The sequence below is a fragment of the Lissotriton vulgaris genome, chromosome 3_2 (genome assembly GCF_964263255.1).
Source record: "Lissotriton vulgaris chromosome 3_2, aLisVul1.2, whole genome shotgun sequence".
Taxonomy (NCBI): domain Eukaryota; kingdom Metazoa; phylum Chordata; class Amphibia; order Caudata; family Salamandridae; genus Lissotriton; species Lissotriton vulgaris.
Genome location: NC_141690.1, coordinates 261,523,802 through 261,667,980, shown reverse-complemented (window position 1 = coordinate 261,667,980; position 144,179 = coordinate 261,523,802). Strand labels below are relative to the sequence as shown.

Sequence of the window (144,179 nt, the reverse complement as noted above, 5' to 3'; positions counted from 1 at the left end):
TCCAGAGTCTCTTCCTGCGGTATGCAAGTATAAAGGGACTCGACGTCGAAACTGACCAGAAGGTCAGTTGCGACGTCGAATTCCACCTCCAGTAACAGTCTGAGTACATCAGCCATATCTTGCAAGTATGTGGGCATCTCTTTGACGAGAGGCCTCAGAAAAAAATCCACAAATGTGGACAGTGGTTCTAGTAAGGAGCCGATCCCTGAAATGATCGGGCGTCCTGGGGGGGGGCATGGTGGGTTTGTGGATTTTCGGTAAACAATAAAAACCGGGCAAGACCGGATTATTTGTTACCAAAAACTTAGCCTCTTGAGGTGTGATCCTCCCTTCCGCACTCCCTTCATCCACTAGGATCTTAATCTCTGTGAGGAGTCGCGGAGTGGGATCACTAGCTAGTCGTTGATAGAAGTTGGTGTTATCCAATTGTCTATGGCACTCCTGGCGGTAGGTAACCATGTCCATAATGACAGTGGCACCCCCTTTGTCCGCCGGCTTGATGATGATGGATTGGTCTTCAGATAAGTGTGCAAGAGTAATTCTTTCTTTGGTGGATAAGTTCTGGAAGCTCCGTTTGTTTTCATCAAATAGGGCCATGACATCATGGGTCACTGCTTGTTCGAACATTGTTACTTTAGAGGGGACCTGGTGTGCTAGTGGAGTAAATGTAGACTTGGGGCGTAGCCCGTATTGATTAACCGGTCATCTCTCTCTGTAGTCAGGTCATTCTCATGAGTCCTAAAGAAAAAATGAAGACGAACTTTCCAGAAGAATTTCTCTAACTCACATCTACTCTCAAAAGGGTCCCCTTTATTCGTGGGGACAAAACCCAAAACTTTTCCCAGGACATCCTGTTCATCTATGGTCAAGTCGCGTGAGCTAAGGTTCACTATTAGGTTCCTGTCACCCCCGCAGTGGGTGTCGCCTGAGCTACTCTCCGGCTCCTGGTGTTGGGGAAAGTCTGCTCTGCCTCCCACTAGACATTCTGTTGTCCTCTTCTTCTGCCATAACTGCGGCCCCGACCCTGTCCTAAAAAAGACGGGTCTTGGAAGAATTGAGGATGTGGAGGGAATGCCTGCATGTGTTGTGCAAACGGTGGTGGTTGAAAGCCCCACAGCCCTGGTGGCCACCATTGGCCTTGGTTCTGATAAAACCCTCGCGTACCTCTTCTCCTACTGAATCTGCGCTGTTGTCTGCCCCTTCTCGCTTGTGACGTCCCTGCGCTGGAACTGTCAGAGTCAGTGTCTGGATCTGATCCGGAGGACGAGTAATAGGAACCATATCGTCTTCCCTTGTTATTGGAATCTGGTGCAACCCAGTTATCACTGGTGTATGGGAAAATTTTTGTCATTGAAAAGCGCGTTAGATCCTTTTTAAACTTCTCTATTTTGGAAATAAGAATGTTGTCATTGTAATCTTTGTTGGTTTTATTGGTCTCGACTAGATGTTTTTTGATAACAGTATTAGTAAGGGTGGCTTTGATTTGTCCCTCAAGTAGCTGAATTTCTATTAAAATAGCATCAGCTGTTCTCTTTGCAGTGTTAACTATGAGTATCAACCAGTCTTGCGTGCACCGCCACGCGATGAGAGACCAATCACGGAGAAAATCTTTGTCTGTAAGGAAAAGTCGCGGAGTGTTTGTTACAATAAGGCCTGTCGGTGAACATTTGCCGCGTAAGTACTCAGCCATTACTATCCCATGTATGGAAATCCAGGAATGGCTTTTCTTGAGGTTCAATAATATTAACCAATCGTCTTTTATGGTGTTAACAGTATCAGGTAAGGAGTCTAGAATGCTTGGATTATTCGCCAGAATTGAGTTGAGTGCTTCATCATCAAATGCCAACCCTGTGAAGTCAGCCATGGTCAACAGGAAGCGTCACACACAAATAAGCTGGGTGAGCGAAAAGAAAATATTTCACCTCAGGACGCGACGGAGCCATGTTCTTCAGGACATTCTAATCTCAAAGGTGCGGAAGGTGGTCAAAGCCCGAGAAGTCCGCTGCAAGAACAAGAGCTCAGCCGGCATCATTATACCCTCATTATACCCTCAGGTGGATCCCCCAGCCTAACAAAACAAGCACTGGCGTTGCCAATAGGTCTCGCAGTAGGAAAGTTGGAGCTATTACAATTGCAAATAACAATGCCTTTTATTTTTGTTTTCATTTAAAAAACATAAAGGGCTTTGCCATTTACAAAACCAATAGCTCCAACTTTCCTACTGCGAGACCTATTGGCAACGCCAGTGCTTGTTTTAATCTGCCTCACAAACTTGCTGGGACAACTTTACTGTGTGCAAGCAGCGCTGTGTGCATGACAGGCACAGAGATGGCATCAGTACACCTTTACTGTATTGTATGTATGATAAGATTACCATACGACTTCGCATCATTAATAGGAACTCAATGTTTTTGTCCTGGGTTTCCCCCTTCAAATGTCTTCGAAATAGAACGTGCATCCAATATGAGCATCTTGACTACAAGTCCCAGAATTCATTGCAGAGTTAAATAAAATCCCATGACTACAACACGGTGTCCTTGATGACAGGGAGTCATCTGGTTAGTGGCCCTTTCTTCTAAAGACAGACATGTTCTTTAAACAACCCAATGTGACCTTTCTCCAAAAAAACGAGTGTTTCTCTAATTATTTGTCCAGTTGTCGGAACAGGATTTGGAATGCTCTGGTGCTGGCTGCATTAAGGGGGCAGGGAGGCAGAGTTCCCGGAGTCAGCAGGGGTGCGAATCTGTTTGTAATCTACAATGTTTGCTGCATTCGGACAGCCAATAAGCAAATGATGCAAGGGAGGAGTAAGTATTGAAGAGGCATTGTCGCCTTATTAAGGGTGAGGTTGTGTTTGTGCCGAGGGGGGGGGAGGGGGCTCAATGCAAAGCGGGAAGGGGTGGGTGCAAAAAAAGAGCTTCAAGGAAAACATAAAACAAGCATTAGCGAAATGAAACAAGACGGATAGGGGTGGACAAACAAAAGCGCGGAGATGCCGGTCAATTGAGCGCTATGCCAGTTGCACGCAAAAAAATAACAAGCTTGGTGCTGTGACATTAGGCAGGGTTCCCGGGTTTGGGCGAGTAGCTTTAAAGGGCCTCGAGTGTGCAACTGCACCACGCCTTTGTGTGCCGGACTTCAGCATACATGTCAAGTCTGTGTGTAGCGGAAACAGTGGCACTCATATCTGTCGCGTTACAGATGTGAAAACAAAACGGTGTTGCTATAACACTAATTCTTTGCGTGATGGTAGCATCTCAAACTTTTTTCTCATCAGGATTGAGATTTATTTGACTATGCGCCGTCGGCAGTGACACCATGTTTTGATTTTGCAGTTTCTGTTGACACCATCAGTACTGTATCCCCATCGTTATTTATTTCTTCCCCCTTTCCCTCTCCCGCTGCAGTTACACGAGAACAGAGCTAATTTCATCAGCACCGGCCCCTGCGGCTGGAGTGTGTTGCGGTGTAGTGCCAACTGCCCCCGCCCCCCCCCCACCCCCGTCCTCGGGAACGCGTTTTGGCAATTGGGTGGAAAGAAATACCTTTATCCCGAAAGTAAAAATCAATTGAAAGTAATACCCCCAAGTGTACAAGCCAGCTAGCTGGGTTTGTGTTTTAAATGAGCATGTTTACAGTCTGAAGTATGCACAATTGTTGATGAGTCTGAGCCACGAGAGAAATAAAAATCCTCACTGGCTAACTATACCAAGAAGCACTGGGCGAGAAGGGAGGGGAGAATGGCAGCAGCAGATGAGCCTGATTAAAGCTGATGAAAAGGGAGGGGGAGGAGGGAGTGCGATGCGAGCAGCAGCAGGGAAGGAGGCGGAGAGGAGGCTCTGATGGAGAGCGATGTAAAGCCATGCTTTGCAGCGAAACCTAACAAGAAGAGACATGGAACTCGGCGGGCTGTGTAGGCAATCAAGCGGAAAACGAAAGCCGTGCAAAACTAGATGGGCCGGCCAGCAGTGAATAATTAGGGGAGGTGCTGGGGAACAGATGGTGAAGCAGGGGGCCGGGCAGCGGAACCCTTTGAAGTCACGGCCTGCGGCCGTGATGGCAAATGCTGCTGGCAGGGCAAGCTTGTGGGTGAAATGCAAGCTGAAGAATGAACACTTCTCGGGATTTGGGAGACTAAGGTATGGCAGTATGTGCGTCGGGGAGGGGGCCGCGCACTGGGTACAGGGAAACGGCAAATACCTGTGGGCTGTAGACAATCCAGCGACCCACACGGGGATCGAGTCCTGAATGGCAAGAAGGGAAAGGGTTCGGCAGTGCCGTTATATGCTGTTCACAATGTGACGCTCTCGCGTGCACGTTGTCTCACACATAATGCGCGGCCAAAATAGCAAGGAAAGACTCCGTGTGCCGAGTCAAGGTCTCAGTAACAATTGTAAAATTGGCAGTGGTTGATCCAGGATGTACTAAAGCCACGCGTACTTGTCTCACAGGATGGTATAAGGGCTCGTGAACAGAAGATGAGTATAATAGAATAATCAAAATTAATAAACGCTAAACAGTGGAATTTAGCGGAAATAAGGTGGAAAAGGAGAGTGGATTACCGTGAATCACGCATTAAACACAGAACATGTAGCAAGGAAAACTTCAATGCAGAAACTACTTCAAGGTATGGCATCAATGTGAATGTCTAAGGAAAACAAAACCGGCATTAAAAAAACACTGACTGCTTCAGAGAAATGCACCGTAGGTCACACACAGAGAGGAAAAGGAAGTTAAACTTACAGGGATGTCTAAGGAAAACAGAACCGGCATTAAAAAAACAAGTCGGGTTGGGGCGGGAGAGTGAGAGAGTGGGAGGGAAGAGCTGGAAAAGCCCAGGCTCGGCAGTGCAGCATGGCTGTGATTGCGTGGAGAGAGAGGGGAGGTGCTGGTGTGGGGGGGGAGGTGCTGGTGTGGGAGGGGGAGGCTGTGATTGCGTGGAAAAAGAGGGGAGGTGCTGGTGTGGGAGGGGGGAGGTGCTGGTGTGGGAGGGGGAGGCTGTGATTGCGTGGAGAGAAAGGGGAGGTGCTGGTGTGGGAGGGGGGAGTTGCTGGTGTGGGAGGAGTGCTGCTAGGGGAGGAGAAGCCTGATGCCGGATGGGGGCGGGAGAGGCTGGGCTTGCATGCGATGCGCGTGCATGTACACGGGCACTGCATGAAAACCGCGGGGCTGAAAGCCCTTTGGTTTGAAGATGTTTTCGCCACATGAATTCTCGCTACGCTCGATGCGCTTGCGCGCATCGATAGGTCGCGAGACCTAAAAAAGACTAGCTGACTTTGTGTGCTAAACTGAACCGTTGCTTACTGGTTTGAAAAAAAGGACCAAGTTGGGATGGGGTGTAGCGGTCTAGTTGTATAGGGTCCGCCAGCACACCCCGGAACCACTAGCACACATTGTATCACTCTAAATTAAGGGGCCGGAGTCGCTCGGGACTTCCGGCAGATACTGTGAGCCGAGTGTATGCATCTCATTATTGCAAGGGTCAGGCCTATAGCCTGAGTGTCCCGTGGCGCCACTATGTGATATATGCCTTCCAGCACGAGAAATAAAGAAGATTTCTACCACAATCTCCTGCCTTTGAAATACACTTATTTCACACTACCCAGTAAGAGTGTCCCCATAAGTAGGACTGATTTTGTAAATTAGTAATTCATTGTTAATAGAATTCTAACATGACTGCAGAAATTCCTAGGTGTCAAATGTCCCTCCACCCACACCATAAGCATCCTGATTGAAAACTAGAAGAATGCATACATACCAACATTTAGAAAGAGGAAGATGGGGGATTTACAAAAGAATAATGGGGAGAATATATCGCTCCCCCCCCCCCCCCCCATCCCCCATCCCCCATTGTCTTCTATTGAGGCAGAGGCAATGTCATGCGGGAAACAGCCAAATAAAACCTATTTTTGGCTTAACAAATTCTGGAGTTTCCAGCCTCTATCTTGTCTTTTAGCGTATATGATAATGGTAATGATATGATAGGCTATTTTGCATAGTTTGGGATGTGCCACTTTGGGCTGGTTTTGGGCTGATGCTGGTCTGTGATGGGCTGCATATGCGGTTGAACTTGGACAGCTTTGGTATGGGACTCAAAGTCAGGCAACTTTGGACCTTGCTAGGGGGCTGCTGGACGTATGACGTCACGTCCGCATCCGTCTGTGCAGGCCGTGAGAAGAGTTTCGAACGTTCTGACGTCACCGGACCTGCAGGAGCCCCGCCCCGTCCGCCATTTTAGTTCCTTTCTGCTCACGCGCGAGGGAGCGGCTGATATTCGATGAGCTGTGAGTGACTATTATATCCCAATATCATTATTTTTGCAGTGCTGTATTGGGGGAGGGGGGAGGTTTGAAGAGAAAACGTTGCTCTGGAATTATTTAGATAATTTCGATATATTTTCTGCGTCGCTGCCTCGTCGAGGACTAAAACGACACCGAGCTGGGAAACCCCTCAGCAGGAAGGCGTTGGTCGGTCGTCGAGTGAAGGTGTGAGGAGGCCCCGATTCCCGCCTTCCACAAATCATTGTTTTCATCTTTCTTAGTCCATAAGTGTTTTCTATTTTTATTTGCTGTTGAAGGTTATATAAATTACGTGGCATAACATATAACTGAACTACAGAAGTAACTGCAAAGGTATATAGAGATAAGGGCTAACAATTCCGGCTTTAGGTGATTTTTGCCAAGACGTTAAAATGCCGTGGCGGTGTCGGTTGAACACCGGCCAGGTGGCAGCCCTAGCCAGAACACAAGCGGAACCGGCAAATCAAATGTTACGTTACAGGAGCAAGAAGCATTTCGCAAACCACTGGAAAAAAACTTTTAAACAGTGTCTCCCTAAAATGATAAAAATACTTATTTTCAGTCCAGAAAATAAAATCAAGAGGTTATTTTTTAGTCATCTGTATATTGCAAGCTGGGATATTCAATCCCGTGTTTATAATGGGGAAAACGAACCCCCCGAAATTATGAGTCTCAGAAAACTAACAATCCACTTCCCAGTTTAAGTTCGATGTGAATGTTAATTTCAAACAAGCAAGAACTTTTTTAAGTGGCTGATTTCTTAGTAGGTGGCGAGTTTTGGCGACAATAGTTATGTTTTACCTCATCAAGTTTTAATGAGCACATCTTCATAGCTGCCAAGGTTTCAGATTGCTTATGTGTGACATTTTCATAATTTCAGTGAAATTATACATTCAACGACTATGAGTGACACTTTCTCGCAAGCAAAATCCAGCAGCGAAAAAGAGGGAAACATATAAATGTCAGAAATAACTATCGCTTAAGCAACGAGAAACTCTTAAGATCATCTTAAAACTGCTGCAAAGCACAAGCAATAGAACAGGACGTGAGAGGCCATAATGCCTGTAAATGAGTCATGTTCCATAGCGCCCCCGACCCCCAAAAAAAGAGAGTAGATCTTTCAAGGGTGGACATACACAGAACCATGTGCCTCCCTTAGCATGAACTGATCATGCTGTGCTGAGAAGCCCCTGCACAAACCGAGACAAGCCACAGTAACAAATGCTGCGCTGGAGGTGGGGGGTGGTGAAGCTTTGAGCACAACTTACCACTCAGAGAGATGGCTCACACACCATGCAAACATTGCATGAACATCAGGCCCAACCTCTTTCCTGTAAAGTTTATCTTCGACAGTTCGATTTTTAACGTCATGGAAATGTGAAACATAAATTGTCAGAAAAGTCTTTCTAACAGATGCGAAGATGTAAGGTTTTCAAGAAACCTACACAAAGGCTTCAAAACATCCCTTTATAACTTCGTGCAAACCTGCTTGGAAACAATATTATCACGCATCACTGCCTGAAAGCGTGCCTGCTTGAAACATAGCAGCAGGCAGCTGCAGCTGATCATCATGCCCATGCGCTGCTTAATTTAAAGGATTAGAGGCAGAAGTTTACCTCCAGCACATAATTTATGCCCCCACCTCTCCCACCAAACGGCGCATCCAATATATTAATGGGCCTGAATTCCAGCTCAATTGCTAGTTAAACCCACCAGACGCTCTGCAAAATCCTCATGTGGAGGAAGTGGTTTTGTTCCATGTGGGACACAGAATGAAGTTATATAAAGACATGTTTGCACCAACCTTGTTTCGATTTGGGTAGTTGCATTTTTAGGTCTCGCCTGTCGATGCGCATGCGCATCGAGCAAGCGAGAGTATTGGGACTTATCCACTCTTTATCCACACTGCAAGGAATCGTGGCGATTCCTTGCAGTGCCCGTGACTTTTAAGCTCAATGCGCATGCGCATTGAGCTTAAAAGCGCGTGCACGTCCGTCTTTGTTTACCCGCTCCGCCCCCTCCCCGCCGTCTCGCATTTCCCCTGCCGCATCAAAGGCTTTCACGGCCAGTTGCTACCATCAGGTTTTAAAGGTTTTTCATTCACAGTATTTGCGTACTTTCTCACAGCCTAGCCCATTACTGTTTCTTCATTTATTTCTGTATCCTATTTCTATTTATTTACTCATTCACATCATTTATTTTTGTTCCCACTTGATTGCACGCTGTTAGTATTTTCCTTCTCTTCTCGTTCGTATATTTTCTCTTCCAGACCCGTCAGTCCTGTTTCTATGATCATGACTTTTTCTTTTTTACTGGGCGCCTTTGCGCATACTCGGCGTCTTCCGATTGAGATTTTCCTTATCCTCGTTAGCCCGGTGCTGTAATTGCCACGCTCCCCCTTAGCCCGGTGCTGGATCGCCCTTCTCTTATTTACTTCGCTGTTGTATTCACCACTCTTCGTCAGCTCAGTGCCGGGTTTTCGTTCGCCTACTTAGCACGGTGCTAGTTCGCCCATGTTTCTCCGTCGGGCGCTGGATCGCCCCTTTTCTCTCTGTGCTGGATCTCCTCGCTTCGGTTTCGCTCGCCCTCCCTTCCCCCTTCCTGTGGCTGCTTTGTCTGCTCTCCAGCTCTGCGGGCTCGCTGCTGCCCCGGGCGTGGACTGGCTCCAGTCCCCGCAGAGAGCGGCTCTTCCCCCGCCCCTCCATCCCGCTCTCTCTGCTCTGCCTCCCCCTCTCTTCCAATCAGCCAGCGGGCTCCAGCCTGCGCCGATCCCACAGCAGAGCAGCGGAGCCAGGCGGACGGAGAGGGAGGGCTGTGCTGTTGCCTGCCACAGAGCAGGGGGCACTGCTGTCTGTGCCTGCTCCTCGCGATCTGGAGAGGAGACAAGCACGAAGGGTTTACTGTTCGGATCGGGCAGCCAAAGACGGCGAAATCTTTTGGGGTTCATCATCGCTACCTACCACACGCCTGGTGGCTTACTGCAGTCCAGTCTCCAGCTTGGGACGACATTGGCTGCCGTCATCGAAAAGCATTCTAAAGGCTGCCTACTCCTATTTTCTGTAGTCCGAGCCAACAGGCACACCTAAACTTTCTGGTGATTGTCCTGGAATAGAGCGCCAGGCACAAGGGGGAGCTACCAGTGCTGCCTGCCTTAGACGGAGAAGGAGGGCTTCACACATTATTGCAGAACTCTGTGCCTGCCCACACCAATGACAAGCGAATCCCTCAGATGTCTTGCATAACATCAAGTATGGGCTGTTTGTTACTTGTCACTGTTGTCTGTCGTTGGCAGCGAGCTCCTACCAGCAGGAGTCATGACCACTGGTGCCAGGACATCCCGTGCCACAGAACACCCGTAATTAACGCCCTGTTTCCAATGCTTGCTTCTGGCCTCTCACAGACATTACTATTTCTACCCCCGCTATTTAACAGGCTCCCACACATGAGTTGCCCGACCGTGCTAATCCTGACTGCATGAATAAAATCCAGCACAGGCAAACGCACCCGTTCTCCTACTGTAACTTCAATATACTCGCAGGCTCGCCACCTCACCCAAACGTGCTCCCCCAAACAACGCGGCCTGCCACGCAAGGACATCAAACATGGTTGCTGGTGGTCCCTACAGCTGCTTGAACCAGGTCCCGAGCTACAAATACCTCTCCCTAAATAATCTTGACTTCCCCTGCCATCCCGCAGGCAGACTAAACTCTGTCCCGCCGAGCTGGCATTCTCTGCTTTCCCCACAGCTCACCCTCACTCACTCACCCTCAACCCCTCACCCTCAACCCCTCACTCACCCTCACTCTCACTCAGCCTCAACTACTCCCCCTCACCCTCACTCACCCAAAACCCCTCACTCACCCTCACTCACCCTCAACACCTCACTCACCCTCACTCACCCTCACCCTCACTCACCCTCAACACCTCACCCTCAACCCCTCACCCTCACTCACCCTCACTCACCCTCACTCACCCTCACTCACCCTCACTCACCCTCACTCACCCTCAACCCCTCACCCTCACTCACACTCACCCTCACCCTCACACAGTGCTCACAGCCACCAGTCAGCCTCCGTCCTCTGTGCCTCCACACCATTGTTGCTGCGTAGCAGGATCGGTACAGCGGTGCCACCTCACCTCTCAATGCTGTAGGTCAGGGCGCAAGGTGCGTGTCCCAGCGGCCACTCCAGCATTCAGCACCTCCTCGCCTCACCGCCTCGGTCTGCCTCTCACCTTCGCCGGCATCAGGCCTCCGCCCGCATCCCATAACTGCCATCTTGGGAGCGTAGTGCACCACAGGAAGGTTAAGGCGATCTCGCCCTCCAGACTTCTCCCCCAGGACTGCCGCCTCCGCAGTTTTCCGCTGTGAGTCTGCACGCCGAATCGCCTCCCAGCCGCTCACAAACAGAGTGCACATCTCCCGTTGCCGCAGCCGGTGGAAGTCTCCCCCTCAGTGCGCTGCCGTCATTTTAGATGCGCAGCGCCCAGCGCTCAATCGGGTGATTTTGCTGCACTTACACCCTTGTAACAGCACCAATGCGCCCCAGCAGCAGTCCAGCTCATGCACCAGGATTTCCGCAACCAGTTTTGCAGTAAGGGGCCACCTTAGAATCGCCAACCCCTCACCCTCACTCCCTCACCCTCAACCCCTCACCCTCAACCCCTCACCCTCAAACCCTCACCCTCACTCACCCCCCCTCACCCTCACTCACTCTCAACCCCTCACTCTCACTCACTCACCCTCACTCACCCTCAACCCCTCCCCCTCGACCCCTCCCCCTCACCCTCACCCTCACTCACCCTCACTCACCCTCAACCCCTCACTCAACCTCAACCCCTCACCCTCAACCCCTCACTCACCCTCACTCTCACTCATCCTCACTCACCCTCAACCCCTCACCCTCACTCACCCTCACCCTCACTCACCCTCAACCCCTCACCCTCACTCACTCACCCTCAACTCCTCACCCTCAACCCCTCACTCACCCTCACTCTCACTCAGCCTCAACTACTCCCCCTCACCCTCACTCACCCAAAACCCCTCACTCACCCTCACCCTCACTCACCCTCAACACCTCACTCACCCTCACTCACCCTCACTCACCCTCACTCACCCTCACTCACCCTCACTCACCCTCACTCACCCTCACTCACCCTCTCACCCTCACTCACCCTCACTCACCCTCAACCCCTCACTCACCCTCACTCACCCTCACTCACCCTCACTCACCCTCACCCTCAACCCCTCACCCTCACTCACACTCACCCTCACCCTCACTCACACTCACTCACCCTCACACTCACTCACCCTCACACAGTGCAATAGTTCTCAGACCATTTCAGTTAGAGCTTTTAGAAATGTTTATGGCTTTTTTTATTTGTAATACTTTAGCATTGGCTACAGGAAACAAAAATGCTAAACATTTACAAAAAAAACCCATAAACAATTCTAAAAGCACTAACTCTAATGGTGCGAGACCTATTGCATTTCCAATGCTTGTTAGCTTTGTTCTTCCATGGACTCTTAGTTCCAACCATTTCTGCCCAGCAGGAGCGTTAATTAAGAAAAAAGTGCAGGTGTCCCGTTTTTTTTCTTCTTAGGCACCCAGTATTCCTGAATGCGACAGTCAGCCAATTTCTGAGTTGTCATATTGCGCACTTTAATTATTTTGTCAGGACGGCAACTCCAAGCAATTTTACGCGCCGCCTCGTGGCCGTAGTTTATCCCACGGTAAACACCGCGCTGGGCATGATTCGGAGACAGGCTCGCAGTTCTTCATAGGTAAGTGGACTGGTGGTGTGTTCTCTGGGTTGGTGCTGCTGGGGAACCACTCCAGTAGCCACAAGCAGCGGCGGCTGGTCCATAGGGGCGCCGGGGCAGCGCCCCGCAAAAGAAACTGCTCACTGCAGTTCCGGCCGGCAACAGGAATGTAAGCAGACAAATTGCCTTCACAATTCATCTTTTTACATTTCCAGGCCGGCCTGTGCTTCACTTGTGAAAGTGCGCACGCAGGCAAGCCGCTAGAGCAGGGGTCCAGAAGATGGGCTATCTGACTGCGCATGTGAGTGAGGAGCGTTGCCCCTCACTCACATTCACGACCCATTAGGTATGCTGCGCATGCGTAGTTTAGTGCAGGCGTCTAAAGATAGGCTCATGTTGGGGCGGTGACGTGTTTTTAGTAATGTCGCCCCATGCCCTATCAAATGCCCCCCCCTCCCCCCCCCCCCCCCTGTCGCATCCAATCTCCAGATTTGGCACTGAAGTTAGTTTCCTCTTGAGCTGCAAAAGAAAAGAGCGGGGAGAAGTTAGTTTGCGGGACCGGAGGAGATGCATGGTAAGTTCTTTTCAATAAATTAACTCTCGCTCCTTCATGCCAGCCGCGACGGGTCAGGGGGTCATTTGCATATGCTTAGGGTATGAAACGCGTGTGGGTGCACACAAGGTACGATATGTGGCGAGTCGACATATAGAAATACTCCTAGATTAAACGTAAGTGCTGCCACTAGCTTGCACAAATGACTTGAGATAGTTCAGTGCGTTAAAGCATCTGCTGCAGAAATGTGTGCGTCTATTCCAGGTCACCCGTTTATTTCACGGCATGGGGTTTTGGAAATGTAAAAATTCTCAAAATTTATTTTTTGATAGTTGCAACAACAGCCTTCAACAGATTTCATTTTATAAACATTTTCCAGAAAATGAGTTAACAACTGTCACCACAAATATAATGTACTCTTTGAACTAAGGTTATAAAATTTCAAAATGTTAACAAACGGTAGAGGCGGAATAGCATGATATATGCATTTATTATTGCATGCATGTTGGTGTATGTTTGTATGTGCATTTGTATAGTACATACCTGGTGCTTACAGGATGGCAAATACATGGGCGGTAGAAGGTTTCCAGCATAAAAAGGTAGGGGTGATGTAATATGTAAACTGGCACATCCTTCAACATCAATCCTAAAGGCTTGTTACAGTCCATAATTTATTTTTATATGGTCATAAAAATACATGAATGATGGATGGATGCAGGGTGGGTGCATTAATGATTGTTCGGTGGATGGGTGGGTGGATGGGTGCATGGATGGATGCATGCATGATGGCTGGATGGATGCATGAATGATGGATGCAGGATGGATGGGTGGGTGGATGCATGAATGAATGATGTATGGATGCAGGATGGGTGGATGGATGGGTGGATGCATGCATGATGGGTGGATGCATGATGGATGGGTGGATGGATGGATGCATGAATGATGTATGGATGGATGCATGGATGCATGCATGATGGGTGGGTGCATGAATGATGGATGGATGGGTGGATGGATGGATGCATGAATGAATGATGTATGGATGGATGCTTGCATGATGGGTGGATGCATGATGGATGGGTGGATGGATGGGTGGGTGCATGAATGAATGATGTATGGATGCAGGATGGGTGGATGCATGAATGATGTATGGATGGATGCATGCATGATGGGTGGATGCATGATACATGGATGGATGGATGGGTGGGTGCATGAATGAATGATGTATGGATGCAGGATGGTTGGGTGGATGGATGGGTGGATGCATGAATGATGTATGGATGCATGCATGCATGATGGGCGGATGCATGATGGATGGATGGGTGGATGCATGAATGAATGATGTATGCAGGGTGGGTGGGTGGATGCATGCATGATGGGTGGATGCATGATGGATGGATGGGTGGATGGGTGGGTGCATGAATGAATGATGTATGGATGCAGGATGGGTGGGTGGATGTATGAATGATGTATGGATGCATGCATGCATGATGGGTGGATGGATGGGTGGATGCATGAATGAATGATGGATGGATGGATGCAAGGTGGTTCGGGCTCGCTCGCTGCGCTCGATCGCTGCGGTGTAATATGCAAATTAGTTTACGCCCCACCACTTTCAAATGTCACCAGCCGCCCCTGAGCCACAGCGGTCCCTGCGGTGCTCTCAGCCGCTGGTGGGTCATCGGGTGTCGTGATATCCCCATTTTTAAATAATGCACCTTGGCACAGGTGGTGCGAGCAGCGCTGCCATTGCCTCTGAAGCCTGCAACTTTATTCTGGAGGCAGCCGCGGGCGGCAGCAGCAGCAGGACGTCCCGTCTTGGCTACTAAAGCGCGCGAAACGACCTCACCGGTGTGTCAAAGACGTGCCAGGTTGTCGCGGTTGAATATTGTTACATTGTGAAAGTGCCAGCTAGCTCTGCGGACTCAAGCCAGCTCACAAACATGCCGGGAATATCGCTGCTGTTGAGCTCCAGCTTAATTTCAGTCTCAGTATGGTGCGTGAACTAGCGCTCCAGCTTGACTGGGCAGGCGCTATGAAGCGTGACTTTGTATTTCAGTGCGGTGATGCGGACCACCACACTGAAATGCGTTAGTATCACGCCTGGTGCGTGATACTTGGCAGGGCTGCATCTTACCTCCTACCTGTTGCTTCGTCGCAGTGAAATGGGACACGTGAGATAGAAGACTCCACAGTTCAAATGGTGTGGTTGAAGTCTGAATATGTGTCAGAATAATTACAATGAAGTGCAAAACGCTATCAACTCTCCCGACTTCAACCGGAACACCCAAAAGGTTTCTCAACAACATGCTTTCATTCTGGCTTCACACCAACATCCCCACAGGCATCCGTAGAAGTGTTTAGCATTAAGTAAAGGTTCTTTTCCTAGTGGACAAGTCTGCAGCTGAGACATAAGACACGCACCAGGGCCATCTACACCCAATCCAGAGCCATCGCAAAGCTCCTAGAGGCACTGCCGTGAGCAACAACATAAAGCCTGAAGCATCAAGTTTCATGTAAGAAATTGGTTAGTTGGTTGAGGGGATGAAACCCTTCTCAAGCAGCAACCACAATTCGCCCGGTGAAGTCACAAGCAAACCCCAAACTAACCTGTGTTCAACCCTCGGGTAGCTTGGCACAGAGCAGTCGGACTTAACTAGGAGGCAATATTTGTGCAACACTTCAAACAGTAACACAGTGAAACCACACCACAAAAGTAGCCCGCAAAAGGGTTAGAAAAATAGAGTAATTTTTAATAAATTAAACAAGCCTCTAACAACAAAAATCCAACAGGACCCAAGCAACAAAAAACAATCGGTAGAACCACAGACATTCAATATGAAAGTTTATTTTATCAAAAATAGCACCAAAAGGTATAAAGCATCAACTGTGGGTATCTGGTCACGCAGGACGGGAACAAAGTCGTAAGTACAATGTTACAATAATAAAAGGTCTGTAGTCCATAGATGTATCTTGAATCATTTATTTATTCTTCAGTATAGATCCAGACCCCACCAGTGACCTCCTCATCGGTCGCCCTATTCATGTAAGTGCCAGTTTCAATGTCTTTAGCTGTACTGGGTTTGCTGTAACTTACTACGAGCTGTTTGGAGAGATGGAGAACTGTGTTTAATGCTGAGGATGACTTGAAAAGAGGATGTGGTTTTCATTACTTGCTTGCTTCACATACCGGATTTATCAGCTCTTGTTTGGGAACACAAAGCGAGCCTGGAGTTTGATTCTCTCTTTAGATTTTGTAGATCTGCCTACAGTTATTGGCCCTGTGACTGATGTGTGGAGCAACGATCAGAAAACTAACTTCTTGTCATGTTTTGGATGTCTCCAGGACCATCTGAGCCAAGTATCAATGTTTTTTCTGGCAGTTTTAGTGTGATCGCATCGTTTTGGCTGCTTAGGAAATCAGCAATTTCCTTTACATTTCGGAGTGAATCGAGCGTTGTTGCTGCCATCTGCTGGTTAAAAAAATATGGTAAAGAAATTAATTTATTGAGTTTGGTGCTCGAACAAGTTAACTGCGTGATCGAGTTTACAAGAAGGAGTGTTTAATTTATGGCCCTGGGGTGAAAGAGCGGCACGTAACTGGCAGCATATTGTTTCGAGTTAAATGATTACCACGCTTGGGAACTGCACATTGAGGAAATGTTCAGCACTTTGGCATTTGTTCGTTTTGAAATCGTAACGGGTACACCTACCGTTACAAAGCGCGCCCTGTTGCTCGTGCTGCCTTCAATGCCTCCTCTCGCGCTGCTCCATTCTCCTTACATTCGGACTATGGCCTCACTCACCACGCTCTGTTTCCTTTCGTACTTCATGACTGGTTGGTTGTGTATTATGCGTTTGACGTTACCACGCATACAAGTCACTTGAACACTCATACTGCCATCTTGGTCTCCATGGTTACCGGCACAACATAGGGGGGGCGATCTGATTTATTCAGCAGCTAAGTTTGTTTTTATTGGCTGTAATGATTTATTTTTGGAAATAGCGAACTTTAGCTTATTTTATGAATATTAGACATAGCGATCTGCAGCACACTTCTGGAGAGACATTTCAAAGGAACTTATGAACTGTGTACTTTCAAGACTCAACATTTTGGTGGATGGCTCGGGAGCAAAGATCGAGCTCCGGTGTTTAAATATATATAGGAGCCAGGGTGGTCAAGACTGGTGAAGGAAAATGTTCATAATTTTAGCAATTGCTTAATTATATTGTTACGTTGTTCTTATGATGAAATCTGTTTTTACAGTCTTTTAGGCATTTTTCATGGGGGTGTAACGGTTCTCTATGGTTCCAATTTAATGTCTGTGCGCATACTCTGGTTTAAGGGTAGTTGGCAAGAGTGTTGGCAGCACATGTTGACTCATATAGTTGAGGTTATGCCATCTTTTATCATCTTAAACTGCTTTAAGTGTTGTTTGATGCTAACAGCAGTGTTTAGCAGTGTCTATGTTACATGAGTTTTGTCAATTTGCTGTTATTTGTTTGTGTATGGAAAAAGGGAAGTGTGTGTTAGTGGTATCAGTGGTGTATGCAGAAGTGATACTACAATGTTTATTGCTTTTTGGTTGTTAACAGCAGTGTATTTTTTGTCAATGTTATTTGTGTTTTGTCAATATGCTGTTATTGTTATGTATGGAAAAGGGGAAGTGTGTGTGTAGTAGTATCAGTGGTGTATGCAGAAGTGTGTTCCTAGTCTAGTTATTGTATGCGGTATGCAGTTGTGTTGAAGGTGTTGGACTGTGCGTCACGGGTACGCACATGAGAAGTCTGCCTTTTTAGTAGCTTCTCTGCTTTGCCTCTTTGGCTTTACCCTTTGGAATTGGTTTTTACTTCCTATGAAGTGTTGGACTGTGCGTGACGGGTACGCACATGAGAAATCTGCCTTTTGAGTAGTTTCTCCGTTTTGTTTTTTTGGTTTTACCCTTTGGAATTGCTTTCTACCTCCTATGAGGTGTTGGACTGCGTGACGGGTACGCACATGAGAAGTCTGTCTTTTTAGTAGCTTCTCTGTTTTGCCTCTTTGGCTTTACCCTTTGGAATTGGTTTTTTGCTTTCTATGAAATGTTGGACTGTGCGTGACGGTTAAGCACATGTGGAGTCTGCCTTTTGAGTAGCTTCTCTGATTTATCTCTTTGGTTTGTCCTGGTATTGATTTTAACCTCCTGTGGCGTGTTTGTCTGTGTTCTTTGGATTTACCCTTGTTTGGGGAAGAGGAGGATGGTTAGTTGGTTTTTAGTATCTCTGGATTTTCATTTGTTTTTGTAGGTTGAGGTATTTATATCAACCTGTGTTAGTAGGTTGAGGTAGTTATATTAACCTGTTTTTGTAGGTTGAGGTATTTATATCAACCTGTGTTGGTATGTTGAGGTATTTATATCAACCTGTGTTAGGGGTTGCTGAATTACCCTTTGGAGTTATGTCTTTGAAATGAAAAATTATATTTATATAGCGCGTACATACCAAAAGCCCTCGCAGCGCTTCAACTGATTAATGTGGCGAGCCGTGATAGTTAACACGCTTTGACAAACAGATGGGTTTTTAATGTTTTCCTAAAGACCATCCGGTCGCTAATCTCCCGCATATTCGGCGGGAGCGAGTTCCACATCTTCGCCGCCATGTGTGAAAAAGCCCAGCCTCCCCAACGAGCTTTATTGATTTTAGTTGTGGTGGCTAGATGCAGGACGCTGGAGCGGAGGGTTTTCGATGGAGTGTAAGGTACAACCAAAGAGCGCAAGATAGCTGGGCCTGTTCGGTGAAATGCTTTGTGCACAATGCACATAGCTTTGAATTGTGTTCTAGCAGCTATTGGAAGCCAATGGAGTTCTTTTAGGGCCTTCCTTGCTGACTGCCAGCGGGGGATGTTAAACAAAAGTCGGGCAGCACAGTTTTGTATGACTTGGAGTCTGTTGATCACTGCTACCGGGGCTCCTAGGTATAACGCATTTCCATAATCCAGGCGGGAGAGTACCAAGGCCTGAACCATGATTCTCCTAGCCTGGAAAGGAAGCAGTGGCAGGATCTTCCGGAGCATTCTCAACAGTCCGACACAGGTGGAGGCAGTTTTGGGGCCTGCACAGAAAAATCTAGTGCTTTGTCAAGCCAGACTCCAAGGCTCTTGATATGGGGTTTAGGAGAGGGAGGAGAGCCAAGACAGGCGGGCCAGATGGAAACCAGAGTGGTCGGTGCGAGATTGCCCAGCAGCATAATCTCTGTCTTCTCCCCGTTGAGTCTGAGACATGAAGAATGCATCCACTTGGCTACAGCCTCCAGGCAGGGCCCCAGGGTGTTGGATGATCCCTCTGTGTGATCCAAGGAGACCACCAGTTGGGTATCATCCGCGTAGGTGACAATACGCACACCGAAGGGATGGACTATCCCTGCTAGAGGACTCATGTAGACATTAAAGAGCGTGGGGCTCAGGGCCGAGCCCTGAGGGACCCCACAGCTCAGTGGATGTTTCGAGGATACTGCCTCGCCCTCAAACACCTGGAAGAAGCGCTCATCCAGGAAGGAGGTCAGCCATTCCATTCTTTAAGCTTTGTGTCATCTTTGAAGCTTGTTGACTCTTTGTATGTGTGCATGTCCATCACCACACATTTTATTAATTTTGTCAATTTGCATGTATGTACATTGGTCTTGCATGCATCCATTATTTTACAATTCTGATGGAAGGGGGATGTGTTGATTGATGCATCTTCCCTATTCTTGCCCCTGCCCTGCTGCTCAGTCTATGTGATGTCATCAGAATGTTGAGAGTGTTTGAGTGGAAGAAGTCAGTTGGTATGAAGGGCTGAGCAGTGGAACTGCTCCTGGTGGGGTCTCTGGTCTCTTTCTCTTGGGTCTCTTGACTGTCTCTTGATTATCTCTTGATTACATCCTAATGTAATGGATCTATACTGAAGATTAAAGCAATGATCCAAGATACATCTATGGACTACAGATCTTTTATTATTGTAACATACAGGCCTACCGCGATGGAGCACAGGCCGGCTTCAGGGACCAATTTAGGCCTGCTGAACAAAGTACCTTTAATCCTAGTTGATGGAGCGGTGTGAGAATCAGTGCGAAAAATGCGTTGCACAACTGAAGTGATGAGTTGGTTCTGAGATTTCGGCGAGGCTGCTGTGCAAGGTCCTGTTAGGTTTTCTATTATCCTGTGAATGGGTCTTGTGATGCAAAGCCCAGCATTAACACCATCATTGCTGCAGCAATTCCCCTGCTGTGCTGAAGAACTCAGAAAACAATGCAATCATGACGAGCTCAGCTCGTCATGAGCATTCGAGAGGTGTACCTCATGACGAGCTGAGCTCGTCATGAGCATCGAAGGGGTTAACCTCATGCGAGCGGGCCGTTTTCCCGCTGTGCGCTGAGTTTAAAAAAAAACCTGCGTTACATGACGAGTTCAGCTCGTCATGAGCGTACGACAGGCGTAACTCATGACGAGCTGAGCTCGTCATGAGCGTCGAAGGGGTTAAGGATGCGGTGCGCAGTCAGGCGATGCATTTACTTATTCACGTGGCGTAGGTACCGGCTGCTTGAACCAAATGGCAAAGCCAGGAAAATCAAAACATTGCGACATGCGGTTGTCGTGTTCCAGAAGAGTTGCACAGCCTTATGCACATTCGAGAAACATATTCACTCGTACTCCATTCCTCCAATACATTTGAATAACCCAATGCATTTCAGTCTGTATTGGAGGTATGGAGCTTGTTTACATACCTGTGAATAGGCCCGGATGGGCAATTCCTGAGCAACCAAAATGCTGAAAACTTTTGAACTTCATTTCTTTGACGTGACGGATGAAATGGACTTAAAAAATGGAAATAAAATTGGATGAACTTTGGTAATACTATGGAGTAAGAGTGAATATGTTTCTCAAATGTGCATAAGGCTGTGCAACTCTTCTGGGGCACGACAACCGTGTGTCACAATGTTTTAATGCAATGTTAAATTTGCGCCAAGGAACGGAGCGCATAAGAGTGCATTCACGCCAAACTGGATTATAATATGATGAACAAAATGTGTGGTAAACTAAGGGTGTGCTTTAGACTTTTTTCAGTGAAAGTCAGGAAAATGCCAACTTTCTAAAAGTAAAAGAAAAAAACATTCACTCCGCCACTAAGATATTGCTTTAATCCATTGTACTTTTGCTCACCATGCCACCCAGTTTGGCCCCAGCCATATGCAAATCAGTCTTGACCCTGTTCCTCATGGGAACAGTCCAGCCTGAACTGCCAAACAAGATCATCCCTGGACCGAAATAAAGAGCATCCTGCGACCGGTTTCAGGGAATGACCCCATATCAGCTAGGATATCTTGAGTTCAGTGGCTTAGTGAGCAGGGGACCCACATCTGGGTGTACCCTTTCTACTTAATGCAACAAAAGCAAAAGAAACAAAGGATGGACGGAATGCTGAACAATGCAAACATTCACTCCCAGTCACAAAGATCTTGCTTTAATCCATTGTTCTGTTGCTCACCACGTCACCCCAGTTTGGACTCAGCCATATGTAAATCAGTCTTGACCCTGTTCCTCATGGGAACAGTCCAGCCGGAACTGCCAAGCCAGATCCTCCCTGGACCCGAAAAAAGCATCCTTGGACCAGTTTCAGGGCATCACCCATCATCAACCAGGCTATCTTGAATCCAGTGGTGCAGTGAGCACGGAACTTACAACTGGGCATTTCCTTCCTATGAGGACCAAACCCAGATGTTTGGCTCCGAAACAGACTACCGGGTCACATCGCTCTAGCATGCCTAGATGCTATTGACGCTCCCGTGCACCGGACCAGGCATTCTATCTTGGTTCCTCCCTCTGTACCATCGCAAGCACCACAAACCCTCATTGTTAAGGACTCTTGTCGAGCCCTTTCCCGAACTTACTCGGACTGCGCAAATATTGGATCATTAACCATCCTTTTACTAGTTGGCGCTTCATAATAATCTTTGAAGGCATAGGTCTCTGGCATAATTCTTGTGTCCTGATGATGATCCCCCTATCTTAATTGGGATCAAAACATCGTTGACGCCTGCGTCTTTATTTGATTTTCTGCTTGTATATGTCCACAAAAGCAAAAACACTTTTATGTATTGTGGCTCAGAATTTGTGTTGTGTTACAAGTCATTCAATTGAACATTGCCTGAGACCTGGAAATCTTTTGATGTTCTTGTTGTTTTGCTCACTATGTCTTTTATGCCAATTTTTAATTTCAAATTTGTGGTTGCTAATAAATGAATCAAGTCTCCATTTGGAGTAAGCACACATAGTTTTTCATTGTAAATTTTATGTTATATTAACAATTTCCTTTTTTTTTTAAGCAACCCATGTTTGAGCAATATAATTGTATACCCTAGGTCCCTCATACCTTTAGGATTCCTTGTCTCTTTATAAAGCAGGCCAACTAGTAGCATTTAATTTACAGGCCCTGGATGCATGCAGTACCACTTTACTAGGGACTTATAAGTAAACTAAATATGTAAATTGGGTGTAAGTAAATGCTACTATGTTTAGGAGGAGGAGCACCAGCACTTTCGCTCTGGTAAAGTGCACAGTCCTAAGGCCAACGCAAACAAATTCAGCAAAAATAGAGTGAAGGCAAAATGGCTGGAGATGTCTCTGCAGAGAGGGCCAGGTCCAACACATCCCTTTAAAATTCTTTTCAGACCTAATATTCCTAATGGCACGGAAAAATGTTTATGCATACATTTAAATTTATTGTTGCTTATGGTTTTGTGAAATAACAGTTTATGAATTTGTGCAGTACAGGATTCTAGTCCCCCGTGTTAGGCCTTGCCCTTCTTTACAGAGGCCCCCGTCCCTTAACAGAAGTCCCAGTTGTTTTGTGGCCTTCGCCCTTTTGAGACACCCCACCTTTTCCATCCCACTTAAAGCCCTGTAATAATTACATTTTAAAGTGAATATGATCAGCTACAAATGATCACAACCCACAGCATTGCTTCAGGAACAATGATGTAATAAAGCACTTTACAATAATAAAGTAGTAACTGGTAGTTCATCGATTTACATGAGAGCATAGTATTTATTCATAGATAATTCCTGTAATGGGGTATATGTTCCCCTTTGGCTTCCTCTTTATACCTGTGGTCTGGAGCAAAAAGGCGGTTTGTAGTTCTTGATATTGGCTGAGATAGGGATTTGTAGCTGGGCACCTTCTCTTCCTGCACTAGGCCCCCCTGGTGAGTTTGTTAATTGTGCCCTGTATGTTGTCTATGGTTTCAATAACTATTATCTCCATCACAGTTAATTAATGTCCAAAGAGCATAGACGTATGATACTCCAGTGTGTTTGGAAACTTCTTTTATTTTTATTAATTTTATGCATTTTTATGTAGCGTGGACTTTACCCAAAGGTGTCAGAGCGCGTCACAATAGGAACGTAAATGATACATGAGAAGAAAATTACAAGTGAACAAATTACAAAAGCAAACGTTAAGTTACATGAGGTAAAAGTGACAATTGTGAACAAACAAAATACAAGAGGTAGCAAACGGTACATTACTGGAGGAAAAAAGTGACATGTGTGCAAGTTACAAAGGCGTACAAAGTATAAGTAGAGGTATAATACTGCAATAAATGGCAGACACTCAAACACAAGAACAAACGTTACGTAGGCAATGGTGGCACTTGTGCAAACATCTAAAGCAAACACAATGTAGGAGGTAGCAAACAGTGTGTTACAAGAGAAAAGTGCCGTGTGCATGTTACAAAAGAGTACCAAACACAGGTAGAAGGATAATACTTCAATAAATGGCACACTCAAACACAAGAACAAACGTTACATAGGCAATGGTGGCACTTGTGCAAGTATCTAAAGAAAACATAATGAAGGAGGTTGCAAACTGTGTTACAAGAGAAAAGTGACTTGTGCATGTTACAAAAGAGTACCAGACACAGGTAGAAGGATAATACTTCAATAAATGGCAGATTACTCAACACCACTCAAACCACAAGAACACACTGGGAAGGCACTTCCATAGTCATGGAGAATAGAATTTCCTATAATGAAAGGTCTTCCTTCAGATAATAGAGAGGGTGAGAATTATATTTGAAAGTGTCTTTGAAGGAGGAGAACTTTGAGGTCAATGTTGAAGGCCTGGGAGGAGGTGGTGGTCTGGAGCTGAGGCAGAAGTGAGTTCCAGATTCTCACCGCGTTGCCTGAAAAGAATTGGGCCATCGAATCTTTCCTTCTTGAAAGTGGGGGGTTCAAGCAGTAGATTTTCTGCATTACGTGAGGGTCTATAGCAGAGGTCTTCAATCTGTGGGGCGCGACCCCCAGGGGGGTCGTGAAGTCCTTGGAAGGGGGTCGCAGATTCTGTCAGAGTGCAGTTCCTGGTTTGGGCTGATCGAGGGTGCTCACGGTGGAGGCCTAATTCACACCAAGGTGTGAAAAACATTAAAGCCTCAACAACAAGTAAAAGGTCTTTTAAAGACCTGTCAAGTACTCGGGTGTGGCTGTGTGTGTGTGTCCCTGAAGCCATTTCGAGCTAGGGGAGGAGGGGAAGTGGAAAAGGGGGGGGCTGGGGGAGCAGGCTGTAGTGTAGCCCTTTGAGGTCAATGGATATTGCGCGCCTGGAGCTGTGGGTCCCGTGATACGTCCCCCGCCCCCAGCAGGGAGGCACAGAGATGCCCTCCCATGATCGGGAAAGAAGGAAGAAGACGCAGAGAGATACTGACCCCCCCCCCCCCCCTCATGAGAGAGGCACAGAAAAGGTGTGTGGATGAATGATGGGTGGATGGATGGATGTAAGGATGAAGGATGGATGGATGTGTGAAAAGGCGGGTGGATGAATGATGAATGGATGGATGAAAGGGTGGATGAATGGATGGATGAAAGGGTGGATGGATGGATTAAAGGATGGATGAAAGGGTGGATGGATGGAAGGATGAAAGGGTGGATGGATGGAAGGATGAAAGGGTGGATGGATGGAAGGATGAAAGGGTAGATGGATGAAGGATGTATGTATGGATAAAAGGTTGCATGGATGAATGATGGATGGATGGATGTGTGAAAAGATGGGTGGATGAATGATGGGTGAATGGATGGAGGAAAGGGTGGATGGATGAAGGATGGATTTATGGATGGAAGCATGTAAGGGTGGGTGGACGGATGAAGGATGAATGGATGGATGAAAGGGTGGATGAATGGATGAAAGGGTGGATGAATGGATGAAAGGCTGGATGGATGGAAGGATGAAAGGGTGGACTGATGAAGGATGGATGGATGGAAGGGTGGATGGATGTATGGATGGGAAAAAGGTTGCATGGATGAATGATGGATGTGTGAAAAGGTGGGTGGATGGGTGGAAGGGTGGATGGGTAAAGGATGTATGTATGGATGGAAGGATGAAAGGGTGGATGGATGAAGGATGGATGTAAGGGTGAAAGGGTGGATGGGTGAAAGATGGATGAAGGAAAGATGTATGGATGTAAGGATGAAAGGGTGGACGGATGAAGGATGGATGGATGAAAGTGGATGGATGAAAGGGTGGACGGATGAAGGATGGATGGATGTATGGATGGATAAAAGGTTTCTTGGATGAATGATGCATGGATGGATGGATGTGTGAAAAGGTGGGGGGATGAATGATGGGTGGATGGATAGATGAAAGGGTGGGTGGATGGATGTATGGATGAAAGGGTGGATGGATGAAGGATGGATGGGAGGATGAAAGGGTGGATGGATGTATGGATGGATAAAAGGTTGCAGATAAAAGGTTGCATGGATGAATGATGTATGGATGTGTGAAAAGGTGGGTGGATGAATGATGGATGGATGGATGGATGGAAGGGTGGATGGGTAAAGGATGGATGTATGGATGGAAAGATGAAAGGGTGGATGGATGGATGGATGGATGGAAGGATGAAAGGATGGATGGATGTGTGGTTGGATGAATGATGGATGGAATTGATGAGGTCTAACAGGCGGATTTATGGTTGTCAAAAGATGATGATGAGGAGTACCAGTTTCTAGAAACTTTTGTCGGAAGGGGGTCCTTACCCCTAAAAAGGTTTTCCAAGGGGGTCTCGGCATCAAAAAGTTTGAAGAACTCTGGTCTAGAGCCTCCAGAGAGTTTCAGTTTTTTGCCAGGAAGCTAGGAGAGGAGGAGTGCAAGTCTTTGTGGGTGATACAGGCAGTCTTGTAGATAGATCTTGCCTCGATGGGAAGCCAGCGGAGGGTGGATAACATGGGTGTGATGTGGTCGCTTATTTTAGTCCCATAAACAGGGCTCAACAAATCCACTCGCCCGCTCGCATTTGTGAGGGAGAATTGATAAGGGCGAGCTATTTTTAGGCCCTACTCTACTCGCCCTTTCTGGCGAGTAGGAAGAAAAACTAACTTTTTTCCTCTGTCTTTGAACACGGAGCAAAAGTGACAAGATAACAAGATTTAAAGGCATTTTAATTGCTCACAAAGGGAATGAGCAATAAAGATGCCTTTAAATCTTGTTATCTTGTCACTTTTGCTCCGTTTTCATAGATGAAGGTCTAGTAGGTTGCGGTTAGGTCGAGGGGATTTTCCAAGGTACTAGACCTGCTGAATGGAGAACAGGTTAAAGGGGAGACAGGTGGGATTTGGGTAGGCAAGTGAGAAGAGAATTACAATAGTCCAGTCTGGAGAGGACCAGCAATTGGACTAGGGTTTTAAGGTCTTGCTCCGGGAAGAAGCAACTAATTCCCCAAAGAAGGCACAGTTGGTATCGAGCAGACTTTGCAACAGAATTGATGTGGGAGATTAGATTGAGTTTTTTGTCGAGTATGGCACCAAGGGATTTTGCACTGTTGGCAATGATGGGTTTATTGTTAAGTAGATTCATCTGATCCATCCATGATTGAACCGGGGGAGGAGAAAGTGAGGAGGAGGAATTCAGTTTTGCGGGGATTCAGAATCAGTTGAGTTGACATCTAGTTTTGAATGGAGTCGAGAGTAGAGCTTAGGATAGAGAGATCGTGAGTGGAGGCAACCTTGAGGTAGATTTGAGTGTCGTCTGCATAGAGATGATAGTGGATCCTGGATTTACTTAGGAGATTTCCCAGTGGTTCTAAGTAGAGATTGAACAATGTGGGTGCAAGTATGGAGTCTTGAGGAACACCTTGACCTACCACCAACGGAGATGAAAGACTGTTCGCTATTTTGATCATTTTGCATGTATCAGAGAGGAAGGAAGCAAACCGTTTAAGAACAGTGCTCTCCATGCCCATTCTCTGTTGAAGAGTGTTGAGGAGAGTGTTGTGATTGACAGTGTCAGAGGCTGCAGAAAGGTCAAGGAGAATTAGAAGACAAGACCCCCCGAATCGAGTATCCGTAGCGCGTCATCAATCACTTGCAGCACGGCTGTTTCAGTGCTGCAGTTTTGGATGAAGCCGGACTGAAAATTGTCAAGAAGATCATTGTCCTTGATATGACGAGAGAGTTGTTTCGCTACAAATCTTTCTGTGATCTTCGCAAGAAAGGGTAGGTTAGTGATGGGGCGGAAATTGTTGAGGTCATTCGCATCAGCAGTGGGTTTTTTAAGCTGAGGGATGACCTGCCCAGTTTTGAAGGAGACAGGAAGGGAGCCTTGACAGAGGGAGAGGTTGACCAGAGTGGTCCAATAGGAAAGAGAATGGGTGTAGAAGTCAATGGCAATGGTACTGGGGATGGGGTCAAGAGAATGGTTGGAGAGCTTTGCAGGGGTGGGTAATTCATATCGTCCGATGCCCGAGACATTAACATTTATTGCAAGGGAAAGAAGTTTTAATTACTGTTTTGTCCGCAGGGCAAGTATAAAGTAAATAATGGACTGAGACTAAACTAGCCTCTGACCTCTTCAAATTGGCTGTGTGTCTCGTCCACAGTGTAATCACCGAGGCAAACATGACACAATTTATAGCAGGATGTAGAGAAGCCTATTTTCGATTATGTAGCCTGCCTGGGCAGTCGAGAGAAGCCAGGTGACATGACTGATAAATGGCTCGGCTCACCACACGTACCAATTGTAATAAATTGTGAGGTATGATGCGGCAGTGATTCTTTAACGCTTATAGTACATCAGACACAGCTTTTGGATCTAATACTCAGGAAATCACAGTAACAAGAGTATGCACATGGATTTTAAGAATTCGAGTTCTGCCTCTTGATCACAGTGCATGCGAGCTAAACCCCGTAACTGTACACAAAAGATCTGATATTTATTTCAATTAAGTGCAGTGTGTTCACAAAGTAAAGTACAGCATGAACTTTGTGTAGCACATAATTTTCCAAAAAGTACATTCAAGACAGTATGGTCTGTATGTAGTATTTCCTTAGAGCACGGGCGAACATGGAGCTTTTGCAGCTCGAGAACACTCCCAGCAATGGCAGGTAGGAGACAAGCTTCTTTGCGCCTTACTTCTAACCGACTTATTATTAAAACTTACTTCACCCTTCTGATGCTGCCCTTTCTTGGCTCCAGTCTTGGGCCTCTCGTGCTGAACACAGGTCGCTCTCCTGAGCTCCCCTCCCTTCCCGTCCCCTCCGCTCCCCTTACATCCGAGGCTTGCACTAAAGTGCTTGGATTTCTTTTGTCATGCAGTTCTTGGGCCCCTCTCTTCGCACATTGTTTACTGTCTGTGCTTGATGTCTCAGCCTCTTACTGTCTCAACCAAATCTACATTAAAGCACCTTACTTTCCCTTTACTTTCCCGTGCAGCCCACAAGCCCACCCCTGTTGCTTTCATTTTCAAGAGCCTCTAATTTGTAAACCAGTGTCTGCACTACGCAATTTTCTTCCCCCCCCATGGCTCTGTATCTATTCCTTCACCAGCACCCAGAAATCGGAGGCCAGAAAAAGAAAACAGAAGGGGCAAGGCAGAGTTTGCCCGAAGGCAGGTTTGCAGTGATACATTTAGCACTAACTAAAAGCCTAAGCCTTATCTGTGACAGATGTCACCAAACTCTTGCACCTGAAACTGAGAGGCTTTATATGCTGTTCTGTGCAGCGCCAAGCATGACTTTAAAACAGCACTGGGGCGCTAGACTAGGGGTGATTTCAGTAGAAATGCCATCCATTTACATCTGCTACCTGATGCGACCTCTGGCCCTCACACTGACTATAGCCAGGGCCACTGGAATTATGTGATTGAGCGTCCGCAGTGTTTGCCATCCATCATCTGCTGCATAATCCCCAGTTTTTAACAAAAATAAAATTTGTTTCTAGCTCAAATGATAAAAAAGTTACTAAAAATGCGACTTTGCATTTTGCCGGGCAGTGGAAGACTCTTTGCAAAGCTGGACTGGTCACCTTTCTGTTGATTTTGCAGTATTTGGATGTTCACCTCATACTAATGAGTTGCAACCAATGCCCACAGGGTGTTACCAAGTTTGAAAATGATGAAATAATAAACTAATACTATTACAAAATGTGCAGTATTATTCCACATAATTTGCCTTCTCTTGGTGTATAGTTTCCTCAACCCTGCCACATAATTTCGTCTTCTCTTGCCACATAATTCCAGTGTCCCTGACTATAGCTCAGGTCTGACTGACAACAGGCGTGCCTGCAGGCGTTCTAATAGCCCACATTTTACCTAATTTATAACAATAACAGGCAAGTCTCTGAAAGCTCTTTTTGTCCCTACTACCCCATGCAAACACTATTAAAGTTAGGGTTACAAACAGTGCACCAGTGCTGTTTAGCAACTTACTGTAGTTTTAGGTAGCTCTTATTAAAATGAGTTAACCTTTATGTGAACATTACTAATCTTGCAAGATTAAGAAATGGAGGACCAGAAAAATAAAAAAACTTGGCCAGGATCACACAATGTGGCTAAGTGGTGGTGGGTCTAGGTTAGAGGCTCAACGCTCTCCTTTGGAAGCTAAGCTACATTCCTACAAGAACCTGGTGCACTGCACGCTAAGATAAGGCAGGTATGTGGAATGGTTACCTCAAATGTACCAGGAGGGGTAACTAAACGAAGGAGCATGTATGGCTGGATAGTGTGTTTATGCAGTCCATACAAATGTGATTCTAAAAAGTGTACAGAGTAAAGGGAACATAGTAATGTAAATATGTGCAAATAAATCCTGCCTTGAGTAGATAGGTTGGCGAGGCCCGCTGTGCTTCACAACAGCAAGATTTGTGGCTTTCTGGCTGTAAATGCCTCTCTGTCCCCTCTCAAACTCCTGATGTAAAACAACCATCCCCCCGTAGTGATTTTTCACATGCTCCAAAGGGCACTTAGGGCCTGATGTAGATCGCCCAATACTGGTCGGTAACTGCCGAAATTACCGAATTTCGGCCGTTGCCGACTGGTATTGGGCTTTTGAGATGTAGGTAGCATTTTTGTAGAATTCGGTATTTTACCGAATCGGTAATTTAAGGTTTCGGTAAAATACTGAATTCTTAACATACCGATTCGGTAAATTATCGAATCCAGGCTGTAGGGAGCACTCAAGTTAGTGCATTCCTCAGTTAAGGATTCGTTATTTACCACCAACTACAAATTTATAGATCGCTATCTACAGCCTATAGTAAAAACTATGAAAAGTTATATCCAGGACACCACGGACTTCCTGACCAAGCTTGCCAACATTGAAACAGATCCGACCCAACAACTAATCTTGTGTACAGCGGACGTGCGATCCCTCTACACGTCAATCCCGCATAATGAAGGGATAGAAGCAATTGAAAAAGCTATCCTTGAGAGCGACATAACGATCGAGATGCAACCATTCCTAATGGAACTTGTGATATTTACGCTCTATCACAGCTACTTTCGCAATGAAGATGACTGGTACCTTCAACTGTCTGGGACCTCTATGGGCAATTGTGCCGCACCGACCTATGCCAACATCTACATGAAATCCTTTGAAGAGGACCATATCTACCACAATCCAACTTGGACAGAAAACATTGTCATGTACGGTAGATACATAGATGATATTTTTATCATCTGGAAAAACTCTGAAGAAACCTTAATACAATCACTGCTAGCATTGAATTCAGTTAACGACAGAATCCAACTCACGTGGGAGATAAACAACCGAACCATCACCTTCCTAGATGTAAAAATCACCATCACGGAAACAGGCATTGAAACAGATCTTTTTCGTAAATCCACAGATAGAAACAATACGCTCCTCTACACAAGTTTTCACCAAGGTTCCCTCAAACAACATTTACCAACATCGCAAATGTTACGGGTGAAAAGAATCACCTCCAACCCTTCACTTATTGAAACAAGATTGGAAGAAATGGGAAGAAGGTTCAAAGAAAGAGGATACCCGGAAGGAATAATCCAAGACGCCAAAAGAAAAGCACAAACAACACCCAGAGAAAAACTATTAACAAAAGTCAAACAACCACAAAAGGACAGGATGGTCCTCGTATCTAGGTTTTCTACACTCAGCACAGCGTTTAAGAAAATTGTTTTAAGACATTGGCCAATCCTAACAGCTGAACAAGACTTTGGAACCACCTTTAAGGATCCTCCTATCTTCGCATATACACGCAGTGCGAACCTAAAAGAAATTCTCACCAAAAAAACACAGTCAAAAGGCAATTACAAAGGTACCCAACCGTGTATGAACTGCGGCAATTGCAACTGTATTATTAAGGGCACGTCCATCAACCATCCCATGAGAGGGAATGAAATACAATTAAAAGTCAACGCAACATGTGACACGCAAAACGCCATCTACCTGATAAAATGCCCGTGCGGCAAAACATACATTGGCAAAACCGAAAGGAAGGTAAAAATTCGGATTAATGAACACAAGTCCAACATCAGGACACAGAACACCAAGTCCAACGTGGCAGCACACTTTACTGAATCAAGACACAACATCTCCCAATTGAAGTTTTTGATATTAGAAGTGGTTGAAAAACGTGAAGGCATCGACAACAACAAAGAACTACTCAGAAGAGAAATGACATGGATTTTTAAACTTCAGTCCATGAAACCCATGGGACTGAATGATCGGTTGGAATTTTCCTGCTACCTGTAAAGTATTTTTTTCGTGGTGTTTAATTGCCGATTACAGACATTCCTTATGTGCTATGATCTAAATATTGATTCTAAATATTGTCTCCAATTATTGTTTTTATTATACCCGCTCACCCACTTTCCTTTAGTCACAACCACTTTTATTTTATTTCATTTATTTTTAACCCCCACCGCGGGGATCGAACCCTCACTAACACACCCTTTCACCTTCCTAAGATGGCCGCCCTCATAGTCCTTTCTCTATATTAACCACAACACTCTAGGGCGCAACCCACTCATTTCCGGGTTTCGCGGGAGAGACGAACGCCGGATTAATCCACAGAAGCCGCTAAGCACATTAACTAAGGTAAAGCGTCGAGACTCCCACTAACATGTCCCGCATATGCGCTCGAGAAGCGCATTGGAATATGAATGTAGAGCACCGAGGGCTTATTAACGTTCACCATCATTATTATTTTTTTAGACATTCCACACATTGCAAACACGTAAGCGAACGACGATTCATCTATTTTTGATGCACACGCATGTTTAATCACTTTGTAGCACCCTGTTATCTTCGTCACTAGTCACTTTAATCCTTTCTACTCAGCACACCGCACACGGTAACATTGGCCGTTCACCCCAAGCACTTACCCGACCTGCATGCAACGCGATAATATCTTTGTAAATACGATACGACCCCACCCTTAGTGTGATATGCTCTATTTCTGTTCACAGAAGCTCCCCGATGAAGGGCACAAGACCCGAAATGCATTGGAGCAGTGTCTTAAACTTTTCAAATGTAAAACATGAATGAAATGGATTACTGATTGAAATATCATGCACCAATAAATTGCAACAATTGGTTACACTATGGAGGTTTATTGTCTAAACACCAAAGGCGTGCACTAAACGCAGGGACGCCACCAAGGCCATATGGTGACGCTTTGAACAGATTTAACATATACGTGTGTTGGACGGACACACCACCTGCTTGTAGCACCCTACTGCTAATCAAAATAACATTTGACCATATAGACCCAACTACAAACGAAACACTAGCTGTGCGTCCCCCAACCACCTTATACAAACCATTTGTTTCGAGGATGCAATTGAGAAGGGCATCTTCAGAAATTAGGTCAAAGTTCTGCCAAATGGCTAAGGAATTGCGCTCCTCCGGAGGGGTAGGATGAACGACCTGATCCACAAGTGATTTCACTTTTTCGTCAAAGAATATAGCAAAATCCGCTGCTTTCTTTGTAGAATCCTCCAACTTGGAGGTTGGGGGAGAGAAGTTGGGATTCTTAATGAGATCGAATAGTTTTTTTGGTCTATTTTTGGCTGAGTCAAGGAGTGCTCTGAAGTGCGATGCTTTCCCAAGGAAGATGTGCTTGTGGTACTTGGATCTTGCTGAACGAAGCATGGTCAAATTATCGGTGGATGGCGCTTGCTTCCATTGTTTCCACAGGCATCTTAGGTGCTTCCTTTCTTCATAGAGGGATTTGTTGAACCAAGGTGCTGAGGGAGTGGGCCGTTTCTTTTTGCTTTGGAGAGGAGCGACGTTATTGATTTCGACTGCAAGGACTGTGAGGCATTGGGAGGTGAGCTCGTCAACATCTAAGTTCGGGTCTAGCCTTGGAAGTGATAGCAAAGCTGATTCACAGAGGGAACCGACGTCAATATTTTTGGAGTCACAGAACCAGGATTGGCCGGGAGTTATAGAGTGTGATAGATGAAGAGTGAAAGGAATGAGGAGGTGGTCAGACCAGTCAACATGAATAGGGGTAGCAATGTAAAGCATGTCTGCTTTAGAGATAACAAGTTCCAGGATTGAGCCCTTGGTGTGTGTTGATTCTGTGCAGTGTTGGATAAGATTGTTTGCAGAGAGGAAGGTGGCCAGCAGATTTGCAGAAGCATCTTGCTGTACGCCCACTGGAGATTGAAGTCACCCACGAAGGCCTGATTGTCACTTTGCGAGTATTGGTAGTTGATGAAGTCACTGAGTTCCTCCAAAAACAAAGGGCCGCTACAAGGCGGGCGGTTAATGGCATGGAATCTGAGGGGTGAGCGGTGGTGTAATTAAAGCTCAAGAGATGGGCATTCAAAAGTGCGGATGGAGCTGATAGGAAAAGCCTTAAGTTGAAGGGAGTTTCTAAAGCTGACTGCAACACCTCCCCCAACGTTGTCAATTCTGTCATTCCTAAATATAGAATAGCCTGTGGGTAAAAGGAAATCAAACATAGAGTGATAGGTATCATTAAACCAGGTCTCTGTGAGGAAGAGCATGTCAATATTGTGAAGGGTGATGATATCGGAGATTTCAAGTTTATGTTTTATTGCAGATCTGCAGTTGTGGAGCAGACAGCGCAGCTCTGTCTAGACTGTTTTGGTGACGGGGGCACTTGGGCTTTGAAGGGTGATAGGGCTATTGTTCTTATACGGGGGTGCTCGGGTGGGGTTGGGTGGATGCTTGGTTCTGACAGAGGAGATGGTTGGAATAGTGTAGATAGTAGGGTTACTAGGAGGTGCAAGTTGAGGAAGGGTGGCGTTCAAGGGGTTGTGTGAGTTGAAGATGTTTGCAGACGACAAGTTATGCTTGGCCATTCAGGGGTGAGGGGATGAGGTGCATCTCGTGGGAAGATGAGAGTTTTCCAAATGAGTTGAGGTGTATGGAAAAGTGGAAATCTTGGAGCTTAAAAGTGAAATGGAAGCTAAAAGCTGGGAGATGGAGGTGATGAGAGAGCCTAGCTTATTTTCCAGGGAGAGTAGGGCAAAACATAGAAGGTTTGGTGGCTCGATGGAAGCAGGAGGGGGAGAAATTGGTGGTGGAAGGGAAGGAGAGGTGGGGGGACAGGAGGCGAGTTGGGGTATAGGGTTCATAGGTGGGAAAAGTTGGAGGTTGAGAGCGGAAGTTGGTGTATCAGAGGTGAAGGGAGAGTTGTCTTTGTTGGTGTTGACAGAAGGAACGGAATTAAGGACATAATTAGAGGGAGATGGGTGCGGAACAAGGCGGTGGGGTAGAAGGAGAGGGGAGGACTGTGTGGAGTCAAAAATGTAGGAGGTTAGGGAGGAAAAGAGGGGAGGTGGTTGGAGAGGTCCTGTCAGCTAGGAGAGGTGGCTGTGAGGGAACAGGCATCCGGCAGCATGAGGGGGGGTAGGGAGATAGGGATGTTGAAGAAAGGAAATGGCTCTGCTGGGCCCGAGGGAGAGAGATGGACAGGGACAAGGGACTGGGGGACCGAGATGAGGGCAGATTGCTACATCGGGGGAGGCCCGGCTCCATGACGAGGGCCCCAGTGGTACACCAGCCTTGCAGTGTGCATGCAGTAGAAGAACAGCCGGCGGAGCTCCGGGCTGCCACGGGGAGGGAGCGCGGAGACTGCAGCGGGGCTGGGCAGACGCCTCTGCGGCAGCCGGTGGATGGCAGAGCCTGGGAGGGTTGACCAGCAGCAGAGCCCCCTCCTCCTCCGGCGCAGCAGCGGGCACGGATTCACGGCATGCGCCGATAGCCGGATAGGCGGCCGGAGCACATCGGCCCAAGATGGCGGCCGTCACTCAAAGTGCACCCGAGTGACAACTCCGAAGCTGCCACGGGCCACACCAGACCTCCAGCGCCTACGATTTGGCGGATCGAGTGTGGGGGAGGCGATTCCCTACTGATACAGCCTGCCATCGAGCCGCTGGCTCCCACAGGTGAGGAGTGGGACGACCCATACCAGCCTTCCCCACCCGCCCGGCGCCGACATCTTGGCAAGCTCCCGACTCGGGCCTAGCACCGGAGACCAACACTGTCTACCGGCTCCGACCTCCCTGTACTTGCCCTACGCCACGACGACTGGTCTCATCTAGCAACTGACGACCTGCCTCTGGCCCAAGTCTGGGGGACCGAGATGAGGGCAGATTGCTACATCGGGGGAGCCAGCCAGGACGCCATAATTTAACTTCCCGGGGGCCTACCAAGACGCTCTGCTCCCCCCCTCGACTCCTCCACATTGCGGCCTCAGCGCTCTGCCGGAGAAGACTAACGGGGACTTCGAATAGACTGTGTGGTGCTTGGTCCCCTCAGAGCCCCTCTAATTCGCCCAACAAGACGCTTGCTGCTGGCCAACACCCGGCTTGCCGACTCCACAGAGGGAGAGTCCTCCTGGCCCCATACTCCCCACCAGCAATTTGCTACACGGGGCCGCCGCCACTTAGACCTTGGAGGTTGCGGCCCCCTCCTCAGACTGGCACCAGGCAGTGAGGGGGACTGACGAGTCTGGTGGCCGCTCTGGAGACGCTAGAACACTGCTGCTGAGACCGGAGGGAAGGCTGATTCTCCCGCTTGTGACAGTGGTGAGGAGGTGTGCCATAGCGGCGGGCGGGGGCCCTACAATTGCATCGAATCTGATTTAACTTAGCTGCCTGACCTTAAGATGGTGGCGCCCGGGACAGGGCAGGCACCATTTGAAAATCGGCACGAATTCGTCCAAGGCAGCACCTGAGAAAACCACTCTTCCCCGTGCCTGGGAGGTGTCTGGATATCTTGTAAAGCGCTGAAGTGCTGGATCTCTTGTAAAGCGCTGAAGTGCTCTTGAGCCAGAGTCGCGCTATATTAAACTGCAAAGTTATAGGAAAATAATCTTTCAAAATTAAAGGGTCATTATTCACTATGGGTCATAAAATAGAGCCACCTACAGACACTTATGAGGAAGGTGCTCCAAAACGGCGCCGGCATATCTGCAGGTCCGACTAGTAGCACCTTAAACTGCGGAAGTGTGAGCGGAGAGCCCTTGTTGACTCCCGGATAAGCCCTACAAGTCTGGCAGCACTTGCACATGTGCTCCAAAATGGCGCCGACTCCGAGCACTGCACTGTTGTAACGGCCTAAAACTGCCTGCCTTAGCTCAATCTTACTGACCCTGCCTCAAACGGTCCCCATATTGGCTCAGAATGGCTGTTTCACGACCAGCTCATGCCGCCTGACCTGAAAATGGCAGTTTTGAGACCTCGACGCCGCGCGCAGCGCGCACCTACACTCCTAATTACCGAGTTGTATTAAGTGAGTCCACAGCCTGTCTTCCAGATGTTTCTTCTCCACGGCCAGTGCTTCCGTCTAGCAATCGGACATCCCTGCGGGCGTCTGCGAGTAATGCATTCCTCCATCAAAATCGCCATCCGCTAAACTCTTTAACTGTGTGGTATTTATTTTGAACAATTTTACAGCTGAGCAGCAAATAGTGCCAGCTGCACCGTTTAGGACTTTTACAGCTGCGCAGCAAGTAGTGCCAGCTGTACCGTTTAGGCCTTTTGACAGCTGCGCAGCAAGTAGTGCCAACTGCATCGTTTAGGCCTTTTTACAGCCTGACGGCACATTAACCCGGTTTTTCCACCATAACCGTTTGGATTATGCGCCCCCTTCTTGCCCTCTTTTTTCTCCTCACTACCGCTCTCCCAGCAACACCCCTCCCATCTCTCCCCCACCCTCCTTCGCCTCAGCTTCCCAACATGGCCACCTCTCGAGTTAAGACTGGAGCCAATTGCTACAAAATCATTTATCCTCCCGACCAGACTAAAGCTACAATAAAACGACTTAAGCATAACACTATTGAACGTTTCCCGGACTCCCTTTTTGTGGATCAATTTTACAATGGTCGTCTTGGGAGGCTCAAAAACGATCTCATCTTCTTCACTGGCGACATCCCCTCTTGGTCCAACAGTTTTTACAATTCCCTTAACGTCACCTCCTCCTCCTCTATCCCTTATGGGAAACAACTAAAAATTTCCCCCTCAGGGTGCTTCAATGGCTACCTCACTATCTCACTCTATAACAACGGTACTGTCATGATCCAAGGCAAAGACTCCTGCCTCTCGCTCTTTGACCACCTCTTCCCCACCTTACTCCCCGTCTCTGCAACCGGGCTTCCCCTTGACTCTCCTTCCAGCTCCACCCATTACTCCCTTTCTCCTCCGCCGACCCCACCCCACTCCAATTGGCTGCACTCTCGAGAAGCGCAGGTCGGCCCTCTTCCCTTTCCCCCCCAACTTACCTCATCTCCTATTCCCCCCCCCCACAGTATATCCCCTCCCGCATTACTTCAGCCTTACCATTAGCTAACACGCTCCTCGTCCCATCTGCACTATCACGATACTCCAATCTATTCTCCCCCATACTTCTTCCCATCACCCCCTTCTTTAGTCCACCTCTCCTCCAACACTCTTCCCCAATTAACTGTCTCTATGCTCCCCTTAGCCCTCCTTCCCCCTCCTCTCCACCCCTTCATTCCCTCGTCATTCACCCCCTTGTTTGCCACATTCCCACTGCATCTCTCTCCTCCCTCCTACTCCTCCAGTACTGCCGCACTACCCCCTTTCCCCTCCTAGGAACACCTTCCTTCTCCCTCCCTCGGGCCCAGCAGAACCACTTCCCCTCCTCAACTTCCCTTTCTCTCAACCCCCCTCACTCTGCCAGATGACCGTTCCCTCACTGCTACCTCTCCTAACTGACAGGACCTCCGCAACCAATGCACCTCTTTTCCGCCCAAACCTCCTACACTCCCATGACGCCACACAGGCCTCCCCCCTCCTACTTCCCTACCGACGTGTTCCGCACATATCTCCCTCTAAATTTGTCCCTAATTCCTCTCCCTCTTGCAACACCAACAATGACAACTCTCCCTTAACCCCCAATTCATTTACTCCCGCTCCCAACCTCCACCTTTCCCCACCTGTGAACCCCACCCCCAACACACCCCCTGTCCCCCCACCTCTCCCTGCCGTCCACCACCAATTCCACCCCCCCTTATTTCAATCGAGCCACCCAACCTTCCGTGCTCTGCCTCTTTCTCACTGGAAAATACGCTAGGCTCTCTGATCACCTCCATCTCTCAGCTTACAGCTGCCATTTCACTTTTATGCTCTAAGATCCCCACCCCTCCATGCACCTCTACCCCCTCCCAACTTCCCCAGAGATGCACCTCGCCCCCTCACCCCAATACAGCCAAGCTCAACCCTTCGTCTGCAAGCGTCGTTAACTCACACAAGCCCTGGAACGCCACCCTTCTTCAACAGGCATACCCTAGCAACCCCACTGTCTACACTATTCCGACAATCACCTCTGTCAGAACAAAGCATCCACCTAAACCCTCCCGAGCACCTCCGCAAATGTACAATATCCCGATCACCCTTCAGAGCCCAAGTGCCCCCGTCACCAAAACAGTCTTGTCAGAGCTGCGCTGTATGCTTCACAACTGCAGATCTGCAGTAAAACACAAACTTGAAATCTCCGACACCATCACCCTTCACAAACTTGACATGCTCTTCCTCACAGAGACCTGGTTCAAAGATACCTCTCACTCTATGTTTGATCTCCTATTACCCACAGGTTATTCCATATTTAGGAATGACAGAACTGAAAACACGGGGGGAGGTGTTCTTCAGAAACAACCTCCAACTTAGGGCGTCTCCTAGCAGCTCCTCCCACACCTTTGAATGCCTTTCTCTTGAGCTTCAATTGCAACACCGTTCACCGCTCAGATTCCATATCATTTACCGCCCGCCTCGTAGTAGTAGTTCTTCGTTTATAGAAGATCTCAAAGACTTCATCAGTGACCAATACTCTCAAAGTGACAACCAGACCATCGTGGGTGACTTCAATCTCCACTGGGGCGCACCGCAACGCTCCTCTGCGAACTCACTGGCCACCTTCCTCTCGGCAAATGATCTTATCCAACACTGCACTGAACCAACCCACTCTAAGGGCGCAATCCTGGACCTTGTTATTTCTAAAGCAGGCATGCTTTCCACTACTACCCCTATTCATGTAGATTGGTCTGACCACCACCTCATCCCATTCTCTCTTCAACTTTCACACTCTATAACTCTTGGCCAACCCAAGAGGGCCATCTCCTGGTTCCGTGATGCCAAAAACATTGATGTCGGTCCCCTCTGTGAATCAGCTTTGCTTTCACTTCCAAGGCTAGACCCGAACATAGCTGTTGACGATCTCACCTCCCAATGCCTCACAGTTCTTGCAGCTGAAATTAATAACGTCGCTCCACTCAAAAGTAAAAGGATAAGGCCCACTCCCTCAGCACCTTGGTTCAACAAATCCCTTTATGAGGAAAGGAAGCAGCTAAGATTCCTGGAGAAGCAATGGAGGCAATTGCCTTCCACTGACAATTTAGCCTTGCTTCGCACAGCAAGATCCAAATACCACAAGCACATCTTCCTTGAGAAAGCGACGCACTTCAAAACCCTCCTTGATTCCCCAAAAAATAGACCCAAAAAACTATTCGATCTCATCAAGACTCCGAGCTGCTCTCCCCCAACCTCCAAGGTGGAGGATTCTACAAAGAGAGCAGCGGATTTCGCTACTTTCTTCGATGGAAAGGTGAAATCACTTGTGGATCAGGTTGCTCATCCTACACCTCCAGAGGAGCGCAAATCCTTAGCCATTTGGCAGAGCTTTGACCCCATATCTGAAGATGCCCTTCTCAAGTGCATACGCGAAACAAAGCCCTCCAACGATTCTCTTGACCCTATCCCCAGTGCCATTGCCTTTGACTTCTATACCCATTCCCTCTCCAATTGGACCACTCTGATCAACCTCTCCCTTTGGCAAGGCTCCCTTCCTGTCTCCTTCAAAACTGGGCAGGTTACCCCTCTGCTGAAAAAGCCCACTGCTGATGCGAATGACCTCAACAACTTCCGCCCCATCACTAACCTTCCCTTTCTTGCAAAGATCACGGAAAGATGTGTAGCCAAACAACTCTCTCGTCATATCAAGGACAATGATCTTCTTGACAATTGTCAGTCCGGCTTCATCCAAGACTGCAGCACTGAAACAGCCCTACTGCAAGTGGTTGATGATGCGCTGAGGATACTCGACTCAGGGGGGTCCTGTCTGCTAATTCTCCTTGACCTCTCCGCAGCCTTCGACACTGTTAATCACAACACCCTCCTCAATATTCTTCAACAGAGAATGGGCATGGAGGGCACTGTGCTTAAATGGTTTGCATCCTTCCTCTCTGACAGATCTCAAATGATCAAAATAGCGAACAGTCTTTCTGCTCCTGTGGCGGTGGGTCAAGGTGTTCCCCAAGGCTCTATACTTGCACCCACACTGTTCAATCTCTACTTAGAACCACTGGGAAACCTCCTAAGCAAATCCGGGATTCACTATCATCTCTATGCAGATGACACTCAACTCTACCTCAAGGTTGCCTCCACTCATGATCTCTCGATCCTAAGATCTACTCTTGACTCCATTCAAAACTGGATGTCATCTCATCAATTGATTCTGAACCCCTCCAAAACTGAATTCCTCCTCTTCTCCTCCTCACTCTCTCCTCCCCCGGTTCAATCATGGATGGATCAGATGAATCTACTAAACAACAAACCCATCATTGTCGACAGCGCAAAATCTCTTGGTGTCATTCTAGACAAAAAACTCAATCTAACTCCCCACATCAATTCTATTGCAAAATCTGCTCGCTACCAACTGCGCCTTCTTTGGGGAATCCGTCGCTTCTTCCCGGAGCAGGACCTTATAACCCTGGTGCAATCGCTGGTCCTCTCCAGACTAGACTACTGCAATTCTCTTCTTACTGGCCTCCCCAAATCTCACCTGTCCCCACTTAAGTCTGTCTTCCATTCAGCAGCTCGTTTCATCTATGGGGCCAAAAGAAGCGATCACATCACACCGATGTTATCCACCCTCCGCTGGCTTCCCTTCGAGGCTAGAGCTATCTACAAGACCGCTTGTATCACCCACAAAGCCTTGCACTCCTCCTCTCCCCGCTACCTGGCGAATAAACTGAAACTCTCTGGAGGCTCTAGACCTTCACGCAATGCCGAGAATCTACTGCTTGAACCTCCCACTTTCAAGAAGGAAAGAACAATGGCCCAATCCTTTTCAGGCAACGCAGTGAGAATCTGGAACTCGTTTCCGCCTGAGCTCCGGACCACCGCCTCCTCCCAGGCCTTCAAAAGGGACCTCAAAGTTCTCCTCCTCCAGAGACACCTCCAAAAGTAATTCACGTCCTCTTGCTATTTGGAGGAAGACTTCCCACTACTGATATTTTCTACTTTCCATGACCATGGGAGTGCCTTCCCAGTGTTTTCCTGTGGTGGGAGTGTCTGCCTTTTTGCAGTATTCTCCATGTACTTGTGTTCGGTGCCCTTTTGTAACATGCACACAACACTTTGCCCTTGTAACACACGGTTGCTACCTCTCACATGTTTTTACCTTTGATACTTGCACAAGTGCCACCTTGCCTACGTAACGCCTGTTCTTGTGCCTAGCACTTATTGCAGTATTATACCTCAAATTATACTCTGTTTTCTCTTATAACTGCACACTTGTCACTTTTCCTCTTGTGCACTTTTGACTACCTCATGTATTTTTGGTTGCTCACAATTTTTACTACCTCATGTTTTTGTTTGCTCACAAGTGTCACTATTACCTTATGTAAGTAACGTATGTTTTAGTAATCTGCTCTTTTGTAATGTTTCTCATTATGTTTCATTTCTGTTCCTAATGTGAAGCGCTCTGACGCCTTCGGGTAAAGTCCGCGCTATATAAAAATGCATAAATAAAATAAAAATACCAAAGGGGGAAAGAGGGTAGCACAGCATTGCTGGAGGAGCGGGGGGAAGGAGAGAGATACAAAGGGTTTGTGGAGAAATCAGAGTAACTAGCAAGGGGAGGGGGGTAGAGAAGAGGGGGAGAGGGAGAATAAGGGGAGCTTAAGGAATGTTAACTGGGGGAGAAGGTTGGAGGAGAGGTGGACTAAAAAGGGGGGTGGTAGGTAGGAGTAGGGGGGAGGAGATAATTATATAAACTGGTGGACCAAGAGGGGTTGTCGTGAGTGAAGAAAATGAAATTGTTTTTGAGCCTCCCAAAACGACCATTGTAAAATTGATCAACAAAAAGGGAATCAGGGAAACATTCAATAGTGTTATGCTTCAGTCGTTTTATTGAAGCTTTAGTCTGGTCGGGAGTTAAATGATTTTGTAGCAATTAATTCCAGCTTTACCTCAAGAGGTGGCCATGTTGGTTAAATGAGGAGGAAGAGGGTGGGGGAGATTTGAGAAGGATGTTTCTAGGAAAGCGGTGATAAGGAGAAGTATAAGGACATAAGGGGGGCACATATTCCAGATGTGGGGTGAAGATATCCGAACTAATGTGCCATCCGGGAAGTGAGGTGATTAGGAACAGGTTGTTACTTCAGAACAGAAGATGGGGGGCTTGGGAGTCTCAAAGATTCGGCTGGTATTTGTTGGGCCCTTCATCTAGGTATACAGGATGCCACCTGGCACTGGATAATGTTTGCAAGGGAATCATTTACATATGGCAGGGCCAACTGGACCACTGTCAGAACCATCACAGAGTAAATTTAGTAAAAGTAAAATAGATCATAAACGAGCACCCAATAACCACTGGGGATCACTGTACTTAGCATCATTCTATAAGAAAAACCACATTTGGCACCAACCGCATCAAACGCCCATAATCTCAACAATCAATCAATCAAGAGTATTTGTAAAGCACGCTACTCACCCGCTTGTGTCTCAAGGCGCCGGGGGGGGGGCTGCTACTGCTCGAAAAGCCAAGTTTTGAGTTGATTCCTGAAGGAGAGATGGTCCTGGGTGAGTCATAGGTGGGTGGGGAGGGTGTTCAAGGTCTTGGCCGCCAGGTAGGTGAAGGATGTTCCTCCGGGGGGTGGTTCTGCGGATCCGTGGGACGAGGGCGAGGCTGGCGGAGCGGAGCTGGCGGGTTGGCGTGTAGAACGTGAGGCGGTTGTTGAGGTATTCGAGGCCCAAGTCGTGGAGAGCCTTGTGTGTGTGGGTGAGGAGTCTGAACGTGATCCTCTTGCTGACGGGGAGCCAATGCAGGTCCCTCAGGTGGGCGGAGAAGTGGCTGTGTCGGGGGATGTCCAAGATGAGTCGTGCTGAGGCTTTCTGAATACACTGGAGTCTTTTCTGTAGTTTGGCGGTGGTCCCAGCATAGAGGGCGTTCCCGTAGTCCAGACGGCTGGTAACGAGGGCCTGGGTGACCGTTTTTCTGGTTCCAGGGGGGATCCAGCGGAAGATCTTACGGAGCATGCAGAGTGTGTTGAAGCAGGAGGAGGTAACAGCGTTAACTTGCCTGGCCATCGTGAGGGAGGAGTCAAGGATGAAGCCCAGGTTGCGTGCATGGTCCGTGGGCTTGGGTGGGGGGCCCAGAGCAGGAGGCCACCAGGAGTCGTCCCAGGCGGAGATGGATGAGCCGAGGATGAGGACTTCCGTCTTGTCTGAGTTCAGTTTCAGGCGGCTGAGCTTCATCCAGTCTGCGATGTCTTTCATTCCGTCCTGGAAGCTGGCTCTGGCGGAGGTGGGGCCGTTGGTGAGGGAGAGGATCAGTTGGGTATCATCGGCGTAGGAGATGATGTTGAGGTTGTGATTGGGTGCGGTCAATCAATCAAACAATTTATATAGCGCGCTACTCACCCGGAAGGGTCTCAAGGCGCTGGGAGGGAGGGGTCCGTTACTGCTCGAAAAGCCAGGTCTTGAGTTGCTTCCTGAAGGAGAGATGGTCGTGGGTCAGCCGTAGGTGGATGGGGAGGAAGTTCCATGTCTTGGCGGCCAGGTAGGAGAAGGATCTTCCTCCAGTGGTGGCTCTGCGAATGCGTGGTACTGTGGCGAGGGCGAGGCTGGTCGATCGCAGCTGGCGGGTGGGCGTGTAGAAAGTGAGGCGATTGTTGAGGTACTTGGGGCCCAGGTCGTGGAAAGCCTTGTGTGCGTGGGTGAGGAGTCTGAACGTGATCCTCTTGCTGACGGGGAGCCAGTGCAGGTCTCTCAGGTGGATGGAGATGTGGTTGCGGCGGGGGATGTCCAGGATGAGTCGTGCGGAGGCGTTCTGTAGTTTGGCAGTGGTTCCCGCGTAGAGGGTGTTCCCGTAGTCCAGTCGGCTGGTGACCAGTGCCTGGGTGACTGTCTTCCTGGTTTCAGTGGGGATCCATCAGAAGATCTTAAGGAGCATGCGCAAGGTGTTGAAGCAGGATGACGAGACGTCGTTGACTTGTCTGGTCATCGTGAGGGAGGAGTCCAGGATAAAGCCCAGGTTTTGTGTGTGGTCCGTTGGTTTGGGGGTGGTGCCCAGGGCAGGGGGCCACCAGGAGTCGTCCCAGGCGGAGGGGGATGATCCCAGGATGAGGACTTCCGTCTTGTCTGAGTTCAGTTTCAGGCGGCTGTTCTTCATCCACTTGGCGACGTCTTTCATTCCTTTGTGTAGGCTGGCTCTGGCGGTGGCGGGGTCGTTGGTGAGGGAGAGGATCAGCTGGGTGTCGTTGGCGTAGGAGATGATGTTAAGGTTGTGTTGGCGTGCGATGGCTGCGAGGGGGCTCATGTAGACGTTGAAGAAGGTGGGGCTGAGTGAGGATCCTTGTGGTACGCCGCAGATGACTTCGGTGGACTTGGATCTGAATGGGGGGATGCGGACTCTCTGGGTTCTTCCGGCGAGGAATGAGATGATCCACTCCAGTGCCTTCTCTTGGATTCCAATGTTGCTGAGGCGCTGTATTAGGGTGCGGTGGCAGACAGTGTCGAACGCTGCAGAGAGGTCCAGGAGGATGAGGGCAGCTGTTTCCCCGTTGTCGATCAGGGATCTGATGTCGTCGGCTGGCTGCGAGGGGGCTCATGTAGACGTTGAAGAGGGTGGGGCTGAGCGAGGAGCCTTGAGGTACGCCGCAGATGATCTTGGTGGCTTCTGCGAGGAAGGGCGGGAGACGGACTCTTTGGGTTCTGTCGGAGAGGAAAGAGGTGATCCATTCCAGGGTCTTTCCTTGGATCCCGGCTTGGCGGAGGCGGGTTGTCAGAGTGCGGTGGCAGACCGTGTCGAACGTAGCCGAAAGGTCGAGCAGGATGAGGGCGGCGGTTTCTCCGTTGTCTAGCAGGGTCCGGATGTCGTCGGTAGCCGCGATGAGGGCGGTCTCGGTGCTGTGATTCGCTCGGAATCCGGACTCCGATGGGTTGAGGGAGCCGTTCGTCTCCAGGAAGACTGTCAGCTGTTTGTTGACGGTTTTCTCGATGACTTTTGCAGGAAAGGGGAGGAGCGAGATGGGGCGGAAGTTCTTGAGGTCTGAGGGGTCTGCGGTGGGTTTCTTCAGGAGGGCGCTGATCTCTGCGCGCTTCCAGCTCTCCCGGAAGGTGGCGGATATGAAGGAGTTGTTGATGATGTCCGAAGTTTGGGTGCGATGACGGAGTCGGCTTTGTTGAAGATGTGGTGTGGGCAGGGATCGGCTGGGGAGCCCGAGTGGATGGTGTTCATCATGTGGGTGGTATCTTCCGTGCTGATCTGAGTCCAGGCGCACAGGGTGGTGGTGGGGGGTGTAGGTTCGGTGGTGGGGTACAAGTTCTGAGCGCCGAAGCTGTTGTGTATGTCGACGATCTTACGGTGAAAAAAGGTGGCCAGAGAGTTGCAGAGGTCTTGAGAAGGCGTGATGTTGTTGTTGCTAGCGTTGGGGTTGAAGAGCTGTTTCACGACATTGAAGAGTTCCTTGCTGTTGTGGGTGTTGTTGTCCAGTCGTTCTCTGAAGGATGACCTTTTGGTGGTGCGGATCAGCTGGTGGTGTTTGTGGGTGGCGTTCTTGAGGGCTGTCATGTTATCCGTTGACTGGTTGTGGCGCCAGGCTTTCTCGAGGTCACGGCAGGATTTCTTGGAGTCTTTTTCAACAGACTAATATTGGACCCAAACCTCCTGAGAATCTCTAACATTAGGGGCATAAGTCACAGGGTGGAAGAAAACCTCACTAGCAAAACCAAAACACGCAAGACAGCCTCATCATCATAAGACCACCTTTAGAGTTACTCAGAACAGGGTGCGTAAATCAATCAAATTACATGAAAAACAATTCATAGCACCACATAATCGTAATAGGGCCTGGGACCCAACAAAACCACCCAGTCTCCCTGGCAAACTGGCTGTCTCAGGGGGGGCTCAAACGTCCTGTATCCAGAATGTCATGGCTGCTGCCAATGCAGTGAAAGTCAAAGGAGGCGCACTTGCACAAATCTAAGCGTTGCAGCTGGTACTACGTTCTACACAGCTGTGAGGGAATGGGGCGAAGGAGTACATCTCACTCCTAACTCAGTCAGAACTGACCCCACGGATAAAGTGGCCTAAACGGTCCAGCTGGCACTACTTGCTGCGCAGCTGTTAATGGCCTAAACTGTGCAGCTGGCACTACTTGCTGCGCAGCTGGAAAAGGCCTAAACGGTGCAGCTGGTACTACTTGCTGCACAGCTGGAAAAGGCCTAAACGGTGCGGCTGGCACTACTTGCTGCGCAGCTGGAAAAGGCCTAAACGGTGCGGCTGGCTCTACTTGCTGCGCAGCTATAGTTAAGGGACAGGCCGCCAGGGCATTTAATGTGGTTCCAGGCCAAAGACCCATCGGCTTTACCCCTTTATGTGCATACCCTGAGGTCCCACATGCACACCATCAGGCACTCCTCGCATTACCGGCTGTTTAATAAAAACAGCCAACAATTGCTTCAGGGAAACCCTCTGTGAGAAGGCTGTCTTTCGTATTAGTAATCTTCAATTTGGTTGCCCAGAAAAAGTTATTGAATCCAGTATCTTATCCCACTTGGGGTTTCAGAAAAACAGTATAAAAAAACCATAGCCCCCAAGACCATAATTTATTTCAAATTAGCCATTTCTCGACTATGGTTATCAGGAAATAGTACTGACTGGCAGCAAGTCCTCATGGTGACTGCCGTTATTGGAAATAATAAATAGATTTGGAGCAACAGTTTTTTTTTATTCATACCGGCTGCCTTGCAAGTTGGTAGCAACATTATGGCCATTTTAACGTCCTCTTCGTCAAACAGCTGAACCAAATATTCCTGATGGGAGTTTGAGAGCCAGCCTAATGCAACATCATCTAGATATTCGCCAATTTCTTCAGGCGACAGAGCACTTTTAGCTGCATACAGTTGGGTGTAAAAGTGCTCAGTAGTAGCACTGATCTCCAGAGTGGAGTAGTAAGCAACCCCATCTATGTCACGCATTTCCGTTATATATTCCTGAGTGCGCGTTGCTGGCAGTTTTTGCGCTGGGGAGCGACTCGGGCGGCCTCCCTCACCATAGTATCGGGCCGTCCTCCGGCGAGAGCAGTGAAGCAACTCCTGGTCAACTGTGTCATTGTGTTCCGTGACAAGCGTACGTATGCCAGCTATTTTCACAGGAGAAGGGTTGGTCTCATACTCTCGTTCAAGTGCTGAAACATCAGATGCCAGCTTTTTAATGCGGCGCCGGATGTCACCCAGCATTCCTGATTGTGCCCCAATGCCCCCCTGATGGTGAATTTCAAAGCCTCCCAAAGCACTTCCGCACTATCTAGAGCCCTCATTCTCCCTAAAAAAAATCCTGATTGCCTGAGCTTTTGTTTGTTTGAATACTGGGTCTGTTAATTCAGTGGCTTGTAAACTCCAAGTAAAGGGTGGCCTCTCGCAGGTGGGGATCTGCATATCAAGAATTACCGGAGAGTGATCCGACAATGTATGCGCCTCGTGCTTCACCTCCCTGACCCATGGACAATTCCCATAGGAGCTGGAAGTATTAGCGGCCGTCCTGCCGCTGAACCGCACCACCCCTTGGCGGGGGGCCACGGAACCTATGGACAGCCGGTTCAATCGTGGGGCACAAGTATGGATTGAGGAGAGCCGCTACTGCCGGGGTTAATTTGAGGACCTTTTTTTTTAAAAAAAAAACGCTACATCGAGTATGCAACCATTGTGGGAAAATAAGAACTCCGTCTCTCAGAAGGCAAAGTCGCCTATTTAAGTGCACGATATTTGCCGAACAAGGAATCGGGGAACTTACTACTGCATACTCCTGACTGTGTGAGCCTCTGAGGAAGAGAATTATCGAACCGCGTTGGGCTCAGTCAGGCGTGAATAATTACAGGCAAGTGCGACGAACCATACCTGAATAAAGCTTGTGGGAAAGAGCAACTTGTGCACGAGTGCGGTTTGTTTGATGGACAATTCCCTAAGGAGCTGAATATATATATATATCACTTTCAGAGTTCGAATTGATTTGGCAAGCACCTTGTTTCACTACTGGCTGTCCTCTTGAAGGTTATGAATCATTTCTGCTTTCTTTGTAAGAGAGTTCGCACAAGCCCTGGAGACAGGAGTCTGATTAGGAAAGGATAACAAGTCCACAATGATGTCCCCTTTTCATTTCAACAGTCTCACTAAAAGACACACTCATGCAGGGCTCTTAATTTGATTATTTGATGGTGTTTTTCAGACAGTCGCCAAACTGAGCCCTCTCCTGTATTGTTCAAAATGATGAGTAAAAGAAAGAGAGATTCGGATAGCCAGTAACCTGGAGATGAAGATAATGACTGTGGAGAAGCTGATTTTGCATGTAAGTGATGTTTCTGAAATTTGTTTTTGACATCATGGACCCATTACCTACTGCTGCTCTTGATATTAAAACAATGACATAGATGCCTAAAGTGCCTCCATTCTATTTATGAAGAGCCCCGAAAGACTTTGAGTATGAAAAGAGTTAAGAAGTCCAGTGCCGTGGATTGACAGCAAATCATTAAACACATAGACAGGACCAGTTGGTATAAAGCATTAACTTCTGCATTATATGTGTGGACTTATGTGCAACATTAACTTCATGGCTGTAGTAAGTGAGTCTTACTTCTGCTTAGTAATAATGTGTCCGCCTTCCTCTGTACACACACACCAACACTATGCATCATCGCATTCTTAGGCACACTCACCTTTCCCTAGTGTCCTGGCACAAATTAATATTCTCAAGCAAATATACTACATATTCCGATTAACAGTCAGAATGTTACTGCGTTAATGGTTTTCCATACCACACACTTATAAATACCTGGACAACGGTATAAGCAACAAAACCCTATGACTTCTTACTTATCAGCAAAGACAACTTTGTGGCCATACACAACACTCCTCTTCTCAACGAGAGACCAGTAAGTACAAATCAGTGCCGCACTAGATTGCAAAAGCACCTGCACAGTGCACCAACCTGAAGAAACAACCGACTAAATAACTAATTGTAAACAAATATGACTGGTCCTACTACATAGTCATAACCATACATAGGCAGGATATAGGTAGGGGTGAGTGGTAAACTCTGGCGGATTTCACAAAGTTTTTGTTACTCTGCTTGGAGGGCAGAGTTTGTAAAAAACGGAGTTACCGGCACCCACCACTATAATCTATTCACATTAAGATATCGAAACACCATTTCCACCACCCACAAGTAATCACCGTTGGTTGGACCATCAGGGTCAAATGATGTCACTTCCTGCAATTAGAGCTGTGTGGAAGCAATTACTAGTTACGTCTGGGCAATTGCATCAGGAGGGAAGGTACAGAAGCAATAATAGTTTTTTATTGGGTGTGCCCTCCTGGGTTACTATCACCTCCTTCGCCCCAAATCTACTCCTTCAGTGCCCCGACCACCCTGTCATCATGGCCAGTCGGAGGCGGGTTAGGGGCGGTTGAGGGCCAACGTGGGCTGCCGGCGTGAGTGAGCTGCTTGTGTTTTTTTACATCTGGGAGTTCCTGAGATGTTTTTTGGATTGCTGAGGTGCTTGAGTTGCTTAATATTTAGGGGCAGATTTATGTTAACTGGCGCATCCCCAGGCATGCGCCAGTTAACGTGCGCCACAGCTCCGCCACCCATGGTGCGCCGCATTTATAATGCGGCGCACCATGGTGCAAAAACGGCACAGATGCGTGACGCATCTGTGCCGGAAATGTGGCGCATTGCTGGAGTTGCGTCGCAAGCGCGACGCAGCTCCAGCAAGGCTCGGGGGTGCCCCATCTACACAATGCTGCATCAAGACCTACGACTGCTTCAAGCAGGTGCAGGGTTTTGACGCAGCATTGGCCTGAAAGTGACTGAGTGAAATCTCATAGATTTCACTCAGCCACTTTCAGGAGGCGTTCCTGCGCAGGAACGCCGCCTCCCCTGCGCAGGAACGCCTCCTTATGGCGCAGGGCTTTACAACGTGACGCATCTCCTAGATACGTCACGTTGTAAATAGGGCGCATTGTTTGCGCCGCAGTTGCGTCAAATAAAGTGACGCAATTGCGGCGCAAGGGCATCATAAATCTGCCCCTTAGTTTGTTAGGTTTGGGTTAGATAACGGTTGTTTTTGGTGTATTTAGGTCACTGAGGATTTAGGCACTTTGGGCTCTGAAGGAGCCTGGATTGCTGAGGTCCCCTCCAGTGCTTATGGTGATAAAGTATTTCGGTAGCTTAGTGGGCGAGTGGAGCAACTCCACCCGCTTGCAGAATTTCACTGAGTTTCTATTCATCTGCGCGGTATTCCGCGTAGTGCAACTCCGCGAGCTTCGCCCACCCCTGGAAGCAATCACTGCAACCAATGACCCGCACATGAGAAATCACATTAAATGACTTCTAGTCATTGCAGTGAATAAAAGTGCACTTGTTCAAACCCTACATATTGCAAAGCGGTATTCTTCTTTCCGAAGCCAACATCAACAAAACCACTGTGTGCCAATTATACGAAATTACCAAATGATGTCAACGGGTACTGTCTTAGTCGTGATGGCAGTTCTTAATAGTATGCCTGCAAGGGAAACACCTTGTTGAAGGGGCTGTGACCTTACTCTAACATGCATCAACAGAACAAGCATATGCAGAGTTTATGCAAAAACGAATCATGGAAAGGGTCCCCTCATCCCCCAGATTGCACTCCATACATAAGTGCATCATGCAGAAGGGTATTTAGCTTAATCTGATCTACATCAACAGAAGAAGCAATGTACAGTTCACAAAGGATATGCATCCTACAGCTAGCTGGCCCTTTGCAAACAACCGCACAACTCACAGCTAACTCTTTGGTAAAAGTGAGCCTTCCGCATATGCAATGGTGAAATGCTAAAATTGAGGTTAACTTATTCAAATTACACGCATACTTTGCAAGCATATATTAGACTAAGTCAAAGGAGCATGCCACCGGGCCTTAGCATTTTTAGTCAATAAGCCCTATATATTTTTTTCAATGCATGAACACAATTTTTATTTTTAAAGTGGAAATGTGCCTGTATGAGGCAAAATTATCAATTTCCTGTTTGGATATTAAAACGTAATTCCCATTAAACAAATTGATAACGTGCATTTGGCTGAAAACAGTACTAAACTGACCCCTTTGTAGAACCTCAAATGTAGCCTCTATATGCTAGGTACCGACAGTACCAAATTAAGACACTGCACTTTTATAAACTCGAGAGCCAGGCAGTTTCTCCATCATGCATTGCAAGGTGTCTGAGGCAGTTTTGTTTTCCTGCTCACCAGAGAAGAATAACTCAACACGGTGCCTCTCTGAGGTTCCTTCTTGGCTGAGAACTTGCATTGTTCATGGTTCATCCTTTGGCTTGGTTTAACATTTTCTGACTCTTCCTTCATTTCTAAAACTAATTTGCAGTAATTGCCATTTCCCCCTTTGAACGGTTCACACCTTTTCCTTTAGTATCAAACCAGTTCTCTTTGACAGGTGGCCATTGTGTGGAAGTAGAATGTCCTAGAAAGTTGAACATAATAATTGTCCCATCTGTCTTTTAGTTCTCAACCTATCATGTGGTTTAGGATATGTCTTTAGTTCCCTTACGGGTGCTTTAGGATTTGGAGGCAGTTTGCCTTGGGGTGAAGAAAGGAGAAATAGTCCTTCTACTTCATGTTCTACTGCTTCTAGAGAGGCAAAGTAGCTCTCAACGTCTTCTCCAGCACTGCTTTGATTAGGCCGGTGTCCCATTTGGGACCCTTGGGCCAGTCTTGTATTCACTAGCGATCAAGGTTGAGGTGATTAACGTTGCAATATTAGATGTCAAACGCATTTCAGAAGTCAGCCTGTCAGAATTTTTTTAGGAAATATAAGAGGATTTGAGAAGTCACTCAAAATGTGCCCTAATTTTTCTTTCTTCAGCACTAATCATAATTTCTATGGCAAAATGAACCCCCTCATATTGTTCCTTTGCAAATTAAATGTTTCAAGTGTTAACACTTTATTCCAATCAAGATGACTTCAGGTGTGCCATACTTTTGTCATAAGTAAGACTGTTAGCGCTCTAGTTGTTCTTTAGAACACTCTGGGACATTCTGTCATTGGGCTATAGTTGGGCTACATCTGGCTGATATTTGGGCTACATTTGTTTTTTTTGTCTCTGGTGGCCATCTTTGGGCTACATTTGGGCTCTAACATATATATAGCCCAATGTAGCCCAATATATATTTTTTCAAAGTTAATTTTCGTAAAAACCACTGGAGCATATATCTTGAGACATAGCAAAGGCACATCGGGGTACCAGTCCCTACAACTTTGCCAAGTTTTGCCTCCCATGTTACTCTTCTGAAAAGACCTTTCGCCTCTTTAGGGTCGGATTTGAGAGGGCTGTCCGTCAAGTCCCAATGCTATCCACCTCCTAGACCCCATTTATTTATTTAATTTCTTGTATAGCGCAAGAATCGACCCCGTGCGGGGTATCTCCGCGCTTTTGCTCGCAAGATGGTCAAGGAGGGGTGTTACCAATAAGCTGTAGGTTATGGGCTGATAGTTCAGTTATTCTTCCAGGAACAGGTTGGTTTTTAATTTTTTCCTGAAGGCGGAGTGGTTGGAGATTTGCCTGATGCAGAAAGGTAAGTTGTTCCATAGGGTAGGCCCTACCAGAGAGAAAGCTCGGCCACCTTGTCTAGTTTTTTTTACAAGAGGAGTTTTTATCAGCAGTTGATTGCTTGACCGTAGCGCTCTGTCTGGTTTGTAAAGGGGTAGCTTTTGGGTCAGATAGTTGGGGGCTTTTCCAAACAAGCATTTGTGGACAATGTAACAGATTTTAAATTTGATGCGTTGTCGTATTGGCAGCCAATGAAGTTCTCTCAGCAGAGGCTTGGAGGGGGTTCTGGGGGGGGCATTCAAAATCAGTCTTGCCGCTGTATTTTGGACCACCTGTAAATGGTTTATGGCATCCTCGTTGGCTTGTATCAGGAGCCCGTTACAGTAGTCAATTCTACTTGTCACCATTGTCTGCACAAGGGTCTTTCTGTAGTTGTCTGGTAAGTATGGGAATACTCGTCTTAACAGCCCAATGGTGTGGAAACATGCCCCAGCGACTGCATTCACATGTTCCTTCAGGGTCAGATTTTGATCTAATTTCACCCCCAGATTCTTTACTGTTAGCTTTGGGGTGGGTACTGGTCCCAGATCTAGGGGCCACCAATCAGGGGACCATAGTATGGATGCTTTTCCAAAGAGCATTACTTCCGTCTTTCCAACGTTGCATTGGAGACGGTTGGAAGCCATCCAGTTGGAGATAGCCCTCATGCCTTCAGCAAAATTATCCCTAACATTGGAGTTTAGGGAATGGAAAGGGTAGAGGAGTTGGGTGTCGTCAGCGTAAGACACCGGGGTGAATCCGTATTTCCTCACAATCTCAGCAAGGGGGGCCACGTACACATTGAACAATGTGGGGCTTAGGCATGAGCCCTGTGGCACCCCCTTCGTGAGCACCCTTGAAGAGGAACGATAGGGTCCCAGACTGACGGATTGTGAGCGCCCGGACAGAAAACTCTCCAACCAAGAGAGGGCCTGTCCTCCAATGCCTACTCCTTTTAGACGGCTCACGAGGATCTTATGGGACACAGTATCAAAGGCGGCCGACAGGTCTAACAGCACCAGAATCATTGAGCCTCCTCTATCCTGTGACATCTTGATGTTATCGGTCACGGAGAGGAGTGCAGATTCGGTGCTGTAGTTGGGCCTGAACCCAGATTGTGAGTGGTCCAGGCCCCCTGTCCCCTCTATGAAACTGGACAGATGGGTGTTGACATGCTTCTCGGCCAGTTTACTCAGGAGGGGCAGCAGAGGGATAGGACGGAGGTTGGAGAGCTCTGTCCAAGGGGAGGTGGAGTTTTTTCGTGTGGGATTCACCACTGCCTCTTTCCATTGCTGAGGGAGTTCACCTTCTTTGTAGGAGAGGTTTAAAATTTTTTGGATGACGGGGCAGAGAGCTGTGCTCAGAGTGTTCATCACTCTAGGGGGGAGAAGGTCAAGGGGAGACCCTGTTTTTATTTTGTTTAATAGGGATTTTATGTCATCCTCGGAGATTTCTGGGATGCCAGTGAAGGTCTCGGTATTAGTTTGTGAGCAGAGGGCGGTAGGAGTCTCTATAGTATTGGGGTGTTTGACCAATATTTTATTGTAGATGGTGTCGATTTTGTCTTCAAAGAATTGTGAGATCTTATTACACAGCTCCTGAGAAAAGGTGTCAGGGCTTTCGCATGCTGTGGGTTAGTAAAACTTCTCAGGATTTTATATAATTCTCTGGTCGAGTTGTCTGCTTCATCTATTTGAGATTGAAGGCTGGTTTTCCTTGCCATTTTTATGTTTTTGTAATAGGAGGAGACAGCTTGTTGATAGAGCTCCTTGCTTTCACTGGAGTGATTCTTCCTCCATAGTTTTTCTAGCTTTCTGCACTTTTGTTTTTCTATTTTTAACGCTTCAGTGTACCAAGTTTCCTTTTTATTATTAGTCGATGGTAGTTTGATCAATTTTTGTGGGGCTAGGAGGTTAATGGTATCAAGGAGGGTAATGTTGAATTTGGCAAGGGCCGACTCAGTGTTGTCAGAATCAGAGAGAGTCGGTATGTTCCAGGTTTCTGTGAATGCCTCTGGAGTGATCTTGGATTATCCATTGGATTATGTGGTACATTTTTACAAAGTGACAAAGGCGGTTTGTAAGCTGAACATTGAAATTGCTAAAACTATGTAAAGGACATCAATAATGTTCGAGACTTTCCATCCAAAACCTCAAGCGCAGTGTATGGTTGTACTAGTTCTATGTCTTCTTGAGCCTATATATCATATCTAATGCCAGCTTCTATGAAAACTCCCAACCACTATCAAGGGAATTAATGCTGTGCACAGAAATCAGATCCTCTCTTCTTGAGCTAGGTGCCACTTCCTGATTGTTTTGTAGCTTCTGCTTCCAGAAAGCATTTGAATGCATTTGGAAGAGCATTGTCTTCTCCCCCTGAAAATAAATGCAAGCGAATCGAATCGATTGAGACGATGTTCTGTAGTACTTCAAGCGCAGCTCGTTCGGTAGTTAGTCCTACCATATTGTTCAACATCTGCAATATAGAGTTGTGTAACTAACTCAATGAGCTGTTTTCTTGATCGGTTCTTGTGGACCATTGAGAAAATGTTAACAATGCCCTTTTGAAGAACATGATTAGTTCGGACCAGACCATCACGTCCAAGATATAGTCTGCCTAGCAGCAAAAGGGGTTCTGTCATGGAGTTTCCATACAACCCAACTCTTGGATAAGGCTCAGCTTTCTGACTTCTAAGGCTCAACAAACCGTTATGGATATGCTTTTTTCAATATCCTCTCTCTTCTGCTCCCATGCAGATAAAGAATTTCTCAAGATGAGAACGGAGCCAGAAACTCTAACAGGCACATGCATCAAGGTAGGATTTTGCGAGTCCTTAATTGTGAATATTAAGGAATCGCAATTAAGGACTCGCAAAATCCTATGCATGTAGGAATTGCTATAAAAATAGCGATTCCTACATATTCCTTATTTGCGAGTCGCAAATAAGGACTGGCTTCCCATTCATTAGGAATGAATGGGAAATTGCATGCGCAATTTGAGAGTACCCATAGGTACTCCCGAACTTCGCATGCAATTTTGAGGTTCAAGGGTGTCAAGGACACCCTGTTGCACCCCATGAAATAGATCCGTGCACATATGTTGTGCCCACACATGTGCCAAGGGCATGTGTGCGTGAAACTTACAACTTTGAAAAATGCACTTTAGTGCATTTATCAAAGTTTTCCCTATTTACCATCTGGTATGATTTTGCGGTAAATAGCGGGCCAAAATAGTGAAATCGCTATTTTAAAAAGCATCTTGCTTTGTATTTTAGGAATCGCGGTTCGCCATTCCTTAAATGCAATTGCAATTTGAGAAATCGCGAAATATTGCGATTTCCTAAATTGAGAGTGGCACGTTGTTTCATGCATCTCAAAAGCAAATTTTGCGATTCCAAACGGCCGATTTTTGCGAATCGCACTGTTTGCCATCGCAAAAAGCTTTGATGCATGTGCCTGTAAATTCAGTGAACTAGAAGAAAAAACAAGTTCTCAAAGGTCCAATTTAAGGGTTATGGCAAATGTCAGCCACATGCCCATATTCCATTTTGGGAAAAACAAGGCAAGAAGTTGTTGCAGAAAACAGCTCTTTCCAAGCTGTCTGAGGGTGCAAAAGTCTTTAGTAGCAGCCTCCTGCACTCGTACTCTGACCAGGGGGCTGCGAGGAATGCCTTAATACGCACTCCCGTTCCATTGTCTATACTACTTCACAACACCTCCGGTGAATTGATGGGCAATGGCGGACTCCAAGCTAGGGTCTGCTGATCCACTGACCCCTGGTGGAGCCTGGAATGGCTCCACACAGCCCACACTATAAACAACGACAATGGATCTGCAAAACCTGCTCCCCACTCCGCTGGGGGTAGGCATCAACTATCCATGCTGAGCACTCACACGCCACCTTGTCCTGGACCCCCAGCACTGCAGTCCAAAGTCGGCCCTGAGCAATAAGCCTGTTCCCCACCTCATTAGGAATGCAGTCATTCTCCAGTATTAGGGGGGTCTTTCATAGATTCACATGCCTGAATCATTCCCCGTCGTCGGAGTGGGAGTCCCACGGTATATAAAAAAGCAATAATATGCCTGTAATAACCAAAAAACCTTGGTAATAACCAACCAGGAAGTAAAGTAGACTTAGCTTACAGGAGCAAAAGCTCCCACACTCATGACTATCCTAGTCATTATATTAGACCAAACTGCAGCCAATCAGGCGACAGCACCCACCAGAGTGTTCTCCCCAGAGGCTCAGGCTCTCAGATTTTCTACCGCACGTCGTGTGAAGGGAGTCTCCCTGAGCTCTGCTCAGTTTCTTCTTACTTTGGTTGTTTTTTTAGCCTTCAAAGAATGTCTACTTCTAAATCCCTTTTTAGGGCTTGTGATTCCTGTGGAAAGCTGAGGCTGTTCAAGGAGGATCTTCACAAAAAATGCATTTACTGTCTGTATCCTGATCATGAGGCGAAGGAATGTAAAATCTGTAGAACCTTCCCTCAAAAGACCCTCAGGGACAGAGAGGGTCGTCTGCTCCTGTGGCTTCAGGACAAGGATAACCCTGTTTCTGAGGTAGGGAGCATTGCCTCAGGGTCTTCTGTCTCCTCTAAGAAGAGAAAATCTGAGGTTGAGTTGGCTTCTCCTAGGGCTAAAACTGTAAAAAAAGGCCCAATCCCCTCTTTGATTCTGGTTTGCCTACTACTTCCAAGAAGGTGTCTCTACCTGTAGTATCTGCGCCCTCAGGAAAATCTGGAAAATCTGCAATTTCCAAAGCACCTGCCCATAAGGTTTCACCTCAGGCCTTGGCAGACTCAGGAGCAGCCTCATCATCGCCATCTCTGCATGTGGTCACTTCTGCCACTTCAACAGTGATTTTCTCTTCACCAAAACCATCTATGGTGATGTCTTCAGCCTCCTCACCGTCGACGATGGTGTACGTCCGGGTTAGACCCATCTCGTCGATGAAAATTGTCCCGTTGATCGTCGACGCTCCACCGTCGACGGGAATCCTGAAGGTACCGTCGACGAACTCTTCGACGACGACTCAGGCGTCGACAGCTCTCTTACCGTCGACGAAGAAGGCCTTTCCGTCGACGACATCCCCGTCGACGAAGCTACTGTCGTCATCGTCGACGAAATTACCTTTGATGACAAAATTACAGTCGAAGAAGATGGATCCGTCGACGACCTCCTCGTCGACGAAGAAAATGGAATCGTCGACGACCTCCTCGTCGACGAAGAAAATAAATCCGTCGACGAAGCTGACAATGCCGTCGACGTCGACACCGTAGACAAAGAGGAAAACACCATCGTCGACGAGTTCATCGACGATGACGCCGCAGCCGTCGACCGGATCTGAAGGAAACAGGCTTGTCATCAACTTCAGTGGCTCCATCGACACCCCCACTATTGACCTGTACGGCAATGCAGGTGTGGTCGGGAGGAGCATCCACAATACCTTTGCAACCACCAGCCACCACTGCCTCGCTCCTACAGAAGCGTGGTTCATCCTCCTCAGCTTTGTCTCCTTTACAGTTACCAGATCAGTTGTTGGACTCTGAAGAAAAAGAATCCTACGAGGATGACACGTTTCGGGCGGCCAGGAGCCCTTCGGACTTGCTCATAAAAGTTCAAGATCTAGATCAAGAGGAGGAAGAGAATTTCCAGGAGCAATCTAATCGAGAGACTAGGTCACCTGGCATACAGATGCCTGTGGATTTGTTCCAGAATCTCCAGTATATGTTAAGCGATTATTATTGCAGGTTTCCACCTTCAGAATCGGGCGATTCTCATGTCTCTACGCCTAGGCCAAGAACATCTAATGCAACTTTAGGGCGTCAGGAATCAGTTTCTCAAGGGGCAGCGGAAGATGCACGCTCTGCATCACCCTCTTCTCCAATACAATCCCATCAGGCAGAGGGTGAAAATTCGTCTGAAGACGAACGAGAAGACGGCAAATTAGACGACAAGTCGGTATCGTCGGAGTGGGACGACTATCAGGCACAAACACCTTCTCCAGCAGCCCAGCCTGCAGCGGAGTCTCCTCCGGTAGACATTGCCAGCTTCCATAAGATTATGGATAAAGCCACAAAAAGGTTCCTCGTATCTATGGAGGCTAAACAAGAAGAATGCTTCCTTTATGATTTTAAGGACTTGCCACAAAAACAATCTTGGTCTATTCCAATAATTGATTTTATATGGAAGGAAGGTTTAAAGATCATGAAGATGCCAAATTCTCTACCCGCAGTGCTAACTAGGGTAGATAAAAAATATAGAGCACCTAGTTCATCACCGGCATGCCTGGTTGGTCAAGCTAAGACGGAGTCCGTAGTCACCCAGGCAGCGCAAAGAAGAGCCAAGAATCTTTCTACACAGATCACTACTCCCCCTGATAAAGACGGTAGACGTCTTGACTCAATAGGGAAGAAGGTGTCTACTATTGCGGCAACCACGGTCCGAGCCGCAAATTTACTACCAATACTTGGAAGGTATGATAGGCAATTGTGGTCCGACATATCGCCCTATATCGAAAAGCTTGCAGAACCGGATAGAACTGAAGCAAAAAAGATCCTGCTAGAGGGAGAGAGCGTCTCCTCTGAGATAATTGATGCTGCAGTGGACGTAGCAGCAACAGGTTTTAGGCAGCTGGCGGGAGCAGCTGTTCTCCGAAGGCAAGGCTGGTTAAAGACTATGTCTTTTTGTCTAGAGGTCCAGACAAAGATCGTGGACATGGCCTATGATGGATAATTCCTCTTTGGTCAACATGTTGACGAGGCATTACAATCAATAAAGAAAGACACAGAGACAGCACGGTCGCTGGGCTCTCTCCAGTTTCGAAAGTCTTCCTTTCGTGGCGCAAGAGGAAGAGGCAACTACTCGAACAGAGGAGGTTATTCTCAGCAACGCTCCTACAGTAACAACCAAGGGAATCAGAGGTACCAGCCATACCGTCAACAAACATATGGCCAAAGGAGAAGTAATTACTCTCAACCAAGAGGAAAAACCTCTTATCGAGGGAGAGACAACAAGAGCAAGTGAGAGACACATCCTGCCACCACTTTGTCCCAGCCTGAAACAAATTGGAGGAAGAATATCCAGATATTGCTCAAATTGGTCCAAAATTACCACAGACAGATGGGTTCTGGACGTGGTTTCCAGAGGTCACATTCTCGAATTCGTCAAGACCCCTCCAAATTCTCCCCCAAAAGGTCCACCTCCAGCTCGTCTCAAGGAGCTGTTTTCCCAAATACACTCAATGATTCGGAAAGGAGCAATAGAAAGGGTACCTCAACATCAAAGGGGAACAGGATTTTATTCAAGATTTTTCCTGATCCGCAAGAAGTCGGGGGAATGGCGCCCCATCCTCGACCTGCGTGCCCTCAACAAGTACCTCAAGAAATTATCTTTCCGAATGTTAACACTTCAAGAAATCCTCCAGTTTCTCTCAGTAGGGGATCACATGGCAACACTCGACCTTCAGGACGCATACTTCCATGTGCCCATTTTTCCAAGACACCGGAAGTTCTTACGGTTCAGAGTGGCTGGCAGGGACTTCCAGTTCAAAGTGCTTCCCTTTGGACTACGTTCGGCCCCCAGAGTGTTCACAAAGATGTTAGCCCCGGTGGCCGCACGCCTGAGACTAGAGGGAGTTCAAATTTATCCATATTTGGACGACTGCCTTATCAAGGCCAATTCCATCAGCTTGGCAAGGACTCACATTCAGAGATGTCTATCACTATTCCAGAGCCTGGGTTTTTCAGTAAATTTAAAAAAATCTCACCTAACTCCATCACAGAGGAAGTCGTTCTTGGGAGCCACACTGGACACAAAACTCGCCCAAGTGTTCATATCAAAAGAAAGGCAAGTGAAGATTCGCAAGATGTCCACATCACTGCTAGAAAGAAAGTGCGTTTCTGTTCGCATGTTCAAGTCTTTCCTCGGGATGATCTCATCCTGCATTCCGCTCACCCCCAACTGTCGCCTGCGAATGAGACCTTTGCAGGAGGAACTCAGTCGTCAGTGGGTGCAAGTAACAGGCTCATTCGAGGACGTCATCAACATAACTCCTCGTATGAGAAACTTCATCCAGTGGTGGGGGCAAGAGGTGAACCTGCCGGCGGGATGCACTTTCCTATCAGAAGGACCCAGATTCATCGTGACCACAGATGCTTCTCTGGAGGGCTGGGGCGCCCATCTCCAAGGGGTGACAGTCCGGGGCAAATGGGACATTCAGCAGAAAAAATGGCACATAAATCTGCTGGAACTAAGAGCCATTTTTCTACCCATGAAATCCTTTCAGGCGACCTTGTAGGGCTCTACAGTGTTGATACGAACGGACAACACAACCAGCATGCATTACCTGAACAAGCAGGGAGGCACAAGATCGGCCCGGTTGTCCCGCCAGGCGCAGGAGATCTGGAATTGGGCCCTGGATCACAACATCAATCTGTCGGCGGTCCATGTCCCAGGGGTTGCCAATGTCCTAGCGGATTTGCTCAGCAGGTCCGCAGGAAGCAATCACGAATGGGAGCTGCATCAACCATCCCTGGAACAGATATTCCGAGAGTGGGGTCATCCCGACCTGGATTTATTTGCGACAGCCCTGAAACGGAAATGCCAACACTTTGCAAGCTGGGTTCCCCACAAGGACTCCTGCGGGGATGCCCTTTCGATGAATTGGTGTCGAATATTTGCTTACGTTTTTCCGCCAATTCCGCTAATTCCCAAGATCATCAGGAAGATGAGGAGTCAACCATGTCGTCTAATCCTGATTGCTCCAAGGTGGCCCCGGCAATATTGGTTCACCGAGCTTCTCCTCCTCCCGGAGTGTGAACCAATACAACTGCCTCGAATACTGAATCTGCTCACAGTTCAGCAGGGCAGGGTGTACCATCCGGACCCAGCTTCGCTGAAATTGTCAGCTTGGCTCCTCAACACGATGAGTTCGCCCACTTAGACATTCCTCGCGATTGTCAAGAGGTATTGGCTAACGCCAGAGCACCGTCAACCATCAAGACTTATAAACTCAAGTGGAAGCGTTTCTGTGCCTGGTGCCAGACTGTTGATCTGCACCCCTTTCATGCTACACCAGAGCAATTATTACCCTTCTTCCTGCAACTGGCTAGATCGGGTTTGGTGCATTCTACCCTGAAAGTATTTCTGGCAGCCATTTCCCGATTCTGTCAGGACGGATCGAACTCTTTGTATTCATCAAGAATAGTCCAGTAATTTTTCAAGGGCTTGTTTCGCATGTTTCCTCCAATCCGTCGGCCACCTCCTGTTTGGAATTTGAATGTGGTGCTATCCCAACTCATGCATGCGTCACCCCTTCGAGCCGATTCATAAGGTTGACCGTAAGTTTATCACTTGGAAGGTCTCCTTGTTATTGGCTTTAACATCTGCCAGAAGGGTCAGTGACATTCAGGCTTTCACATCTAAATCGCCTTTTTTGCAATTTACCTCTGATTCGGTGGTACTCCGTACCAATCCAAGGTACATGCCTAAGGTCCCTTCAGACTTTCATTTAAATGAGCCGGTAGTCCTCAAGACATTTTTTCCAAATCCACAAACACCGGCTGAGCGAGCGTTGCACTCTTTGGACATTAAGAGGTGCCTAAAATGTTATCTTTCAAGGACATCAACTTTACGCAAGACAGATCAGTTGTTTGTGGCCTATGGCAGACTGCGCCAGGGCTGTGCAGTGTCCAAACAGACTATTGCTAGATGGGGCTCGTCAACAATTGGACTCTGTCATCAACAAGCAGGAAGACCTTTACAGGCCTTACCAAGAGCGCATTCTACAAGGGCAGTTTCCTCTTCCACTGCTCTGTTCGCTGGTGTGCCTCTTCAACAAATCTGCAGAGCTGCAACGTGGTCCAGCAGGCACACTTTTACGAGGCCCTACTGTCTGGACTCAGCGAGTGATGCAGATGCTTCGGTGGGAAGAGCAGTTCTTCGCAATCTTTTCCAATAAGGTGAGCCTCTGTTTTCCCGCCTTCTCTATGCTCTTTTCTACACGCTTTTCCATGTCTTTGCATTTTATCATTATGCATGTATACTGTGATATTGTTAGCGCCTATGAGCATTGGTTTAGGTGTACTGCTATCTATTCTGATTCAGGCATGTGAATCTATAAAAGACACCCCTAATACTGGAGAAGAACAATAGTTACTTACCTGTAATCTGTGGTTCTCCAGTATTGGTGTCTTTCATAGATTCACATGCAACCCGCCCACCTTCCCCTCAGAGGCTCCCTCAGGCAATTGTGTTGGTTTCACTCCTGTGCGAGAAAATCTGAGAGCCTGAGCCTCTGGGGAGAACATTCTGGTGGGTGCTGTCGCCTGATTGGCTGCAGTTTGGTCTAACATAATGACTAGGATAGTCATGATTGTGGGAGCTTTTGCTCCTGTAAGCTAAGTCTACTTTACTTCCTAGTTGGTTATTACCAAGGTGTTTTGGTTATTACAGGCATATTATTGCTTTTTTATATACCGTGGGACTCCCACTCCGACGACGGGGAATGATTCAGGCCTGTGAATCTATGAAAGACACCAATACTGGAGAACCACAGATTACAGGTAAGTAACTATTGTTCTTTTCTACAGCAGGCCTCGACTATGCTCAAGGGCCGATGTGAAATGTCCACATGCACGATTGCCAGTAATCATGGGCACGGAGTTAGAGGCTGTCTGTCTGTGACTTCGAGCTTGCCCTCATGTAAATTCTACCTACCTCACCCCATGCTCTCCTGCCCTCATTGGCCTCCCTACTCTTTAGGTGGATTCCCCCACCTCCCCAGCCTGCGTTTGGTATCCTGTACTGGGTACGTAGAGCCATTTTTGTGCTATTCTCCTTCACCCCCATGACTACTTCTGGACTTGCAACAAATTGTTGCCCTTCAGGACTCCGTCCACTCCTTGAGCTCTGGAAACAATAATATCTGCCCTGGCTAGGCACGGTCACTACAACTGCCATATGTCAGGCCCGAAAGCATCATCCCAACTTTACTTTTCAAAGGCGTTTGCAGGTCAGAAATCTGGGACTGCTTCAAAAGAAGACATGATCTCGGCACCATTCTTAAGGACATGGAGGACATTGTCTCCAAATGTTACGATTTTAACACCACAATGAATGGCCTATAGGTGGAATAAAATCTCTAAAGTGACTTTGTGACTGTGCATAAACGCCTCGACATCGATGCACACCTGGAATATGACCCAGCAACCCGACAGGGGCTCGGAGCTCTGGAGCCCTACAACAGAAAGTCATGGACTTGGAAGAACACTTCTTAGTGTGTGAGAAGAAGCTGATGGTGGCCTTTCTACAGAACCAGATGCCACAACTCCTGGCCTTTGGGTGTAATGTACCACTGGATATCCAGAGAGCACATAGACTCTGCTCATGCCGCTCCCTTGCCTGCCCACTTCAACATACTCAAATCATCCTACAAAAAGCAAGTGGGCCCTGGGGCGTGACTTGGTGCGCGGCTTATATGGCTGCTCACTGCTGAGCTTCACACATTCACCGGCAAAGAATACTGTCCGGGGCACCTGTAATGATATAAGTCTTTATTATATTCTACCTACTTGTGCCAGCAGCTCTCTCTGCTTTCTAGTGTGGTAGCTCAGCTCTTCAAAATGGCAGACTTATATATTTTTAGTCAGTTCTGACTCTGGCTGGCATCACCTCCTACCTTCGTGGTCTCTCCCGGTAATTATGCCTGTGTGCTTGAGTGCTTTATTGTACTCTCGTGGTATGCAGATCCTGAAAGTTTAATTAGCAGTGCTCATCTCACTGTTTCCCAGAGGCTGGATTCCTCAATCCTTCTATTGGAATAGATGCCTGTCACGCTACCGGCTCTTCGGCTAAAACCCCTTCTCTGCGCCAGCCGCGGTGGTCTCCAAAATGTTTTGAGGAACATAGACATTCACTATACTAAAAAGCATTGGCAATGCCAATCGGTCTCGCCATATTAATGAGTTTAGTGTTGTAGTTTCTAATAAAAAATATTAATATAATATGAATTTTATGAGATGCAAAAGTAGTGAAGAATACAATGCAGCTAATGTTTCATATTGTTAAAAGTTTTTTTTTATTAACACTGCAAACAAGTACACTAAAATTACTTTCATATTTCATTTACTAATTCCACACTAATCCTTATGTGTTCCAGAGTAGCGTGCTACTTGCGCTTTCAAAACCCCATCAGGTGTAGCAAGCGCTATATAAATACAAACCTCTTTCCCTCTTCTATCCCGCCTCCTACCCTTCTCTACCCAAATAACTGAACAACATATCCACTACTCAAATGACTTCATATTTCACTATACTAATTTTCAACACTAATCCTTAATGGGTTCCGGAGTAGCGTGCTACTCGCCAGAAAAGCGCTTCAACACCCATCAGGGGTAACAAGTGCTATATGAATGCAAACCTTTCTTCCCCTTTTATCTTTCCGCTATCCTTCTCACTCCAAATAACTGACTAATATCCACCACTGAAGTCGCTTTCATATTTCGCCATACTGATTCACCCCTAATCCTTTATGGGCTTCCGGAGTAGCGTGCTTCAGCACCCCTTCAGGAGTAACAAGCGCTATATGAATACAAACCTTTTTTCCTCCTCTAACCTTCTGCTATAATTCCAAATCCAAATAACTGGCTAACCTATCCACCACTTAAAGTGTACTTGCATGTTTCACTATACTAATTAAACACTAATCCTCTGGGTCCCGGAGTAGCGTGCTACTCGCTGAAAAAGCGCTTCGACGCCTCGTCGGGTAGTAAGCGCTATAAAAAAGCAATTACAATACAATGTATTTTTACATTTTTAAGCATTAAAACAGCGAATAACATAATATATACAGGTAATATTTTTTACTGTAATAAAATTTTGAATATATTGTGTAATATAATACTGATACATAATTGGAGGAACAAGGGCTTTTCTTAGGATTAAGGTCCAGCATACAGGCCCTTAAACGTGTAAGTCAAACAAAGAGATATGCAGATTCTAATGAAGGGGATGGGAGGGCCAAGGGGGTGTGGTTGCACTGTTTGTAATAGTAAAAAAGAAATACTGCATGAAATGCTCTTATATTTTAATGTGGTACTGGAGAAGGAAATATGTTTAGGGAAGTGGTAATAATATACGGACGTAGATAAATAGAATACATAAAATTCTGTCATAGAGTTAGAGCTGTAGAAGGAAAAATAAAAAAACCATTTGAGAACACTTCCTGCCGGTCAATTTTTTTATTGTGATATAGAGAAGTGTTAAATATCCCAGCAGTAGCATAGGTATTAAAAGAAAACCCACTAGGCAATGAAAGGCTGCAGTAGCACAGGCTGTTACTAGGTGTCCCTATGGAGCTGTAAAGGGACCTCTACTAGACACAGTAGGTATTGCACCCTTAATGCAATTATAAATAAAACAAGCATTGACAATGCCAATCAGTCTCGCCTTTAGGACCCTATAACTGTTTAGGTAGAGCTATTGGCTTGGTTAGTGTCTTTAAGCTATGTTGTACAGCAGAGGGGCATTGATTAAGCCAACGACAGGTTCTACCATTTCTAAGTAAGCATTAAGCGATGCCCGTAAGTAACATTTTAACAGAAATACAGAACGTAATGTAGAGTAAATATCCACAGGAAACTGATGAAATAGTAAGTTTATTCGTATATAAAGAAGCACTCCCTGAGTACAACTCAAGTCTTCCAGAAGTTAGCAGTAACTGACTCCACATAACAGTTGCAGCATGGAATACATACACAGCAAACTGTACAAGGTCGCGAGTGATGCACAATCAAATAATAATACAACTCGAGACATATGCTTGAAGGAAAACACTAGCACGAGTCGGCACGAGTCCATGTGAAAGAATGCGCCAGTATAAACTCGCGCCAAGCATGTACTCGCGCTGACTCGTGCATAGTATACACAACACACCTTCCCTCCTTATAAAAAAAAAACAACAACAAAAAAAAAAAACACTGGAAATTACATTTTTCCTGTCATGTAAGCAACAAAATCAGACAACCACTTTGGTTTCTTAGTAACCCTTTTGGGTAAAGGAACACCATGTTGAACAGTAACATCCTGACTGGTGATACTATTACTTGAACAAGAAGGTACAGTAAATGCAGTATTCTGATTGGTATAACAACTGCTTGAACAGCAAGGTAAGGAATCTGTGTAATCACGAACTACACCCTCACTGGAATCCTCATCCAAAAAAGAAAGATCAGGATGTTCAGGAATAGGTTCCTTGCAATAAACATCCCTGTCAGCTTTGAGAATAGCAATTCTACTCAGGTTCCAAACTTTATTGTTAGATAATCTCACAGAGTTTTTCAATACCTCCAAAACTTCAAAAGGACCCATAAATGAACTTTCACCTTTCTTGACCTTCCATGGTTTTTTGACTTTTACCATCATACCAACTTCCACTTTCGGATCCTTTTTAGAACCACATTTCTCATCAAAGTACTTTTTATTAGAGCAATGAGTGCGAATAAGGTTTTCCTTAACCATACTCAGATCCACACTTGAAGAAGTGGATTTCACCAACCATGAGGGATTCACTTTTGTCCTAGGGATTCTTCCCCTCATGATCTCAAAAGGAGAATACCCAGTCATTGAATTCATGGTTGTCCTGTACATCCACACTTTCTTAAAAATCTCAACTTCCCATTTTTTGTCATCACCACTAGTAAACTGTACAGCTCCCTTCAGAACCCTATTGAACCTCTCTATTACTCCATTTCCACTAGGATTATATAAAGATGTAGTGGAATGGGCAATCCCAAGCCTTGAAAAATAATCATTGGCTTTCTTTGAATTGAATTGTACACCATTGTCAGATATAATTCTTACCGGTAGACCTTCTTCAATAAAAACTTTTATCTAGAAAACACAGAACAGAATCAGTATCTATCTTTTTGACAATTTTGATAATTGGCCATTTAGAAAAAATGTCAATGGCTGCAATGACATACTTGGACTCGCAACCAATAGGACCCATGATGTCTATGGCAATGGTTTCCCAAGGATTATTTGGAATAGTATGTGCACCCATATTGGGTTTTAGAGTAACTAAAGACTTATCTGAGTTGGCACATACCACACAGTTTCTAACCAATCGTTCAATAAACATATCCATCCCTGGCCACCAAAATAAATGCTTAACTTGTTGCTTGGTTCTAACCATGCCACTATGACCTTCATGCCCCTGCAGAACTATAATTTTCCTCACACCCTCTGGTGGAACAATACGTTCACCCCTTTTTATGATGTTCTCACAACAAGAAAGTTCTGATCTCACTTCCCAGAAGCTTTTCAATTCTGAATTCAAACACTTTTTGTCTGGCCAAGTACTAGTGATATAGTTGGCAACATTCTTTAAAATTTCATCATCTTCAAATTTCTATCTCCACAGAGTTTGATCAATTGAAATGGGACCCTCATCATGAATCATGGCAATTTGGAAATTGTCCCATTCATTGTGCAAGTCCTCCTGAATTGGTAAAGGCATCCTAGATAAAAAATCAGCAGAAACATTTTCTCTGCCAGGTAAATATTGTATATTATAAATAAAGTCCTGTAAACGCATGGACATGCGTGCAATACGGGCTGACGCTCTTAACATGCCCTCTGTAGTGAGAAGCCGTACCAGAGGTTTGTGATCACTCCTCAGTGTACACTCCTTACCCCAGACAAACACTCTGAAATGTTCCAAAGCCCAAATGCACGCTAACGTCTCCCTTTCTATTGTGGAATACTTTTCCTCAGCAGGGGTAAGAGCCCTGGAAGCGTGCGCAATAATAACTTCTTTACCCTCCTTATTCTTTTGAGTAAACACAGCACCCAGTCCTTTTGCGCTAGCATCAGTAGTAATAATGTTTTCCAGAGAAGGGTCAAAGCAAGAGAGCGCACTTGCTGAGCATATAGCATTCTTCACATCACAGAACTCCTTCTCGCATTCACTTGTCCATTCAAAAACAACTCTATTTTTAATTAACTGCCTGATATTATATGTTCTGCACGAAAAGTCAGGCACATACCTAGCGTAGAACTCAACTAACCCTAAAAAAGATCTTACATCGTCTTTAGATAGAGGATGAGGAGCCGACTTAATTGCTTCTAAAAGTGAAGGTTTTGGTTTGACACCTTCTGCACACAGTTCATGACCTAAGTAATTTACAGAATGAACACCAAATTTACATTTCTCATGCTTAATGGTAAGGCCATGTACATTAAGTGCATTCAAAACTTCCTCCAAAGCAGTAATGTGCTTGTCCTTGTCATCATTGAATACCAATATGTCATCCTGAAAACAGATAGCATTTTTACAGTCTTTTAAAATGTCTTGCATAACCCTCTGAAAAATTGCTGCTGCGGACGCCAGACTAAAAGGCATCCTGTTGAATCTGAAGCACCCAAAAGGTGTGATAAATGCAGTTAGGTCCTTGCTTTTCTCATTCAGCTCTATCTGATGGTAAGCAGCAGATAAATCGATGGTTGAAAAAATATTTGACCCCCCAACCACAGACAACATCTCAGAGATACGAGGAAGAGGGAATTGGTCTACAACAATATTATTGTTAAGATGGCGAAGGTCAATGCATAGTCTCACCTTGCCATTGGCCCGTCTAGCAACCACTATGGGCGAAACCCATTCAGATGATTCTATTCTATCTATTATGCCACCTTCTACCAAAGCATTTAATTCATTTTTAACTTCCTCTCTTACAGCAAAAGGGATATTTTGAGCTTTGTGTATTTTAGGACAAGCATTATCCTTTAAGCGAATTTCATGTTTAAAGTTAGTCAACTTTCCAATGCCTTTTGAAAAAACATTTGGGAATTTTTTTAACATCAATGAAGATATGCCATTTTGCTCATCAATCAACATCACTGGATTGGGGCTATTAGGGTCCAGCACAATGTCAAGTTTACCAAAGTCAAACCAGCTAAGAACTGAAGGACCCTTCTTCGAAACATATAATTTTGCAATACACTTTCTATTCTTAAACCTGAAAACTAAGGTTCTGAACCCTAAAATATCTATCCTTCCACCTGAATATCCCTCAGGATTAATATCACTTTCTTCCAAATGACTACCTAGTCTTGGTACAAATAATTTCCTCCAGACCGATTCACACACTATAGAGTAAGGTGATCCAGAATCCGCATACATGTTGATCTTTACCCCTCCAATAACCATATCACATAATGGCTTCTTCTTAATAGTCTGGCCATTTACATTTAAGACTACAGAATCTTTTATGTTCAGAACAAAGGAACAATTATTTGTATCATCTGTGAAATCTTCATCATCACTATTTTCACTTAATTCAATACATTTGATTTTTTGGTTGACCTTACCTCTTCTGCATGCAGAAGTGAAATGTCCTTTTAAGCCACAAATGGAACATTTCTATTTTAAACCAGGACAAGTTTTGTCATTTGCCAAATGTGATTTGCTGTTGCATCTAAAACATTTAAGATTACTTTTTGAATCTTCAGAATTTCCTTTGGGAGAAAATATTTGTTTCTTTTTAGAGAAATCCTTATTTTTACTGTCATACTTATGATTAATTTTTGCAACAACATTTTTACTGACTGAAGCATCTTTGCCTTTAACTTGTAATGCACTCCTACAGGAAAGTTCAGCTTTTCTAACTATGGATACTACAAAATCTAAGTTTTCATCACCATTAATCCATAGTCTTTCCTGTATGGTTTCATTACTAGAATGCATAACTACCTGATCTCTGATAAGATCTTCTTGTAAATTTCCAAATTTACAATCTAAAGCTAAGGTTTTCAGAGTCGAGACAAAGTTATCTACAGTTTCTTCACTTAACTGTTTCCTTTGAAAAAACTTAAATCTAGAAATTCCAATGCATACTTTGGGAGAGCAGTACTTATCAAAATCATATACAGCCTTATCAAAAACATTCATGTCACCACTTGCTTGTGATGTTGGGAGTTGATTGAAGGCTTTTAATCCTTCAGGTCCCAGACAGTGTAAGAAAATACCTTTTTTTTCTGGAGCTTTCATTTTACCATTTGCATCTAATGTCTCAATATAATTTAAAAAATAAGCTTTCCATTCAATCCAAGGCATACAAGGAGAACTACCAGCTGACCAATAACTTTGTGGAGGAGAAAGAGTATAACCTTGAGCACACATAGTGATGAAAATAGGCAAATGGATAAGTTAATTTACACTGAATATCAATAACAAGTGTGACATTAATAAAACAAAAATGAGAAAATAGCTGTAACAATGAGAAAAATAAAGTACTTGGTTGTTGAAGAAATAAAAATAGTCAAACGATTCCTGAAAAATCAGAACGTTTTCCTGTGTTCATTTGAAGATTATAGTAGTTTTTCTGTATTTCAAATCCCCCTCCGCTTTCCTGCCTTTCAATTTTCACTCCGTTTATCTGGTTAGTTTCTCCGTTTTTTTAAACTGTAATAGGACAAAGCCGATGAAAAGAAACAAAGTCACCTCTTTTGTTTCACCAAACGTGGAGTAACCAATGAAAAGCAGCGTCTCAGCGTCTTAGAAGAAATGCAGCAATCGCTTCCGCTTTAAATCTTCCATCAATGCGTATAGATGAAAGAATTCACCAGCGCACACGAAGACGCGTACTGCAACACGCAGAGGAAAGGGACATAAATGAATTCTGCTCTTCGGATGGCTGTTCGTCGTTTCCTTAACAGGTACAGGAATCAATGACGATATTAAATAGCTTTCCGAAGTTCCGACAGAAAATAAATAAAAATGCGTAAATTCGCATAAAATTGGACAGGAAGTGCTTCTTGGAAGGTTCACTGCTCCGTCCCTCGTCGCCAAATTGTAGAGTAAATATCCACAGGAAACTGATGAAATAGTAAGTTTATTCGTATATAAAGAAGCACTCCCTGAGTACAACTCAAGTCTTCCAGAAGTTAGCAGTAACTGACTCCACATAACAGTTGCAGCATGGAATACATACACAGCAAACTGTACAAGGTCGCGAGTGATGCACAATCAAATAATAATACAACTCGAGACATATGCTTGAAGGAAAACACTGGCACGAGTCGGCACGAGTCCATGTGAAAGAATGCGCCAGTATAAACTCGCGCCAAGCATGTACTCGCGCTGACTCGTGCATAGTATACACAACACGTAAGCACCTGTTTGGTGTAGCAAATGAGAATATGCACAAGTGCCAATGGGTTGAATAAAATCCACTCCCTGGTCTTCAACCAACTAGCCTGTACAACCGTCAAAGTACACTTTATGGTGCTGTGCTTTTTTCTGTGATATTAACCCAGTTAGGTCAGCCACAGGGCGCCCTCCCTATACACAAAATAGCTTAAACATGTAATTGGGGGGGTTTGCCATGCATTAAACTAGTAAAGAAATGTGCCTCCTAAAAAGATCCGGAGTGAAGGTTGGGGCTTCATTCCAAATTTTAGCTAGAGAATCCCCCCCACCCCCCGGAGATAGCTACTACAAAGCATTTGAATGGGTAAAGCTAGAGAGGGGTTAAGAAGCTAGCAAGAGTAAATATAACAAAAGGAGCAAGAGATACCCTACTGTTATAGGGAGCCATTGACTAAAGCTACACTCTGCAATCCAAGTCCACCTACAGCACTGATTAAAGGGCTGAGACTGCACAGATTTCCTACACAACTTGTTATAATTATGCACATCCACTTGAAAGAAAGAAAATTTATTTAAGAATTATTTGTACCAAGTATAAGTACTTGGAATGAGGAATTTACTGGTTTTAAAGTTGCCATGCACGTTGGGTTCTAAAATATTTTACTCCTCTCCATCCACTATGGCTGTCCATCCATTCCAGGTTGGATTTTGAAAGCGTGGTCTTCAGAGGCTCAGGTATCCCTACCCTGGCGCCCATTTTCTAGAATGCCATGTCAGCTCCACTCTTCCTCTAACATTACCTTATCAGACAACTGGCCAAAATACTTTTGAGTATTACTTACACAGTATCAATTAAAAAAGTTCATTCAAGCACTCCTGCTATTACTCGTCTTTTAAATTGACATTGTTTTGTGCCACTAGATGTCTCTGTAGAGCACATGGTTTTATGCGCTAGTGAGATGTATAAAGTATACAAGAAGCCCTTTTACAATTGGGAAGAAAAACAGGTATGCTAGTACTATGTAATGAAGCCCAAAAACAAACGTCAAAGAGCCAGTCCAGTAGTATTGCTCTCATGTTTGGTTTCAGCGTTGGATGCTGCAGCAGCTAATGTTGTCATGGGCATATCTGGTCTCCTTGTTCACCATTTTGCGCCAGATATCTTTTGAGTTTCTTCAGCTACAAAAGTAAAACAAGTGCATAAAACATGATGCCCATTTTTCGACCCCATTGCCCTACAACAGCAAAACTAAAGTAATCTTTCAGCGCGCGCAGAGTACACATTACTCATCAACATTCAATTCAGGCTTTGCCTGGAAAGACACAGATATGACAAAACAGTTTTTGCAACATCAACAAAATAATGCTATCAAGTCCCATATTTCAAATTTTACATGGCAGTGATCCAGAGGCTAAAAAACGAATTTCACTGGGGGTGATATAGAATATGTCGGCTTTGACACCCGTGGATTTTTAGGGAGCTGGAAAGTGTTATAGGTATACAAGTATTTGTTGTTTTGTCTGCCAAATAATGCTCAATACTACCTAGTAAATTGTGGTGTTTGGGGGACTTGGCGAATCTTAGCTTTGTATTTAATTGTGGCGAATAGCTTGCACTAATGTGAATGGAGCAAGCTGTTAAGCAGAAAGACCAGTGTGATACATACACGGCTGCAACACCATTACAAATGTGTCTACAGTTTGAGTTTTTGTCTAGTTGTGACATCACTAGTCGCCTGTGATAAAATTACACACCTCCTGGACTGTAGGAGATTCAGGCATACAATTCCTAATCCATGTCCAAGTCATTTTGTGTGCTTTCGAGGGCAAGAAGTTTTCATGGCTATTTACACCAAAGGTCAATGGAATGATAGGCTTCCCACTGCTAGGACTGAGGGAGGGACGGGTTCATTAAAGAGTGGAAGCACAACGGAGGGCGCCAACGGGAGATGTTACAGGTATGCGATTGATGGGCCCCTTAGTAACTAATCATGCCATTTCCCATGCCTGCCTTTTGGTATGCAAAAAGCGGGCGGGACACTTCACTTCAGGGAAACGGCGCAAACGTGACCTTTTGTTTGACAAAGGAAGGGAGAGGGTACCTGAGGGGGGTTTGGCGTTAGCAGTGCCACCAGTTGATGATGTGTATGGGATCCCCTTTTCAAGCCAGGGCAGTTATGGGTTGTTTTCCTTACAGAAATAATACATAGGTGGTTGGTGTATTCATATCCTACTATGAATCGTCCCAGAATTTTGAGGACAGTAGCGAATCCCAAGTAAAATTGCACAAATAAGACAGTATATAAAAATAGACAAACCTCGATTAGCTGTTGACTTCCCACCCCTAAGTTTATCCCTTCTATAAAACTGAAGCGGCAATAACATGAATAATAAACCAATTAGAACTTACCTGAGGATGGGCAGCGGGGAAGACGTTATGATGAAGTTTTTAAATGGGTACTGTGTGAAGCTGGACAGATCACTGCTAATGCCCATGTCTTTGTGCGGAGTTTTAATTAGGATGCAGGGGCAGAAGCCTTTCTCAGCTCCGTCGACTACCATCTCATCGACAGTGACCTCGACGACGACAAGATCTCCTCATACAGCAACTGCAGTGTCTTTGTCGAAGACGACCGTTTCTACAATTTCAGTCTCGTCGGTATCCCTTTCGTCGACTATGAAGACGACTTCGTTGACGGCACATACCCCTTTGTCGTCGACAACCAAAATCAAGAAATCTTCGTCGAAGATAGCGTCGATGGCTCGCTCAACGACGACCACAGCGACGAGTCCCTCATCGTCGATAATACGCACGTCAATGAAGAGTATACTGTTAACGATGACTTTGTCGTCGACGAGCGGTCCCTCATCAACGGCAGTGCCCCTTGTGACCATTGATGATTCTTCATTGTCGACGACGACTATACCGCTGACTGCGAAAATTCACAAAGCAGAGGCTGATGCCTTCTCTGACATCACCCAGTAGGGTTCAATCATTACTTCCATCTCATCTTTTGGACGAAGATGATGATTCGAACAAGGACAGTATGTTTCGGGCTGCAAGAAGTCCTTCTGAGCTCAATGTTAAATATCAGAAGGACTCTGAGTATGATGATCAAGATATGGATGAGCAGGCGTACTATCAAGACAAAAGCCATCATCAACAGCCACAGAGGGTTTGTCCTCCTTCAGCCCTGGTCTTTGACCTGCAATATTTACGATCTCAGACTACAAGAAGAGGTTCTCCACCTCTGCTCCGTCTCCTGCTCCAGTTCTCTCTCTACCTCAGAGTGCGCAAGTTTCACCTCCACCGCCTCCTACAATTGAAGTGCCTGTGCCGCCTCCCCCCTCAACGGACGAGGAGGAGGATGAAGCACAAGAAGAAGGGGAAATTGAGGATACTCAATCACATAATGACGAATGGGACGATTATTTTATCCCTCTCCCAGCATCGCCGTTGCCTCCTCAGGCGGACACGCCCCCGAAGATATCGGAGGTTTCCATAATCCCCTGGTAAGAGCAGCACAACGTTTTCAACTTCCAATGCCTTCTCACTAACAGGAATGTTTACTTTATGACTTCAAGGAAAATTTAAAAAAATCCGTTAAATATATGCCTGTCATAAATTTTATCTGGGATCAAGGCATCAAGATAATGCAAAACCCTTCTACAGTTCCTCCAGTCTTGCCAAGATTAGATAAAAAATATAGAGCTCCAGACAACGCTCCAGCCTGCCTGATAGGCCATCCCAAGCCTGATTCAGTGATTACTCAGGCAGCCAACACAGATCAAAAAACCCACTTTCAGCACCCAAGGATAAAGAGGGAACCGTGCGAGCGTCTAACTCATTGGCGTTATTGGGGCGCTACGATAGGCAGATGTGGTCAGACATTGCACTCTACCTAGAGACCCTGCCGCAAGAGTCTAAAGAGGAAGCAAGAAAGGTGCTGCTGGAGGGCGAAAGGTCTGCTTCTGAAATTATCGACTGTTCGATGGACATCGCATCCGCTGGTTTCTGCCAACTGGCTGGGGCGGTGGTCCTACGTTGCCAAGGATTCCGGCCTGAGATTCAGACCAAAATCCTTGACATGCCCTATGATGGACATCTCCTTTTTGGAACTCACATTGATTAAGCCCTCCAAGGGATCAAAAAAGATACAGAAACAGCCAGAGCTTTGGGTACCCTTAAATATAAAAACACCCCTTTTCGAGGCTCATGGGGTAGAGGGCAATATTCTAACAGATGAGGCTACCAGCAGTAAAGGTCTTCCTACTCCTCCTCTAACCAACAATACAGGCCACAATGTCAACATGCAACAGACGCAGACTGCGTACAACAAGTCTTCCTTTCGCGGAAGGGCCGGACGCAGAAGGATTCCACCCGAGACCAATGACTTCTCTCTGCCGCCAATCTCCGTTTCACCTCCACCTTCCAAAGTGGGAGGAAAAATATCCCACTATCTTCAGAATGGGAATCAAATCACAACAGATCGTTGGGTTCTCCAACTGGTGCACATTGGACATTCTCTAGAATTTGTGCAAACTCCACCACCGACACCTCCTCAACTTATGGCTCATAAACATTTACATCTCTTACTCCTGGAAATATCATCAATGATCCAGAAGGGAGCTATAGAACGGATTCCTGTTTGTCACAGAGGACAAGGTTTTTACTCCTGATTCTCCTTGGTGCGCAAAAAGGAAACGAAATGGAAGCCAATCCTAGATTTAAGAAATCTGAACAAATTCTTAAAGAAACACTAATTTCGCATGGTCACCATTCAGGAAGTCCTGCAGCTTTTCAATGCGAACGACTACATGGTATTCTTGGACCTCCAAGATGCCTATTTTCATATTCCTATCCACAGAAGACACAAAAAGTTTCTGAGGTTCGCTGTGGCCGGGAGACACTACCAATTCCGGGTCCTTCCTTTTGGGCTCAAATCAGCCCCACGCATCTTCACGAAATGTCATTCCCCAGTTGCTGCATACCTCAGGCAACATTTCCTTATCTCGACGACTGGCTCTCTGACCCACCCTCTCTTGACAGTGCGATGAAGTCTTCTAGAGCCTGTCTACGGCTTTTCAAAAGATTTGGTCTTACCCTCAACCCAGACAAATTGGATAACATTTCTGGGAGCTGTCCTGGATACGGTCCCGAAAAATGCTTACCTGTCACAGGAGCGACAACAGAAACTCCTGCATTTAGCAGAGCACATAGAGAAGAAAGTCTCTTTCAGTGCGCCTATTCAAATCCCTCCTCGGAATGATGTCTACCTGCATTCTTCTAGTTCCCTACTGTCGCCTCCGCATGCTTCCTCTTCAAGAGACTCTCTCCGCTCAGTGTATTCAAATCAACGGATCCTTCGACATCATACAGGTGACTCCTCAGTTGGTCGCCTCTCTAAACTGGTGGACTCCTCCACAAAATCTGTCTTAAAGCCTACCCTTTCTAACTACAAAAGCTTTTCCTAGAAAGTAGAATGATACTTTGCCAGCTGATAGCATAAGATGAGAGAGAAGTACTCTTCTAGGTGGAGTCAATCCAAAGCCCACTCGAAGCACATTTCAAGGAATTTCTAACATATGTCATGCTGTTATCTGGGATGTGAAGCTACACTTAAAAAGGAAGTTTACCTTACTTAGGTTGGCCATTATTACCTAAAATATGAAAGTGTCATTGTAGCAAATGTCCCCCCATGATTTTTTTGCTTTTGATTACCCTGCTCTTGGGCTTTTACTGTGCAAGTGTCTCACAACCTCCGTTTTAATTCAGGTAAATTCCTGGTAATTGGACTGAGCATGTTAACCTCCAATGACCGTCTTTCAAGGTTATATTGCTGCTATACAGCTAGGATAAGAGGCTCTGGGCTGATTACTTCTGAACATGTTAGAACATGCATCTACAGGATACAGTATGACTACTGTTTTGTGCAGCCCAGTATCTGCATACAGGTAGCTTGCCCAGAAGGAACTCCCAGGGATTGACGCTAACCTGATGTAGGCCTCCTGTGAGTGGGCATTCATAGTGTAGGTCTTAAGGGTTTACTGAATGTCTGTGGTACTTAGACAAAATCTACCCTAAAATAATCTTATGCAAATTTGTACTTTCGCGTCCAGCAAGGTACCAGTCTAGGGGAAAACATTCACCAAGTGTGAACTTAAAGTCCTGAAACATCCCACATACACACTTTATGGCCCTTTAAGATTTGTCCTGTCTCCTAGATGAGCTCAGAATCCAGGCCTTTGTTCCCGTTACTGGGCCAAGCTGATTACTCTGCTCTCCAGTGGATGGCTCAACAGCCTCGCCACACCTTAGAGCACTTAACAGTGCCTGGTGGAACTGGGGTCACCAGTTCCCCCAAGGGTAGCATGGCAGGAGCGGGAAGGCATCCGAAAGCTTACGTGTAAAGTGACCATACAGCACACACATCCACTGAGACAGTAAAATGGGCACGCAATGACGGACGCCACTCCAGTGAGTATGTGTAAAAATTAGATAACTTTTATATAGAGCAGAGTCAGGGTAATTAAGAATTCACAGTATGGTTAGCTTATTAGCTTTCCATCAAAATACAGGTGTTTCAACACTTGGCAATGAATACTAGATGAATAAATATTCAATATAAGATAAATATTAAATATTAGATAATATTAAGTAATAGATAACCACAGGCCTGACCTCAGCCTTGCTCCTTGTCACCACCTGTAAGGAATACAGTACAAAGACAACCAAATGACATTGCATCTTTTTAGTTCTGTAGGCATTTTACCAACTTCTTTACCCACTTCTCACCAGGCAAGGGTGAGCGTTTCACCGCCGTAAACATGTCAATAAATAACAGTAGGCTTCCAGTAAATGCGGCACTAAATGGAAGAAAACATTTCATTAAGAATAAACACCCGCTTGTGCAGGATTAACCATTTTAGGAATCACTCCCAGCAGGAATGAGCATTTCCTAGATTGGGTCTATACATTTCAATAGTTGTTTTACCTACCTGTAGGCCAGAATTACCCATTTCATTAGGTAAGAGTAAACCCTTTTCTTTAACCAGGGTAGCCTTTCTTCAGATAGAAATAAACAGTTCCTTAGGAAGAAGTTAGAACATTCCATCAAGGATCAGGCCACCTTTATGGAAACAGTATCAGACCCCTATGCAGGACTAAACATTTCAACAGGCAAGCCTGAGCTTAGAGGACTTGGCTTACGCATGTAAAACCTTTCCTTATGTAGATATGATCATTTCCTTGAACAGGAATGAGCTTTCTATAAATAATCAGGCAGATCCCCCATTCCCTGATGCAGATCTGGACATTGCATTATCTCCGTCAAGCTTGAATAACCGTTTCATTATCCAGCAGACACCTTTCATTATATAGATGTAGGCGTTTCAGAAACCCTGGCATCAGGCAGGTGTAGAAAACACTTTCTTAAAGATCAGGCAACATGTCATTATGCAAAAACCCACATTTCATTAGGCCAGGATAACCTTTGCATTTAACTGGGGGTCAACATTTCATTATGTGAGCAAAGGGAGCAAGTTATTAATCACTGTAGCATCAATAACCAATTCATCAGGAATAAACATTACATCAGGACTAACCATTGCAGCAAGGAGATATTGCATCACATAACCATTGCATTAGCCAGCACTAACCTGGTATAAGGCCAAAATGAGCACTTAACGTTACTCCCAGGCAGGGGTTAACCTTAGTGGCCCAGCAGTCCCTTAACTTATTAACCCTTCTCAGTGGCAAGAATTACCAGGGCCATAACAGACCCCTAACCAGGGGTTAATTTTTAAATGGGTCCAGGCCCAGTTCAGATGCTTTTTTGGGCCTAATCAGGGCCAACAGGGCCCAACTACAGTTTCTCCAGGAGGGGGGCGGTCTCAGTCCTTCCAACCCCCACTCCGGGAGTTACCTTACTCTTCGGCTCCTCGGGGAACTCTTGCGGAGGTTTCCGTAGAATTTCAGGGAGGGCGGGGCTCGGCGCTCCTCGGAGCCCACCCCGCTCCAGGATGCAGTCCCCTTCTGTAGAGCCGGTGATGGTAGGGCTATTGCGGAGCCTCCGATGCAGTAGAGGAGGCCCCGTGCTAATGATAGACCAGCCCCGGGCCTCCCAATGGCTCCGGGGGGCCGGGGTATCGACCGATGCAGGCCGAGGCAAGGCGCGCCCGCATCCGCCAATGACAGTGCGGCCTGCGGGGGCGCGGCCTCAAGGCGCAATGAGTGTGCGGCGCTGGCGTGGGCGGAGTCCGGGACGCGCCCCCCCCCTCACCCGACGCTGGAGGCAGGCTTCAGGCCCAGTGCGGCCTACTTGGGGATTCTGGCGGCCCTCTCCTCACACCGGGGGCCGCCGAGGAGACTCTTCGGCTGTGATAGCGGCTCCGAGGTGCGCCGAGGAACGACGTCTTCTCCGCCCACTCCTCCGGACGTGGCAAGGCCCACAGCACACGGCGGCGGCCCTCTCCTCACACCGGGGGCCGCCGAGGGGTCAGATGAAGGCGCAGAGGCTCCTGCGATGTAGCAGTAGGTCAGACAGTGCTTTTGGTCCCAGCGCGTAGAAGCTTCACAGCGCTTGGGGGGCACACAGTGTCATCGCTTCTTTGGGGGGCCCAAGGGGTGTAGATACAGGCAACGCCAGTGTGTGATAGCACCTCAGGGGGCAGTCAGCAATTCAGGCCCAGCGAGCAGCAGGGTGCACTACCGCGCTTAGGAGATATAGTGCTTAGGGCAGCAACTTTCTCCAAAGACCCAGCACTTCACAGGGGCACAGCAGAAGAGCGCTGGGGAGGCAGTTAAGGCAGTCAAGCAGTCCAGCAGTGCGACAGGACAGCACGTGGGACGTGATAGCACCTCAGGGGGGTAGACAGCAGTTCAGAATTCTAGCGCTAGGTAAGAGGAGCGCTTAGCCAGCAGTCCAGGCAAGGCAGGACAGGCCACACGTCAGTGGCAGTTCAGCAAAGGGGACCCAGGTGGAGTCAAGGAGCGCAGGGGTGACTCAGCGCCAATACCTGGGTGATCCCTTAATAGTCCTATGAGAAGAAAAGTTTCTTCTTGGCGCTTCAGGTTTCTTGTGCCCTTGTAAATACCAGTTTCTTGATTCCTTAAAGGGGGGGTTGAGTTGACGGTTGATATCAAATCTCCTCATCCGGTCCCTTCAAGTGGCCCCTGGGTTCCCCTCCCTCCGGGCCAGATCAGGGGGCAAGTTCAGGATTCCTCAACACTTGGAAGGCAGCACCTAAGCCCTATCACTCCCAGTGTCATAGGTCCCTGTCTAGGCCCCACAGCCTAGAACTCCTGCGTAGGTTCTCCCCCAGGTCAGTGTTCCCTCAGTCTGACAGGAAAGTTTCCCTCCCTTTCCTTTTATAGCGCCAGTTGACAGTTGGCAGTGGAAGTTGGTGTCACCTCACCTGTTCCAGAAGGTTCCACCATTCTAACTATGGCAGGCTGGTATAGATACATTGTTTAAGGGTTCCAGACAGCTCCTGGCCACTAGAATGCGCCTGAAAAGACCACGCTGCAGTAGCAGGGGGCAGGGGCAGCCATGTTAGGGGAAGGAAGCACCTGCACCTTAACATTAGTTTAACATCACACAGGGCTTTCTCCATTACACAAGGCCTATACACTTTTGTTACAATAGGGGGCACCCTAAACTAAAGGAATAAAAAGCGAAAAAATTCTGGGGAAAAGGGCCAAGTCCCACAGTGCCTGACCCAGTTCCTGGGAAAGGATGGGATGGGCAGAAAATATAAAGATGATTATTAGCTTGTGTCACTAAGCCCAGGCGCACTGAAACAAAGGACAGCCAGAACAGTAGGGGCTCGTCTTTGAAGGTTTGGTAGGTAGGGACCAGGCAGCTGTGTCATCAAGGACCAAAGCTGAGACTCCAAGGGAGCCCTTTCCACATACAACTTGAAGTCGCCATATTGGATTTGCCTGAATACTGAGCAAGAGGGTTGGGACGGGAGTGACCAGCGACACCTGACTTCTAGAACTCCCCCAACCCCGCTCCACACGCCCCCACTGAAAAGTCACTGCTTGAGGGAGAGACAGTTGAGAAGACACTGCATCTGTGAGAGACAAAGACGAATGAAAGCCCTGCAAGCATGGACTGAAGGGTTTTTACTTCAGCAGATTCCCAGGTCTCAGTAAGGTCTCTCCAGGGCCAGTGGTGCCAAACCCCCTCCCTGTCCACCTTTTATCGCCTCCATGTCCATCCCCCTTATTCTACTTCAGGAAGGCAGGTGGGGGAACGGACCTGCTAGAGGACCCTGGATGGTTCCACCGGACACTAAGTGGACTGGCCCTTTACTTTACTGACAAACATGTGTCTTTGAAGAAGGCAGGAGGCCCTGGGACCTGAGAAACGGAGCGGATCCATGCTCACTTACAGCAGTGACCAGTACCACCACATCTTACCTCCCCTTGAGTTCTTCATGATTGTTACCATTATAGATCTCTTCTTTTATTTAGTGCCCTATTCCACATTGCGCTACTTCTACTACTGCACATGGGGGTTTCAAATCAGCAATTAACCTTCATTTAGCCGAAGGATTAGGATAACTGCAGTTCAGGGAGTGTGCATTGTATTCTGTGAGCTGTCTTTTCAAATAGTTGTATTTGCATGTTGAAAGCTCTTGTACGGCTGTTCTTAAAAAGAGACACTTTCCTTAAGCGAGGTGATGACGGTACCTCAGCTTTTGAGACCTTGCTGAAAGCCTGCACTCTTTTAAAAAGAGTATGTGTAGGAGTGGTAAAAGAAAGAAGCGAGTGGTATGGTAGCAGCTGCGAACCCTTCCCTTTCCCCCCCCAACAAAATGTTACGTGGGAGCAATAGGTGAGTGGATATGGCTTGGAAAAGATGGCAGCGTGTAAATGGAGAATGTGTGAGCTGGGTAGAGAGCAAGAAAAGTCATGCGCTCCTATGTGTTCTAAAAATAGCAAAAAAAAAGTTCTGATTTCAATAATGGAAGAATGCAGCTCCTTTAGTCAAAAAAACTTAGCTAAAGAAGATACACTCCTGGGACGGATTCAATACAACAATAGGGACGATTGCCATCCAATAAGAAGCAGGGCACTGAAATAGATCTGAAAACCACCCAGAAATCAGCAGAGCGTTGACCCAATGCCCCCGCATGGTATTGTACTGTAGACAGTAGATACAGCACACAGTTAAAGTGCTCTGTTGGACAGAACTCTCTCCATGGAAGTGCAAGCTCCAAAAGTTGTCTGAGCAGAATCTGTTTTTCAATTCCTCTAATGTTTTGTTTTAGATAAAGAGACATGTTGGACATTGTACTCGTTGTAAAAATTAGAACCTCCCCTCTAAAATCAAATGCAAACCAAACCAGCGTTATGGCTTTAATTTAACCATACTTTGAAAGATGAAAGACTGAGGCGATTGCTGACATTTGAGCTTACGATATGTCAGAAACCACCACTAAACTTGCTGAGCCATCTGATAGAATGGCATTACAGCAACAATGCTGGGCTTGGAATAGAGAACTGGCATATCAGCAGATTAGGCTGCAGTGTGCTGATTCAGGCAAACTGCCTTTGTGCTTTCCTTTGTCTCCATACAATATCAAATTAAAGACTGCCTGCTGGTTTCTATTTTGTTTTAAACAGCTGGATTTTGCGCCCTTAATAGTTGGTGGTTGTTTGTAAGCCTATTTTGATGCATGTTCCCTCAGCTCTTGTGTCCATGTACCAGCAGTTGCAAATGTGTTTTTTGGGACTGAAATAAATGTGGAAAATACTAGCTGTAGCATCGTCTTTTGCTTGTGGCAAAAATAAATGTGGATAATTACAGAAAAAATGCCCAAAAACGAAATATGGATAAATACAGACAGAAATGGCAAAAGAATGAATACCATAAGACCGGGAACCCTAATTATAATAGTATTAAAAAAGAAGGAACAGGGTCTTGCATCCTATACAAGTAGGCAAAAGAAAAGTGGTACTGAGCAATTCCAAAGCAGCCTCTCTCAGTTTCAAAGAATGTTTCGAAAGCACATCAACTTAAAACGCGGACGAAACGAAGGGGCTTTTCTTTAGTCAGATGGCTCCTCCTCAATTTAGACTCTGGTGGCCCATTGCATGAAATCCCCCACCGGCACCGGCAACTTCAGCTAGAAATTTAGGGATCATGTTTGACTCTGGCCTCTCCTTCGCTACCCAAATTCGGCAGATTACATTGTCCTGCTTTCTGAAGTTAAGATCAGTCAGGAAGCTATTGCCTCTTCTTCCAGAAGTGACCCGAAAGATCGTAATCTACATGCTTGTGACATAGTGTTTGGATTACGCTATTAGTTTATATCTGGGTCTTCCAGCTTTCCTGACTCGTAGACGCCAAATGATACAGAATGTGGCAGCCAGGTTGATTCGATGGGTACCCTTTAGTAATTACAGCTCCCTTCATTTGAAGGAGCTTCATTTGCTTCTGGTCGCCACAGAAGATTGAGTTCAAAGCCCTGACATTGGCATTCAGAGCCATTAGGGGCAAAGGTCCATGATACCTGAGAAATAGGCTTAATCAGCAGCATCAGGAGAGAGTCTTGCGATCTAATCACTTGCGACTCGTGCGCCTCCCTAAGTTTGTCAAGGTACTGACGGGCAGGCTTTGGAACAGTACTGACGGGCAGGCTTTGGAACACCTTGGCTATCCAACTTCTTAGGCCGAGTTTGAACACTGTTTCAGGGAAGATTTAAAAACCTGGCTCTTAAATCAAGATATGAGTGGCTGATCCTGTTCTTTAGTCTTTCTTTTGAGCGATGTGACGCGTCTGCTGAGGCAGCCGCTCGCTGTATAATTGACTTTGATTGATTGATCGAATCAATCAATCAGTGCATTTGTAAAGCGCAGTACTTACCCGTGAGGGTCTCAAGGCGCTGAGGGGGTGGGGTGCCGCTAATGCTCAAAGAGCCAGGTCTTGAGGAGTTTTCTTAAGGCGAGTAGGTCTTGGGTTTGCCGTAGGTGGGTAGGGAGGGTGTTCCAGGTTTTGGCGACGAGGTAGGAAAAGGATCTGCCGCCGGAGGTTGTTTGTTGGATGCGGGGGACATCGGCGAGGGCGAGGCTGGCGGTGGGGGTGTAGAAGCTGAGTCTGGTGTTCAGGTATGCTGGTCCGGCATTGTGGAGTGCTTTGTGTGCGTGGGTGAGGAGCTTGAAGGTGATCCTCTTGTTGACGGGTAGCCAGTGTAGGTCTCTCAGGTGGGGCATGATGTGGCTGCAGTGGGGGACATTGACGATTAGTCGGGCTGAGGCGTTTTGGATGTGTTGTAGTCGGTATGTGTTTGGCTGGTATACCTGCGTAGAGTGCATTGTCGTAGTCTAGTCTGCTGCTTACAAGGGCCTGTGTCACTGTTCTTCTTGTTTCCGTCGGGATTCACTGGTAGATCCTGCGGAGCATGCGGAGGGTGTTGTAGCAGGCGGAGGAAACAGGTTGATCTGCTTGGACATGGAGAGGGAGGAGTTGAGGATGAATCCTAGGTTGCGTGCATGGTCGGTGGGTGTTGGTGCTGTTCCCATTGTCGTCGGCCACCAGGAGTCGTCCCAGGCTGAGGGGTTGGCTCCGAAGATGAGGACCTCTGTCTTGTTCGAGTTCAGCTTAAGGCGGCTGCTCCTCATCCAGTCGGCGACTGCCTTCATTCCCTCGTGGAGCTTGGTTTTGGCGGTGTGTGGGTCCTTGGTGAGGGAGAGGATGAGCTGGGTGTTGTCGGCATAGGAGATGATGTTTAGGTCGTGATGGCGGGCCACTTGTGCGAAGGAGGCCATGTAGACTTTGAACAGTGTCAGGCTGAGGGATGATCCCTGGGGGATGCCGCAGATGATGTTGGTTGCTTCGGATCGGAAGGGTGGGAGGCGGACGCTCTGGGTTCCGCCAGAGAGGAAGGACGTGGTCCAATCAAGGGCCTTCTCTTGGATTCCGGCTTCTAGGAGGCGTGTCTTGAGAGTGCGATGGCAGACCGTGTCGAAGGAAGGCTGACAGGTCTAGGAGGATGTGGGCTGATGTTTCGCGGTTGTCTAGTTGGCGCCTGATGTTGTCTGTGGCGGCGATGAGGGCTGTCTCGGTGCTGTGGTTTCGTCTGAATCCGGATTGGGACAGATCCAGGATGTTGTTGTCTTCCAGGTGGCGGGCCAGTTGTATGTTGACGACTTTCTCGATGACCTTCGCTGAAAACATGAGTAGGGAGATGGGCCGGAAGTTTTTGGGGTCTGCCTTGGGCTTCTTGAGGAGGGCGTTGATTTCGGCGTGCTTCCAGCTTTCGTGAGAATGTCGCTGTTTCGAAGGAGATGTTGATGACCTTCCGTAGTTTAGGTGCTATGGCTGCGTCTGCTTTGTTGAAAATGTGGTGTGGGCAGGGGTCTGACGGGGATTCTGAGTGTATGGAGTTCATGACCTTGCGTGTCTCGTCATCATTTACATTGGACCAGGAGGTCAGGCGGTTGGCGCTGGTGGTGTTAGCAGGGGAGTTGGAGTCTGGTGTAGTCGACGCGGTCGTGGTGTTGAACCTGTCGTGGATGTCATGGATCAAGCGGTGGAAGATGATGGCGAGTGAGTGGCATAGTTCTTGTGAGGGCGGGTTGTCGTTGGTGTTGGCGCTGGAGTTGGAGAGTTCCTTTACTATGCTGAAGAGCTCTTTGCTGTCGTGTGCGTTGTTGTCCAGGCGGTCTTTGAAGGAGGATCTATTGGCTGCTCTGATGAGGTGGTGATGTCTGCGGGTGGCGTCATTGTGGGCTGCGTGGTTGTCCGGTATGTGTTCGTGGAGCCATATCTTCTCCAGTTTACGACATGCACGTTTGGAGGTCTGGAGTTTGTCGGTGAACCAGGTGGCCCTCTTGCTGGCGTGGCTGTTGGAGGGTTTCTTGAGCGGGGCGAGGGTGTTGGCACAGTCGTCGATCCACTGTCTGAGGTTGCGGGCTGCGGCATCTGTGTTGATAGGGTCGGTGGGTGGGTTCTGGGTGAGGGTGGTGGTCTGCTGGTCTTTGGTGACTTTGCTCCAGCAGCGGCGAGGCAGCTTTTGGGTGCGGTGGTGCGTGGTTGGTTTCTTGAAGATGAAATGGATGCAGCGGTGGTCGGTCCAGTGGAGTTGGGTCGTGTGGTCGAAGGCGACGTGGGTGGAGAAGACGGGGTCCAGCGTGTGGGCGGTGGCATGGGTGGGTGCGGTGACGAGTTGTCTGAGGCCGAGGTTGGCGATCAGGGTGGCGGAGTAGGCGTTGTTGTTTTTCTCAAGGTGGAAGTTCAGGTCCCCGAGGAGGATGTAATCCGTGTGGAGGCGAGTGCGTGGGAGCTGGTGAGGTCAGCGATGGTGTCGCTGAACTGAGCCCGGGTTCCAGGGGGGGTCTGTAGATGAGTGTTCATCTGAGGGTGGTGTTGGGGTCGATTTGGATCCGGAAGTGTAGGTGTTCGGCGGTGTTGAGGGTGTAGTCTGCGTGGATGGGGACCTTGATGGTGGACTTGTGGACGATGGCTATTCCTCCTCCGATTCCGTTGGCGCGATCCCTACGGGTTATTTTGTAGCCGTCCGGGGTGGCTATGGCGATGTCGCGCGCCGAGGAGTCGTTCCACCAGGTCTCGGTCAGGAGGGCCACGTCTGGGGCGGAGGTGTCGAGCAGATCCCAGAGCTCGACGGCATGTTTGTGTGCTGAATGGGTGTTGAGAAGTATGCAGCGGAGGTGATTGGGTCCAGTTCTTGGAGGTTTGGTGGCTCTGTCGCAGGTGAAACTGCAGGTGCGGCAGGAGAAGGGTCCGTGGGTCTTTTTCTGGGCGGCCCGGAAGCAGTTGTGGTTTCGGCTGGCCATGAGTGCGTGGAGAGTGCTGGCATTGTAGCGGAGTCTGGTGTTGTGGCGTTCGCGGGGTCCAGGGGTTCTGGCACTGGACGCACTCCAGGCGCGGACGGGTGCAGACGGGCTTGCCTTAGGCACACCTTTGGCGCGGCCGCGCAGCGTCCGGCATATATTGGTAGGCGGAAGGGAGGAGCAGTGAGTGGGCAGCGGGTGGGACCGCGGGGGTGCAGCAGCGAGGAAACAGGTACAGAAGGCAAAGTGGGCACAACAACAAGGGGGGAAGATGAGTGATACAGCAGGAAGCGGGCTCATAAGTAACAAGCATTTGCAATGCAATAGGTCTCGCATTGGGAAAGTTTGAGCTATTGGTATTGTAAATGACACATTTTTTATTTATGTGCTGGTTTTGAAATAGCGAAATTAATAGCTTTGTCATTTACAATGCCAATAGTTTTAACTTTCGCAAATGTGACACCTATAGCATTTGTAATGCAATATGTGTTGTATTTACATGACTTAGATGTATTGATATTACAAATAACAATGGCCTATTTTTTAAAATAATTAATCCTTAACCCCTTCAGTGCTGCCGTCGGACGTTCGGAGCACTACCTGGCTGGTGCTGCGAACGTTCAACGGCCGACGCAGCCCTGCCCGCTCTTTAAAACCGCTGCACTGCTGTGAAAAAACGGCTGTGGCTAACGGGTTAAATGAAAGTTTTTGTAATTTATAATGGCAATAGCTTAAACTTTTGCAAATAACTTCTGTGAAGATTATGTTCAGTGTATTTTATTGCGACGAAAATACAAGAACAGAAGTGAAATATTAACATCTTTTTGTGACATTTGTAATAAAGCTTGAAACATTGAGAGAACATATTTGAACCAGTTGTTGTTGAATGGTTGTACAGATTGATACTGAGGTGGCGCTGAGTGATGTTGTGGTGGCGACGAGTGATGCTGTTGCGTTCAGTGATGCTGTGGTAGCGCATAGTGATGTTGTGGTGCCCCTGAGTGATGCTGTGGTGGTGCTGAGTGATGCTGTGGTGATGCGATAGATAGAGTGAGGGCGCTAGATAGCTAGAGGGAGGGCGATAGATAGATAGAGTGAGGGCGATAGATAGATAGATAGAGGGCGATAGATAGATAGATAGATAGATAGATAGAGGGCGATAGATAGAGTGAGGGCGATAGAGTGAGTGCGATAGATAGATAGATAGATAGATAGATAGATAGATAGATAGATAGATAGAGTGAGGGCGATAGATAGATATAGTGAGGGCGATAGATAGATATAGTGAGGGCGATAGATAGAGTGAGGGCGATAAATAGATAGATAGATAGATAGATAGCTAGATAGATAGATAGATAGCGATAGATAGATAGAGTGAGGGCGATAGAGTGAGTGCGATAGATAGATAGATAGATAGATAGATAGATAGATAGATAGATAGATAGAGTGAGGGAGATAGATAGATAGATAGAGTGAGGGAGATAGATAGATAGAGTGAGGGCGATAGATAGATAGAGTGTGGGCGATAGATAGAGTGAGGGCGATAGAGTGAGGGTGATAGAGTGAGGGCGATAGATAGATAGATAGATAGATAGATAGATAGAGTGAGGGCGATAGATAGAGTGAGTGCGATAGATAGATAGAGTGAGGGCGATAGAGTGAGGGCGATAGAGTGAGGGCGATAGAGTGAGGGTGATAGAGTGAGGGTGATAGCTAGATAGAAAGATAGATAGATAGATAGAGTGAGGGCGATAGATAGAGTGAGGGCGATAGATAGAGTGAGGGCAATAGATAGAGTGAGGGCGATAGATAGATAGATAGAGTGTGGGCGATAGATAGAGTGAGGGCGATAGATAGAGTGAGGGCAATAGAGAGATAGAGAGATAGATAGATAGATAGATAGATAGATAGATAGATAGAGTGAGGGCGATAGAGTGAGGGCGATAGAGTAAGGGCGATAGATAGAGTGAGATAGGTAGATAGGTAGATAGATAGATAGATAGATAGATAGATAGATAGATAGATAGATAGATAGATAGATAGATAGATAGATAGAGTGAGGGCAATAGAGAGATAGAGAGATAGGTAGATAGGTAGATAGGTAGATAGGTAGATAGATAGATAGATAGATAGATAGATAGATAGATAGATAGATAGATAGATAGATAGATAGAGTGAGGGCGATAGATAGATAGATAGATATAGTGAGGGCGATAGATAGAGTGAGGGCAATAGATAGATAGATAGATAGATAGATAGATAGATAGATAGATAGATAGATAGAGGGCGTGCACTGACAACTGGTGGTGTGTGTCTGGTGCAAGCGTGTATTGACGGCTCGTGGTGTGTGTACCTTTTGAAAGCGTGCACTGACGTTTGGTGGTGTGTTTGTGGCTGGTGAAAGTGTGCACTGACGGCTGGTGGTGTGTGTGTGAATGGTGAAATTGTGCACTGACGGCTGGTGGTGTGTGTATGCCTGGTGAAAGCGTGCAGTGAATGCTGGTTTCTGATTAGTACAATTGCATTTGAGATTTAGGAATAAGACGAGGAAGATATTATTCTTTGTTTTGCACCCCACCCACCCTTGTCTGCTTAGTGAATGAAGATGCAAGGTTCCGTTCTATCTATTTCCTAATTACATTGCAGAGTGTAAATAGTTATAAAGAATACTTCGAAACTGCGACTACCTGCTCGTCTTTTTAACTATTGGACTATAAAACTATGATTGTACACGTTTATCAAAACCTGCGGCCCGCAGATTACAGGCCCTTTGTTTATGGTCAATAGAAGGTCCCAAAGTCTCTCCCTGCCCCTCACCCCTTGCCCCCACAACAGAAATTTTGTGTATCCTACACCCCTGGGAGGAATATACTTTTTGCTTTTATCAGCCAACCAAATCACCTCACTCTGCATGAGAGACGGGGCACTAGTGTCTTATTCCAAGCAGTCGAGCCTCCTCTCATTACATGTATATGCCTCGTCAACATAAACTACTACCGACGAGAATGGGACAGCACAAGAGATGCGGTGTCTGCTGTCACTGACATCCACCACGGGCGCGATACTGCCCTTAAAGTTGAATGACTCACCACCACCTCCTCGATGATGCTCTGCAACTACGACCTCCGTTTTGGAGACCCCTGAGCACGAGAAAGCACAACCGAGCTCCAAGAGGTCGAGAAGGAGCCCCTGACATAGAGGAAGGACGTGCCTGGAATACCACCCGCTGGCGAGATGCAACCATAACTGCCATCTTGGAAAGAGAAATAAGTGCTTTATTTAATAGGCATCGAGGGTCTGGTGAAGAAATTGTTGGCAAGAGTATAGCCAGGTATTTGTAGTAAATCATTATGGAAACAGTTGTCCGTAGAGCAACTCAAAAAATTAAATAATTATTTGAAGTCTTCAAGAAACAAGTATCCGGGCTGTGAGGAGACCTGGGAGGGTGGGGGCTGCCCACGCATGCGGGCCATTTCTAACTTTCGTTCTGAAAAGTCCCGGTTAGAAATGCTGCGCATGCGCGGGCAGTCCCTTCCCTCCCAGGTCCGGCAGTTGAAGTCCCGGGTCCCAGGAGCGGGCCCGGGTGAAGAACATCTGAAAGCACTGCGGGGCTCCCATGCCTAAGAGGAGAGCCCCACGTTGTGCTGGCAGAGGAGCTCGGGTGCTCTGCGGGTCTCCCATGAGAAGCCCCGCGTGTGCCAGATGATGCAGAGATGACACCAGCGCAGCAACAAGAGCTCGGTGAGATAAGGGGGGGAGGGGTGGGGGGGCGCGCGTGTGTGTGTGTGTGTGTGTGTGCGCGCGCGTGTGTCTGTTTGTGTGTGTGTGCGCGCGCGTGTGTGTCTGTGTGCATGTGTTATCCGCTTCCTGGCAATGTGGGACAGGAGATCTGCCCTGAGCGTTCCCATCCCCTGTCTCACATTATCAGGAAGTGGATGACAATCGATGCTCCCATGGACGCAGTGCTTCGCACTGCTACACCAGCTCGACCTAATAAAACAAAAACATTGCATTTTTCTATTTTGAATGCATCCCGTTCAAGGAAAATGGGCTGCATTTACAAAAAAAGTCTTTATTTACCAAGCATCTGCAATGCAATAGGTCTCGCATTTACGTGAGTTTGAGCTATTGCCATTTTAAGTGACAATGCCTTTTATTTATGTTTTGGTTTAGAAAACATAAATGAAAGGCATTGTCATTTACAATTCCAATAGCTTAAACTCTTGCTAGTGCAAGGCCTATTGCATTGCAAATGCTTGTTTTTAGGGTGCCCGGGCCTATTTTTGATCCCAATCCAACCCTGGGGCATAGGTGGAAGGACGGGCGGGCGGAGGGATGTGGGACAACGGGGGGAGGGGAGTTCGAATTTGGATGGCAGTGTTGTGGTGCTACAATGTAATATTTTAGTGTCATTGGTTATTTGATTGCTTTATCTGAAATAAAGAGATGAACTTCAGGGCTTCGGGATATTTACAAACTTTCTTTGCATTCTATTACAAAAAAGAGGAAGTGACTAATATACAGCAAGTTTTGTTTTTATGAACAGCTACGATATTTCTAGGGCGCAGGTTGGAAGTGGTGTAACCCGCAAGGGGTGTCTTTTGGTAGAGTCAATGCTAGGAGCTATTTTATTATTATTTATATTTTTTATTATTGCACAGCCCAAATTTGGCAGAGCATATAGAGCGCGTTACTTGATCACTTGAAAAATGTTACACTTCAGTGTCTTTTGGACACAACAAGTTGAAGTGATTTGCCCATAGTCACGGGGTGTTGATCCAATGCCAGGACTAGAAGTTGGTTCCCCAGTAGTTGCTTAGTAGACCGCTTTAGGCGCAAGGTCATATCTCAATCTACTGAATGTAGTGACAGACATGATCAAATAAAAAAAGAAAAATGAATGCACTCCCTGTAGTCCGTCTAGTGATGTGACCGCTGAGCAGGCCACGCTCCCCTGAATCGAACCTGTGCAGCACTATATGTCCTTGTAGAAGAGCAGAAACGCTTTGTAATGAGATTACCCTACTACTGAGTCACTGAACCTTTGCAATGGAATGAGCTCGTAGTAGGGGTGAAACCGGAGCAGGGGTCATAGATCACCTCCCACAAAAGGGGAACTAGTGTGTGTACACTGTGGGGGCGGCCTCTAGAAAACACGCTCTGCTGAGCGGTGTGGGCTGCTCAAGGCACTCTGCTTTATCTGCTAAAAGGGAAGCAACCGTGTTTGTGTGCCAGTGGTTGCAGCTGGTAGGCACCTCTTGTGAAGATTCGTCAAATAGTGCAAAACAAAAAAAACGCACTTCCTTTGATAACTCTGGCTTTATTACAGCTCCTCGGTGGGGGTAAGAGCACACAGGGTAAGTTTCAAACACTGAAGTGTTCATTTAAAAGACTACAGTTGCCTAACATTAACTATGACAGGAGCGCCACCCTGTGCCCTGCTCCTGTCCTCCTCCCCTGCCCTCACTGCCCCCCTTCCCCTGTTTCCCCCTCTGCTGGGGAGCATGCAGCTCACCCCTCCTTCCCTGCCGAAAGAACAAGCTGCATTACTCGTTTCAGACTTTAGAGGAGCCCGTGGGGATGAGAGCGGAATGGCGTGCCCTTGTCCCAAAAACCGGGGCATGTATGTGAAATAGAGAAAGGCGTGGGACGCCGGGGCAGTCCTGGTCAATCCGGGGCGTCTGGTCACCTTAGGGCCCGAGGCACCCTCGCTGACTGTGTCACTGCCCCTGGCGGAGACACCCCACGGTGACCTGGGTGGCACGGTTAAGGCCCTGTGACATCTGAGCCTGGCATCCTGTGCCTAGCCGGGTGTGCTCAGGGCAGGCGTGACCTCCTTCCAAAGGTATGCGTGACGCACTGCTGCCATTGACCCAAGGTCAGGTGTGGATGAGCTGTCACAGCCACACCCACACGCCCTTCCAAGCGCCTCGAGGCTCTGCAGCCCGCAGTGTGCGCTATGCAAGAGCACCCAGCCACTCACTGCCATCTCGGTACCCGAGGCCTACCGCCCCCTGGAAGATGCGCGCACTAGGCTGGGGGGTGCCACAGTCTGTTTTTCGGGCAACCTCACTCCGTGCCATTAAGGGCACTGTCACTGTGTGCAGTTCAGGGATTTCCTAATGCATTCTGGGGGTGTTGTAGTGTTAGTTTGTATCCATTAAACTAGAAGACCCGAAAACAATATTCTGTAGGTTAAAAGCCTGCGACTCGAAACACGATGTCCGCCGGTAATGGAAAGCAGTAAGGTGCCCCCTGCATAGAAATGTGCTCCTTTTTAAGGAGCCATTAAAATACAAGACGTGTGCGTGAGGAAAACTGCCGTGGGGCGGGACTTCCGTTTCCTGCTGAAAGATGAACTCCGGAGTTGCGCCGATGCGGTAAGTGGGGTTGGCGGCAGGGGAGGGGGAGGGGGTGTGCGTGCGTGTGTAGCTGTGCAGCTGTGTGTCTGTTAGCTGTGTATGTGTGTCTGTGTGTCCCGATGCATTGTGCCTGGGTGGGTGTATGTGTGTGCGCACATGCATGAGTGTGGCTGTGTGTGATTGAGAGAGGCTGTGAATCGGGGGCAGGGGATGTGCACGGCGCTGTGCGCGCCCTCGAGGACAAATCTGAGACAGCAGAGGCGCGTGGCCGAACGCTGTCTCAGATTCCCAGGAAAGTGAAAACAATAGGTCTTTCGCTGACGCGAGACCTAAAAAGGGGCACAAAGGGGGGAGAGATGCGTCGCACAGAGCAAAAGCGGGGCCCAGTGGCACAGAAGCAAATGAACAGCGCCTACCAGCGGTAGCGGCAGCAGGGGTACACAGTCGGCGCTGCGTGGAGGGGGAGCGACCTACCAGGAGGGTCAGGGGTTGAATGATCGTCAACCATGTGCGCCTCATAGCAGAACACCTTTGAGGGCTCTCCAACGACTAAAATAGTGCCCGAAACCATTCCTTATTGGATTGCCGCTAATAGGAACTGCATCACAACCAACTTGAGATGATCGTCAGGTTATGGAGCAAGTCTCAGCTGCTCCGCTTTAGTACCATACTGAACAAGAAATTCCGGTTACACGTCACCGTATAACTGCACTGTCAACCAGAGTCCAGGGGGAAGGGTTTCCAATAACCTAGTGCAGAATCGATACCCCTGGTACCTACTGTCACCAGCAAAGTCAAAAGGGGGTAGTTTGCCTTATACTTGTGGTACATGTCTGGCTGAGACAACACTTTCATGGCTGACCTAAGAAACAGATGTGAGATTATCTGATTGTAGGACTCAAACAAGCATTTACAATGCAATGGTTTCGCCTTTGGAAAAGTTAGAGTTATTGGCATTGCTCATGACATTTCTTTTTTTTTTTTTTAACTTATAAATAAATGGCATTGTTATTTACATTGCCAACAGCTCTCACAGCCCACACAGCTCTCTCAGCCCACACAGCTCTCTCAGCCCACACAGCCCTCTCAGCCCACACAGTTCTCACAGCCCACACAGCTCTCACAGCCCACACAGGCCACACAGCCCACACAGCCCACACAGCCCACACAGCCCACACAGCCCACACAGCCCACACAGCCCACACAGCTCTCACAACCCACACAGCTCTCACAGCTCTCACAGCCCACACAGCCCACACAGCCCACACAGCTCTCACAGCCCACACAGCTCTCACAGCCCACACAGCTCTCACAGCCCACACAGCTCTCACAGCCCACACAGCTCTCACAGCCCTCACAGCCCACACAGCTCTCACAGCCCACACAGCCCACAAAGCTCTCACAGCCCACACAGCTCTCACAGCCCACACAGCTCTCACAGCTCTCACAGCCCACACAGCTCTCACAGCTCTCACAGCCCACACAGCTCTCACAGCCCACACAGCTCTCACATCCCACACAGCTCTCACAGCCCACACAGCTCTCACATCCCACACAGCTCTCACATCCCTCACAGCCCACACAGCCCTCACAGCCCACACAGCTCTCACAGCCCTCACAGCCCACACAGCCCTCACAGCCCTCACAGCCCTCACAGCCCACACAGCTCTCACAGCCCACACAGCCCACACAGCCCTCACAGCCCACACAGCTCTCACAGCCCACACAGCTCTCACAAATGCTCATCTCAATTCCACTCCAAATTACACATAGAAGCAAGTTTTCTCAAAACAGTTATCTACTCTTCAACATTCTTCCCTTTTTCTCTGCATGCTCCCGCCAAAATAATATCTTTCGAGAAACGTTGAAGTCTTGGGCAAAGAATGCAGATCATGTTTTTTAAAACATATCTCAAAATCATTCAACTCCCCTGCTTGATCCGCTGTCAGGGTAGGCAAGTATTAAAAGATCTCTTGCCCTTCTGGGCCTAGCCAATGTAAAAGAAGGGAATTCTTCTGTTCAACAGAAAGAGCAGTACCACACACAGGCGCATAGTGCACAAATACATTCTTCCATATCTTCCACTGTATCTCTTCACCAGGCAGCATGAAACATTTTTTTTAAAGGTAGAGGTACAATATTCTGCATGGTCTTTTGCCTCCTTCGCTTACAAACATTAATTACACAAAAAGAAATTTAACCAACAGTGAAATAGAAACAAAAATGATATCATTTAACATCGTCCACAGTACACCAGTGACAACTCCAAGGCTTCGTAAAACAAATGCAAGAAAAATACTAGAAAATGCGCAATAAACAGAAAGAAACAAAATAAGTCTATGCGCTCACTGGATACATCCAGCACGTGTCAAATGTACCTTTTGTTACATGCACACCTGTGCATTCTAGTGTTGAGAAAGCAGACAATGCCAAGGGCCAGTGAGACACCACAGTTTACTTAGACGTGCACATCTTACTTGGGGCCATTTCAATTCACTGCATATACACCCCACCACCTGAAGCGAGCATGGAAGGTCGCCGATAGGTGCTCTTAACAGAACACGCGAAGGTATTCATGCATTGCCACAACACACGGGCTTTTCATCAAATCAGTACCAAGGCGGAGTACAAATGAGGGTGATGCTGTGTGCAGCCAGCGGCACACGCCGCCACCCCCTAGAAATAGATCGTGATACAATAAACATGGCAGGGACAAAGCGGAAGAAATGCGGGTGTCACAGCTGCGGGCCGGCGACCGGCTGCAGAGGGAGGCATTGGAGAGCGGTGAATGTGCTGCAGAATGCGGCTCACCCCCAGGGCCTGCCGGGCATCCCAATGACCGCCCCACGCTGTGACATGCTGCCTGCCCCGGCCCCCCTCGGGAGACCCTGCCATCTGACACCCCACGGCAGCGCACGAGCCACCGAGCATCCTCGGTTACTTACGGCAGCAGGCAGGTCCTTGACGCCTCAGGCTCTCCGCACGTCCCCCGGGGCTGTGGTGTCCGCCGGCTCCTCCCGCTGCCAAGGGCCTGCAGCCACCGTCCGGCAGTCTGCGCCGCTCTCGTACCCCATTGCATCTTTTACATGAAGCCAATGCCCGATCTATCTCAAACAGTTGAGACACACACTTACATACAGCTCATTTCAATGTGTGATCGTGGCAGGTTTGCCAAACCCAAAGGAATGTGAACTGTATCAGCTGGCATGGGTAGGCAGCTTGAGTACAAGGCTCAAAGATAAATAAACTTAAAATCTGACCTCTCTAAAAACAATTAACACCAGAGGGTGGTCACCCTTCCTCGCACCCGCCCTCCCCTAGCGGAGACCTGAAAGGCGATGGAGGTGATGGAAGAATCCACGTGATTCTAACGAATGAGTGCATTTAAGACACGGGCCCTCAGCTCAAAGGGCAGTGCCCAGTTTGTTAATGTTGGAGTCTAACAGTTTTGAGAGCTCTCGGTCGTGATAATTCATAAAACATTTGCTAAATGAAAAGCTCAGTACTACAAAGTTTGGTCAACTGGAGAATTGTCATTGAATTCCATCATCGCTGGCTTACTTGGGGCCATTTCAATTCACTGCATATACACCCCACCACCTGAAGCGAGCATGGAAGGTCGCCGATAGGTGCTCTTAACAGAACACGCGAAGGTATTCATGCATTGCCACAACACACGGGCTTTTAATCAAATCAGTACCAAGGCAGAGTACAAATGAGGGTGATGCTGTGTGCAGCCAGCGGCACACGCCGCCACCCCCTAGAAATAGATCGTGATACAATAAACATGGCAGGGACAAAGCGGAAGAAATGCGGGTGTCACAGCTGCGGGCCGGCGACCGGCTGCAGAGGGAGGCATTGGAGAGCGGTGAATGTGCTGCAGAATGCGGCTCACCCCCAGGGCCTGCCGGGCATCCCAATGACCGCCCCACGCTGTGACATGCTGCCTGCCCCGGCCCCCCTCGGGAGACCCTGCCATCTGACACCCCACGGCAGCGCACGAGCCACCGAGCATCCTTGGTTACTTACGGCAGCAGGCAGGTCCTTGACGCCTCAGGCTCTCCGCACGTCCCCCGGGGCTGGGGTGTCCGCCGGCTCCTCCCGCTGCCAAGGGCCTGCAGCCACCGTCCGGCAGTCTGCGCCGCTCTCGTACCTCCTACCCGGCTCCCTGTCCGCAGTCTCCTCCCCGACAGCCCGGAGCAGCCACTCAGAGCCGGGCGGACTGTGCTGCCGCCGCCGCCGCCGCTTCTAATCAGATGTTGGCAGCTGAAGGAGAAGCAGGAATGCGCGCTCGTGTTTTTGCTGCTGCCTAGGCCAGGCAACTCCCCCTCCGCGGCGCTGCTCGCCGATCAAATCAGTACCAAGGCGGAGTACAATGAGGGTGATGCTGTGTGCAGCCAGCGGCACACGCCGCCACCCCCTAGAAATAGATCGTGATACAATAAACATGGCAGGGACAAAGCGGAAGAAATGCGGGTGTCACAGCTGCGGGCCGGCGACCGGCTGCAGAGGGAGGCATTGGAGAGCGGTGAATGTGCTGCAGAATGCGGCTCACCCCCAGGGCCTGCCGGGCATCCCAATGACCGCCCCACGCTGTGACATGCTGCCTGCCCCGGCCCCCCTCGGGAGACCCTGCCATCTGACACCCCACGGCAGCGCACGAGCCACCGAGCATCCTCGGTTACTTACGGCAGCAGGCAGGTCCTTGACGCCTCAGGCTCTCCGCACGTCCCCCGGGGCTGGGGTGTCCGCCGGCTCCTCCCGGTGCCAAGGGCCTGCAGCCACCGTCCGGCAGTCTGCGCCGCTCTCGTACCCCATTGCATCTTTTACATGAAGCCAATGCCCGATCTATCTCAAACAGTTGAGACACACACTTACATACAGCTCATTTCAATGTGTGATCGTGGCAGGTTTGCCAAACCCAAAGGAATGTGAACTGTATCAGCTGGCATGGGTAGGCAGCTTGAGTACAAGGCTCAAAGATAAATAAACTTAAAATCTGACCTCTCTAAAAACAATTAACACCAGAGGGTGGTCACCCTTCCTCGCACCCGCCCTCCCCTAGCGGAGACCTGAAAGGCGATGGAGGTGATGGAAGAATCCACGTGATTCTAACGAATGAGTGCATTTAAGACACGGGCCCTCAGCTCAAAGGGCAGTGCCCAGTTTGTTAATGTTGGAGTCTAACAGTTTTGAGAGCTCTCGGTCGTGATAATTCATAAAACATTTGCTAAATGAAAAGCTCAGTACTACAAAGTTTGGTCAACTGGAGAATTGTCATTGAATTCCATCATCGCTGGCTTACTTGGGGCCATTTCAATTCACTGCATATACACCCCACCACCTGAAGCGAGCATGGAAGGTCGCCGATAGGTGCTCTTAACAGAACACGCGAAGGTATTCATGCATTGCCACAACACACGGGCTTTTAATCAAATCAGTACCAAGGCGGAGTACAAATGAGGGTGATGCTGTGTGCAGCCAGCGGCACACGCCGCCACCCCCTAGAAATAGATCGTGATACAATAAACATGGCAGGGACAAAGCGGAAGAAATGCGGGTGTCACAGCTGCGGGCCGGCGACCGGCTGCAGAGGGAGGCATTGGAGAGCGGTGAATGTGCTGCAGAATGCGGCTCACCCCCAGGGCCTGCCGGGCATCCCAATGACCGCCCCACGCTTTGACATGCTGCCTGCCCCGGCCCCCCTCGGGAGACCCTGCCATCTGACACCCCACGGCAGCGCACGAGCCACCGAGCCTCCTCCGTTACTTACCGCAGCAGGCAGGTCCTTGACGCCTCAGGCTCTCCGCACGTCCCCCGGGGCTGGGGTGTCCGCCGGCTCCTCCCGCTGCCAAGGGCCTGCAGCCACCGTCCGGCAGTCTGCGCCGCTCTCGTACCTCCTACCCGGCTCCCTGTCCGCAGTCTCCTCCCCGACAGCCCGGAGCAGCCACTCAGAGCCGGGCGGACTGTGCTGCCGCCGTCGCCGCCGCTTCTAATCAGATGTTGGCAGCTGAAGGAGAAGCAGGAATGCGCGCTCGTGTTTTTGCTGCTGCCTAGGCCAGGCAACTCCCCCTCCGCGGCGCTGCTCGCCGAGATTAACTATTTCTGTCCTAGGAGAGCGGCCGGCCGGGTCTGCACTGCTGCAGCACGCGCGGCCAGGCTGACACCCGATAGCTGCCGGGGCTCGTGCTGCTCAGGCCCTGTGACGAAATGCAGTGCTTGCTGCTGACAGAAAACAATCATTGCACTGGCGTTTCGCTTTCTGCTTTAAATTAATTACGCCCAGTCCTCTGAGAAAGGAGGGGATTATTTTCAGGATTGAAAGAGCCTCCCCGAGCCCGTTATTCTGCCTTTTTTTTTGGTTCTAAAATGGATCCAGTGGAATGACATACTCATCTCCAGGAATACGCATTACGCAATACGCGGGAGGGGGCGGGAAAGGAGAGGCCGGAGCAGGAAGGCGGGCATCAGAGAGAAGCGGGAGGGGGCGGGAAAGGGGGAGGAGAGAGCTGACGACGGCCGGCCGGAGCAGAAGACGGGCACCAGGAAACGGGAGGGGGCGGGAAAGGGGGAGGAGAGGCCGGAGCAGGAAGGCAGGCATCAGGAAACAAGCGGGAGGGGGCGGGAAAGGGGGAGGAGAGACGCTGACGACGGCCGGAGCAGGAAGGCGGGTGCCGGCAATGCCGGACCAGATTCGGGGGCGTTCCCGGCGTCGCGTGACGTCGGCAAAAGCCAAAGAATCTCGGGAACGCCCCCGTGTCTGGTCCGGCATTGACGGACGCCTCTCTGTTCCAATGGCTAGCCTCCATTTATGGAGCTAGCCAATGAAGCAGAGGATTTACAAAAAGGGGGGTGGTGATGAACAGAGTGTCTGAGTTAAACAGACCACTCTTACCCAGTCCAAAGATCAGGGCTTGATCCATCACCGTTATTTATCTCACTGCCCCATCCCAGCTCAGAACCTGGCTATATGCAAATCAGTCTGTCCCTGGCCCAGTGCATCATGGGAACAGGGCAGACTAAACTACCAAGCCAATTCTTCACCAGAAAGGAGACAAGCTACCGGGGACCGGTTTCTGGCATTTCAGCCTTCTTCGGCCCGGCTTGCTTGAATCCTGATGGAGCAGTGAGAAAGGGACTCATGTCTGAGTATACCCTGCCACACCTATAGTGGCCAAAAACGATTTACAAAAAGGGGGTGGTGATGAACAGAGTGTCTGAGTTAAACAGACCACTCTTACCCAGTCCAAAGATCAGGGCTTGATCCATCACCGTTATTTATCTCACTGCCCCATCCCAGCTCAGAACCTGGCTATATGCAAATCAGTCTGTCCCTGGCCCAGTGCATCATGGGAACAGGGCAGACTAAACTACCAAGCCAATTCTTCACCAGAAAGGAGACAAGCTACCGGGGACCGGTTTCTGGCATTTCAGCCTTCTTCGGCCCGGCTTGCTTGAATCCTGATGGAGCAGTGAGAAAGGGACTCATGTCTGAGTATACCCTGCCACACCTATAGTGGCCAAAAACGATTTACAAAAAGGGGGTGGTGATGAACAGAGTGTCTGAGTTAAACAGACCACTCTTACCCAGTCCAAAGATCAGGGCTTGATCCATCACCGTTATTTATCTCACTGCCCCATCCCAGCTCAGAACCTGGCTATATGCAAATCAGTCTGTCCCTGGCCCAGTGCATCATGGGAACAGGGCAGACTAAACTACCAAGCCAATTCTTCACCAGAAAGGAGACAAGCTACCGGGGACCGGTTTCTGGCATTTCAGCCTTCTTCGGCCCGGCTTGCTTGAATCCTGATGGAGCAGTGAGAAAGGGACTCATGTCTGAGTATACCCTGCCACACCTATAGTGGCCAAAAACGATTTACAAAAAGGGGGTGGTGATGAACAGAGTGTCTGAGTTAAACAGACCACTCTTACCCAGTCCAAAGATCAGGGCTTGATCCATCACCGTTATTTATCTCACTGCCCCATCCCAGCTCAGAACCTGGCTATATGCAAATCAGTCTGTCCCTGGCCCAGTGCATCATGGGAACAGGGCAGACTAAACTACCAAGCCAATTCTTCACCAGAAAGGAGACAAGCTACCGGGGACCGGTTTCTGGCATTTCAGCCTTCTTCGGCCCGGCTTGCTTGAATCCTGATGGAGCAGTGAGAAAGGGACTCATGTCTGAGTATACCCTGCCACACCTATAGTGGCCAAAAACGATTTACAAAAAGGGGGTGGTGATGAACAGAGTGTCTGAGTTAAACAGACCACTCTTACCCAGTCCAAAGATCAGGGCTTGATCCATCACCGTTATTTATCTCACTGCCCCATCCCAGCTCAGAACCTGGCTATATGCAAATCAGTCTGTCCCTGGCCCAGTGCATCATGGGAACAGGGCAGACTAAACTACCAAGCCAATTCTTCACCAGAAAGGAGACAAGCTACCGGGGACCGGTTTCTGGCATTTCAGCCTTCTTCGGCCCGGCTTGCTTGAATCCTGATGGAGCAGTGAGAAAGGGACTCATGTCTGAGTATACCCTGCCACACCTATAGTGGCCAAAAACGATTTACAAAAAGGGGGTGGTGATGAACAGAGTGTCTGAGTTAAACAGACCACTCTTACCCAGTCCAAAGATCAGGGCTTGATCCATCACCGTTATTTATCTCACTGCCCCATCCCAGCTCAGAACCTGGCTATATGCAAATCAGTCTGTCCCTGGCCCAGTGCATCATGGGAACAGGGCAGACTAAACTACCAAGCCAATTCTTCACCAGAAAGGAGACAAGCTACCGGGGACCGGTTTCTGGCATTTCAGCCTTCTTCGGCCCGGCTTGCTTGAATCCTGATGGAGCAGTGAGAAAGGGACTCATGTCTGAGTATACCCTGCCACACCTATAGTGGCCAAAAACGATTTACAAAAAGGGGGTGGTGATGAACAGAGTGTCTGAGTTAAACAGACCACTCTTACCCAGTCCAAAGATCAGGGCTTGATCCATCACCGTTATTTATCTCACTGCCCCATCCCAGCTCAGAACCTGGCTATATGCAAATCAGTCTGTCCCTGGCCCAGTGCATCATGGGAACAGGGCAGACTAAACTACCAAGCCAATTCTTCACCAGAAAGGAGACAAGCTACCGGGGACCGGTTTCTGGCATTTCAGCCTTCTTCGGCCCGGCTTGCTTGAATCCTGATGGAGCAGTGAGAAAGGGACTCATGTCTGAGTATACCCTGCCACACCTATAGTGGCCAAAAACGATTTACAAAAAGGGGGTGGTGATGAACAGAGTGTCTGAGTTAAACAGACCACTCTTACCCAGTCCAAAGATCAGGGCTTGATCCATCACCGTTATTTATCTCACTGCCCCATCCCAGCTCAGAACCTGGCTATATGCAAATCAGTCTGTCCCTGGCCCAGTGCATCATGGGAACAGGGCAGACTAAACTACCAAGCCAATTCTTCACCAGAAAGGAGACAAGCTACCGGGGACCGGTTTCTGGCATTTCAGCCTTCTTCGGCCCGGCTTGCTTGAATCCTGATGGAGCAGTGAGAAAGGGACTCATGTCTGAGTATACCCTGCCACACCTATAGTGGCCAAAAACGATTTACAAAAAGGGGGTGGTGATGAACAGAGTGTCTGAGTTAAACAGACCACTCTTACCCAGTCCAAAGATCAGGGCTTGATCCATCACCGTTATTTATCTCACTGCCCCATCCCAGCTCAGAACCTGGCTATATGCAAATCAGTCTGTCCCTGGCCCAGTGCATCATGGGAACAGGGCAGACTAAACTACCAAGCCAATTCTTCACCAGAAAGGAGACGAGCTACCGGGGACCGGTTTCTGGCATTTCAGCCTTCTTCGGCCCGGCTTGCTTGAATCCTGATGGAGCAGTGAGAAAGGGACTCATGTCTGAGTATACCCTGCCACACCTATAGTGGCCAAAAACGATTTACAAAAAGGGGGTGGTGATGAACAGAGTGTCTGAGTTAAACAGACCACTCTTACCCAGTCCAAAGATCAGGGCTTGATCCATCACCGTTATTTATCTCACTGCCCCATCCCAGCTCAGAACCTGGCTATATGCAAATCAGTCTGTCCCTGGCCCAGTGCATCATGGGAACAGGGCAGACTAAACTACCAAGCCAATTCTTCACCAGAAAGGAGACAAGCTACCGGGGACCGGTTTCTGGCATTTCAGCCTTCTTCGGCCCGGCTTGCTTGAATCCTGATGGAGCAGTGAGAAAGGGACTCATGTCTGAGTATACCCTGCCACACCTATAGTGGCCAAAAACGATTTACAAAAAGGGGGTGGTGATGAACAGAGTGTCTGAGTTAAACAGACCACTCTTACCCAGTCCAAAGATCAGGGCTTGATCCATCACCGTTATTTATCTCACTGCCCCATCCCAGCTCAGAACCTGGCTATATGCAAATCAGTCTGTCCCTGGCCCAGTGCATCATGGGAACAGGGCAGACTAAACTACCAAGCCAATTCTTCACCAGAAAGGAGACAAGCTACCGGGGACCGGTTTCTGGCATTTCAGCCTTCTTCGGCCCGGCTTGCTTGAATCCTGATGGAGCAGTGAGAAAGGGACTCATGTCTGAGTATACCCTGCCACACCTATAGTGGCCAAAAACGATTTACAAAAAGGGGGTGGTGATGAACAGAGTGTCTGAGTTAAACAGACCACTCTTACCCAGTCCAAAGATCAGGGCTTGATCCATCACCGTTATTTATCTCACTGCCCCATCCCAGCTCAGAACCTGGCTATATGCAAATCAGTCTGTCCCTGGCCCAGTGCATCATGGGAACAGGGCAGACTAAACTACCAAGCCAATTCTTCACCAGAAAGGAGACAAGCTACCGGGGACCGGTTTCTGGCATTTCAGCCTTCTTCGGCCCGGCTTGCTTGAATCCTGATGGAGCAGTGAGAAAGGGACTCATGTCTGAGTATACCCTGCCACACCTATAGTGGCCAAAAACGATTTACAAAAAGGGGGTGGTGATGAACAGAGTGTCTGAGTTAAACAGACCACTCTTACCCAGTCCAAAGATCAGGGCTTGATCCATCACCGTTATTTATCTCACTGCCCCATCCCAGCTCAGAACCTGGCTATATGCAAATCAGTCTGTCCCTGGCCCAGTGCATCATGGGAACAGGGCAGACTAAACTACCAAGCCAATTCTTCACCAGAAAGGAGACAAGCTACCGGGGACCGGTTTCTGGCATTTCAGCCTTCTTCGGCCCGGCTTGCTTGAATCCTGATGGAGCAGTGAGAAAGGGACTCATGTCTGAGTATACCCTGCCACACCTATAGTGGCCAAAAACGATTTACAAAAAGGGGGTGGTGATGAACAGAGTGTCTGAGTTAAACAGACCACTCTTACCCAGTCCAAAGATCAGGGCTTGATCCATCACCGTTATTTATCTCACTGCCCCATCCCAGCTCAGAACCTGGCTATATGCAAATCAGTCTGTCCCTGGCCCAGTGCATCATGGGAACAGGGCAGACTAAACTACCAAGCCAATTCTTCACCAGAAAGGAGACAAGCTACCGGGGACCGGTTTCTGGCATTTCAGCCTTCTTCGGCCCGGCTTGCTTGAATCCTGATGGAGCAGTGAGAAAGGGACTCATGTCTGAGTATACCCTGCCACACCTATAGTGGCCAAAAACGATTTACAAAAAGGGGGTGGTGATGAACAGAGTGTCTGAGTTAAACAGACCACTCTTACCCAGTCCAAAGATCAGGGCTTGATCCATCACCGTTATTTATCTCACTGCCCCATCCCAGCTCAGAACCTGGCTATATGCAAATCAGTCTGTCCCTGGCCCAGTGCATCATGGGAACAGGGCAGACTAAACTACCAAGCCAATTCTTCACCAGAAAGGAGACAAGCTACCGGGGACCGGTTTCTGGCATTTCAGCCTTCTTCGGCCCGGCTTGCTTGAATCCTGATGGAGCAGTGAGAAAGGGACTCATGTCTGAGTATACCCTGCCACACCTATAGTGGCCAAAAACGATTTACAAAAAGGGGGTGGTGATGAACAGAGTGTCTGAGTTAAACAGACCACTCTTACCCAGTCCAAAGATCAGGGCTTGATCCATCACCGTTATTTATCTCACTGCCCCATCCCAGCTCAGAACCTGGCTATATGCAAATCAGTCTGTCCCTGGCCCAGTGCATCATGGGAACAGGGCAGACTAAACTACCAAGCCAATTCTTCACCAGAAAGGAGACAAGCTACCGGGGACCGGTTTCTGGCATTTCAGCCTTCTTCGGCCCGGCTTGCTTGAATCCTGATGGAGCAGTGAGAAAGGGACTCATGTCTGAGTATACCCTGCCACACCTATAGTGGCCAAAAACGATTTACAAAAAGGGGGTGGTGATGAACAGAGTGTCTGAGTTAAACAGACCACTCTTACCCAGTCCAAAGATCAGGGCTTGATCCATCACCGTTATTTATCTCACTGCCCCATCCCAGCTCAGAACCTGGCTATATGCAAATCAGTCTGTCCCTGGCCCAGTGCATCATGGGAACAGGGCAGACTAAACTACCAAGCCAATTCTTCACCAGAAAGGAGACAAGCTACCGGGGACCGGTTTCTGGCATTTCAGCCTTCTTCGGCCCGGCTTGCTTGAATCCTGATGGAGCAGTGAGAAAGGGACTCATGTCTGAGTATACCCTGCCACACCTATAGTGGCCAAAAACGATTTACAAAAAGGGGGTGGTGATGAACAGAGTGTCTGAGTTAAACAGACCACTCTTACCCAGTCCAAAGATCAGGGCTTGATCCATCACCGTTATTTATCTCACTGCCCCATCCCAGCTCAGAACCTGGCTATATGCAAATCAGTCTGTCCCTGGCCCAGTGCATCATGGGAACAGGGCAGACTAAACTACCAAGCCAATTCTTCACCAGAAAGGAGACAAGCTACCGGGGACCGGTTTCTGGCATTTCAGCCTTCTTCGGCCCGGCTTGCTTGAATCCTGATGGAGCAGTGAGAAAGGGACTCATGTCTGAGTATACCCTGCCACACCTATAGTGGCCAAAAACGATTTACAAAAAGGGGGTGGTGATGAACAGAGTGTCTGAGTTAAACAGACCACTCTTACCCAGTCCAAAGATCAGGGCTTGATCCATCACCGTTATTTATCTCACTGCCCCATCCCAGCTCAGAACCTGGCTATATGCAAATCAGTCTGTCCCTGGCCCAGTGCATCATGGGAACAGGGCAGACTAAACTACCAAGCCAATTCTTCACCAGAAAGGAGACAAGCTACCGGGGACCGGTTTCTGGCATTTCAGCCTTCTTCGGCCCGGCTTGCTTGAATCCTGATGGAGCAGTGAGAAAGGGACTCATGTCTGAGTATACCCTGCCACACCTATAGTGGCCAAAAACGATTTACAAAAAGGGGGTGGTGATGAACAGAGTGTCTGAGTTAAACAGACCACTCTTACCCAGTCCAAAGATCAGGGCTTGATCCATCACCGTTATTTATCTCACTGCCCCATCCCAGCTCAGAACCTGGCTATATGCAAATCAGTCTGTCCCTGGCCCAGTGCATCATGGGAACAGGGCAGACTAAACTACCAAGCCAATTCTTCACCAGAAAGGAGACAAGCTACCGGGGACCGGTTTCTGGCATTTCAGCCTTCTTCGGCCCGGCTTGCTTGAATCCTGATGGAGCAGTGAGAAAGGGACTCATGTCTGAGTATACCCTGCCACACCTATAGTGGCCAAAAACGATTTACAAAAAGGGGGTGGTGATGAACAGAGTGTCTGAGTTAAACAGACCACTCTTACCCAGTCCAAAGATCAGGGCTTGATCCATCACCGTTATTTATCTCACTGCCCCATCCCAGCTCAGAACCTGGCTATATGCAAATCAGTCTGTCCCTGGCCCAGTGCATCATGGGAACAGGGCAGACTAAACTACCAAGCCAATTCTTCACCAGAAAGGAGACAAGCTACCGGGGACCGGTTTCTGGCATTTCAGCCTTCTTCGGCCCGGCTTGCTTGAATCCTGATGGAGCAGTGAGAAAGGGACTCATGTCTGAGTATACCCTGCCACACCTATAGTGGCCAAAAACGATTTACAAAAAGGGGGTGGTGATGAACAGAGTGTCTGAGTTAAACAGACCACTCTTACCCAGTCCAAAGATCAGGGCTTGATCCATCACCGTTATTTATCTCACTGCCCCATCCCAGCTCAGAACCTGGCTATATGCAAATCAGTCTGTCCCTGGCCCAGTGCATCATGGGAACAGGGCAGACTAAACTACCAAGCCAATTCTTCACCAGAAAGGAGACAAGCTACCGGGGACCGGTTTCTGGCATTTCAGCCTTCTTCGGCCCGGCTTGCTTGAATCCTGATGGAGCAGTGAGAAAGGGACTCATGTCTGAGTATACCCTGCCACACCTATAGTGGCCAAAAACGATTTACAAAAAGGGGGTGGTGATGAACAGAGTGTCTGAGTTAAACAGACCACTCTTACCCAGTCCAAAGATCAGGGCTTGATCCATCACCGTTATTTATCTCACTGCCCCATCCCAGCTCAGAACCTGGCTATATGCAAATCAGTCTGTCCCTGGCCCAGTGCATCATGGGAACAGGGCAGACTAAACTACCAAGCCAATTCTTCACCAGAAAGGAGACAAGCTACCGGGGACCGGTTTCTGGCATTTCAGCCTTCTTCGGCCCGGCTTGCTTGAATCCTGATGGAGCAGTGAGAAAGGGACTCATGTCTGAGTATACCCTGCCACACCTATAGTGGCCAAAAACGATTTACAAAAAGGGGGTGGTGATGAACAGAGTGTCTGAGTTAAACAGACCACTCTTACCCAGTCCAAAGATCAGGGCTTGATCCATCACCGTTATTTATCTCACTGCCCCATCCCAGCTCAGAACCTGGCTATATGCAAATCAGTCTGTCCCTGGCCCAGTGCATCATGGGAACAGGGCAGACTAAACTACCAAGCCAATTCTTCACCAGAAAGGAGACAAGCTACCGGGGACCGGTTTCTGGCATTTCAGCCTTCTTCGGCCCGGCTTGCTTGAATCCTGATGGAGCAGTGAGAAAGGGACTCATGTCTGAGTATACCCTGCCACACCTATAGTGGCCAAAAACGATTTACAAAAAGGGGGTGGTGATGAACAGAGTGTCTGAGTTAAACAGACCACTCTTACCCAGTCCAAAGATCAGGGCTTGATCCATCACCGTTATTTATCTCACTGCCCCATCCCAGCTCAGAACCTGGCTATATGCAAATCAGTCTGTCCCTGGCCCAGTGCATCATGGGAACAGGGCAGACTAAACTACCAAGCCAATTCTTCACCAGAAAGGAGACAAGCTACCGGGGACCGGTTTCTGGCATTTCAGCCTTCTTCGGCCCGGCTTGCTTGAATCCTGATGGAGCAGTGAGAAAGGGACTCATGTCTGAGTATACCCTGCCACACCTATAGTGGCCAAAAACGATTTACAAAAAGGGGGTGGTGATGAACAGAGTGTCTGAGTTAAACAGACCACTCTTACCCAGTCCAAAGATCAGGGCTTGATCCATCACCGTTATTTATCTCACTGCCCCATCCCAGCTCAGAACCTGGCTATATGCAAATCAGTCTGTCCCTGGCCCAGTGCATCATGGGAACAGGGCAGACTAAACTACCAAGCCAATTCTTCACCAGAAAGGAGACAAGCTACCGGGGACCGGTTTCTGGCATTTCAGCCTTCTTCGGCCCGGCTTGCTTGAATCCTGATGGAGCAGTGAGAAAGGGACTCATGTCTGAGTATACCCTGCCACACCTATAGTGGCCAAAAACGATTTACAAAAAGGGGGTGGTGATGAACAGAGTGTCTGAGTTAAACAGACCACTCTTACCCAGTCCAAAGATCAGGGCTTGATCCATCACCGTTATTTATCTCACTGCCCCATCCCAGCTCAGAACCTGGCTATATGCAAATCAGTCTGTCCCTGGCCCAGTGCATCATGGGAACAGGGCAGACTAAACTACCAAGCCAATTCTTCACCAGAAAGGAGACAAGCTACCGGGGACCGGTTTCTGGCATTTCAGCCTTCTTCGGCCCGGCTTGCTTGAATCCTGATGGAGCAGTGAGAAAGGGACTCATGTCTGAGTATACCCTGCCACACCTATAGTGGCCAAAAACGATTTACAAAAAGGGGGTGGTGATGAACAGAGTGTCTGAGTTAAACAGACCACTCTTACCCAGTCCAAAGATCAGGGCTTGATCCATCACCGTTATTTATCTCACTGCCCCATCCCAGCTCAGAACCTGGCTATATGCAAATCAGTCTGTCCCTGGCCCAGTGCATCATGGGAACAGGGCAGACTAAACTACCAAGCCAATTCTTCACCAGAAAGGAGACAAGCTACCGGGGACCGGTTTCTGGCATTTCAGCCTTCTTCGGCCCGGCTTGCTTGAATCCTGATGGAGCAGTGAGAAAGGGACTCATGTCTGAGTATACCCTGCCACACCTATAGTGGCCAAAAACGATTTACAAAAAGGGGGTGGTGATGAACAGAGTGTCTGAGTTAAACAGACCACTCTTACCCAGTCCAAAGATCAGGGCTTGATCCATCACCGTTATTTATCTCACTGCCCCATCCCAGCTCAGAACCTGGCTATATGCAAATCAGTCTGTCCCTGGCCCAGTGCATCATGGGAACAGGGCAGACTAAACTACCAAGCCAATTCTTCACCAGAAAGGAGACAAGCTACCGGGGACCGGTTTCTGGCATTTCAGCCTTCTTCGGCCCGGCTTGCTTGAATCCTGATGGAGCAGTGAGAAAGGGACTCATGTCTGAGTATACCCTGCCACACCTATAGTGGCCAAAAACGATTTACAAAAAGGGGGTGGTGATGAACAGAGTGTCTGAGTTAAACAGACCACTCTTACCCAGTCCAAAGATCAGGGCTTGATCCATCACCGTTATTTATCTCACTGCCCCATCCCAGCTCAGAACCTGGCTATATGCAAATCAGTCTGTCCCTGGCCCAGTGCATCATGGGAACAGGGCAGACTAAACTACCAAGCCAATTCTTCACCAGAAAGGAGACAAGCTACCGGGGACCGGTTTCTGGCATTTCAGCCTTCTTCGGCCCGGCTTGCTTGAATCCTGATGGAGCAGTGAGAAAGGGACTCATGTCTGAGTATACCCTGCCACACCTATAGTGGCCAAAAACGATTTACAAAAAGGGGGTGGTGATGAACAGAGTGTCTGAGTTAAACAGACCACTCTTACCCAGTCCAAAGATCAGGGCTTGATCCATCACCGTTATTTATCTCACTGCCCCATCCCAGCTCAGAACCTGGCTATATGCAAATCAGTCTGTCCCTGGCCCAGTGCATCATGGGAACAGGGCAGACTAAACTACCAAGCCAATTCTTCACCAGAAAGGAGACAAGCTACCGGGGACCGGTTTCTGGCATTTCAGCCTTCTTCGGCCCGGCTTGCTTGAATCCTGATGGAGCAGTGAGAAAGGGACTCATGTCTGAGTATACCCTGCCACACCTATAGTGGCCAAAAACGATTTACAAAAAGGGGGTGGTGATGAACAGAGTGTCTGAGTTAAACAGACCACTCTTACCCAGTCCAAAGATCAGGGCTTGATCCATCACCGTTATTTATCTCACTGCCCCATCCCAGCTCAGAACCTGGCTATATGCAAATCAGTCTGTCCCTGGCCCAGTGCATCATGGGAACAGGGCAGACTAAACTACCAAGCCAATTCTTCACCAGAAAGGAGACAAGCTACCGGGGACCGGTTTCTGGCATTTCAGCCTTCTTCGGCCCGGCTTGCTTGAATCCTGATGGAGCAGTGAGAAAGGGACTCATGTCTGAGTATACCCTGCCACACCTATAGTGGCCAAAAACGATTTACAAAAAGGGGGTGGTGATGAACAGAGTGTCTGAGTTAAACAGACCACTCTTACCCAGTCCAAAGATCAGGGCTTGATCCATCACCGTTATTTATCTCACTGCCCCATCCCAGCTCAGAACCTGGCTATATGCAAATCAGTCTGTCCCTGGCCCAGTGCATCATGGGAACAGGGCAGACTAAACTACCAAGCCAATTCTTCACCAGAAAGGAGACAAGCTACCGGGGACCGGTTTCTGGCATTTCAGCCTTCTTCGGCCCGGCTTGCTTGAATCCTGATGGAGCAGTGAGAAAGGGACTCATGTCTGAGTATACCCTGCCACACCTATAGTGGCCAAAAACGATTTACAAAAAGGGGGTGGTGATGAACAGAGTGTCTGAGTTAAACAGACCACTCTTACCCAGTCCAAAGATCAGGGCTTGATCCATCACCGTTATTTATCTCACTGCCCCATCCCAGCTCAGAACCTGGCTATATGCAAATCAGTCTGTCCCTGGCCCAGTGCATCATGGGAACAGGGCAGACTAAACTACCAAGCCAATTCTTCACCAGAAAGGAGACAAGCTACCGGGGACCGGTTTCTGGCATTTCAGCCTTCTTCGGCCCGGCTTGCTTGAATCCTGATGGAGCAGTGAGAAAGGGACTCATGTCTGAGTATACCCTGCCACACCTATAGTGGCCAAAAACGATTTACAAAAAGGGGGTGGTGATGAACAGAGTGTCTGAGTTAAACAGACCACTCTTACCCAGTCCAAAGATCAGGGCTTGATCCATCACCGTTATTTATCTCACTGCCCCATCCCAGCTCAGAACCTGGCTATATGCAAATCAGTCTGTCCCTGGCCCAGTGCATCATGGGAACAGGGCAGACTAAACTACCAAGCCAATTCTTCACCAGAAAGGAGACAAGCTACCGGGGACCGGTTTCTGGCATTTCAGCCTTCTTCGGCCCGGCTTGCTTGAATCCTGATGGAGCAGTGAGAAAGGGACTCATGTCTGAGTATACCCTGCCACACCTATAGTGGCCAAAAACGATTTACAAAAAGGGGGTGGTGATGAACAGAGTGTCTGAGTTAAACAGACCACTCTTACCCAGTCCAAAGATCAGGGCTTGATCCATCACCGTTATTTATCTCACTGCCCCATCCCAGCTCAGAACCTGGCTATATGCAAATCAGTCTGTCCCTGGCCCAGTGCATCATGGGAACAGGGCAGACTAAACTACCAAGCCAATTCTTCACCAGAAAGGAGACAAGCTACCGGGGACCGGTTTCTGGCATTTCAGCCTTCTTCGGCCCGGCTTGCTTGAATCCTGATGGAGCAGTGAGAAAGGGACTCATGTCTGAGTATACCCTGCCACACCTATAGTGGCCAAAAACGATTTACAAAAAGGGGGTGGTGATGAACAGAGTGTCTGAGTTAAACAGACCACTCTTACCCAGTCCAAAGATCAGGGCTTGATCCATCACCGTTATTTATCTCACTGCCCCATCCCAGCTCAGAACCTGGCTATATGCTAATGAAGCAGAGGGGCGTGTTCAAGTCACCCATACTAGAAACTACAGATTTCTCTGGAGGCGGAGCCTAACGGCTCCGTCCCCCAGCGAAACCTAAAAATGGTAGCAGTTCAATCCCTAAACATTGACACACCAGAGATAATCGCAAAGAGAAATCTCAATAAAACGCTGACAATTTGATGGCTATCCCAAATAGGAATCATCCTAACCCAGTTTAAGGTCATGTTGTCTACAATTTACTCTGAAAGCTTAACAATTTCCACCTCTATGTCACAAGCTAAGTATAAAAGCAGTAGTGATGTCCAAACAAAAACACTGCATGGCAGCTAATCCACATTATCTTTGGTCACAGGAACATTGCTGACATGTCTGTGATGAGATTTCATTTATCGTGGCTTACCACTGGTCACGAGATCCAAAATAGTATTCTGCCTTGCACTATGTGTAAGAAACTGGCTCTATATATACTACACAAAAATGAGGTAATGTGTGTATAGAGTCCAAGGGCCAGATGTAGGTCACTCAATACCGGTCGGTAACGGCCGCAATTACCGAATTTCGGCCGTTACCAACCGGCATTGGGCTTTCCAGATGTAAGTGTAATTTTTTGTAGGATTCGGTATTTTACCGAATCGGTAGTTTAAGGATTCGGTAAAATACTGAATCTTAACATACCGATTCGGTAAATTACCGAATCCAGGATGTAGGAAACACTTAAGTTAGTGCATTCATTAGTTAAGGATTCGTTATTTACCACCAACTAGAAGTTGGTGATAAATAATGAAAACCTTTCAAAAAGCATTTATTTTGCTTTTCCAACAGTGCCATGTTTCTCTTAGGGCATGTATGTCTGTAACATGTGCACCCATACCCAATTGAGGGGTGCAACAGGGTGTCAAAGTGATACCCTTCCACCCTTCAATGTTTCCCCCTTTTACCGAATCGGTATTTACCGATTCGGTAATTGACATTCATTCCTATGGGCCTGGAGGCCCATAGAAATGAATGTCAATTACCGAATCGGTAAATACTGATTCGGTAATTACCGAAACTTACCGGTTCGGTAATTTTTACAGAAAAATGACCTACATCCCATTTCCCTGTTCTTAAATACCGAATCGGTATGATTCGGTATTTAAGAGTCGGTAAACTGGGATTACCTCCATCTGGCCCCAAGTGTCCCCAGAGGTAGGCAGAGGTTAAAGTTAGATAGAGCCTTACTCTCTAATAGTGGTAGCTTGGTGGAGCAGTAATGCAGTGTCAGAGGACAGTGTTAAGCATTTGTTGTACCCACTTGGTCAGCAAATGAATTTACACACTCAAGAACTGAACTCTAGGCCAATTGGTTTTGTATTAAAAAATATACTGTTGTTTATTTTTTAGAACCAAGAAAGCCTGGTACAGGTAAGCATTAAATACTTTTCAGTAATAAGTTACTGGATATAGAACAGTTTGAAAAGGCAATAGAAATTGTACTTTGTTTGATTTACAGGGGAGCAGTAGTATGCATATACAGTAAGGATTTTTCAATAAATTGCAGGTAAGTCACTTTTACGTTACTTTTTCTAACTCAGTGCTGGATGCCTAGATTTAGCACTGGGACATTTCCTGTAAACAGGTGAGAAAATGCGTTTTTGTTATTTGTGCGGTTTTTAAACAATATTTTCAGATTTCAAAACTCCACACGTAGAAACATTTTGGAGCTGTACATTGAAATTAATAGGCTTTGTCAACAAATTGCAGGTAAATTACTTTTACTTTACTTTTTCTAACTCAGTGCTGGATTCCTAGATTCAGCACTGGGACATGTCCTGCAAAGAGGTGAGAAAACACGTTTTGGTTATTTGTACGATTTTTAAAGAATATCAATGTTATCCTATGGAGGAAAAACAGGTTATCGGTTTGCAGGTAAGTAAAAAACTGTTGGAGTTAAGGTTCTGGGGTTAAACTCAGGAAACTCCCAGGGTCAGTGATGCCCTTGGGACGACGGATTTTCTTACCCGCTCTGGTCGCGGTAGCGGGGGGGTCCTCTGGATTGAGGCTGCAGGCGTCGTCTGGAGGCTTGAGGCAGGACAGGTGACGCCGGATCTTGGGTCAGGATTATCGAGGGACCTCCTCGTGGTATTTTTCCACTCGAGCTCGGCCCGGGTTCGGCGGGTGCAGAGTGGGCTGGATTTGCGGTTTCTGGCTGGCACCAGATGCTGCAGTTTGAACAAGTCCAGTGTTCACGGGAGATTCAGTCTTTAAAGTGAAGGCAGACAGGTTCTCTGTGATTTTTGAGGTTGCTGGCTGCAGGACACACCGGGATTTCGCAGGAGCAAGTTCGAGGGGAGACAGGCCTGTAGGGCTGGGGCCAAGTCAGTGGTCGTCGTCCTCTTGTTAGCACTGCATGGCTTTTCGTCCTTCTTGTTATCTTCTTTTCTTGTGGTTTCTGGATCTGACTTCTTAGTTCAGGGCAGCCCCCTAAATACTGTATTTAGGGGGCGTTTTAGGGGTCTTGAGGTCAGTAGCCAATGGGCTAATGCCCTTAGGGTGACTACACCCTTGGTGTGCTCACCCCACGTGGGAGAGTGAGCACATTCCCTAGTCCTGATTTGGGAGTGCCTGCCATCTGCCAGATGGCGAGCACTGGAGAGTGGGCTTCACCTTGCCTCCCCTACCTGATGGGCAGAGGTGAGCACATCTCCTGGACTGGCTAGTTTTTCCCGCCCGAGACAGGAAGGGGCCTGCTCCTGATAGCAGGAGAGGCTGGGGGTGAATGAATCAATGAAGGGAGTCTTTTACAGCGCAACTTAGCCCAAGGGCATCAAGGCGCCAAGCAGGTCATCTAATCTGTATTCTGCTAAAGTATGCCATTACAGGTATGCTTTGGAGAAAAGCCAAGTTTTTAAAGCTTTGCGAAACAGAGCAAGCGAAGATTGCTCTGCAAGTTCGATGGGGAGCGAGTTCCATAACCTGGGTGCAACCGAGGAGAAGGCTCTGCCTCCCCATCTTGCTCTTACAAACCTTCGGACTACAAGGAGATTTTTGTTAGAAAAACGAAGAGCTCGACAGGCGGAGTAGGGATGAACAAGTGACCTGATCCCCTGTGGGCCAGTACCATAAAATGCATGGGCAAGACAAAGAATCTTAAAAGAGATCCTGGACTGGATGGGAAGCCAATGTATGCTTCTTCTGGCTAACGCGGCCTAGGCAAGCCTGGGGAGATTAAGGACCATCTTTGCCGCCGCATTCTGGTCCATTTGCAAACGATGGATAAAACTCTTATTTATCCCATATATAATTGGCGTTGCAGTAGTCCAGTCTTGAGGGAAACTAATGCCACAGTGGCTTGTTTCAGAGCGTCGGGAGAAAGATAGTGAGCAATCTTTCTAAGAACTCTGATAATGCCGCAGCAGGTGGAGACGGTCCTGCTGTCCTGACGGTCAAAAGAAAGAGTGGTGTCCATTAGCACCCCAAAATTCCTAGCAAACTGGCGGGGGGGAGACAGGCTCCAAGTAGGGGGCGGCCACCAATCATTTGACCAGATATCTTGATTACCCCCGAAAATCAACACCTCAGTTTTCTCCCCATTAAGCTTCAGGAAGTTCTGTATCATCCATTGGGACACCGCCTCCATACAGTTCCTGAAATTCAGGGCAGAATCCCTCACGGGCTGCGCGAGAGAGACCATTATTTGGGTGTCATCAGCGTACGACAGCACCTCCAGCCCAAAAGATCTGACTACCCTGGCAAGTGGGGCCACATAGATGTTAAACAGTATGGGGCTTAATGAGGAGCCCTGGGAGACCCAACAATGGACAGGCTTAGGGGAAGATAGAAACTGTCCCAACTTCACCCTTTGTTCCCTTTGATTGAGAAAGGAAGCCAGAAGGCTCAGGGCAGGGCCTCCAACCCCTATCTCCCTGAGACAAGCGACCAAGAAAGATGGAGACAAGGTATCGAAGGCCGCCGTAAGGTCAAGCAGGACCAAAAGAGTAGTGTAGCCCTTATCGACCTGGGAGCGGATGTTATTGACAACAACAGTAAGGGCTGATTAGGTGCTATGAAATCTCCTAAAGCCATGCTGGGAGACGTCTAGGAGGACAGAGTCATCAAGAAAAGTGCTAAGGTGGCGATTGAGGTGGGATTCCATCATTTTTGCAGGGGCAGGAAGAAGTGAAATAGGGCAGAAGTTTTTCAGAACCCCAGGATCCAAAGTGGACTTCTTTAGAAGAGGTTTAACGACCGCCATCTTCCATGAGGAAGGAAAGACTCCCTCCAAAACTGCACAATTCATAACCTCCATGAGGGGAGGAATAACTACTTCCCGACAGGCCTTCAAGACCTTGAGCGGGCAAGAGTCTAAAGGGGAACCCGATTTGGTATTATCAAGAAGCTGATTGGTCCGTTCAAGAGTGAGGAGAGGAAAGTACAGGAGACTAGGAGATGGTCCATCAGGCAGACTCCCCACTGTAGAAAGAACAGGAGTAGTAGGAAATCCCAACTCAAGATTCGAGGGTGTCGTAGATATCCACGATTTCTTTGAATGGAAAAAGGCCGAAATGTTGTCGCACAACTCCTGGGTTTCCACTATGGGGTCGGCTGACTGAGGTGAGGAAAGAGTATCTATAATCTCAAAAGGGTCTCTAGGAGAGTTTAGAGAAGCAGTCATATTGGCAAAGTGGGCCCTCTTTTCCTCCATAATAGCTAGCTTATATTCTTTTAGGAGAAGTTTGTGTTGTTCCTTCTCCAGAGGATCCAGCGGAGCCCGCCAGAGCCTTTCCTGTTTACGGCACCCTTGCCTCAGCAACCTGAGTCTATCCGAAAACCAGGGAGCAGAAGGGCTCTTTCTTGCAGAGTAGTGCTGTTTAGGGGGGGGCAGGGTGTCCAGTGCCCCAGAGATGGTACTTGCAAATTCGAGAGCAGCAAAGTTAGCATCCTGCATTTCGGCGGACCTCAGTTTATTCAAAAAAGGAAAGAGAGCTTTGTTGTTAATAGCTTTAAAATTACTTCTGAGTTCCCATTTCCTAGCACCCGGAAGAGGGGGGGAGCTGCTTGTTGATATGACCATTCTAAAGGGACGGCCAAATGGTCGGACCAGGCTAGCGGGATCGGAGGACCCGCCTGCAGCCTAGAATCGTTGGTGAAGACTCCATCAAGGGTGTGACCGGCCACGTGGGTGGGGTCTACCACCAGCTGTGTCAGACCACAGGAATCCAGAGTTTCCAGAAGTGTAAGGGTATCTTTAGAGCCCATATTTTCCAGATGGAAATTAAAGTCTCCCAGGAGAGTGATATTAGGCCTCCCAATAAATGGCTCTAACACCTTAATCACATCATGGCTAAAGGCGGACCTTGGGCCCGGCGGCCTGTAAAACAGAAGGCCAGAAAAAGAGACGGAAGGAGTAGAATTGATGGAAAAATACATAGCCTGAAAAGAGTATGATGGAGTTGAGCGAAATTCAGTACGACAAATAGAGGAATCTTTATGTAGAATTCCTAACCCTCCACCTCGACGGCCAGTTCTATCCATCCTTGTCAAGGCATACTCAGTAGGAATTCCATCTACCAAGTCAGGTCCTGAGGCATCGGACGCCCAGGTCTTTGTGATGAACACCCAAGTAGGCTTTCTAAGTGAAACTAAGTCCCTAAAGGCGATATTGTTTTTTATTAGAGACCTTGCATTAATAAGAAACCCCCCTTCAGTGACCATATTGGAGGAGGGCTTAGATGCACCAGTGGTCGTCTGTGCCTTCAAGGGATTCGCCTTTCTACTGCACCTACATTGACATCCGCAGCTAAGCCTCTCTGAGTATGCCTCAGGGAGAATAGTGTGATGGCAGGGCTCGTTTAAGGGTTTCAGTGCCAACAGGGACTGTCTGGAATAGTGGACACTTACTTGTAAGCAAGCAGGGGAAAAACCATTTTCCCTGGCGCAGACTCAGCGCGGACGGGCGCAGACAGGATTAACTTTAACGCGACTACGGCGCGCGTCCGCTGAGCGCGGAAGAGATCATGAGGTCTTAATAGAGTGGCGCCTAAAGTAGGAAGTAGCGCGTGACCCTCAGTCTCCAATGAACAAGAGATCAAGAATGTGTGCCGGCGCCCTCCACAGCAAGCGGGAAAACCCGTGGTGGACCGGGGCGCTGGCTGAAAGTGGCGACATGCAGCGAACCTTACAGCAGGGTAAGAAGAAACACAAATATTATACAAATACACAAGTTAAAAAAGAGCATAGTAATCATGCAGCCACAGTGGAGTTACAAGATCACAGACAGCTAAGCACTGGGCAGATCGTGAGGTCTAAATAGGGTGGCGCCTAAAGTAGGAAGTAGCGCGTGACCCTCAGTCTCCAATGAACAAGAGACCAAGAATGTGTGCCGGCGCCCTCCACAGTAAGCGGGAAAACCCGTGGTGGACCGTGGCGCTGGCAGAAAGTGGCAAAGTGCAGCGAGCCATACAGCAGGGTAAGTAAAAACACAAATATTATACAAATGGTCAAAGTTTAAAAACACAAGTTAAAACGGAGCATAGTAATCATACAGCCACAGTGGAATTACGAGATCACATACCGCTGCCAGGCCTTTGAAACTGCCCTGCCGCAGATGGCACTACCTGGCCTGGGGGTGGTGTGAACACCTACACCCAGGAAAGGCTTTGTTTATGGGCTCAGAAAGCATAGGCTCCCTAGGGGTCCAGAAACAGGTATTGTGGTGGCAGACTGGTGTGTACCAGTCAGGGAACCTACCAGAGGCTGGTCGTTTTTCAGGGGGCATCTCTGAGATGCCCTCTGTGTGCATTTTTCATTAAATCCCACACTGGCATCAGTGTGGGTTTAATGGGCTGAGAAGTTTGATACCAAACTTCTCAGTTTTCAGTGTAGCCATTATGGTAATGTGGATTTCGTAATGACAAGCTCCTAGTACCATATACTCTTAATGGCAGCACTGCACTTACAATGTCCAAGAATGGACTTAGACACTGTAGGGGTACAGGGCTCATGCACCCGTACCCTCACCACTGGCATAGGGCACCCAGCTAGAGGGGTGACTGGTCTATGCTAGGGCAGTGGGTTGTAGGTATGGCACACAGGGATGTGTGCCATGTCGACTCTTTACTTTGTTCTGCACCAAAACATGCAGCCTGCAAAGGCAGTGTGTTTGTGTAAAGGTACAGGGCCTCTGTGGGTGGCACAATAAGTGCTGCAGCCATTAGAGGTCTTCCCTGGTCGCAGTGCCCTGGTAACTGTGGTACCATTTACCAGGGGCTGGCCTGTGGCTAGAGATGCCAATTGGGTTAGGTTTGGCGAAAGAACACCGACCCTGGGACCCTGTTTGGCAGGGACCCAGGACACAACAAGAAAAAGTGCATCAGTAGTCTGGCAAAAAGTGGGAGGGTTCCTGCAACAGAAACCCACTTTCCTACAGTATACCTTCTGGTTTTCTCTCACTTCTTGATTTCCCTGCTCTCTAGTTAGATGTGTACTGAAATCTGTGTTGCAGCCATCTGTGTTTGAATTAAAACCTGGTGTTTATATTTTACGTTGGTTTTGTTGTTTGCTGAGCCTAGAAACAGTAGAGAACTAGAGTAATACTTAACACTAAAGATGAATCTAAGCCTTTGTCAAAACTCTAGAAATGTTTCAGCATGAACACTGGCAATAAACATGAAAAAGGTAGCAGTGCGAGATTCGCCCCGGCTGCATGTGACATGATACACGGTCCCTATACTGTAAGAAATACTAATAATATACCAAACTTCTACTGGCAGACTACAATAACCGTGGATGCTTAGTCCAGCACCTTACATCCATGCAGTACTAAGAAAGATTGGCTCACAAATATAGCAGCTGTGGAGTGTCCAGCTTGGACAATTGATGGATCTGTGCTTCCCTGTTATTTTTGGGCTAAGTGCTACCTTTTATTTGTTATCTAAACTACGGACGTTCAAGACTACGGAGTTCATTTACATCAGCGTGCTTTTCTATAACTGTTACGTTCGAGGCATGTGGGCTGCTGAATTCATATCTGTGCATAGATCGGTGCCAAGTGTTGGGTCCGGATGATTGCACATTGTTGTCCTGTAAGAGTCTTCGAAGTATCACGAGATAGGTGGCTCCTCCCCCGGACTACAATGCGCATGGGCATCCTCAGATTGTTTTTTTCCGCCATTGGGTTCGGATGTACTTTTCTTTACTCAAGTTCGGAAACTTTCTAAAGGCCTTCGGGGTCGTCGGTATTGTTTCGATCGGTGCCGAGTTCTTGTTCCAGTTTTCTTGAGTAGGACGTCGACACCGGAGGCCTGATCGTTGATGGAACGGAGCCCGTTCAAACGATGCCCCCTTTGTAACTTCAAGTACCCGCACATCGATGTACACCCGTTGTGCAACAAGTGCTTATCACCGGAGCCCGACGAGAACAACTGTCTAGCTTGTGCTCGATTCAGGTCGAAGAAGACGCTTAGACTCCGACGCGCAGCGAGGCAAACGATGTCGAAGCCAGCACCCGACCCGGTGAATATCTTCGATGAAGACGACTATGAGGTCGTCGACGCAGAGGATCCAGAACAGCAGTCGGATCCCGGTTCGGAGCATGGCTCCGACTATTATGAAGAATACGAAGACAACGTCGAATTTGAAATTGTCTTCGAGGTAAGGGACGGCGTATCCCTCATCGGAGCCGTTAATGACGACTCAAGCGATGAAACAGGCCCATCAGTGGGTACTGGGCCCGAAACAGACACTCAAAGACTTCCAAAGGCTCAGGTCGAGGCATCGCCAGAAGGCCTTAGCCGAGATCGTGAAGAACATTCTATAGCCCCACGTCAAGGCCTGGCTAAGAAAACATTACATTAGCCATCGGATCTAATACTCAAAACGAAACCGAAAGTTATCGGGCCCATAACGAAACCAAAAGCGCTGAAAACAGTTCTCGGGTCGAAAACCTCGAACCCATCGGAGTTGACGAAGAAATCGGGTGTCGACGACCCTGCGGGGTCAAAAGTAAAGAGTGTCGAACCGAAGATCGGGGCGCTAAAGTCCGCCATTAAAACCAAGCACATCGAACTGAAGACGTCGACGTCGATGGACAGCGACATAAACAAGGGACTAAAGTCTCGGAAGGGTCTCGATCCAAAGCATCAGGTCGACAGACCCCAGCTTGTCAAAGGCCTCGAGTCGAAAGTCAAAAGCGCCTCGAAGGACCACGTCGAGTCGAGGCAGAAGAGCGTGCCTCCGACGCCACAAGCACCGAAGTCGGCGCACGCCCAAAAAACTACTGGCGAAAGGGCAAAGTCGGTCGGGCCCACATCGACGCCGGCGCCGAAGAAGGTCAGTCTGTCTAAAGACACTATGCCACCGAAAAAATTCGGACTACCACTGACTGCACGCCCCAAGATGCTCGATCCAAAACCTAGGGTCGAAACCCCCAAACAGGTGTCATTGGGGGTAAAGGAGTCATCCTCTGGAAGAGGACGTAATGTACCAGGAGCCATATGATGACCAGTCCAAGTTACATATAGACTCAGAATCTGGTAAACTTACTATTTATCAGAGGAAAATCAGGTCTGAAAATACTTTGGAATCATACAAAATTCCACTCAAAAAGAAAAGGGATTCAGCAACATCACCTGTCCTTTTTGAGACTGTGAGGTACTATGGCCAGAACACTTCGGCATATTCACCCACACCCACTACCGAGGATATGGGATATGATGATGAGGAACAATATCATTACCCTGCGGACACTGATCAGGATGACCAAACTCAAACCTGGGCAGACCCTGCTGACCAGGGGGAATCACAAACTATTCCTGATACTCCCTCTTATCCTGTGAAAATACGGAAGATACAGCTGCGTTCAACGCTTTAATTGAAAGGGCAGCACTAAATCATGATGTGGACATGCATGCTGACCCAGTTGAAGAGGACTTCCTGTTTGACACTTTCTCCACTTCAGAGAAATCTGTTAAAACTTTGCCAATGCTAAAGGGTGTCCTTAAACACGCAGGGGACATCTTCAAGGAAACCACTAGAGCAAGGGTGATTAACCCCAGGATTGAAAGGAAATACAGACCGGCGCCTGTGGACCCTACATATATTAAGGGACAGCTGCCGTTAGACTCCTTGGTGGTCTCAAATGCTCGTAAGCGCGCCAACTCACAAACTACGGGTGATGCTCCTCCTCCAGACAAAGAATTTAAAGTACTAGAAGCTTCTGGGAAAAGGGTGGCTGCTCAAGCAGCTAATATCTGGAGGATTTCTAATACACAGGCCCTATTAGCCAGATACGATAGGGCACATTATGACACTCTAGAGCAACTGCTAAAACATTTGCCTGAGGCCTACAAAGAGGGAGCAGAGATGCTAATCCAGGAGGGTAAACTCATTACCAACGCATCCATTAAGTGTGCGCTAGACGCAGCAGACACTTCAGCCAGGGCCATCAACACAAGCGTCATGCTCAGGAGGCACGCTTGGTTGCGCATCTCTGGATTCAAACCTGAGATCCAGACCACATTACTAAACCAGCCTGTGAACCCAGATTTTCTTTTTGGTCCTGATGTGGACACAATCTTAGAAAAGATTAAAAAAGAACCAGACACGGCCAAATCCGTGGGTGCCTTGCAGTCCCAACAATTTAGAGGAGGTTCCTTTTGTCGCTCCAGTAACAGAGGAGCTACACGAGGCCAGGCATCACAACAGATCCCATACAATAGAGGGAGAAAGCAAATCACCTACAATAAAAATAATAGAGGTGGATACCGTGGCAACAGCAGCAAGGGCAGAGGACGGGGGAATAACAACACCAGATCCTCCGCCGATACTATAGAGTGACGCCTTGTCACTGCCCCCGGACCATGTAACACCGGTCGGGGGGCGATTACAACAGTTCCTGCCAGTCTGGGAGAGCATTACCACAGATAGGTGGGTGAGACAACTTATTCAGTACGGCTATTGTCTAGAGCTAACCTCCACTCCACCCAACATACCCCAAGACACCGTCCTATGTCAGCAGAGCACATAGACTTATTGCAGCTAGAAGTCATCAGCATGCTGCAAAAAGGGGCCATAGAACTCGTCCCTATACAGGAACAAAGTACAGGGGTATACTCGCTGTACTTCTTAATCCCCAAAAAGGACGAGTCTCTCAGGCCAATACTGGACCTCAGGCCCCTAAACCAATACATCTTGTCAGAACATTTTCACATGCTCACTTTACAGCAGGTTCTACCATTGCTCAGTCAGGGAGATTTCCTCGCAACGCTAGACCTAAAAGACGCGTACTTCCACATACCAATACATCCTGCACACAGGAAGTATCTCAGGTTCACCATACAAAACCAGCACTACCAATTAAAGGTCCTACCTTTCGGGGTGACAACAGCCCCCAGGGTGTTTACCAAGTGCTTAACGACAGTGGCGGCACACCTGAGAAGAAACCATGTCCACGTCTACCCCTATCTGGACGACTGTCTCATCCAGGCAAAGTCGGTCCAGCAATGTGCCAGCCACATGTCCCGCACTATTCACCTCCTGCACAGCCTCGGATTCTCATTAAACTACGCAAAGTCTCATCTCCAACCCGCTCACGTACAACAGTACCTAGGAGCGACGATAAACACTCTGATAGCAAAAGCACAGCCAAACTCAGCAAAAATCAGCGGTATTCAGTTGCTGATTCAGAAATTCAGACCCCAACTCTCGCTCCCAGCACGGGTGTTTATGCAGTTGATAGGCATGATGGCCTCCTGCATCTTCATAGTCCCTCGCGCGAGGCTACACATACGTCCGCTTCAAGAATGCTTAGCACAGCAGTGGAACCAGGCTCAAGGACAGTTAAAAGGCCTAGTATTGGTGACCGGTCGTGCATGCCACTCTCTGCATTGGTGGAGCCCACAAAATCTTTGCAGGGGACGACCGTTCCAAGAGCCTGTACCACAAATAGTGCTGACAACGGACGCATCTCTCCTGGGCTGGGGAGCGCATGTTCTCCCTTACACAGTGCAGGGACTATGGACGACACAGCAAAGGAAGATGCACATCAACCTACTGGAACTGATGGCGATCTTCATGGCAATGAAGGCCTTCAAAGTACATCTGTGCAACAAAGTCGTGTTGATCCGGACGGACAACATGACTGCCATGTACTACATACAGAAGCAGGGAGGGACACACTCTCCACAGTTGTCACATCTAGCGCAAAGCATGTGGAAGTGGGCCATTCAGAGGAACATCTTCCTCATGGCGGAACACCTCCCGGGCAGGGACAACCAGATGGAGGATCTGCTCAGCAGACACAGCCACCAGATGCACGAGTTGGAGATACATCCCTCGGTGCTGCAAACGTACTTCCAGCAGTGGGGTCACCCAGAGATAGACCTGTTCGCCACAAGGGAAAACGCAAAATGCCAAAGCTTCGCCGCCAGGTTTCCACATCCGCAGTCTCAGGGCAATGCGATATGGATGAACTGGTCAGGCAGGTTTGCGTACGCTTTTCCCCCAGCCCCGCTCATACCACTAGTGGCACGCAAACTGCAAGAACACTCCATGACACTCATCCTGGTTGCTCCAACGTGGGCGAGGCAACAGTGGTACACCACGTTTCTAGAACTTTCCGTGGTGCCTCATCAAAGGCTGCAATTATTACCCAGTCTTTTAACGCAGAGCCATGGAGACATTCAGCACCCAGATCTGCAACAGTTGAACCTTGTGATCTGGCTCCTGAAGTCATAGAGTTTGGTTACCTGAACTTGCCTCCTGACTGTATGAACATTATCAAAGAGGCAAGAAGACCTACGACCAGAGCTTGCTATGCGGCGAAGTGGAAACGATTTGTCATCTATTGTAACAATAATGACATAAATCCGCTAGATGCATCTACTCAGAACATCATATGTTACCTGTTACATTTACATAGATGCAATCTAGCCTATAGCTCCATACGTATAAGTTTAGCTGCGGTGGCAGCTTATCTTCAGAACAGGCAACACCTTTCACTCTTCAGAGTACCTGCTATTAAAGCTTTTGCCCCAGTATTGGAACTTTCATAGATTCCCATGCTTTGTATCATTCCCCGTCGTCGGAATGGGAGCCTCGGTAAATAGAAAATACCATAGTAGTAAGCACAAAGTGAAAAAATAGGCCTAGGCCTCATCTCATTTTGTAGCTTATCCACCTCTTTTTGTAAAAGAGACCAAACTTCTGCAGTAGCCAATCAGAGCAGCCTCACCTCATAGAACCTTCCTGAGAGAAGCTCAGAGCCTCAGATTTTCTACCGCACGTTGTGCAAGGGAGTCTCCATTGAGCTCTGCTCATTTTCTTCAGTTTTCTGACTACTTTTTTCTACAACTTGGATTTCTTTTCGTCATGTCTGACAAGGAGAAAAAAGCCCTTTTTAGAGCCTGTGCCACCTGCTCCAAAAAGAGGTTGTTTGTCGATGACAAACATGTGGACTGTATATACTGCCTGTATCCGGACCACAAACCTACAGGCTGCCCCATTTGCAGGACCTTCTCAGCGAAGACCTTGAGGGACAGGGAAGGATGTCTCCTCACATGGCTTCAGAAGATGAAGGACCGTAAGGACATTGTGTCTTTGGACAGTGAGGGCTCCTCGTCAATGGTGTAATCTAAGAAGTCTCAGAAGAGGGGTAGGTCTCCCCCTTCTACTTCAGGCGAGTCCCTTCACAAGGCCTTACCAGGGATCTCTGATAGGTCTGACAGGCCTGCTTCCCTAAAATCTCCTCACCACGGTGAAAAGGAGAGGCAGGGTAAGCCTGAGGAATCACAACCCTCAAAAAAGGTGAAAAAGTCTACAACTATCTCTTCACCTCACTCTGAGAAGGATAAAGGGGTCAAGAAGCCTTCAACTTCAGTTCAGGAGGTCAGTTCGGACAAGAAACAGAGGTCGTCGACGATTAAAATCTCAGGTACGTCGACGACGACTGTAAAAAAGGACAGCTCTGTTAAAGTTGCCTCGTCCGGCTGCGTCGACGACGCCTGCACCGTCGGCAGTTTTCAAAGCTCCTGATTCCTGCTCGTCGTCGACGAAGATCACAATCTCCGCGTCGACGACGATGACCGCAAAGTTGGCGTCGAGGACGACGTCGACGACGACGGTGTCGACGACGCCAGTTACCATGTTACTGACGACGAGTTCGTCGACGACCCCGTCGACGCTCCTACCATCGTCGACGATGAGTTTCTGTTCGTCGACGACGCAATCCTCGACGACGAGAACAGTATCTTCGTCGGCGCTTCCACCGTCGACGCAGTCCCATAGAGAGTTGCTGTCGACGACGACTACCTCGTCGACGATGTCGTCGACGACAGAATCATCTGAAAAAATTGTTTTTTCACGCAAAAAGAAGCTGATAACGCCAGAGATGGCGTCTCCGCGACAGGTTCAGAAATTTCCACCTAATCTTCTGTTGGATGACGACTCTGATGAAGAGACTTTTAGTGACTTTGGACAAGCATATAGTCCATCTGACCTACAAGTTAAGGTTCAGGATGTTAGTTCTGAGGAAGGAGAGATGGAACACCAGCACTATGTTACGGAACATTACTATGAGGAGGAGCGCGCTCCTACCAGGCAGATGCCTTTGCAGCAACCTCCACGTCAGGTACAAGAAGAGATGGTGGCGATGCCGTCCAGTCTGGTTGCGGATCTACAACTTATGTTGCAGGACTACCGGAAACGGTTCCCTACTCCTCAGGAATCTCAACGAGCACGTCCTACGACACCTTCGCCTCAATCGTTGCAACCTGTGGCAGACCACTCTTTGCCTCCAAAAGAGCGTACCACTGCGCCTGAAGAGCGCCTACAGGATGTGGTGCAAGTGCATGATACTGATGATGACACTGCTTCTTCTGATGCGGACCAACAAGTGGATCCTGATCAGGATCGACAGGCGGATTGGAATCCGACTGACCCAAGGGATCCAGACATCGCAGATCCAGACAACGCTTCCTCGCCTCCAGCGGACGTTGGAGGTTTCCACAACCTAATGGAACGGGCTTCCAAAAGATTTGGTCTCCCAGTGACCACGGTTCAATCAGAATGTTTCTTATACGACTTTAAGGAACCGTTCAAAAAATCAGTACGGTCCATACCAATTATTGAGCATGTCTGGTCTGAGGGCTTGAAGGCTATGCATAACCCGGCCACAGTCCTCCCGGTGCTACCAAGACTAGAGAAAAAGTACAAAGCACCAGATGGCAGTCCGGCATGTCTGCTTGGCCAACCAAAACCGGACTCGGTCATTTCTCAAGCCGCCCAAAGCAAATCTAAAAATCCATCCACGCCACTAACTACACCACCAGATAAGGAGGGCAGGCGCCTAGACAATGTAGGTAAAAGATTTTCAGCTATGGCCAGTCTTCTGGTTAGGGCAGCCAATGCTTTAGCAATTCTGGGACGTTATGATCGCCAGATGTGGTGCGACCTTGCTCCATTTGTGGAGGAATTGCAGGATTCATCTAAAGAAGAAGCGAAGAAGATTTTGCTAGAGGGGGAGCGGGCCTCTTCGGAGGTCATTGATGTTGTAATGGATATAGCGACCACCGCATTTCGAGCACTTGCCGGTTCGGCTTTTCTGCGACGCCAAGGGTGGTTGAAGGCCACATGGTTCAGGCAGGAAGTGCAGAATAAAATCTTGGATCTGCCATATGACGGAGAAATGCTGTTTGGCAAACACGTCGATGACGCCCTGCAGGGCATAAAGAAGGACACCGATACAGCCAAGTCCTTAGGAACATTGCAGTATCGCAAAGTACCCTTCAGGGGAGCAAGAGGTAGAGGATTCACCTCTTATCGAGGAGGAAATCAGAGTCGCTACTCTTCTGGCTCACAGTCTAGCCAGACATATAAACCTCAGTACTCTCAGAGGGGGTTCTTTCTCTCGCCAGCAGCCTAAAGGACGTCAAGGGCAGCAAAGGAGAGACAACACCAGGAAACAATAGCGGCCAGGTGGCTCTTTCCACTGTTCCTGTTCCCTCATTAACACCAGTGGGGGGCAGGATTACCCATTGCCTCAACAACTGGATGATCATTACATCGGATCAGTGGGTCCTACAGATAGTCATGGAAGGACACACGTTGGAGTTTCAAGACCTTCCTCCAACAAGAGCGCCAGACGCCTTTCCTCCCAAACATCTCAAACTCCTTCGTCTCGAAGCCCACCAACTCTTCACCAAGGGGGCGGTAGAGCCTGTACCCCTTTCTCAGAAGGGGAAAGGGTTCTATTCCAGGTTTTTCCTGGTTCGGAAGTCAAGGGACAGGTGGCGTCCAATTTTAGATCTACGGCAGCTCAACACTTATCTCGTAAAGTTGACCTTCAGGATGGTCACTCTTCAGGACATCCTCCGCCTTCTCAATCCAGGGGACTACATGGCGACCCTAGATTTGGAAGACGCTTACTTCCACGTTCCTATTCATCCAGCTCACAGGCAATATCTTCGATTTACAGTGGGCAAGAGCCACTTTCAATTCAAAGTACTGCCGTTTGGTCTCCGGTCCGCTCCGCGGATCTTCACAAAGATTCTGGCTCCAGTAGCAGCCTTTCTCAGGAGACAAGCTATACAGGTTTTTCCATATCTGGACGATTGGCTGCTGAAAGCTCCATCTGCCCTAGAGGCGTCCAAGGTAGTCAAATCATGCAGAGAACTGTTAGAGCAACTAGGTCTTCGACTCAACAAAGAAAAATCTGTTCTATGCCCCTCCAGGACAGAGAGGTTCTTAGGGGCCATCCTGAACACATAGAGTTGCCTAGCTTTTCCATCGGAGGAGCGCCAAAGCAAGCTGATTTGTTCAGCCCGCCTTCTTCAATCTCGAAAGACACTGACCGTTCGCAGGTACAAATCGCTTCTAGGATCGATTTCATCCTGCATACCATTAGTTCCACACTGCAGGCTCAGAATGCGTCCACTGCAGGAACAATTGGACAAGCAATGGCGTCAGGTCACTGGATCCTTCGACGACAGGATTGTCGTTACCCCGGAAATGAGAAAGGCAAGTGGCTGGTGGTCGCTGAAGGACAATCTTTCCAGGGGTTTATCGTTCCAACTTCCACCATCTCCCATTGTTTTTACAACGGATGCTTCCATGGACGGATGGGGAGCGGTCCTCCAAGAGTTAAAGGTCAGCGGCCATTAGAGTCCAGTCCAGGTCAAGTTCCACATCAACCTTCTGGAGCTTCTCGCTGTCCGTCTAGCTTTACAGGCTTTTCTTCCAAAGATACGCAACCGTGCAGTGCTGGTTCGTACGGACAACACCACAGCCATGCACTAAATAAACAAACAGGGCGGAACAAGATCCTCCACCCTCTCCAGGGAAGCCCAGACACTGTGGAATTGGGTGATCCAGAACAAGATCTCCCTCTCAGCGGAACATCTAGCGGGGACACTCAATGTCAGGGCAGACGCTTTGAGTCGCCAAAGGACTGTCTCTCACGAGTGGGAACTGGATCAGACCGTTCTGGAGGAGCTCTTTGCACGATGGGGGACACCATCCATCGACCTGTTTGCAACTCCCCAGAACGCCAAATGCCAGTCCTTCGCAAGCAGGGTTCCCCATCGGGAATCCTTGGGGAATGCGCTTTTGATTGCTTGGTCCGGCGCCTTTGTTTACGCCTTTCCTCCCATTCCGCTAATCCCGAGGTTGATCAGCAAGCTCAAGGTGGAACCGTGCAGGATAATTCTGATCGCTCCAGCATGGCCCAGACAGTTCTGGTACTCGGAACTTCTCCTCCTCTCCCAGGACCAGCCAGTTCTCCTGCATCCTGTTCCAACACTGTTAACAATGTCTCACGGATAAGTTCTACATCCGGACTTGAAGTCTCTGCGATTGACAGCGTGGCTCCTGAGTTCCGAGAATTCCAAGGTTTAAATCTCTCAGGGGAGTGTAGAGACATTTTGGCCCAGGCCCGGGCGCCTAGTACCAACAAGATCTATCGGGCTAAGTGGAAGAGATTCTGTGTTTGGTGTCGGAAGGAAGGTTTACACCCATATACTTCTGCTCCGCACCAGCTCTTGCCTTACATACTTTCTCTGGCTAAATCTGGATTGGCTCCATCTTCTGTGAAAGTACATTTAGCGGCCATTTCTAGATTCATACGTTCATCTTCAGGTCCTTCCCTATGGTCAGCAAGAATTATCAAACAATTTCTGAAGGGTTTATTCAGAGTCTTTCCTCCAGTCCGGCCGCCGCCACCGGCCTGGCATTTGAATCTAGTCTTGTCATATCTCATGAAAGCCCCTTTTGAGCCCGTTCATAAATCTGACCTTAAGTTTCTCTCGTGGAAACTGGCTCTTCTCTTGGCCCTGACATCGGCTAGAAGAGTGAGTGAGCTCTAAGCTTTCACAATTGAGGGACCCTTTCTACAATTCAAGAATAATGTTCTTATCCTAAGAACAAATCCTAAATTTATCCCAAAGGTGCCTTCAGAATTCCACCTAAATGAGCCAGTGGTCTTGAAACCGTTCTTTCCACAGCCTTCCACACCCGCGGAAAGAACTTTGCACTCTTTGGACATTCACAGATGCCTGAAATTCTACCTGGAGCGGACAAAACCGTTCAGAAAATCTTCACAGCTTTTTGTTTCTTTCAGTGCTCCTCGCAAGGGGTGCCCAGTTTCTAAAGCCTGTATTTCCCGCTGGATTTCCAGTGCTATACATTTTTGCCACCAGGCGGCTGGAAAACCACTACAGCGAGCAGTTCGTGCTCACTCTACAAGATCAATGGCTTCATCGACAGCTCTATTCGCAGGCGTCCCTATCAAGGACATATGTAGAGCAGCGACATGGAGCAGTGTCCACACCTTCACTCGCCACTACTGCTTGGATTCTTCTGTGAAAGAGGATGCGGCAGTGGGACAGGCGGTTTTGAGGAACCTTTTCCAATAAGTCGGTGAGCTTTCCTTTCTATCCCGCCTTCCTGTTTGCATATTTTGGGTAACTGCGTTATTGTCATGTTTTATGATCCTAATGTGTATCTAGTATTCTGATCAGAAATGTGTGACATTTTCAGGTTCACAAATTGCAAAATATGTTTTCCTATTTACTGCTGGTTACTCTGATACAAAGCATGGGAATCTATGAAAGTTCCAATACTGGAGCAAGAAAACAATTTACTTACCTGTAACTTTGGTTCCCCAGTATTGGTAACTTTCATAGATTCCCATGCGCCCACCCGCCTCCCCTGGGAAAGCTCAGTTTTATTGATATGCAAGATAGCTGTTCACAACGGCTACGAAAATCTGAGGCTCTGAGCTTCTCTCAGGAAGGTTCTATGAGGTGAGGCTGCTCTGATTGGCTACTGCAGAAGTTTGGTCTCTTTTACAAAAAGAGGTGGATAAGCTACAAAATGAGATGAGGCCTAGGCCTATTTTTTCACTTTGTGCTTATTACTATGGTATTTTCTATTTACCGAGGCTCCCATTCCGACGACGGGGAATGATACAAAGCTTGGGAATCTATGAAAGTTACCAATACTGGGGAACCAAAGTTACAGGTAAGTAACTTGTTTTCTTATGGAGGGACTCAAACGAGTGATTCCTCCAAGACACCCACCTTCACCTGTCTGGAACTTGAACGTGGTTCTAACCAGACTGATGGGACCACCTTTTGAACCTCTACACTCGTGTGAGGTACAGTTACTAACATGGAAAGTGGCTTTCCTAGTAGCGATTACATCACTTAGAAGGGTTAGTAAGCTACAGGTTAGTAAGCTACAAGCCCTAATTATTCAGGAGCCATTCATACAAATTCATGCAAATAGAGTAGTACTGCGTACAAACCCTAAATTTATGCCAAAGGTGGTATCCCAATTTCACATCAATCAAACTATCGAACTGCCAGTGTTCTTCCCAAATCCAGATTCATTGGCAGAAAGAGCTCTACATACCCTGGACGTTAAAAGAGCTCTCCTGTACTATATAGACAGGACAAAACCTTTCAGAAAAACTAAACAACTGTTTGTTGCCTTTTCACCACAGCACAAAGGCAACCCCATTTCCCCCAAGAGCGCATTCCACACGCAAGTTCGGGGCATCCATGGCTTTCCTGGGAAACATTCCTCTAGAAGACATATGTAGAGCAGCCACATGGACTACCATACATACATTTACCAAACACTACTGCGTAGATGTACACTCCAAACAGCAAGCAGCTCTAGGACAGGCTGTACTCCGGACTCTTTTTCAGGCTGCTGCAGCTGGCACAGGCAACCACTGCTAAGGGGGAGACTGCTATACATTCTATGCACAGATATGAATTCAGCAGCCCACATGCCTCGAACGGAATATGCTACTTACCAGTATGCATCTGTTCTTGGCATGTAGGGCTGCTGACATTCATATCGCCCTCCCTCCTCCCCGGTGCCTGTCGCTGCTGTAGCACTCAAAATTATTCTTAGCATGGACATCACTTACTGTATCATACTCCATCCCTGCCACAATGGCGAAAAACAATCTGAGGATGGAGAAGATGCCCATGCGCACTGTAGTCCGGGGGAGGAGCCACCTATCTCGTGATACTTCGAAGACTCTTCCAGGACAACAATGTGCAATCATCCGGACCCAACACTAGGCGCCGATCTATGCACAGATGTGAATTCAGCAGCCCACATGCCTCGAACGTAACAGTTATAAATAAATAAATAAAAATGTCAGCAGCCCTACATGCCAAGAACAGATGCATACTGGTAAGTAGCATATTCCTTAGCTGTATTCAAGTACCAGCTCCTGTCCCTTGCAAAATCCCTAAATCTAAACAAATAGCTGCCAGTGTTTTCCAACCAAATCGTGCTAATCTGAATCACAGGTAAATACAGTACTGTAACAAATCAAAACTAGTAACTGTATTTGGACTCTGAGTTGCCTGCTGGGAGTAAATAGCGTTGTTTTTGCCTATTACACCATAGATAAATAGAGTATTGAGATAAATTGCCCTAAGCTTCGTGACCAGTCCCTGATCATAGAGCAATCTGTTTTTTGAGGGATCAAATAGGTACTTTACTGAGAAAATAGAATGTGTTCTAAAAATTCATGAAGTAGTCCTATATTTGTGACAGAGGTCTACAGTACAAGTATGACGTGTAGTACATTAGATGAAAATGTCTACAAGGTCCAAAATGTTGATGCAGTGCAAGATGAACTCGTATTAAGTATCATGATTGCTTATTTCTGAAAATACTATTTTGATGTCTAAATATGTATGTCTTTGTCAACAGGCTGTGAAACCACAACAGCAAATACGTTTCTAAAGCAGTGTATTCAAATTGAAGAACATTGTAAACCTACCATTCACAGACTTCAGTTCACAAGCGTGAAGCTTGATGACAATGGATACTGTCAGACGTGCACTTTTGGAGCAGGAAAATCTACCCACAGTGACAAGGTGATCATGCTGGTTGGAGCAACAGGGTCAGGAAAAACTACCTTAATTAATGGGATGGTAAACTATGTCCTTGGGGTGCAGTGGGAGGATGATTTCCGATTCAAACTTATAGATGAAGAGGGCACTCGATCACAAGCGGAGAGCCAAACCTCATCAATTACTTCATATCATCTCATCCATCAGGAGGGTTTCCAGGTACCATACAGCCTTAAAATTATAGACACTCCAGGTTTCGGAGACACCAGGGGGATCGACCGAGACAAATTGCTCATTGAGCAGATTAGAGAGTTCTTTTCCACACCGGATGGTGTTGATCATCTAGACGCAGTATGCTTTGTAGTTCAATCCTCATTTGTTCGCCTCACCCATTCTCAAAGATACATATTTGATGCTATTCTATCTATCTTTGGAAGGGATGTGGCTGACAACATACTCATTCTGGTCACGTTTTCAGATGGTCAAAAACCACCAGTACTGGAAGCAATTAGAGAGGCTAAGATTCCTTGTCCAGGAGAGAGTGGCATTCCCCCTTATTTCAAATTCAACAACTCAGCATTATTTGTTCCTAATGAAGATGATGCGCCCTCTGAGATTGCAGAAGAGGATGATAGCTTTGACAAGATGTTCTGGAAGATGGGTGTGAAGAGCATGAAAAACTTCTTTGTAGCGCTAAACAAATTGGAAACTAAAAGTTTATTCTTAACAAAGGAGGTTCTAGATGAGCGTATGCAGCTTGAGGTTGTTGTGGAAGGCCTGCAGCCACAAATCAAAGCTGGCTTGACAAAGCAGGAGGAGATCAGGAAAACAAAGGCGATATTGGAGCAGAACAAGGATAAGATGAAAGCCAATGAGAACTTTGAGTATGAAGTGTCAGTAACTGTAGCAAAAAAAGTAGTTGTAACCAGCTTCATAACCAACTGTCAGAGGTGTCGTCATACTTGCCACTATCCTTGCCATATTGCGGACGATAGTAAAAAGCACAAATGTTCAGCAATGGATATATTTCTGCAGTGCCGTGTTTGCCCTGGCAGATGTATCTGGAATGTTCACTTTAATCAGAAATACAAATGGATTTATGAAAAGCAGATTGAAAAGGGAACTTACCAAGAATTAAAGGATAGCTACGAGAAAGCACGTGGAGAGGTCATGACAGGTGAAGAAATATTCAAGCAGTTAAATGAGGATCTTGCAGATGTTGAGAGAAAGGTTGTTGGTCTTGTTGGGGAGTTATCTGGTTGCCTCCAGAGACTAGAGGAAATTGCCCTGAAACCTAACCCGCTCTCTGTGCCAGAGTACATTGACCTCCTGATTGTCTCGGAGAAGGAAGAAGCCAAGCCAGGCTACTTAGAGCGCATCCAGTCACTATTGGCTACAAAGGAACGGGCTGTGCTTATTTCCAAAGTCTGCCATGTGAACCAAGCGATTACAACAGTACATTGTTCACTCAAAGGAACAGTTGAGAAGGCGTTTTACCAGTCTTTTGATGTAAGAAGTTGGATTATTCATAAATAGAAATGTTTGCTATGCATGTTGTTCCAACTTTTCTGATCCATAGGTATGCCTACCGCCGCTTGAAACTCCTAAGACAAAAATAGTGTACTTCATCTTTATCCTAGTATCCTAGAAATTAATGCAAAGATTAAGAGTGTCAGAATATCCATTTTATCTAGGAATAATATGTTATATGATTTGCCCTGCTGACTTTAATGTTCCAGTATGTAAAAGGACCACTCAGGTTGTGCTTTTTAGCAACCATTGGTTCCACATCTCTAAAATGTACATTTGATCAATTTGTGTGCTATGGGCTTGGGACTTAGAATCTGATGATGCTGACAGTGAAAAAATTCAAAATGCGGACTCCAAATGAAGACGTGTAGGTGGCTGTGTAACCAAAGGTTATTTGGAGGTACGTAATTTAATGATGGGTAGTCTGAAGAACTTGTAAGGTCAGAATAATTGAGATTTAATTTGTGTTCCTAAAAGGTATTACATGTTAGGCTACAGGATCTCTGCAAAGTTTCACTCCTGAGAATATTTATGGTGAACCTATTTACAATTGAAATTTAGTACTGGCAGCCTGGCTAATGTCTGTTTAGCTTTTGTGAAATGGTTCCTATCCTAGGTCTATTCCATTGGACCAGCACAGCCCACCACTTCTTTCGGAGCTGGTGCAGTCATTTTAGGCATATCCAGACAGAGGTCATTAAACTTTCTTCAAGCCAGTCCTCTAAAGTGTTCATTAGTGGGAAGAGGCACTATTCTGGTGCCTAGAGGATGGTTTAACACAGTGTCATTCAACTAAAAATTGTAAAGTTTTCACTTGTTGAAGTAATTGAGTGTAGTAAAATCCAACTCAAGATTCTAACAATTCAGGATTAGGCATACAATTTGATGTATACCTTTTTTGAAAAATTTGACCTGTTATAAAATTATTATTTCTACTATATAATTGATTCAAAGGCCATTTCTGGTGCTTTTACAGACCCCTTTTGTATATACATTCCTCACAAGAACTTGAGCAAGCCTAGTACAGAATAATTGGAAAGAAATTCCAGTGAAGGAGTAAGAACAGATTATGGAAATGAGGAATATCAAGCAGAGGCTGTTGTTGAAGCAGATTTGCTTTGTTTTAGAGTGCCGTTGAGATTTTTCATTTGCCCTATATATAACAGAGATCAACCTCTTGGTTAAAAGACACAGGTTTCTGTGTTTTAAGAAGCATGTATGTTATATTTTGCATTATATAAAGTAAGTGCCAAATGGTAATTATTTGTTCATAGTTTTTAGCGCATTGTGAACAAAGTCTAACTTTAAACCCTGATACTGCAGGGAGAGCACTTTGAAGGCTGGGATTTCCTGTTAAGGATTTATACATTTATATAAGTATAAATACAAATGGTATGGTAAAAGTTATCTGTTTGCCTTGGGGTAACATTTTTGTGTCTGGTGTTTTTTTTGTTGTTGAAAGAAATGTATTTTATTGTGTTTATATCTTTTTTTTTCTCAGAGGTCTTTATTATTCAGCATGTCATTAAAATGACACATATTCCACAGGAAAGTGTGCAGGACCCCGTACATAAACCTGCCGCTAATATGAGTCCAGTTTCTCATGTTGGAAAGTACCATACCCCCCCCCCCCCCCCTCCACCCCACATGCTACACATCATGTCTGTTTTATTGAGTCAAACAATAGGGGCGTCCCCCCAAACTGTAACAGTAAACAAACCCCCCTAGCCCTCCCTCCTCCCTTCCCTGGTGGTGGTGGTAACTCTGAAATCAGCTGTCGGACCCGCAGACATATTTCTTAGAGGAAAGGTAATGCCAGCTTCTCTCTCAGGAGATCCTCGACAATAGTCATAAGCACTGAAATTTCCCCGGAAATAATAAAAATAAAAAACATATATATACAGCGCGCTCTCGCGCTCTCTCTCTCTCTCTCTCTCTCTCTCTCTCTCTCTCTCTCTCTCTCTCTCTCTCTCTCTCTCTCTCTCTCTCTCTCTCTCTCTCTCTCTCTCTCTCTCTCTCTCTCTTTTTCTCTCTCTCTTTTTCTCTTTCTCTCGCTCTCTCCCTCTCTGTATGTATATATATATATATATATATATATATATATATATATATATATATATATATATATATATATATATATATTCACTGAAAAAACCATAGGTTTCACAGCAGTTATAGTTAGCTGGAAATTTTACTGACATAAAACCATTGAAATTCCCACGTTATAGTTGGTTGGACTCACTATAACTTGCGCGTCACTATGACTTGTGACGTCATCAGCAGTGCATTGCAGGCGCGCAAGTTACGGTGATGAAAGTAAAGAGAAGGACACTGAAAGATAGGAAATGAGGGGTAGTAATGGAACCGGAGTAAAAGAACTGGGGTGAAGAATGATGAGAGAGGGGCAGTGAAGTTGTTGTAAGAAAAATGATAGAAGGTAGATAAACACAAGTGAGCATAACATAAGGAGAGTGAGGGACTGAGGACATAGAGGTAGTGAACGAAAAAAGAGGACAAAAGAGAGGAGCAAAGAAAGATAAGTGAGGGAGAATGGGTGAGTTATAGTGACAGGGTGTGACAAAAGAGGTGAGTGAGTAAAGAGGAATTAGTAAAAGAGCAAAGGAGGAAAAGACGGAAAAGGGAAGTAAAGCAGAGAGACTGAAAGCTGAAAAGTGGTGCAAGGGAGAGAGGGGATGCAGACAGTTGAAATGGGATTGAGGGGTTGTGAAAGAAGTGGAGTAAAGGAACGGGGATGAAACAGAGTGAGAGAAAGGCAGTGTGAGTGAGTAAAGAGAGCAGAAAGAGGGTGGAAAAAGGAAAGTGAGTGTGAGACAATGGGAATACAATATAAATTACACAATACAAACTATAGAATAACTTGTACAACATGTTAGATAGTTTATTTTTTGCTGTTCTCAGAATATATTGAGTTTCACTAAAAACAGTGAGTTCAAACTATTTATCATATGACAGCGGGGGAAAAAACACAATCTAAAAGATTGTGTTTAAAAAAAAACATATAAACTTACAAATCACATATGTACACTAATCTTTGATTCACTTACTTTTCCTTGAGGCCAAATAGTAGATCGTGAAGGTCCTTTTCGTTGGAAAATACTGTGCTGTTCTCTAAAACTTCCATTTCATCGACTTTCTATAAAAAAAAAGCTCCAAGAACATCTGAAATATATCTCAATGTTTTCATTTCCTCCTTGTGTTAAGTCATGACTCTTTGCTCATTCCTTCACCTTTCCTTACGGCCAAATAGTGTCAGATATATCAGTATGTTTTCAAATTAATCAAAACAAACTCTGAAATTACCTTTTTCCCGATGTTCTGAAAGAAAAGCTCATACAACATTTTCACAATGTTTAAATATTTATATTCCAATCTCTGGATCACTCATGTTCAACATTTCCTATAATACTGATATCACTTACTATGAGATCCACTTACAGTAACTATATGAGAACTTGATTTTTAGGTCGAGCAGACAGAGTCTGCGCAGAGACCTATTGTTGGCCGTATTTGGGAATGTGGACACGAGAGGGGCACGAGCGCAGATTTCACCTTGTGGGCGCGCACGGCGCAGTGCCCCTCTCGTGCCTCATATTCCCATGCGCAAACACACTCACACAGCCACACTCACGCATGAGGCACATACACAGCCACACGCATACACACACTGCATACACACGCACCCCGTCGCCGCCGCACCTACACACACACACTAGCGCACCTACACACACACAGAGACCCCCACACACACCAGCCCACCTACACACACGCACGCACACATACAGAGACCCCCCGCCGCCACCGCACACATACACACACACACACAAGCCCACCCCCCTACAACTAAGCCCCACTTACCGCCATTCGGGACTTCTGTAGCCGGGGCTCTCCCTCGGGCATGGGAGCCCCGCTCTCAGGCACTCCGCGGGCGTGTGCGCAGGACTTCCGAAGACGGAAGTCCCGCCCAAAGGAACTGGCTCAAACGCGCATGCGCAGTGACCAGACGCTCCAGCCAAAGCAGCTCTGCGCCTCCTCGCACCTGGCCCATACGAAACTTGTTTTATTTATGTTTTTAACTTCTGCACATCTAGATGATCTCTCTTCATAGCGAACCCTCTTGTCGCCTTAACCACCCATTATTATTCATAAAGTTGTCAAACGAGTATTTTTTGGAGGCGATCTCTGAAGAGTCGCTTCCTGCTCTGCGTACCTCCGGCGACAGGAGTGTAAGTAAACTCGAAGTGGAGTTAAGCGGGAGGGGTGCCAGAACAGAACCCGCGTGCCACCCTGGCCCAGGACATTTAATTAGAACATTTCCTCTCTGACTTTCTGCTAATACGGAAATCGTGGAGGGATTTTCAGTCCGTCTTATGCTGTTATGACGACGGGCTAATCTGCTGTAACCACGTGTGTGTATTTTAATAATTCCACTTTCCTCCTGTGATCTACTTACAGTTAAGGCTCCCGGTGTTATCGTATATTTATTTCTTTTTAACATTTCCTTGTTTATTTATATATATTTATATATTTATTTTTCCTCAATTTAGCTTTTGTTATACGGTTTGATTTTTGATGCCTGAAAATAAAATCCTGTAACTGTTTTTCGCATTTATTGGTACATAAAATGTATTCTCACACATGAATTTGTATGCGGATTAATGAGCCATTTTACAAAACCAACAATACAGTTTTGTTACTGGGTTGTTTAAATGATGATGCGATGTTTATTTGTGTTAAATCCCTTTGGCTGAACATCCGTTTATAAACGTGGGTATTTCCGGAAATGTTGCTCTTTCTCTGCTGTCAGTATGCCTCTGTACACAGAGAGCTCAGTGACAAAGTGTGTATAGCTAACCTAAATACATGGTTCCCGGTTGTTCCATTTTTATAAAGAAATACCCACAGGAAATTATTTCACATTTGGAATATTTGTAAAAATTAGTAAAACTGAAAATTTGTAGTCTTAATTGTACTAGAAATATCAAAGATAACAGGCTGGGGTATCAATTATCTATTTTCCAACATGTGGCTTGGTAATTGTTGTGTTTTAGACAGGGTGGGTGTGGTACGCTGGTCATCCCATGGCGAATATGAGCCCTTTAGCAAGTTCATTTCAGATTATTTACCTGTCAAGAATGAGGTCGCCTGATCCATCCTTCAGGAAACGGGGAGTGGTGCCTTCAGAGAGCCCTAAGGCAGAATGTTTTTTTTAGTCATTTGTAAAGCGCAGGCATTTGACACAGTTCATAGCACTAGATGTTTCAGAGTCCGACGTTTTTGAATCGCCATCTCAAGCTGAGTCATCAGAAGTAGGTAGCCTACAAGCCTGGGTGGATATTTTTTTGTGAATAAGTTGCCCGGATCAAGGTTATACAAAACCACTGTCCTCCTGAGGGAGTGGCGGTCCCTCCAGCATCTCACTGGCAGGTTGTGTGGGATGGGTAGCTGCTCAATTAATGACTTTGGGAAAGTGAGCAGAGAATTGCCCAGTTTTCAATGTGGGTGGTAGCATTTTTAGATAGTCACCAGTCAGGTTACTGAGACATATACATGTCTTGATGGGTCTGTCGGGGTATTCTCCTTTTAGTGGAGCTGCTTGAGCACTGGTGCATTCAGTATTAGTAATATCCCTTATGTACAGCGCTTAGTAAAGATAAAAGGTGTATATTAAGTGCTACATAACAATATTATTACTTTTAAATTGGTTTATAGACTTTGATCACATCAGGAGTGTACTGTTACAGCGTCCCATTTATGGACTGTACATAACCTGAAACTGGAGTTTAGCTCAGACCACTGCAATAATTCAACAATCTTTTATGTATCTTCACTGTAATGCACAGCTGTTCGGCATGTCAGGATCCTGCGAAAGGGTATTGAAAGGGGTAGCAGACAGACAGAAAAAATTAGTCACCGCAAGTGACTCACAACAGAACCTGCACCCTCCCACCCGGAGAACTTCCATCAACCAGTCACACCAGTGAAAAAGTCATTACCTTCACTGTGCAGTTCTATATCTTAAAATGCAAACGCAGAGGCATTTTGCCTATTCAAGCAGCTGAAGTGATAACTCAGACGAGGTATTGAATAAATGGCGCCTCCTTCCTTAACCCCTTCGATGCTTGTGACAAGGTCAACTCGTCATGGGTGTTACCTGCGCTGTGCTTATGACGAGTTGACCTTGTCACAAACAATGGGATTTTAAAAATTGCAGCACACAGCGGGAATATACAATAGCAATGATGTGGGTTAAAAAAAATATAAAATACCACTTCTGCAAATGCAATCCATCTGTTCTCAATGAGGTGATCTCTGAGCAAGATCCTGGCCCAGGATCTGTTCTTTTCTCATGCCAGTTCTCACAGTAGGGGAGGTGGGGCTGCAACAATGGAGAGCCCTCTAATTATTCTCAAAACCTGAAAAACGCCTACTACAATGGGCTTTGCACTGGGTGCCTTGTACTTTTGACTGGACTTTCTCTACTGCAGTTGTGTTCTTTGAGTGTTTGTGAGCCGCCCAGCACCGCTGCTCCTCTCTGGTGAGGCCCCTTGCAGACGGCTGCACCCAGACGCCGCTCCCCTTCGCAGGCCTCGGTATAATTAATGAAAGCTGCAAGCGCGCTTGAGACTTGAAATTATTCAATTATCTCGGCCCCGACGGGTGATTTGAGGACGAAGGCCGCTTTCTGGTTGCTTTGCAATAATATCGTTTTACCCGAAGGCTCCTCCTTTTAAAATAATAAACACGTGCTGAATTGTGTTACTTGCTCCAAAATGCTTTTGTGAGCCCAAAGTCGTCTTGGTAAGGGGAAAGCCTCTTTCTATTCTGTTAACTTCTCTGCTATATCTAGGGCCTTCGAAACAGTTTTTCGTAACCCTCTAAAAAAAACAGCTTGTGCTGCCAGTTCCAATAAAGTCTTCACCAGCCCCGAGAAACTAGCAAAGTTACTCCTCTCTGGAATAGTAGAGGTGGACAATCGCAAGTCTAGAAGCGAAGTGAAAGGAGTAAACTAACGGTCAGCAGCACTGGTTCTCTTAGTTGAGGTGGCATCTGCATCGTTTTGTTCTGCGGGTGCAAGTTTAGGGCTCAAATATTAATGTGAAGCTTTTTCATTAAATAGTTGGTTTAATAACCACATATTGGTGCATGTGCAATAGTGAGTGCCTTAAAACCGATTATCAACTCTACTGGTAACCAACCGATGAAGACTGTGAAGGGCTATTGACACACACTATTTTTGC

At 47.4% G+C, this 144,179-nt stretch overlaps 1 protein-coding gene across 1 annotated transcript; it reads left to right on the top strand.

The window, feature by feature from the left end:
- The first annotated feature begins 48,496 nt into the window (after positions 1-48,496).
- LOC147725642 (uncharacterized) lies at positions 48,497-137,857 on the top strand. Its single transcript, XM_086964561.1, has 2 exons — positions 48,497-48,992; positions 135,248-137,857. Exon 2 carries the CDS (start codon positions 135,421-135,423, stop codon positions 136,924-136,926), a length of 1,506 nt encoding a protein of 501 aa, XP_086820687.1. The 5' UTR covers positions 48,497-48,992; positions 135,248-135,420; the 3' UTR covers positions 136,927-137,857.
- The last annotated feature ends 6,322 nt before the right edge of the window (positions 137,858-144,179 follow it).

Coding starts and splice junctions, on each gene's coding strand:
- LOC147725642 (XM_086964561.1), top strand. CDS start 135,421: ATGCTGGTTGGAGCAACAGGGTCAGGAAAAACTACCTTAATTAATGGG.